This window comes from Ixodes scapularis, unplaced genomic scaffold, assembly GCF_016920785.2.
Source record: "Ixodes scapularis isolate PalLabHiFi unplaced genomic scaffold, ASM1692078v2 ptg000105l_1___fragment_1__unscaffolded, whole genome shotgun sequence".
Lineage (NCBI taxonomy): Eukaryota > Metazoa > Arthropoda > Arachnida > Ixodida > Ixodidae > Ixodes > Ixodes scapularis.
The window spans coordinates 14,361-157,713 of record NW_024609912.1 but is presented as its reverse complement, the minus strand read 5'-3'; the positions used below and the strand labels follow the sequence as shown (position 1 = coordinate 157,713).

At 46.3% G+C, this 143,353-nt stretch overlaps 4 protein-coding genes and 5 long non-coding RNA genes across 14 annotated transcripts; 3 read left to right on the top strand and 6 right to left on the bottom strand.

Annotated features, from left to right (window-relative positions):
- Positions 1 to 7,896: 7,896 nt before the first annotated feature.
- On the top strand, positions 7,897 to 10,048 carry LOC115318681. 2 transcript variants are annotated; one of them, XR_005715394.2, is made up of 5 exons: positions 7,897 to 8,022; positions 8,610 to 8,699; positions 8,773 to 8,982; positions 9,063 to 9,222; positions 9,508 to 10,048. It is a non-coding gene; the product is annotated as an uncharacterized LOC115318681 (long non-coding RNA). The 2 variants fall into 2 exon arrangements; XR_005715395.2 differs by having other exon boundaries at positions 7,979 to 8,022; positions 8,587 to 8,699; positions 9,508 to 9,707.
- A 21,760-nt stretch (positions 10,049 to 31,808) lies between these two features.
- LOC115309026 lies at positions 31,809 to 32,705 on the bottom strand (the record flags this gene model as incomplete). The annotated part of the gene is made up of 1 exon (XM_040210176.2): positions 31,809 to 32,705. A coding segment is annotated over one exon (897 nt), but the record flags the coding sequence as incomplete, so codon positions are not given.
- A 12,835-nt stretch (positions 32,706 to 45,540) lies between these two features.
- On the bottom strand, positions 45,541 to 46,316 carry LOC120839831. Its single transcript, XR_005715400.3, has 3 exons — positions 46,035 to 46,316; positions 45,858 to 45,938; positions 45,541 to 45,597 (listed from the first exon to the last, which is right to left on the bottom strand). It is a non-coding gene; the product is annotated as an uncharacterized LOC120839831 (long non-coding RNA).
- Positions 46,317 to 51,372: 5,056 nt separating this feature from the next.
- Positions 51,373 to 54,146, bottom strand: LOC121833955. Its single transcript, XM_042287670.1, has one exon. It carries the CDS (start codon positions 53,711 to 53,713, stop codon positions 51,800 to 51,802), a length of 1,914 nt encoding a protein of 637 aa, XP_042143604.1. The 5' UTR covers positions 53,714 to 54,146; the 3' UTR covers positions 51,373 to 51,799.
- Positions 54,147 to 54,198: 52 nt separating this feature from the next.
- Positions 54,199 to 89,459, bottom strand: LOC115330727 (inner centromere protein A). The gene is made up of 15 exons (XM_029992721.2): positions 89,445 to 89,459; positions 89,357 to 89,362; positions 78,924 to 78,986; positions 74,816 to 74,959; positions 72,937 to 73,020; positions 71,096 to 71,336; positions 69,096 to 69,659; positions 68,221 to 68,313; positions 64,903 to 65,057; positions 61,746 to 61,901; positions 60,889 to 60,979; positions 60,767 to 60,817; positions 60,388 to 60,677; positions 57,780 to 57,898; positions 54,199 to 55,506 (listed from the first exon to the last, which is right to left on the bottom strand). Coding segments are annotated over exons 3-15 (2,181 nt in total). The 5' UTR covers positions 78,926 to 78,986; positions 89,357 to 89,362; positions 89,445 to 89,459; the 3' UTR covers positions 54,199 to 55,315.
- Positions 89,460 to 89,915: 456 nt separating this feature from the next.
- LOC115320907 lies at positions 89,916 to 101,458 on the top strand. Of its 4 annotated transcripts, XR_006076950.1 has the most exons (6): positions 89,916 to 90,178; positions 91,104 to 91,299; positions 92,457 to 92,603; positions 93,275 to 93,424; positions 93,718 to 93,903; positions 101,324 to 101,458. It is a non-coding gene; the product is annotated as an uncharacterized LOC115320907 (long non-coding RNA). The 4 variants fall into 4 exon arrangements; XR_005715392.2 differs by having other exon boundaries at positions 92,457 to 92,583; positions 93,275 to 93,903; XR_005798203.1 differs by having other exon boundaries at positions 92,457 to 93,424.
- A 7,026-nt stretch (positions 101,459 to 108,484) lies between these two features.
- Positions 108,485 to 124,259, bottom strand: LOC115331349. Of its 2 annotated transcripts, XR_005798200.2 has the most exons (5): positions 124,073 to 124,252; positions 122,952 to 123,147; positions 120,825 to 121,792; positions 120,346 to 120,531; positions 108,485 to 108,621 (listed from the first exon to the last, which is right to left on the bottom strand). It is a non-coding gene; the product is annotated as an uncharacterized LOC115331349 (long non-coding RNA). The 2 variants fall into 2 exon arrangements; XR_005798199.2 differs by having other exon boundaries at positions 120,346 to 121,792; positions 124,073 to 124,259.
- On the top strand, positions 116,072 to 116,902 carry LOC115318647. Its single transcript, XR_005715391.2, has 2 exons — positions 116,072 to 116,156; positions 116,673 to 116,902. It is a non-coding gene; the product is annotated as an uncharacterized LOC115318647 (long non-coding RNA).
- On the bottom strand, positions 124,255 to 125,960 carry LOC121833952. Its single transcript, XM_042287665.1, has one exon. It carries the CDS (start codon positions 125,858 to 125,860, stop codon positions 124,325 to 124,327), a length of 1,536 nt encoding a protein of 511 aa, XP_042143599.1. The 5' UTR covers positions 125,861 to 125,960; the 3' UTR covers positions 124,255 to 124,324.
- Positions 125,961 to 143,353: the final 17,393 nt, after the last annotated feature.

Sequence of the window (143,353 nt, the reverse complement as noted above, 5' to 3'; positions counted from 1 at the left end):
CTAAATTTTTAGTTGCGAGTCAGCGCTCTGTCTGTGTCCTTCTTTACCCTGTCCGTTGACTTCTGCGGTACGGACAGGGTAAAGAAGGACACAGACAGAGCGCTGACTCGCAACTAAATTTTTAGTTGCGAGTCAGCGCTCTGTCTGTGTCCTTCTTTAGCCTGTCCGTTGACTTCTGCGGTGTCTCAAGCTGTGGTCCTGTGGTCTCAAGCTCGCCGGGATTGTTGAGGTGGCATCGCGAACGCGCTCGCGATACCACCTAGCGACCTAGATATTCTAAGCTTAAATGGTAAAACAAAATGGCTAGGTGGCATAAGCTACCGCCCGATCCAAAGTGTTCAGCCGCATTCATCCATCCATCCATCCATCCGCCATGACAGTAGCGCCGCAGTGCCATATCGAAACTTGCAGTAGCGCCTCCCTTGACCCCGAACGAAGTGACCGAGTCGGAGCCATCGGAACGCCTACTGAACGGCAAAAAAAACCGCGGCTCCAAACCTGCTTCTACGCAATTTCCGCTTCCTCCCCTGTGCCAGACGGCCTCCGAATAAACTGGAAGCAGACGATGGCGAGCATGATCGCTTTTATTTGACGCCGGTATTGAAGAAGTCTTGACAAGGTCGTTGAAGAAAGAGCGAGTGACTGTACACATCAGCGCTACTGTTCGAAGCGATGCAACGCGATCGAGCCCTTTGCTTGGCGGTGCAGAGGCAGCTACTGTTATAAAAACCGACAAAAACGTCGTCAGGGAGTTTTGGCAAGTCATCAACGGTGCTGACTGCAGTGCATGCAGTGACGACCGTGATGCAGGGGATGCCATAAATTCACTACTACTGCCTTCTTAACTGGGAAGTATTGGCCACAGACACGTAGCCAGGATTTTGTTTCGGGGGGTGCCCACCCGTGACAAAATGCTGTATGAGGGGGAGGGGGAGGGGAGGACCCATGCAAAATGGAAGATTTCGGGGGGGGGGGGGGGGGGGGGGGGCGGCCCGGGCCCCATGGGCCTCCCCCCTGGCTACGTGCCTGGTTGGCCGGTATAGGTTGTTTGCACATGACGTCAATCCGCCATTTTGTTGTTAGTTTGTTTTTTCAAACAAATTTGCTACATTGAAGGATTACATAGTAACCGGTTGAAATGATGTCAGCGGTGCTCTACACATTTGAGAAGGCATGTAAATCCTTGAAATGCTCGAGTTTGGTACACGCCAGACAGATCGCAACAACAAAATGGTGGGCGAAATTACGTCAGTGAAAACACCCTATACCCACCGGGCAGTGAAGTTTGGTTTAACAGGTGGCGCCATCTTATGGGTACTTTTTTCAACTCTAAGCTGGCATGCAGTCGACCCGATCTCGAGCTTGAATGTCGAGCTCCTTTCCGAACTGTGGCGCAGTGCTCATGTTCAATCGCTCAGTGGCAATCACGTGGCAAAAGACAGACGTGATAGGACGGGTGATAAAAACTAGTCGGTTGATTTGTCTGGCAAGTGTGTAGTTTCCACCGCACTCAGCTTAGGGGGGAACGGAGTACAGTGGTAGCATTGAGCAAGGAGCATACCACTGAATTCCCAGTCAGTTCACCAGCTTGGGGCGACAATACTATGTGCGATCGAGCGAGGGGGCAGTGACTTTCCGCATGCCTCCCGCGACGTAGGTCACGTGGCATGCCAGACCTTTTAAACTCGTTTGTTCAAAGTTCCCAGTGCCTTGCATGTAAGTGGAGCCCTAAGTGCGAGATTACTTATTCACCTCTTTTATCACAATTAGTGTAGATTTTTGTTACACAATAAAATATCAGCAAACATGTTGCTAGTCATTCAAGTGGAATGTGTCGTACCTTGATTGTACGCCGTGCGGGTATGCAGGGAAAACTCAACTGTTATGCTTTTTTGCAACAACACTTCACAATAACAAACTAGTGATGTGTCGGCGCTGCAGGACTATCATCATCATCGCCACCGACCATGGGTGTGGCACGTGTGGCACTATCATCATCGCGAGGACTTCGGGTGTGGCTGTCTTTGCGTTTTGTGACGTCACGCAGCAGCTACGGGTGTCGGCCATTGACACTAGCTGGCGAAATTCGGGGTTCAGTGTCCTACATACGCTCATGAAAAGTTTAGTTAATAACAGGAGATCATATATTAAAATAAAAATGTTGTTTGTCCACATGAAGGCACCCTCGATGTAACGAGCGCAAAAACTTAAGTACTTCCGGTTTCGACCGGACAATCCCTTTAACCTATCGCGCTATGACTTTGTGCAGCGTTGCCCACAGATGGTGCATTTTTTTTTCTTTGTAAAATTTGCAAGGAGCGAACTTACCTGAGGAAAAATTAAAGAAAGAAAAAGGCTTAGCTCCTATGGAAACGCAGCGACGCCACCGGTCTTCAAACAACACGGCGCCGTTTCCCACGGGAGACAAGAGATAGCGCAAGCGGTCGCGACGCCAACTGCCGCCTTCGAAACCAGCAGACGACGCCGAGAGCCAGCGTCTTTAGCAGACAAGGACCTGCAGTTCCTTTGTTACTGCGCCGGTTTTTGTTTCTGCGATTGTCGCCGCCTGCGGAACGCGCTCCGCTTTTGAGTCAACAAGATCGTCTGCTAAAGACGCCGGCTCTCGGCGCCGTATGCTCGTTCGTTTGCAGCGTTCGTTGCGCCATCTGTTGTCTCCCGTGCGAAACGGCGCCGTGTTGTTTGAAGACCGGTGGCACGAAATCAGGTTAGAAATCGCGAAATCAGGTTTAGAAAAGTTCGGGTGTGATATTTAGACTGCGCGAAGTTGGTCAGGCTATAGGGTGCCTTCTTGTGCGCTTTGCTTAGGGTGGAGACATCTGGCCATTTTGTCTCACACTTTTATTTTTATTTTTTGTTCAGAAGGGCGTGAAAGAACGTGTCCCTGCACGCGCTCGTGGCGCTGACTGTGCCACGGCGACATTTTGTTTTCGTCAATTTCTTTGTATTTTACCCGTGAGCGCGTGCTGTCGGCATCGGGTACTACAAAGGGTGGCATCACCCTTAACAGAAGGACATTGAGGCACCCTAGGTCAGGCAATTAAATGAGACGACGAGTGTCCGGGATGTGCTGGAATATTTGCCAGTGCAGAGTGACGTGTGACAATAGATCAGTAATTGTGACCGCCAGCCCGGGGTGGTCATTAACGTGCATCACGAAGTAGTAATCCTACGAACGCACTGTTTAACGATACTCATCCAGTTCGAAACGGCCAGGGGCAGGCAGGTGGTTGAGGTTCAGAAAAATCTTGAAGCGATCTGGCAAACTGCCTCCCTACCCCCTTGCACGCTGGTAGTAATCCGATCGAACGTCGCCCGAGTTACGCTGGCATATAGTAAGTTTAGTTTGTACATGATGCGAAATCCTGAGACTGGGAATGAAATTTTAAAGCAAAAGTGTAAGAAGACAGAAAAAAGGGGACAGGACAACGTCTCAAACTCAACTCAGCTGAAAACTCAGCTCAGGACAACGTCTCAAATTCAACTCAGCTGAGTTTGAGACGTTGTCTTGTCCCCTTTTTTTCTTTCTTCTTACACTATTTCTTGCGAATTTCATTCCCAGTCTCGAGATTTTGCATCGTGATCAACATACATCAGCTCGCCTGCACCTTGACAACTTTTTTGTTTGTAATTGCTTTGGAGGTTTATTTTCTGGGGCAGAAGAAACGCCGAGCAAAAAGCACAGAAGCTGACGCAACTTGAGGTCGAGGAGCGTTCTACCATACCAGTGGCGTCGGAAGAGGAAAAACGGGGGGGGGGGGGGGCAAGGGGGGGGCTCCAGTCTCTCCCCCCCTCCCAGATATTTTGGACTGTTAAAGAAAACAATAGGGGGAAATAGGGCATGGTCGAGCTTATTTTAATCTGAAATTATTTATGCATATGTATATCTACTGTCACTCTTCACTGCATAAAAGATCGCGTAGATGGTCATTGTTAAGGCCGGTTCTCGCATGCATCGAAGTGCTGATGTAACGCTGCTCATGTGCCGTCATTTACTTATCGTATGCCATGAGCACAGTGGCAAATTCAAGGGGGGGGGGCGGTGGGGGCCATCGCCCCCCCCCCCCCCAAACGCCTCGTTTGGGGGGGGGGGGCGATTTGCTTGGCGTTTGCTTGGGACAGCCCCAATGCCTGAAACGTGACGCCTCTCCCGTCTCTTGTTAGGTGTTCATGTTCCAACCCTCGCACGTTGAAACCCTAGCAAAAATTCCCATAGAGAATTCCCATAGCCTATCGGTTTATTGACACCTATGGGTGTATCGGCCTATAGGCGTATGGGCCTATAGGCGTATGGGCCTATAGGTGTATGGGCCTATTGGTCTATGGGTGTATTGGTGTATGGGCCTATTGGTGTTTGGGCCTATTTGTGCATTGGCATATAGGCCATCTGCATGAGCACACAGGGTATGGTGCCTTTATACATTTTATTATGCAAAAAAGGGTCTTGAGGTACACTTGCTCCTGTTATGAAGGCATCTTGACGCTGAACACTGTCACAAACTGAGTCTTGAAGGTGCCAGAGCGTAATGGCATACTTCTTGCTTGAAATCCTGAAATCAGCAACAGAACAAACAAAAAGAGTTAATCGGCAGCGTGGCAAAGGTGGAGGATGATGTCACCACAGAAAGTGATTAAGGCTAAAGCCATTCGATAGATGACTCTAGCATTTTTAAATTTGAGACTGAAGAAAATAAAATTAAGAGGCTGGATTTCCTTTGTTTTCTGTCTTCATCATGAGCCTAACTGCCTTCAAAACTTATTAAGCATCTACCTTCTGAAGAACCTTGAAATTAAATAATGTAAAATTAATATCAGCTTTGTTTGTGGGATTCTTAACAACGCTTTATTTAGTTCGGTCAACAAATACATAGTAGGCATATAAACTCAGGTTAATTCGGGAAAGTCAGGGGATCGAAGTTTGCCCTGTTTGCCTTAACAGTACCATCCAGTCCACTTGCATAACTTCAAAACTAGTTGCATGCTGTAACGCGTTTTATAAAGATGGCTATTTTGGAACCATTTTGACTGCAAAGGTATAGTGGCTCTGCATGAACCGAATACTATAGAAAACTTCTCAAATGAAATTAAGTATGATCAATGTACTCAATTTATAGTGGGACCACTTCAGTCCACTGCTAGACCAGTAAGACATTTTCTAAATAAACGCATTGAAGGTAGCATTAAGGAATTTAGTAAGTGTGCTCTGTTGACATAATTAAGCTACACTTTCTCGGACCACACCCGGAATGAGGGACAACCCACGTAGCACGAGAACGTTCTGAGAACATTCTGGGAATGTTCAAAATAACATACACAACATTCTTGGAATGTTGAAGATTTACGTAAGAACATTCTATCAACGTTGTCAGAATGTGGCGCAGGCACTTATCGCTACATTCGGGGAATGTCTTCTAAGAGATATTCTTAGAACGTTCTGAGAACGACATAAAACATTACCAGGTCATTCAATCAACATTGAAACATCCTAACAAGGTTCTAAGAACGTTCTCGGTACATCCAAAGAACTTCTGCACCATTCTCTGAATGTTGCAAATTTACGCAAGGACATTGTATCGACGTTGTCAGAATGTAGAGCAGGCACTTATCGCTACATTCGGGGAATGATTTACAAAGATTCCACAGTTATGGCTTGCTTAGTTTACAGCCCCACTGAGCGATACTACATAGATTGATATAACAAATCCCCTCAAAGAGCGATCAATATTTGTTTTAATCGAAATATATTATTTCCAGGCCTAGCACAATCTAGCCGCTTTTACCGCACATTAGCCAAAGCCTGTAGTATACCGGCAGTTCACTCCTACTTATCAAATCGTGCTGCTTCCATAACCAATTACTCACTCCGAGCATAAGAACAGATACCTACAGCATCCCACACTCAAGCGGGACATACCTTGATCAAGGTAATGAATCCAAGATGCTAAAAATCGGGTCTATTCAAAACTGCCCCTCTACATACGCAGTGAGTGCCAAGCTCATTATCAAATTTTGAAGACCATTGCTTTTCTCCTACCACTTTATCTCACATTCCTCGCTAGACTCGTATAAGATAAAACTGATCCCTTATGCTAAGTTTTTAAAACCTCTACTTAATTTGCATATTTTTGGCACAAGGTGGCATATAGTGGACGGTGTTTCGAAACACAGGTTGCTTGAAAGCTCCGTAAAGTTGGCTTCACCTGCGAATATTCTAGGAATGTTCGCAAGCGAACGTTCCAAGAATGTTGCACATTTGAATGTTCAAAGGGGAACGTTCTGAGAACATTGTGCATACGAATGTTCGCCAGCAAACATTGCTAGAATGTTGAGCAGCTTACTTTCCCTGCTGGAAATGGCAGGCCTGTTCCAATTGAAATGCATAGCCAAAACCTATGAGCATGAATGTGCAATTGGCGCTGATGAGAAAATCCGATGTTTTGCACATTGGTGCAACTGGAAATGCTGGAGAGAAGCCGCAGCACGGGGGAAGGCCAAAGAATCGGTTGAGGGAAAGTCAACTTTAGGGGGCAAGCGCCATGATGCCAATTGTGTCAATGTGCACGACACTCAGTTTGCTCATTACCGCTCATTGCAGCCAGTGGCGCTATGTGGCAGAGCCATTGTACGGGAGATAGCAAAGAGCCATGCACTGCAGAGAAGTGAACTCGGTGCAGTATGGCAGTGACAATGCTCAATCGCCAAATTAGCAAACCCTTGCAAAAATTTTCTATGGGACCGATGGAGATTTTTATGCGATCATTAGGATTTCCTCGTACCGATGGGCATTTCTACTGGGCCGATAACAAGTTATATCGTACCAATACAGACTTCTCTTGTGCCATTAGGAACTTCTGTGGGACAAGCAGGAACTTCTATGGGACAAGTAGAAACTTCTATGGGAACAACACAAATGTTTTCTGGTCCGGAATACAAGTGCCTATTGGTCCTTCAATAGGATCAATAACAAGTTGTACTGGTTAAACTGAAAGCTTCATTGGTGAAATGGAATGCATTTCGGATCGAGAACTTTTAATGGTCGACTGGGAATACAGAACATAAAATCTATTAAGTGGGCATCTATCAGGTTAAACAGTATGCCTATAGTGGAGAAATTAGAGTTGTTTAAATACTAAAGTTTTATGTTTCGAGCACAGGAAAATAATTTTTGCCGCAAATATACCCGATGGCAGGCACGCAGCCAGGATTTTGATTCGCCCATGACAAAATACTGTATGAGGGGGAGGGGGGAAAGGAGGCCCCACCAAATGAAAGGTTTGGGAAGGGGGGGGGTCCCATGGTCGTCCCCCCCCCCCCCCCCCCGTGCAGATACGTGCGTGCCCGATGGGTTCCTCCCCAGTCAACACACAACATCCTGAGGACATCCTCAAAAGGTCCTATCATCCTCGTCCGCTAAAAGTAGTCCATGGAATGTCCGCAGGATGAATCCTACGGGCCATCCGGAATTCGTCATCAACGTGGCGTCCTAAGGACATCCTCAGAAGGTCCTTGCATCCTGGTCCGCTAAATTCGAGCAATGCCTTGCAGGTTCTTCGAATAAGCTTTCGGGATCAAATATGGAAAAAAAGAAACCACTGCAAAGCCAAAATGCTGCTAAAAAGGTTAAAACAGTTTAAACCGCCGACCAGCGCGCGCCAAGTTCATACAGCGATTGCGTGATGTCGTCGCAATGCGGCTTTTGCTTTAGAGCTTGACCCACATGCCAAAACCGCCAAAACGTTCAAGACATATTTAAAACAAAACCACAGAAATGGAGTCGGACATAAAATCAACATAAAATCCCAAGTGGATTATAGTATTTAAAGATTCTGCTGTAGAATACACTATGCCGCCGAAGCAACGGCCGAATCCGCTTTCTGCACACTGGCCGCAATGGCCGCACTACAAGTCGCGCGCCGCCGACGCCGCCACGAAAGGAAAGGGAGGCAGGAAGTTATTTGCGCGGGAAAGAAGCTGGGCACCTTTTCGAGGAGATGTGCGAATTAGGTAAGTAACTTTTAATTACTATTCAATGTGCATTTGCAGCGTAGAATGAGGAAACTATGTCTCCTAGTGAAGCGTCGGCACAGGTCTGAGGGTAGCCAGGAGTATCTGCTCAAGCTTAATTGTGTTTAGTGAAATGCCTTCTTTGTTGCATAATGGCGGCTTCCGACAGTGCTGCAGGTCGCCTCTTTCGCCGAAATCTTGCCCGACGTGTCAGTGACAGTGTTGCGCTAATTGAGACCTATTCACACTCATCGGAACAAGCAAGCTCTAGCGATTCTAGTGAAAACCACTGTGATGCTGTCTATGAAAAACTAGTAGCATAGGAAAAGAAACAACACCTTTGTGCTTAGAAGTACCTTTATAAACCTCGGGAATAAAAAAAAATACTGGGTAAATTACTTGCTATGTGTTTGTTCACATGAGTGCTCTTCCTGTGCAGTGTCCAAAACACACAAAATAGTTCCTGACTGGAACAATAGCAAATAGAATAAGTGCTCACGACCTTTTACGGTTTTAAGACTGTTCGGTCCTGAGGTCACGTATTTGTCATTGATTTGTTTTCAGTGAAACTGTGTATTTTTGTGCAGCATTTAAGCAATCCAGTACAACCTCCAGCTCTACACCTCCTTGCCGTAAGGTTGCCAGTAAAACTGTATAAAAGGAACCTGAGCCTGAAGGTATGAAACCTTTCGGATTGCCTTTGATAATTGGTTTTAACAATTTTATACAATGCTCCTGTTGATGGTTCAGGTTTCAGGCGGCACACCTTGGAAATTCTACACATGATCCGGCTGAGGCTTGATAACCTGAATGCCCTGATGGGCACTGTGTTAGAAGCTGTGAACAAGCACAAGGAGGACGACGACAACTTCCCCGTTCAGGAGCCAACTGCAAGCTACAACACCTTCATGGAATCTGAGTGCCAACTACAGGCTAGCGAAGCCATGAGAAAAAAAGCTGGTAAGTGGAATTATGGAGCATTTGGCTAGATGCCATAAAAGTGCCTGGTATTTATATAAACCTGTTTTTCTGTGACACAGGTAAATTGGTTCGTGGGACTCGGAGGGAAGACTGTAGGGGCCACTACTCGTCGACTGCTGGAAGCTCTAATGACCCAAAACGTTGTGGTGAATTTCAGCTGGAAAGGGCAAAAGGGCAAGGCGAAATTCCAACAACTGCAGTGTGTTGAGCTCATTTACCGTAAGTACACAACACATTATGGCAATGCTTTATTGAGGGAATGGTGTTTGGAAGTAGTGTTTTTTTACCCTAAATAACCAATAAATATCTAATATATGCTCTGAAAGCGCACAACAGTTTCACAGTGTGATCAGTTGGCTGGCTATAATAATGAAAGTATTTCTGATAATACTCAATCGCCTCAAGGAAGGGATGAGCATGCTCATGCCATTGCTGCGATTTCGCCCTATAGCTAGCACTCTGGGTTTTGGGTGACTAGTAATAGCAAACCTTACAACTTTTCAGAGGCTGTAAAAAGAAACCCCCGTATCACAACGACACGTCACGACATTGAAGAGGTAATCAAGACGTGGCTACGACACGCGGCGGAGAAGCTCAGGAAGCTTGAGGAATCTGGTCTTGGCAACATCCCCTAACTTTTTATGAGCATCTATATCCATGTATAGTGTGCATCTTCTTTAATTCATGCTTATTTTTTTTCTTTTCAAGCCCATCTTCAGGTAGTACTTGTTTGACCCGCAGCCACAATTACACCACAGAACAAGTTTTGTTAGTTTGTCATTATCATTTCCAGTTATTTTAGTGTTCAAATTCTAGTATCTTTATCTAATATTTTTTTCTCATTATTTATAATGAATGCCTCTTGTCTGCAGCTAAATGAGAACTTGTTAGACCAGCAGCTACAATTGCACAACACGAGAAGTGATTATCATTTCGTTATTTTATTTTTCAATTTTAGTACCCTCGTCTTGTTTGATTTTTATAGTTTCCAGTCATTTTGCTTAGGAGCCCTGACAAGCCCAAATTCATACTTTCTTTGTCTAAATAAAAAAAATAAATAAAAAGAAATCTCGAAAAAAGCATTCTAGCACGCTAACAGACCCTTTAAAAATCCCAGTTCTCGTTTCCCGTCTGGGCTCCTCCTTTCGTTTATCTAGGGACGTCGCAGGAAGCCTTGTCGCTGTCATTCCTCAAGGATTTCCCATGACGTCCCTCCATAACCGAAAGGAGGAGCCCAGATGGGAAACGAGGACCGGGATTTTCAAAGGGTCCGCTAGCATGCTAGGAATTCTGTTTTGAGAGGAAATTATCTTCTTAGATATTTTTTTTTTAAACAAAAAGTTTGGCCTTTAATTGATCCAGAGTACTGTTCTTGCTTGTTCTATTCAATAAATATTTTGGCTGGTACTTTCTGCCTACTCTTCTGTTAAAATAATTATAATTTTTTGTGTGTGTTGGTTTCATGGTTCTGAAGGAGCCTGCTCAGCATCCATCGCAAGCCAGGTCAGCATTTGCATGGGTGACCCCAAAAAGGCCAGTCAGCTATCAAGCATCGCCTAATGGTACTTTTGAGACATGATGCCCTGACCACATGCAGCAAACATTAAAAAGAATAAGCACCCCAGGTGAATGAAATCAGCTGTATGTTCTCAGCAGTCGTGTCAAAATTTGTCACTATATTTTTCATTGTGACTAATTCCGTAAAATTAATTAAGTCAGCTCTTTAAATATTGGTTTAAGAGCTGAACTGTGATTAGCAATGTTGTAGAGCATCAGGAGAAAGCTACAATTATACTGTTTAAAACAAGGTGTGGTTTCTATAGTCCTGTTTACAAAACAAAAATACCTCAGGAATTTTAAAACGCCCTTTGACCACCCACCTTGCAATAGCGGTCTGTGTGCCTTGGTTAATGGGTGTTTTTTCTTGCCTTTCAAAGAGGACTAGTCAGAGCACACACTGTTGTAAAAATCATAATCGATCATTTCTTATGGCATTCTAGAACTTCAAATACCACTTGAGCTCCTAGACCAATAAATAGAAAGTTGATCAATTAATTTTACCAATGAAATAAATAGGGACATTTTCTGAAGATGTCTGCGTCATCATATAGTTGCTTTTATCCGTCTAATGTTTCATTATTTCATGAAATTCGCCGCATGTTATCTGAGGCACCCTGTATATATACAGGGTGTTTCACGAAAGGTGGACAAATTCGATATTGTGAAAACTACGCGTCGCAACAAAAGAAGACGTTATTTTCGTCCTGGGCCAGGGGCCTATTTAAGAAAATTATTAGAGTCAGGGATAATTAGATTGCTAATTTTTTTGCATAATTAACTGTTTAATATTGGGCATGGTTTCAACGAAAAAATTGCTCAGCATCATCGAAAAACACTAAATCGACAAATTCAGAACGATAGAATGCACGCGCAGCATTTTACGGCTTTCTGAAAAACAGCACAAATTCAACAAGCTTTTAAGTTCCAGTTTGCTATCAGAGCGCTTCTCGGCCCCGACGGCACCGCGCCCCGTAGAGTAATAGTGCAACCAGCCTCTGCTGCGTCGGGCAATGACCGCGCAGCAAAGGTTGGTTGCACTATTCCTACACGGGGCGCGGTGCCGTCGGGGCCGAGATGCGCTCTGATAGCAAACCGAAACTTAAAAGCCCGTCGAATTTGTGCTGTTTTTCAGAAAGCCGTAAAATGCTGCGCGTGCATTCTATCGTTCTGCAATTTGTCGATTTAGTGTTTTTCGATGATGCTGAGCAATTTTTTCGTTGAAACCATGCCCAATATTAAAGAGTTAATTATGCAAAAAAATTAGCAATCTAATTATCCCGGACTCTAATAATTTTCCTAAATAGGCCCCTGGCCCAGGACGAAAATGACACGAGTCTTTTTTTGTTGCGACGCTTAGTTTTTGCAATATCGAATTTGTCCACCTTTCGTGGAACACCCTGTATATTTCTGAACTTCATTAATGATCAAACGCTTCCTTGACGATATGCACTGACTGAACCAGTAGGGTGCCTTTATCCCAGAAAGGTCCCCATGCAGTCCTTAGGGCTGGCAACTCAGGATGTTCTCAGGACATAATGGGTCTGGACAAAAAGATCATTTGAGGATCATTCGAGACTCTTTCAGGATGTTCTCGGGACTACCCATCATCCTGGACTCGACATCCACAGTACATCCTCAGGATGCCATTGCGTTGACAGAGATCTCTGTCAAATAAACATTTTTTTTAGCTATATAACTTGGGTTGGGCCATGTAGACACTAATTAAATAAAACATTCAGTTAATAAAGTGAATATGAACTCTTTTTTGTCACGTGTTTTAGAATTTCCTGATTACGTACTGTCCTCCTTCGTATTATAAAACATGCGGCTGCCAGTAAAACATAAAGAAAAGACTATGGGGAACGGGAACATTGTGTGTGCACATAGTATGCACAAGATTCATGAATAATTATATATAGGCAAGCCACGAAATTCAGGTATCATCGGAACTCTGCAGTTTTAGCGGTGTATTCTGTCCTTTTGTTTTCAGGATGTTTCAGTAACAGTAATAGCGTAAACGATTGCACCAACTGGATTATGTATTCACATTAGACTTTGCTCCGTTTTATTCAGTTTTACCTGGTTTCGGAGTGGAACGTTCTCGTTTTTGTATAAATTTCGCTCCAGAACCGAGCAAATCAGAGTAAAACCGGGTCAAAAACAGAATAATACTGACTCAAACATCCTATTATCATCTTTCACGATTGGTCCAAAGCTCTCCGACTTCCGACGTCGGGACTTTAAAACTTCGGCGGAGTTGGCGAAAAAATGCGATACTTCAGGCTTCCATTTTGCCATGTGAACGTATCCTGTTTGAGCCCTAGCAGAGGCTACGCGCTCGTTCTGGGGCGGCAGATCACGTGCACGTTCTATCGTGGGCATGCTTTTTATTAACAGAAAAGAAAAGCCGGTAGTGCCGAATAACATCCAATAATTATTAACACCATAGAAGTCATTAAAAAAAAGCACATAAAATGCGCGCGCACACACACACACACACATACGAAATAGGGATGACCTTCCCGAAATTATGATTGCACCTTGTTTCACGCACAGTATGTGTCAGGCAGCGCTTTCCACTGTGTAGTTGAGCAAGGAAGTTCCTTTTTGAAAGGCATTTTACGCGCATGTTGGCAGTTTGGGCCTTTAGTTTGGCTTCTGGCTTCCCAATGTTGTAGTTTTCCTTGATGCCGGGAAGAGTGTACACTCCAGCAATGAAGTTTTCGAGATTCAAAAGCCCTTCATTTTGCGTCCAATTAAATGAAGGCCAGCCGAAACAGGGTACGTCAGACTCGTTACATTCGTCTTTGGCAGTAGCCTTTTCGGAAACTTGGACAGGAAATTGGTCTTCAAATCTCCCGTCACTTTCACAATTTTATCACTTGTGTCTTCACTAACTGGCCCAGTACTGTGACCACTTCTGGTTTCATTGGTACTACTTAGTTCACGGGGAGTTTTTGTCTCACCGTGTTCCGAGACAACCGAGCTTACAGAAACTGCTGTCGGCGACGTCGGTTCCGGTCCCTGGCCTGTTGTAGCATTTTTCAGGACACAACTTCGTCTCAGGACTGTTGTCCTTGGCAAGCTGGGTATACTTAGTGGCTCCACGTATATTTTTTTGTTTGGGTTCATGGTCGCACAGCGCGACACCCTACGTGTCTCAAATCCAAATTTTAAAATTCGCACCGACGTCGTCCCGCAGCAAATGCAATTTTCTAATTAAAATGACAAATAAAAATTACTCCGTTATAAGTTTAATACATATTCAGTATTTACATTTGACAATTAAGTAATACCATAAGTTTTAGAAACGTTTATTATTTTCTTAAGTGCATCAGTCACACTTGCGGGCTTGCGGGTTACACCACGTGACAATATAGAGTGAGCTGGAGTCAATAGAGTGAACAGTGGGGTCACCCGCATGCATAGAGATCATACATACTATAAAACATATAAAACCAAAATAAGTTTTCAAAGTGCAATTTATGCAAATTTTTTGCTAAATTAAGGTCAATAAGTAAATTTTTTAAGTATTCGTTTACTTCAGCAAACAAAAACAAGAGTTGAAATACGAAGTATTATAGTCACGTGATACATCCCCTGCGTCAGGAAGTGGTCCGACGTGATAAACCGAACGGTCCGGCCGGAGGACAAGCAGGACAAGGAAGCGTGGAACAGTGTTGCCAGGTCTACTGATTTATCAGTAGATTTACTGATTTTGTTCCGGGTCTACTGATTCACTGAAAAACAAGAAAATCTACTGACTTTTTTTTAGTAAACATATTAAAAATTTATTATATGGCCCCTTCAGTTCCCAGTGTCGCCCATCAAAGGAAACTCATAATGTCCCAGAATTAAAAACGAAGCACTGGCTAGATGGCCCAGAAGCCCGTCCTATTCGAGTGACGTAGCCGTATATTCATCTATCTATTAACCCAGAGCAGCTTCGGCAGATTGGGCAGGTTCGACGGTGACATCCGGGCCAGAGCCATATATATAGAGATTTTGGCTAGCCTATGATCTCGCCGTAACGTCCCTCTCCCGAGTGAGCCAATCAGCCCGCGGCGCAGAGCGAGAGGTGTTTGCGCTTGCGCCTGAACTCTGGGCTGCTCCTATACAATGTACTAGAATAGCTTCGAGTTGAGCGGAGAGAGCCGCAATTTTCATTCATTCATTCGGCGGAATGCATGGGATCGACATCCAAATTTCAGTTATTTTCTTTTATTTGGCAGGCTGTGGCAAGAAAATGATATAATCCTATTCCTCGGTGGCTTAAAAAGCTAACGAATGAAGTTTCTCCACGTTTGAACGCAAACTTTGGGTCAGGCGAAAAAGAAATAAGCCCGTAGCAGACGACGTGTAGCCTCAACAGTGCTCCGGACGAACAGCGTTGCTTCAAAAACCTTCCACAGCCCAGTAAGGAAAGATGGCAGCATGCAGAGGACTTCCATTGGACATGTTCGCGCGCACTTGCCGGAGCGTCTTGTTTCGGTTTCGTTTCAATAATAGCGACAGGTGAACGTCGCACTGTCGCCTTCATCTGTGATCCCAAAAGTGCCTCAGTCTCAATTTCAAATGATAATCCTCGAAACAGTCAATAATGACTAAAACAAAAACATTTATGGTGCCATTTTAATTTGTCCTTCATATAAAGTTACTCGAGAACTGGTCTTGTTTTTTTCTTTCGTTTTTATTTGTGTTTATTACCATGTTATTTGTTACTCTATACTATTTCTTCGAAGTGTGTATTAATGGAGATAGCAAAACATGGCAAAACACACATTTCATGGAATCTACTGATTTTTGTGCAAATCTACTGACTTTTTATCACCACAAGCAAAAACATCACGCCACTGGGATTAACCTGAAGCTCACCTCATGATTAACGACGCTGCCGTCCACTGTCTTAAAGGCCGACGACCAGACTCGAGATTCTGCAAGGCAGAAGACCCTCCTCTCCACGCCTTCGGGCGAGGGAAGCGAAGGATGGAAAGAAGGGACCAAGAGGGGCGGGCGTGGATGGAAAGGGTAGGAGGGAGAGGAGGAAGCGGGCGAAAAGTGGAAAGCGCGAACTGGTCGTCGGTCTTTAAGGTGGGCCTACGTTCATGGGTACTTGTCTAGTGGTTCTGGAGTTGATGTTGCTGAGATAACCGAGACGCCGATTTCTACGATGGTCTCTGTCAGCATCATGGTCAATTACAGCTGGCCCGAGCCCGAACCAGGCCAATCAACGTGCTGGCCCGAGCCCGGCCCGGGCCCACAGTCAAAAGTCCGAGCCCATCCCAGGCCTGGGCTTTCGGGTAAGCCCAAGCCCGTGCCCAGTGGTATAATCTTTAATCCAATCGCCATATTGAGATAAAGACGTCAAAATTCCTCAGTTTAAATGTCGGAAGTGCCTCAATAAGAGCAAATATAAATATTAGTAGCAAATTTAATGATAAAAAAACTGCGCCGACTTTACTCAACAAGATTAACAATTTAATCAAGCGTTTCGTCTCCCATGCGGGGAACATCATCACTGAAACCTTCAAGCAGGAATGAGCGAAAAAAACTTCAACAATCTTATTTAAGCAAGTCCGCATAAACATCGGGGGAGGGGGCCGCGGTTGGAGTTGCAAGCTGATGAGTCACTTCAGATGAACCATGATTCCACCAACCTTCGTGGACCCCACCTTTGTTCACACGCCAGAGTGGACGCATTCTCAAAGTCTAAACTGTGACCCGTATTCCAACAATGGTCTACGAGTTCCGTCTTCGCTGTGTTTGTTTAGGCGAGTGCAGCGCTTCCAGCCTGTCTCCCCAATGTAGGATGTGTCACAGTCTAGACAGTTCACTTTATACACACAACACCGCACTGGGACTCTGGGGGGGTGTAATCTTTAGGTTTAGAAATGAAGTCACATAGTTTATGGTGGGGTTTGAAAGCTGTGCGGATATTCAAAGGGGCGAGGGCCCTGCGAATGGACTCAAAAGCACCTCTCAAATAGGGTATTGTTGCTTGCCCTGTCCTAAGTTGTCCATTATCCTGACTTCTTTGTCCCATCTGTTTGTGCGTGTTATCAATAAAACGTTTCGGATAATTCCGCTTCATCACCAGGTCAACAATAACAGCATCCTCAGAAGCGCGCAAGCCGCCTCGGTGGCTCCGAGGCGAGAGCGCTGGCCTACGGATCCCCATGTGGCAGAGGCTTATTGCGGAGCAGGCGCCGTGTAACCGAGCTTTCGGTTGCACGTCGAAATATCCCCAGGTAGTCTAAATTAATCTTCAGTCCTCCGCTGGGGCGTGCCAGATGCCCGTCGTTGGTTTAGCACGTAAATCCCCCAAATTTGACTTTTTTCTCAGAAGTGCGCAATTGAGGATTAGAAGAAATGCATTCGGACCGGTGTAGTAGGTTTTTTACGACAGCCCTTTTATGTTCGACAGAATGATGCGAGTTAAAGCTTAAGAGGTTGCCTGTATCACAGCTTTGCGGTACACTGTTGTATAAAAGTGACCGGTACTATTTCGGAACACATTAACATACAGAAAAGGCATTGCACCGTTCTGTTCAACTTCATGTGTAAATTGGATTGATGATTCAATGCTGTTTAAAGCTAAATGAAAGTCACAAAAGGGACATGGCAAAGGCCACGCATGCGACAAGAGCGAAGACGGAACTCGTAGACCATTGTTGGAATACGGGACACAGTTTCGACTTTGAGAATGCGTCCAGTCTGGCGCGTGAACAAAGGTGGGGTCCAAGCAGGTTCGTAGAATCATGGTCCATCCGAAATGACCCATCAGCTTGTAACTCCAGCTGCGGCCCCCTCCTCAATGTGTATGCGGACTTGTTTAAATAGGGCTGTTGAAGTTTCTTTCGCTCATTCCTGCTTCAAGGTTTCACCGACGATGTTTCCCACATGGGAGACGAAACGTTTGATTAAATTGTTAATCTTGTTGAGTAAAGTTGGTGCAGTTTTTTTTATCATTATGATTCCCGGCTTTTGGAATATTTTTGCAGCACATTTAATGAAAAAATGGATGCCGATAAACACCTGCCAAGGTTGACTAAAAATAAACAGAAACATCCAATCAATAGTTATGATTGCACTAAGCGGTTGCTATGTGGATGTTTTTTTATGTTCGACAGCTCAGCAAAGTCTGCGGATCTGGTTATGCTTCCTGTACGAGACAGATGACGAAGCGGTTGGACTGACTGACCAGTTGGGGCGAAAATTTTTGTGGGAAGGACGTAAGAGAAAGTTGACATTCAGGAACCTTCACCTTGCTGAGTGCATCATAAGTAAGTAATCTCTGGAACAGCAGTGCAGATCGCTTCACATGGAACCAGATTTATGGAATTGTTGGTGTCATGCTTCTGTTGCTTTCTTTTATCGGATGCAATGCAGAGCTGCCATAAATGTGAAGACTTCAAGGTAGAAACCATGGTCACGGATTAACTTCGCCACGCACCTGCCTGACATCAGTCATCTCAAATGGTAAGCTGCTCTTATTAAGCGGATGTTAGCACAAAAATCAAACTTTTCTAGAACAGTAGGTATGGTGTGCAATTTCTTCAAAGCATAATTTCTATATGAGAGTATTTGAATGCTTTAAATATTAAAGCCAGTGACACCTTTTTTGGTTTGAGAGCAAATACTACAGGTGTAAACAGTATTGAATAATTTTAAATAAAAAAAATTTTGTTTGGAGTGTTTCTCTAAGAGGAAAAATTTCATTATGTAATAGTACCTTATTATGGATTAAAAAGAATGCATAGACAACGAATTTTAAGAACACTGATATTTGATGTAAATCTAACAAACAAAAGTTGGCAAAAGAGTACACACGTCCAGCACGAATGTGCTTTAAAAACAAGGCATAAAATACTTGTGATTTATTTACATCAGTTCCAATTCTTGCATATTTGAGTCACTTCACTTTGAACTTCACTGCTTTATTAGTTTTGTTTCAAAGAATGGTAAACCACTGCTCACATATCTTTAACGTAACATTTTTTTGTTGCTTTTCAGGACCATTCTGCACCACAGGAGAGAGAGATGTGAACTGCCTTAAGTGGGCCTTGAATGCGCTGAGCTTTTTATTATGTTTATCAAACATTTTTTTTTAAGCAAAGTATCCTGCTTTGTTCAGTAAGTAAACTTTATTTTGAAAACCTCATGCTGTCTATGCAGCATTGTTCAAAATTTATACTTTATTTTAAAAGCATCAAGCACTGCTCGTCTGTCTAACAGTAACAATAAAGAGTTAATGGCGATTTGTTTGGCACTGCAACTTTTTCTACAGAACGGATGTGCATGCCTGACAGGCTGGGCAGGAATTTAGTGCGCTACTCACGTTCAAAGTTACGCTGCAAGACTGCAGCGGCATCTTTTGCCATGCAGTCGGTGCTACAGCTCTCATGGAATTCTGGTGTCCTCGTCACTAGAGCATATGACTACTGGAGCCTTAGACTTCAGTAGTCAATTCCACAGGGCCGTTCGTCATAGCTTATGACAATGTTTGTGTCCAGTATTTCAGTTCTCTCGCATGTGGCGAGGTCCACCTCACTAAAACGAGTCAGCATCAGTAATGTCGCCTTCCTTGTCAGTGTCGTCTGCATTGATCCTGTGGTAAAGCTTCTGAGCTTGATGGTGAAAAAAAAACTTCAATATAAAGAATGTCTGCTGCGGGCCTGATTGCTAGATTATACATCTGTAATGCGCCATTTGGGTATACATTGAGAGCATGCACGGGCCATACAGCAAATCTGCCCTCTGAGCTCTTGTTTTGTAAAGAATTGGACTCTTATCCGTTTAAATTTTTCTGTAGGACAGTTTCCACGCTATATGCTAGCATAAAATGAAGGCTGCTTAGGCACTTCCTTGCCCTCCTGGCATAGGGCTGGTCCCTATACCAGGAAAGGTAATATTTCTGAGGTATGTACATGGTACATCCACAGGATCAGGCTGAACATCCTACAATGGTCCTGAATGTCCAGCTGCATCAACCAGATTGCGTTAGTGGTACGTTTTCTGGGGAACCATTTTGCACTGCACAGTAGATACTTTCAATGTTGGATGAATCGTAGCAGATATCCACTGGATATGTTAAATGTCCGAACAACACATCTCTCGGATGTTTAATAGATGGTTGCTGGTTGACTGAGTACCATCAAACCAATGTGCACCGGGGCACCTGTTGTCGATTACCGCTCATTGGTTTTCGCCCCCTAAACGCCATCAACCCAATGTGCACAGGGGTGCCTGTCGTCAATTGCCGCTTATTGGTTTTCGCCCCATAAATACCATCAATCCAATGTGCGCAGGGGGGCCTGTTGCCAATAGCCGCTCATTAGTTTTTGCCCCATAAATACCATCAACCCAATGTGCACAGGAGCACCTGTTGCCAATTGCTGCTCATTGGTTTTTGCCCCATAAATTCCCTCAATGCAGTGTGCACTGGGGTACCTGTTGCCAATTGCTGCTCATTGGTTTTTGTTTCATAAATGCAATCAGCCCAATGTGGATTCCCTAAAGGATTACCAATTCAGCCCAATGTGAATTCCCTAAAGGATTACCAATTGGTGCACATAGGTTTTTGTTTCATAAATGCATATTGCTCAATGTGTCTGGACCTACAGTTGCACATTGGTTCAATGTGAATTTTGGCCTCATTTCACATCGCCCATTTCCAGCAGGGTTGTAAGGAATGTTCGCATACGAACGTTCCTAGAACGTTCCGAATGGTGTTTTAACGTTCTTCAACATTCAGAACACCCAGGGAATGTTCGCACGACATTGGATGCTACGTGGGAACTTTTCTGTATAGCCGCGTCCCACTAGAGCGACAGACAGCAACAAACGACAGCGACACACGACAACGAGCGACAGACGACACCGACAGACAGCCTGTTTGTCGAAGTCCGCCGTCCCACTTGGCGGACACGACGCAGAACACAGAGACAAGGAAACTTGTTTCCTAGTGGGACTGGAGTTGTCAACAAAACACTTCGAAATACACAGACAAACTGAGTCTGGCGACGCGGTTTTCGTGTTTTGCTCTTTGGGCATAAAACGCGCCGACAAACACGGTGTAAGAGGAGACGATTACTTTATTTCTTGATTAAAGCATTCACTTGTCTTCATTTGCCGTTGGCGACCTTCCGCAAACAGTCGTGACAATCGACACCAAGCTTTTTCCGAGTTAGAATAACCGAATCGTTCCTTTTTTGAGTCGTTCGAGGAATTCTAGGTGAGCGCCGCGGAACTTCACGCCGATTTCGAGGATGTTTATAACCTCGTATCCGAATGATCAAGGGCAGGCGTTTTTTTTGGAGGACAATAAGGCATCCCGATTATCACAGAACGTGATGACAAGTCTCTCGTCTGCCGGAATGGCTTGCCGCGGAACGTGGCGTCCTACTTCGTGTTGAGAGGTCTTACTTTGGTTAGTCCTCGAACATGAGTGGGTATCCATCCTGATGCAGGGCCGTAGACCTCGGCGTCTTGAAGCACCACCTTACGCACCAAGTTTTCGCGAGCAAAACCAACCACAGCAAATTCCCCTTCGCAACCCGACCGCCCGGCGCAAGCAAGCAAGCCGCGCCCGCGACAAGCAATCGAGGGACCGGAACTGCGGGAACGAGGAGTGGCCGCCAAGGGCATTTCTGATAGGGATGTCGCGAACCACCCTAGGTTCGATTTCGAAAGGTTTCGATATTTGCGAAGCGAACTGAGGTTCGATTTCGAAAAATTTCGATATTTTCGTACCGACCGAGGTTCGATTTCGAAAAATTCGCAACTTTTGTCCACAGCGGAGTTTCGAATTCGAAAAGTTCGAAGCTTTCACGGTTTCTAAAATTTCGAATTCGAATATTTCGATTATTTTTTTACTTCAGGTTCGATAAATTCGAAGATTACGAAATTCTTTGTAAAAAAATTCGAAAACTTCGAACGCTTCGAATTTTTATAGACATGAAGGTCGAACAATTCGAAGATTTCGAATTTCTTTTTGCATAAAGTTCGAAAAGTTCGAAGGTTTCGATTCTCTTTTAACGCTAAATTAAAAAAAAAAAAAAAAAAATCGAAGATTTTGAATTTTTTTTTAATCCAAGTTTTCAAAGTTCGAAGTCCGATTTTCAAGTTTTTCCACAGTTTCAGTTTCAAATAACGTTTTCACGACTCACTGGTTTTCTCAAAATCAAGTTTAGAAAAGTTAGGGTGTGATATCTAGATTCTGCGAAGTTGGTCAGGCAATGGACCTTTTCCATATACCGACGGCACCAGGCGGTGGCTGCGCGAACTAAAAAATCGAGGAAGTGACCTGCGCTACCAATCAATAATGGGAGCTACGTTACCAGTTGCTTCGCTCTCTGAGCAGCGTCGCGTGCCCAATGCAACGAGGTAGGCCTAGCGCGACTTTAAAGAAGGAACTCCGTAGCGTCCACCCAAACGTCGTGTTTTTCTTTCCGTCCACTTTCTTTTTTTGTGTAACACAATTATATATATGCTGCAATTACGTGTTCTACTCGTCGATTTACAGCCTCATTCCGAATTTCCTCGATTTTTTCGTGCCGACTTCCACCGCTTGGCATCGGGCGCTCGCGCGTGCGCAGAACGCTTCTCGGAAAAGGTCCATTAAATGAGACGACGAGTGTCCCGGACGTGCTAGAATATTTGCCACCGCCAGCCCCGGGGGGGGGGGGGGGGGGGGGGGGGGGGGGGGTATTTAACCTGCATCACGCAGTAGTGATTGCACGAACACTGTTTTACGAGACTCTTCCAGTTCGAAACGGCCAGGGGCGAGCAGGAGGTTGAGGCTCAGAAAAACCTTGAAGCGACCTGGCAAACTAGCTCGCCACCCCTTGCACGCTGGTAGTAATCCGATCCGGTGAAAGAGGTTTATTTTCTGGGAAGGAGGAATCGCCTCGCAAAAAGCACAAAAGCCGACACAACTCGAGGTTGAGGAGCGTTCTACCATACAAGTGGCGTCGGAAGAGGAAAAAACGGGGGGAAAGAGGGTAGCGGGGGGGGGGGGGGGGGGGGGGGGGGGGCTTTAGCCTTTTTTTCCCCCTTGCAGGTATTTCGGACTGTTAAAGAAAACAATACGGGGAAAGAGGGCGTGGTCGAGCTTATTTTAATCTGAAATTATTTATGCATATGTATAGCTAATGTCGCTCTTTACTGCATAAAAGGTTGCGTAGACGGTCATTGTTAGAAACTCGTTGTCAGAAGGCACTGCTCGTCACATGCTTAGTGGTTCGGAAGTTCAAAGCTGTCTTTTCGACCTAAACACCTGTGCCGATAGTAACAAAAAAAAAAAAAAAAAAAAAAAGAATAAATGCAAAAATAAAAAGCAGGAGAAAAAAAAGAAACTATCAAGAATTCGTAGGAAGTGTTCTATTCTTGCATATTCAGAGGTTCAGAACTTCGAAACAAGTTTCTTTTACCAAAATGTGTACAGGCTAAAAGAAACACGTTTCAGGAACGTGAAGCGAAAAAAAAAAAAAGTTTTCTTTTAATGACGTGCTGAACTTGAACACTACTAGAAATCTTCTCCCATGAGTTAATTTATTCCTTAACGTGAAAAAACAATAAATATATTATTTTGTATTATGTAGATGCCAATGATATGTACTGTCTGTGGTGTTGATTTAAATGCGATACCTCAAACAACTTAGACGAAAATAAATATCAAGTTTAGGTCATAATTGCATGCAGATACATGTTTGGACATTTCTTCGAAACTCACGTTGAATAACAATAATCACATCTTAAGACGGCACTTACCTAGGCTATACATAGATCATTCTTAAAAAAGTATAACTTATCTACCATGAATAGCTCCGGCTGCAGCGTGCTTCAAATCTGGCACAAACGATAATCGTCAAAAACCCGTCGCCCTTCCTCGCCCCTTCGGGGATTTATTTCTTTAAACCTAAGCATGACAGAATATTGAAATAAACGACATCGTCTTTCGTAAGGAACGCAGCACCGCGTGTAAAAGTTCGAGAAAAAAAAATTACGAATGTACCCCACTACTTGAAATCAAATGAAACCGTCCGCCGGTTTTTCGAAGTTCGACGAACGTCGAACTTTTACCCTAAAAGTTCGAAGTTCGTCGAACTTCTGACTTTTCAGAATTCGAAAGGTCGAAACTTTTCGAATTCTCCTGATAAATAAGTTCGAAAGTTCGAAATTCATCGAATCTTTTGGTCAGTCAAGTTCGAAAGTTCGACAAGCATCGAACCTTGCAGCGCAATAAATTCGAAAGTTCGAAAAATATCGAATTTTTTAGCGTAATAAGTTCGACGGTTCGAAAAGCGTCGAACTTCTTAGCTTAACAAGTTCGAAAATTCGACCTCCGTCGAATTTTACGATATAGACAATTCGAAAAATCGAAATCTTTCGAACCTTTCGAACCGCTTGATTCGATCATCGAAACTTCGATTCGAAAAAAGTTCGCGGCATCCCTAATTTCTGAAGGTCTAGCGGCGAAGCGAGCCACGGGAGGAACGGGAGGAAAGGTAGAAGGGTGGGAAGGGAGGCAACAGAAGGCACAACCGGGCGAGGAGGATACGTTTGTCTCCGAGACATGTTCCTCAGTGGGACTGCTTGCTGCGTTTCAAGTCCAACGACAGACAAGGACTCGTCCGTCGTCGATCGTTTGTCGGCGCGTGTCGGCGATTGTCGCGGACATTGGTCGTTGTAGTGGGACAGCATCGGCGACACGGAACTTTGTGGTGTCGTCGGACAAAAATCGGTGTTTGTCGCTCTAGTGGGACGAGGCGCGCAGTTCCAAACATAAGAACAGGTAAACAAGCACAACTAGTTAGAAAAATAGCTTGACAAGCAAAAGTGAGCCGAGAAAATAGGGAGCTTTAGAGTAACGGGCGCTAATTTATCTCGCGTTACGGACGGCAAAAGCGTTTCTCTGCCGGGGACCGAAAACGCAAGCATCTCACACTTAAAGCGCCACCAAGATGTTGCGATAGCTTTTATTTTGAAGTTAGAATGTTATATCTTTAAAATTAAACAAGCTTATCGTCTGGAATAACATTTTTATAGTTGTTTTATACTCAATGCAGCATGTTTCTGTCACTGTCAAGCAGCTCTGTTGTACTTCCGAGGCCACGACGATCCATAACCCCGGCATATTTACATTTCTGCCGCGATCGCAAGTACACGCGCTTTGATAGCTTTGAGCTCTGAATCCAACAGTATGTGACATTTTCTGTACGCTATGACTATTCGCGACTCCAGCAAAACGGACGCCGCCAAGCGGGAGAACCGGGAACCAGCCGGTCCAGGTCGCTCCGCGCCCTTTGGCGTCTCTGATGGTTTTCGCGGAGACGTGTTGTCGGCGCGGTGGCGAACAATGTAATTTGACGAAGGTTAAGTTCGCCTGAGTGATCATTAGTGTGGTGAAGCCTCAGTAGACTTTTTTGTTCTATTACGTGTTTGAAAGCCCGTTTACTCCACAGCACATGGTCGCGTGCTTTCGATTTCTTGGATGGGGAGGAATCACAGAAAAACTTTTGATTTCTTGTCTGTCTCGAATCACATTCAAAGTGACGACTGCTTGGTAACTGATACTGGAGGGAACATCAATGTTGCAGTCAGGTGAATGGGGAGTTTCGATAGCTGCTTTTCTTGAGTTTGGTTGTGTTCGGTTAGCTTCAAGTTTGAGCCACCCACGCCGGTCGGTGCGTTGGCTATTCATCTTGGCTGCTTTTCGCCGAAAAAGCCTTTGGACCACACTGAAGGAGTTGGGCTGATTTCGCAATTACTTGATTCAGAAAAACTTGCTCGCTGCAAATGATGAATGAGGGAAATTATCTGTTTTCAAAAGGTGCGAGACAAGTCTCGCAACGTAAGATGCTGTCACGGCATTTTGACATATCGCGCCTCCACTATTTATATTACGAGGACGTCGAAGCCAGCAGCAATATCCGTCTACATTGGTCAGGTGAACCGGCCACAAAAAAATACTAAATTTCTCTGTTCAGGATTCGAAGCAAAGTTCAATGCAGAGAGGTTCTGCGTGGATCTTCAATGAAGACTCTCTTCAGTTTGTCTCCGTGCTGCCGGCTATAGAACCATTTGGCTAAGTTTAAGTAGTATGTCTCCGTCTGTCAGATATACTTTTATTCAGCAGCTCACCTAATAGCTAGTCAACTACGCTCATATTTCAACCCGAAGGATATACTAATATCGCTTTAGTGGGACCCCCCCATAGTACGTAATATAATACATAACCCGCTTGGCAAAATGACTTCTCGATTGCTACTAAAACCTGAATTGAAATACGAGTATCAGCTGCTTAGTGGGGCGCCGGCGGGTTAACATGGTCCTTGGCTCAAGAAGCGGTTGCTTAATTTTCGTAATTTTCCTGCAGCCTGTGTTTTTGGCCGAGCAGACGACTGGAGTTGTTTCGTAATGCGGATACGCACAAAAGCTCGATTTCGCGGACAGATAAGTCGCATGGTTGACGCATGCGAGTTAGCTGAAAAGTTACTCTCTGTGGAACAATTCTATAGTCATCGCCGCTTTCCTTAGATGATCAAAACTGATTAGTATATTACCGTCTATCCGGAGCCCATAGTTTCGGTTTTGAACGAAATCTCCGAAACGAAAGTTTGACACGAAAAGAACAAAAATACACCGGCAAAACAAAACTATGCTTTGCAAGTTTATCTGCACCGGCTACACTTAACCGTCTCAGTTCAAATACCTATAAAATTGGGCATTAAACAAAAGAAAATCTGTTAAATTGAACGCGCCACCTGTTCCGGTGGCCCGGCCGAGCCGCCGCGACCTGGACTCAGCCGCCATGTTTGTTTGGTGGTGGCGCCACCTATAGGTCGCTGGAGTCGCGAATACCAACCGCGGTCGCCAAGTGCGACTCACGCAGTCCCAAGCGGGCGGCGGGCGTCGAAGACGCGATCAACGGAATGTCGTGGGCGCCGCTATTTTCGGTATCCGCGCTATTTCTGAGAAATAACGGTCCCCAAAGACCAAGCCCCGATGCTCGTTTTGGGTCTGCGCATTCGCACTAACGACGACGTTATTCATTCGAGGTTGCGGACGTCGTTCTGAAACTCCCTAATGTTCAAACTTCCACGCGTCTACAATGCAAACAAAGACCAAAAGCATGCTTACCAAGTGTGTTGAGGTGCTCGCTAGACTGTCGCGTCGTGGGTCTTCCAAGCTCTTCTTGACCATAATCAACATAAGAGGAGACTTCACAGATAGGTAAACTTGAATAAATGAGCACATTTCCATGTCTAAAAGCTAGTTTGAGACAGGCGGTGTTTTGTTTTACGTTGAGAGCAACGCGGCGGTTGATTTTAGATAGCCAGAAAGGTTCAACTGTATCCGTAAACATTTTCTCAAATGAATTGTCCGGTAACATGTTGTCTTTCAGAAAACAATTAAATTATGCTGTCATTGGTTTTAGGAATATCATATTCATAATATCGAAATTTTTACTACTCAGCCGCACAAGTAATTTCATTTTACACAGTTCCAAAATGCTCCGGTTACACCCGCAAAACACTCAGCGTTTTTGTTGGCTACACCGGAAGGCTGACCTAACATCATGCAACGAGAGCCACGATAGCACTGGACAGCTGTCTCAGTAAAATAACTTCGGTCTAAGAAAGACAATATTTACGGCAATGAGGGAAGCTCAATTCTCCGACGATCACCTTTGTACGCAACATCAACCATGTTGATCAAGACCGGGAGTACGCAAAAGTCCGCAACAGTGACTTTACCATGCCTGATGTGAATTCACGACACGACCAGCCATGCATACTTGCGAACTTTGGCGTGAAGTTTGATTTAATTGATTTAACGACTTTGAGGGGGGGGGGGGGGGAGGTCGTTTAATGAAATAAATATGACACCTGACCATTATTTGGCCCTCTCTACGTGATGAGCGCAGAAACTAAGCAACGTCCGGATTTTACCAGACAATTCTTTTAACGCGTTTGTATGGAGATTAAACTATAGACCTTTCCAAAAAGGAGTGTGAAGCCGGTGCCATTCTGAGTGTTCGAGTGTATGGCGCGTGCTTTGCTCGCTTTCCAAAGCGACGAACGCGCACGTGCTGGGCTGTGAAGATCGCACGCTGGACTGTGATTCTGCAAACATTAGGAAGGTCTATATGGGCTCTGATTCTCTGCTTCTTCTATAATAATGTTCCATAGAAAGCAAAGGTTTCGCCGGTCATTAACATAAAATGCGAGAATATATACGGAAGGTGGCTTCTGTGTGGCCTCTCGATGTGCAAGTAATTATGAAAATATTTTTATTGCGCACTTATACCTTTGGGCTGACTTTACTTCCGTCATTTTACAGAAAGACGGCTCAAACAATGGTGAAGCCATATGCCTAATGTGCTCTTTTAGTAAGATAAAAAAAAAACATGGATAAAAAAATAGCAAATCGTACGCACCACCTGTGCTTCGTTGACATACCACTTAGCTTCGATAGTGGCTCCAGGGGGTATATTGATATCTTGTTTAATCAGCTGTCCGGTAGTGCGTGTTTCGATCCTGGTAAATCCAGAGCTTGTCGTCAGTGTTGTCGAAAACTCTGTCGAGAACTGATAAATTAGTGGCACGTTTATACTGAACTTGGCTTGGGCGGTGAAATCTGCTCCCCTGGTGACGGACCACATGTACTCATCTTCGTGTTCTACTTGCTCCGATATGTACGCCTTACCCTCCTCGCCAGACTGGTTGTCGTGAAACATCTGTACGTATACAGCAGACAACTTTAGAGACTCTACTTTGACGGCCTGGTAGACCACCGGGCCGACTTTGATCTTGACTGGTGGGTACCTGCATCGAAAAACTGTACCGTTATGCTGCGCTCACACCGAGTACAAAATACCATCTGGAGACTCCGTCTAATGCCTCTTTTTTGAATGGCGGTACTGTGACACGGGCCCTAAACAAGCTGTTTTGCAGGCATGTTCACATTTTTACGAAGCAGACATTCTTCGAGTATGCTTGAGGAGATCCCGCATATAATTCTTTCACCATGTTTGCAGCGACCACAGCGCCCTCTGTATGATGCACGAGCAGTGTGATTGTAGCTTTAATCTGCAACGCGATAACACTTCAGGGCATAGCTACTCCTTCCCGTCGCTTTAGATAAGATTAATCTCGATAGTGCCCGCCAACGCTATTAAAGCTAGAATCAGCGATAGCTTTTATTCTTCGCTATATTGTCGTTCTTCAGATAATACCTTGTGTCCCAGATGGAAACTGTTACGTTGAGGGGAAGTCGGGAAAACGCCGGGGCAGCAGGGCTTATATCGGTACTTTTTTTATAGCGTTCAGGAACAACTCTGCAGTGTTCGTGCTCGCTCACTTAAAAAAAGAGTGATAAAAACACAAAATACTAAAGGAAAACAGAGTCCACAAATCCGACGCACCTCTACCAAGCATACAAGAAAGAGCAACAGCATGCAAAGACAACACGAAATGTTGTAATGTTAATAATACCAAGCTAAGAAAGCAGAATCCATGACGTTTGTGAGACTGTTCTGTTAGCACTGCGCATGAAACACAGACCGCTGTTCAGATGTGGACACGCTAGAGAAATTAAGTAGCTAAATACCTTTACTCGTTACTACTAAACTAGTAACGAAGTTCGGTACTCCCGCTATAAAAATTATTTTTGAGTTTTTATTGAAAACGTCTTGACTTCTTGTTGACTCTGATTACTTTCTCTTGACTTTGACTTGATGCTGACATGGTCAAGTGAAAGTTTGTTTACTTTGTGTTGAAATTGTTTTGATGATTTTCTTCAGCCTGAGTCAAAAGAAAAGTTGTTTAGTTTCTATTAACTTGACGTTGAATTTTTTCTTCTGTCTTCCCGTTGACAGCGTCATCAAAATGACTGCAGATGTTCTGTTTACTTCATGTTGAAAATCTTCAGTTGAGTCTCTATAGCCAGTGTCAATAGAAAAACTAGTCTGTTTACTCTTTTTGAACATAATACAGCTGGACTAGATGTCAAAAGTCACCAAGTTTCTCAATAGTCCCCGGCAAAGTGAGAACGGTAGAGAATTGCTCTGTCTCCAGCGCGAGCCTTCTACCCTTGACAACGCTTCGGCGTTCGTGCTCCTCGAGCGCGCGCGTGCAGTCAAAGCACGACGGAAGGCATGGGGCGCATGCTGGAGGCCAGGCGTTCGGAAGACACGCCCTGCCGTTCTCACTTTGGGAGTTTGGTTACTTTAATAACCATATTAAACTAGTCAACTAGTAAAGAAAAGCAAAATAACTACTTTAAAGCGGAGAAACTTCCTTGACTCACTTCGTTCTGAGTGGTGCAATGCAGAGAAGCGATAACATTTCTGCTAGGAGCAGTCTTTGTCGATGTTTTGGCTACTGCGCCGAATCATTTCATTTATTAGCCATTCATTTCATTTATTACCACGTTCCCACGCCCCATACAGGTTTCAGTGCGACGCAGCGAAAAATAAATAAGTAAATGAATAAAATAAACATATATATATATATATATATAATTACAATAAAAACAAAGCACAACGCAGTGTGCAAAACAAACAACCGCTCTCACACACACAAACAAAAACACAATGCACAGCAAAGGAACACAATGCTATGCAAAACAAAATACTTAAAAAATACATTTCTACGCAAGGTTCTACACGTTTTCGAAAATAAAGGTCTCTATTTTTTTCTTAAAACTATCATAGAGATGTTGCTATATCTGCCATATCCAACATTTGTGGATGCCTATTGAGAATTTGTGTAATTTGCTGTGTTAAAGGGACAGTGACAGGGCATTTATGCTCGCCGGGATTTTTAGTTGCACGTGACATATGAGAGCCCAACTACCCAGAACAGAATTTGCGGCTCAAAATTCGGTTTCTTTCCGCCCGAAAACCGCTGATCGAGAACTGGCCGGTTTTAGTCGCGCTCACTCTCTTTTCCGCGGATCACGGGCCATTTTCTAAGGTTTCAACGCGGCGACCACATTTAATCAAAGTCGTGGGTCATTGAAGGCACACAGTAAATATTAAAATAAAAAAAAAAAACTATGAAACCCATTTTTTTGTGGCTCCCCAAAAGCTGCAAATGCGATGATTGAAAAAAGGTAGCACAGACAACCGGAACCATTCTGTACGTTCACTGCATAATTCTCAACATGACGTCGTTTCGCGTGGGTGTGGCGGATGGCAGCGGACGACGGGCGTTGGACCCCTACTTCAGAGCTTTTGTTCACGGCACCGGCGAATTCTTTCTTCCTTCGAAAGAGAAATTTTTGACCGATCAAAAGAACTGATATTATTCCCGTACGACACGCCCGACCAGCAAGCCGATTGCACAAAGACGTCGCTGAGCCGTCGTCCCTTCTCGTGGCTGAAGACATCGCTCGCTCGAACGTCAAGCACGAAGTGCGTACATCGAGTTGAATAGGCACGCGTACGGTTTCTTTACGAGGTGCGAGTGTGGCCTATGCGTGGTGCTGCCCGACTTCAAACTGGGAGTGCATGTACTGGAGGGAAATCGGCAGCAAACTTCCGACATACAGTCGACCGGCTGCGTTATACGCATGAAAGAGTTTCTTCGGTAGCTCAGTGTCACACGAAGCGGGCACGGGTTCAATCCCTGGTGTGGATGGACAATTTTTTTTCCAAGCATTTTGCGATGTTTACAAATCTTTTTTTTACAATTATCACTGAGAAAAACAATTGTTGTGGAAGATACGTCGCTGGGAACTAAATGGTATGGGATCCAATTTTTGACACCTGCGAACTCAATGTTGTCACTTTCCACAAAATGCAAGGAGCATTTATGAAGCGGGTAGCGTCCACTTTCCGAGCTTCGCGTAACTGTTCTACAGGAATTGCAGCCAGCCATTGATCCCGACCCGTTGATCTTTCAGAAACTTGTGCACTCTGCCGCACAATGCCACTTTCACATTCAGGACATGTGAGGCAACTCTTCCCGCAACATCTTGGGAGTATTCTTTTCGGAGCCGATGACAGGAATTCACCACGGGCACTCACTACTAATCGCCAACACTTAAATGTACAAAACAACTCATCTTGAAGTACAGAACAGCGAGCGGAACAAACATAACTGCAAAGGAATCGCATGGCGAACGGATCACGAACGCATTGGATATGGATATGGATATGGTGGCTTAACCCTTTGTATCGGGCGATCACAGTTTTAACAAAACTGGATCTAGCCAAAAAGAAAAAAAAAAAAAACCTAAATTTGATTGCCATTGCCCCCCACCCTCCTCACAGTTTTCCCCCACCAGTCCTCCAGTCTTCGCTTTGCGATTTCAACCACCCCGAGGCCGCCGACATCCCCCCGCTGACTGCGCTGGCCACCATGGTCTCGACTTCCCACTTCATTGATGCACGTCGTCTGCGTCGTCTGCCCCTGCCCTGTCGATGGTGTCGGTCTCAAGTCCAACCTTTTCAGACCCAGTGCAACCGCATAATCCACCAGATCTGGTGGCATCAGCGGTCTCAGCTCTCGGCACTCCATTATGATATGTTCAGCTGTCTCCTCCTGCTGGCCACATAGCTGGCATGTACCGTCCATCCCCGGTGTGTACTTGGACCTCAGGTGGCGTGTCCTCAACACTCCACTTCGTGCCTCGCACAGCAGCCCACTGCCCCTCGAGTTGTCGACGAAATCCACGCCCACAATGCTCTTCTTTTCCGCACCGTAGACGGCGAGGGACGGCCGCGCGCCTACCGCGGCGACCCATCTGGTCGTTTCTGTCTCCTTCACGCGTTCCCGCACCTGTTTCGCCGTCCCCGGAGATTCGACCTCGCACAGCAGCACCCGTGGCACGTCATATCGCTCCGTGAGCTTGTTCACTCTCCTTACCCACCGGGTGTTGATGCTTCGAAGGTGGATGTACTTGAACACCTGGCGAGCCCATCGTTGTTCCGGCAAAGTGCAAAGCCGCCGCTCGAAAATCAGTTTGCTGCTGGCCTCACGGGCCTCAAAGCAGGACCAACCCATGTCGCCCTGGACGTACTCACTGGTGGTGTTTCGGTGTGTTCCCAGCGCCAGGCGACCCACCTCTCGCTGCCTCACTTCCAGATGTTCTCGTGTACGTGCCGACAGGCACAGTACGGCATTGGCAAAGGTCAAACTTGGCACCGCCACCATTTTCCAGAGTGCCCGCACCGTCTCGTATCGGCTGAAGCTCCACATTCCCCTGCATCCCAGGTAGCCCTTGCGTTTGTTCGCCGTGGTCTGCAGCTCGGCCTCATGTTGTTCGAGGTACTTTCGTCCCGACTGCAGCGTCACTCCCAGGTACTTATATTCGGTCCTCCACTCTATCTCTTGGCCCTGGATGTTCACTCTCTGCGACAGCTGCGTAGAGGCATCCTCTGTTTCCTGTTGCTCCACCCCCGCCCCAAGGACTCCAGACTTGCTGGGGTTGAACGTTAGCCCCAGGGTGGTTCCCTCTTTTCCACAGATGTCCAGTAATTCCTGAAGTTCCTCCAAGGACCCCGCCATAAGTACCACGTCATCTGCATAAATCAAGGCAGGGATCCTCTGATCCACTTGCCTCCCCTCTTCACCGTAGCACATCCTGAAACCCAAGCGACTGTCCTCCAGTGCTCTCTCCAGTCCTGCAATGTACAACATAAACAGAAGTGGTGAAAGCGGGCACCCCTGTCTTAGTCCTTTTGTGGCCTTTATGGGCTCGGTGAACTCTGCCCCCCACTGAACCACTACGCTGTTGTCTCTGTATATCTGTTGGAGCAGGTCCCTCCATTCCATCGGTATTCCCAACTCCTCCAATACCCTCCAGAGCAGCGAATGGTTCACAGAGTCATAAGCCTTGGAGATGTCCAAGAAACCGAGGTATAGGGGCCTCTGCTCGTGGTTGGCGATCTCCATAGCCCGAGTGATTATGAACAGGTTGTCCTCCAACCTCCTTCCCCTGCGAAATCCGTTTTGGAGTTCCCCGAGTATGCCCTCATGCTCAGCCCAGCTCTGTAGGCGCTCCTTCAGTACATGCATGAAAATCCGGTAGAGCACCGAGGTCACTGTTATCGGACGGTGGTTTTTCAGGATGAGCTTGTCTCCTTTCCCCTTGTATAGCATCCTGATCCGGGATCTTTTCCAGTCCTCCGGTATGTCACCTGTTTCCATCACACAGGAGAGACCCTCTCGGAGCCGTTCCCTGGACTTTCCTCCCATTTTCTTCAGAAGGCCTGCTGGAATGTCATCTAGACCCGTTGCCGTATGACCATCCATGCGTTGCATGGCCCTGTTCAACTCGCCCTGGGATATAGCTCGGCGCTGTTGGGTACTTCTCGTGCTGTCCCTCAGGGGGTCACTCCGTCTTACTGCATCTGGTTGTTCGAAGCTCTCCGTCATTGCCAGAGCGATGTGCCGGATACATTCCTGTCCAGTCAGGACTACTCCGCTTGTGGCATCTCTTATTGTTGTCGGTTTAGGCTCTGCCCATCTCTCTTCGCCCCTGACATGTTGCCAGAACTTTCTTGGGGCATCTCTGCCACTGCTTCGCAATTCCTCAAGCAGTTGTCTGTCCACCTTCTTCATCTTTCTTTGCACCATAGTCGAGAACTCAATCTTTTTTTCCTGGTATTCTTCCCATGCTTTGAGAATATCCTCTCTCTGTGCCTTCATTTTGACTGCTTCACCGTGCTTCCTGGATGCTGCTCTCCTCCGGTTTCTTGCTTCTTCCACTTCTGTGTCCCACCATCTCTTTCTCCTTTGTCTCCGTTTTCGGTGTCCACTCCTTATTCCCTTGACCTTTGTAATCCACTTGCACATCCAACTCACCACGTCTGTGTACTGTCGTATGGGTTCATCCTCCGCCTCCTTTTCCAGCTCCTCCACCACTCTCTCCATTTCCCTACTGGTTAGCCCCTTGGGTGTCCTTGGCATCGGTGACTGTCTTAATTTGGTTGCCCCAAACTCCAATGTCAGTCGGCGGTGATCACTTCCAAGACTCGCTCCGCCAGTCTCGTCTATTGTCATCTCTGTTAGGTTTTCATATAAAGTTGGAGACATGAGACAGTAGTCTATGCATGAGGAACGTTCTCGAACTGCCCATGTGATCTTCCCTTTACTTTTTTCTGTCCCGTTCACCATCACTAGTCCCATTTTTTCCATCCAGCATAGGAGTTCCCGACCCATCTTATCTGTCCTCTCATCCAGTTCCTCTATATGCGCGTTGAAGTCTCCAAGTATGATGATGGGTAAGTTCAGTTCTTCCACGTCCTTCTGTAGACAGGCCAGTTGTGCCTTGTTTGCTTCCTCGGATTTGTTTCCAGTCCAGAGGTACACTATTCCGATTGCCACCTTTTTCTTCCCTATCTTCCCTGTCATCCACAGGTGCTCCACACAGCTTTCCCTTTGTCTTTCCCATTCGCCTGTAGCCGTCCCCAGAAAGCCCACACCTCCCCCTTTTCGCTCCCCACCTCTTCTGTTCTGGCCCTGCCAAGTGAATTTCTCATGTGCTGGTGGTACTTCCGAATTCCTCAGGTGGGTTTCCACCAGTCCCACCCCCACAAGACTCTCCTCTTCCATTGAAGCGTACAGCTCCTCCCATTTCGCTGCTTTTCTCCCTCCTTGCATGTTCAGGAAAGCCAGAGTTTGTCGCGTTCTCCTCTGTCCCCTGCGTGTTCTCTTTCTTGCCTTTTTCGGCTGCATCCTTATCTCTACCGTTTCCTTTGGTTGTGGATTTTCCACCCCCGCCCCGTCCATCCAGCTGTCCGCATCTGTCAACTCCTCACTAGCTAACTCTTTTTCCTCTTGTAATATGGGGGACGTATTCTCCAAGTCGTTGTGTTTTCTTTTTTCCCGCATGGTTCGTCTTGGGTTTTGTCTGTGTGCCTCTTGTAGCTTTTCTCCTCTCACTGCCATGCCCTTAGCTTTTCCCCTGTGCCCTCTCAATATTGTCTCCCCTGTTGCTGGTGCATCCGTTGGAGCTGTTCCTCGATCTTCTGCAACCTGTGGTGCCATCCTTGTTTCCTGATGTTTCTTCCCTGCGTCCTTGTTTGTGATGCCATACCCTTGTTGACTGGCATTGAGCCTAAAAAAGCCTCAATCTTGATGCCTAGGCTTCGTCCCATCTCTTCTGCTCCCTCACCATTGTGAGTGTCTCCCTGGTCCTCACCAGCAGGTATGTTGACATCCACAAACTCCACTCTAGGGCCCAACCACTGTGTCATTTCTTTCGTGAGCGTGTTCATTTGTATGCTTTTTTCTTTTGTTGGGCCTACACTACTTTCTACTGGAACTGCACATACCACATACTGATGTTCCGGTGACATCTGAACCCACCTCTTCAGTTGTTCTTCCAGTTCATTTATGGCACTCTGTGCCGTCACTTCTCCCCGCATATCCATACTCCCTGCATGGATGACAACCATTCCTGTTCCTGCTTGCCATATTCTGTGATCCCTTTCCGCCCGAGCCATCGTTTCTTTCAGCTGGGCCCCGGGTTTAGTTGCAAAGTAGACCCGGTTGTCATAGTCGACTGCCTTGAGTACCTTTCTCTTCATTTTGTATGCTCCTGTGTCACCCACCACTAATACTCTCCTGTCACTTGTATGGCTCGCTTCCCACGTTTCCCTCTTATCTGCGGCGTTGGCCTCACTGCCACTTCTCTTGGGCTGTTCTGTTTCGATTCTCCCCATCTCAGGAGTGTTGGTGTTCTCCTGCCTCTCCCTTGGCATTAGTTGGCCCCTGTTGACTGACTCTCGTGACTTGTTGTTGCTTTTCTTCTTGCGTGCGCAGTTTTCCGTGCCACTTTCTCTCCTCGCCTTGACCTCCTCACCATCCCGTTGTAGGGGCCCGTTTCCGTCGTCTCTTCTATCAACCGCCGCCTGCACTCTCCCGATTGAGTCAGTGTCGCCCCGTGTGTTTCTCCTCTCTTTCATCTCTGTATTTAGTACCTCCATCAGCCTGGTCTCAGCCACCACTCTTTGTGTCCTTTCATCCTCGAGTTTTGCCGTCATTCTGTTCTCTGCTGCTGTTCTCTCTAACCTTTCTTCCGTGATTTGTACCCGCAGCTCTTCGATCATGCTTCTCAGCATTTCCCACTCACGTCTCATTTCTTCCTCCGTGGGTCGTCCCGTTTCCTGTTCCGTCTTATTGCACTCTTCACATTTGAACTGTGTCTCTTCCAGGTCGACCCATTTTTCGCATTTCTCGCACTCTACCTGTCTTTTTTGCCACAACATTTTTCTTCCTACCTTCCCCTCTCCCGTTTTTCCTGTGGGGGCTCATCCTTTCTCGTTTCCTCCCCGTTGTTTTCTAACTTCCCGTTTTTCTTCCCCGTTTTTCCTCTCCGTTTTTTCTAACTTTTTCTAACCCGAAAACAAACGCACGTGGGAACGGCCATTACACAGCACAGTCCTTCATGTGCTACGTGCAGTGTTGCCAGATGGAGAAAAAAAAAGTCAGCAGATTGATCCCCAAAAAGTCAGTAGATTTGCACAAAAATCAGTAGATTCCACGAAATATGTGTTTTGCCATGTTTTGCTATCTCCATTAATACGCACTTCAAAGAAATAGTATAGAGTAACAAATAACATGGTAATAAACACAAATAAAAATGAAAGAACAAAACAAGACCAGTTCTCAAGTAACTTTATATGAAGGACAAATTAAAATGACACCATAAATGTTTTTGTTTTAGTCATTATTGACTGTTTCGAGGATTATTCTTTAGAATCGAGACTGAGGCACTTTTGGGATCACAGATGAAGGCGACAGTGCGACGTTCACCTGTCGCTATTATTGAAACAAAACCGAAACAAGACGCTCCGGCAAGTGCGCGCGAACATGTCCAATGGAAGTCCTCTGCATGCTGCCATCTTTCCTCACTGGGCTGTGGAAGGTTTTTGAAGCAACGCTGTTGGTCCGGAGCACTGTTGAGGCTACGCGTTGTCTGCTACGAGCTTATTTCTTTTTCGCCTGACCCAAAGTTTGCGTTCAAACGTGGCGAAACTTCATTCGTTAGCTTTTTAAGCCACCGAGGAATAGGATTATATCATTTTCTTGCCACAGCCTGCCAAATAAAAGAAAATAACTGAAATTTGGATGTCGATCCCATGCATTCCGCCGAACGAATGAATGAAAATTGCGGCTCTCTCCGCTCAACTTGAAGCTATTCTAGTAGATTCTATACACGTTTGCAAGTCCGGCTTCAGGGCGCTGCCATCTTGCCTGTCTGGGGTGCGCTTGGACCAGTCATAATCCGATTACGAAGCCTTGCGAAGGCGTTGTAATCGGATTATGGCCGCTCCCGAGAGCGCACCCCACTGAGGAAGATGGCGGCGCCCTGAGACCGGACTTGCAAACGTGTATAGGAGCAGCCGAGAGTTCAGGCGCATGCGCAAACACCTCTCGCTCTGCGCCGCGGGCTGATCGGCTCACTCGGGAGAGGGACGTTACGGCGAGATCATAGACTAGCCAAACTCTCTCCATATATGGCTCTGGCCCGGATGTCACCATCGAACCTGCCGAACCTGCTCTGGGTGAATAGATAGATAAATATACGACTACGTCACTCGAATAGAACGGGCTTCTGGGCCATCTTGCCAGTGCTTCGTTCTTAATTCTGGGACATTATGAGTTTCCTTTGATGGGCTGCACTGGGAACTGAAGGGGCCATATAATAAATTTTTAATATGTTTACTAAAAAAAAAGTCAGTACATTTTCTTGTTTTTCAGTGAATCAGTAGACCCAGAACGAAATCAGTAGATCTACTGATAAATCAGTAGACCTGGCAACACTGGCTACGTGCAAAAGAAAAAAAAAAATATCGCACGGTCGGGTGTAGCCACGTGACTTCCGCCACTCACTCTCTCCTCTCCACTTCTTCGTGCAGTGCGGGAGTTCCGGTTTCGGTTTCGAGCAGTTATGTTTTCTGGCTTTATTAAAACAAATACCTGTCTCTGTAGCAAAATATTAATCGGGTAGTATTCCAACAACCATAATAAATCGCTTGACAAAAAATGAAAAAAAATGGGAGGGGGGGGGGGGTGGGGGTGTCAGTGTCACTTTAAAGTTTGATCCCCGTGGTTCGTGCGTATTTTCTCTCTAACATGCATTACAAGACTTAAGTTTGAGGGAATGTCTTTGAAAGGAAATTGACATAAAAAATCCCGGCTGGTTTTGAAATAATCATAAATTACTTTTGAAAGCTTGAATGCGATTAGCTGCTGAACAGTGAGCAAACTATGCTTTTGAAAATAAATAGAGGTATGTTCATTATAGCCGAAGCACTCGATGGATCGAACAGCCTTCTTTTGAAGCACTAGTATTTCATAAAAGTTGCTTTTTGATGTTGTTCCCCGAACCAGTGAGCAGTAATGTTTACGAGACTGAATAAGTGCATTCTATATTTGACGCTTTAGCCATATTGGTAATAAATTTCTTACTTTGCGCATAATGCCGACTGATCTGGAACACACTAAACATAACTTGCATATATGAGTTGTCCAAAATAAGTTTTTTTGAAACCAGACACCCAAAAGTTTTATAGATTTAACTTTTTCTAGTTGGTACGAATTAAATCAGTGGAAAGTAACTTATCTTTTGCCCTAAACACAATATATTTCGTTTTTGAAATGTTCAACTCAAGCTTGTTTGTAATTATTCACGTAGATAATTTAGTTAACCAATCATTGGACGTATTTTCAAGTTGGCGGAGATCAGGGTGTGAAAAAAAGACGTTCGAATCGTCTGTCTATAATACTATTTCTGCGTTTTGAGAAATATTATCTGTATCATTAATATAAACAAGAAACAACAATGGTCCTAAATAACGGCATCTGCAGGATTAACTGTGCCAAAGCAAAAGCCTAAATCAAATGGTATCTTGCACGCGCATTCGTCAACGCTTTACTTTGGTTATTTACTTCGAATTTTTTATACGCGTGGAAGGCGTGTGCGTGTAGCAGTGCGAGAGTAGAGTTTTTGTTGACGCACATAAAAAATTCACGGAGGTTTCGCCATAAACAGCTTCGCTGTAATAAAGCCAGACATCTTTGAGGTACAATGAACTAATCCAAAAGTTGGGATTGCTTTCTACAAGAATGCCTACTAGAAAAACACCTGGACCTCTGAACGAGATCATGAACCCAACATGCACCTTTTTTCTTGGAGGTGTAGCAAATCAATGATACGAGTTACACTTAGCTGACAATGTGGACAAATCCTGAGCGAAGTGGAAATCAACCTTTTGAATGTTCCAACGAAATGCCGTAGAAATGTAGGATCAAGCCGTGCACTTCCGCTTCGTGTTTGGTCCAGCCCTGGAGCATTTTTTTAAGAAAGATTATTGCAGCTTGTTGAGCCTAAGTTACCACGATCCGCTACCATTGCACTCATCACCCATGGGTTACTACGAGAATTGCAAGAACAAGTGCATATTATAGCACCAAGACTATCAATGACTTGCCGCAGGCCTTGCAAGACTTTTCTACCCATTTTGACGACAGAACAGCAAAACCAGGTAGGGAAGATGCTAAAAGTGTAATCTCCTTGCGCAGCAGAGATATCTATAGAAATGTCAAGGTTGTCATTTTGTAGCTGCCAACTGAAAGATGCTTTGTTTACACAATTTGCTTTCACTGCCCCGGAAACATTGATTTGTGATGACAGTCACAGCAGAAAACTAATATGGTCTAGAAAAGAATCACAATTAATGTTCGTGCGAGGAAGATTCCCTTGCACGAACTCCCCTTCCGCGGAGGGGAGTTATGGAATCTCCCTCCGGCGGGAGTTCCACTGAGGTAATCTAATAACGTTGGCAGGGGTAGCGGTGACGTCAGAACGCCGACCCCTGATTGGCTGATCGCGACCCCCCATCTGAGCGTCGTCTGTTCCTTTGCAACGTCGTCTGCTCGCAACGTCGTCTGCGCCTGTCTTACCTTTCCTGCGACTTTCGGAAGTGCAGGTCTTTACGAGCGAGCTCGACTTCGCCTTTCAGAGAGGGCAGACTAAATAACTCGAGCGGTACGTTGTTGTTGTCTAACTACTTGCAGACGCGCATCAAGGAAAGAAGTCAATGGACTCAGTCGCGAGGTGTCCCGAGGCGCCGAGGTTTGTTTGCTAAGAACCGAGAGTTAGGGTGGTTAGTGTCCGCAAGTTCCCTCCCAAATACTTTTCCCCTCCTTTCGTGTGCGGCGAGACTCCTCACTCTTAACGCTAACTTTAATCAACTCTAGTCCCGATAAGGGGCTAGCGCCATCTACCAATATGTGTGCCGAAAGCGCATTGCCACTCGACTCGTTTGTCTGCGTCGCCGTCAACCCTGGCAAGGTTTTTGACCCCATCTTTTTTACAGAAAGGGAGCTTCGCTTTGTAATTTTACAAGATAAAACAAACGTGTGAAATACACCTTTAACAAAAAGTTTAGAATTGTATGTGCAGGTGCCGGCTTCTACGGCCCATTCTAAATCGGGCCTGGTTATTTCAAACACCCTACATATATATCTAAAAAAAAAATTAATGTGTAGTTGTCAATGTTCTTTTCATTAACCACACTTGAGAAAAAAAAAATTTTTCACCAGCCTTTTCTTAAGTTTTTCAGCAAACAGAGGAAGCTGAACTCCAGCTACTCTGTGGACAAACCTTTCAGCTGGTATACCACTACAAATTTACAGGCTGAACCATCTTGTGCCTATACAAGATTATTGACAATCCAACAAAAGGTAAGGTGCACATCAAGGGTAAAGAGCAATTGCAAGAGCCAGTATTCAGCACTTGGGACTTGTGCAGTTTATATCAACAGATTAGACTTGACCCGGTGATCGAAGTGGCATTCGACTATTTGTAGCAGGTTCTGTAGAAGGCAAAATATTGGTTTTGAGTAGCCACTGACACATTTGGAGCAGATGCCAACATTTGTTAGCACACCACCTGAGAATGAAAAAGTGATTGTATCTTTAAATGATTTCATTTCGCCTGAGTGGTCACAAACATTTTGGTACCTTTCGTGTCGCCGACGTGTTTTCGCTCAAGGACTTTGAAGGTCAACTGAACGAAGAGACATAAGGCTTTCACCTTAATAAGGCTCTACTCAGGGGTTTCATTTACAATGGGTATTAAAAAATGGTTGAAAAGTGAATCATAGCACAGCACTTCATTGGGATAAATCCTCTCTCCCCCCCCCCCCTTTTACACTCGGTAGTATGTTTAACCTGTAAATATCATTATGTAATATGCCAGCAAGAACCAGGACATTCCCTAACACATCTACCAGTAAAAATGTGTCCCGTAAGTTTAACGAACCCACCAAACTCAAGACTAATATCATAAACTGTGAAAACCGCATAAAAATATTATAAAAGCTTACACTTGCGCTTTAAAAGGCGGCACAGCTCTTCAGCGGCATAAGAACTAGGGGTGTCGCAAACGTTCGTCGAACCTCAAGGTTAGACTGGTTCGCCGAACCTTCAGACTTTCATTAAAGTTCGAAGAAGTTAAACTTATGAGCAGCATTGCCCGGCTCCTACGAGATTTTGAATTCTGGAAAACAAATAAATTAGAAAGTACTTAAAAATATACGCTTTTAATGCTTTCGTTAATCATGTGAACCAATGATGCCAATACATTCAACAAATATTGTGCTTTACCTCTGCCAGGTGGACTCAACTGGTTTTCTCATTTTCACGCATGCGCACAAAAGTCGAACTTGGTCGAACTCTAACCTGGGCAGGTTCACGACACCCCTGGTAAGAACCAGAGTTGTGCCAAAGTGTGCTGCTCTTTCGATCAACAGCTGCACAGTAACTACCGAAACTACCGTATTTATTCAAATATATAGAGACCTGCATCTTCTTTCTCTCTCTCTTTCTGATCAGTTTCTTGTTTTAAATTGGAGATCAACTTACAATTAAGACAGAAGGTCGACCTGTAATAATCCCGAGCGTAATCCGCGTGCCTATTGCACTAAACCAGGTGCACCCTTGGGTCAGCCGGTGCTCCTAGCACTCCGACGCAAAGCGGTGAAGCTCGGCGCACGCAAGCTGGCGAGAGGCAATAAAGGTTGACACGAGCAGATCTAGAGCCACATTATTCTACAGCCACGAAACCAGGGCATGCGGCAGACACAACAATCAGGTGATCTTATCAGGAGTAATAAACCTGGTTCTGTTTTATCACAGTAGCCGCAATCAGCAATCCTACTATTTTGGGAGGTTTTCTCGGGACTCTTTAGTTTTCGAAATCGACTACATCGTCTCGAAATTTAGACGATGTGGGCGATCAGCCAGCCAGCGCATCAACTGGCCAGAGCGGTTGTTGGCCAGCATCAAGGGCTCTGGCCGGTTGATTTGCAGCATCAGAGCGCGACATCATGGCATTTGCCATCTCCTTGTAGGAGTTCTTTCATCAGCTGAACCAGTGAAGCGCAGCGAATGCCCCGGTACTTGCGCTTTTAGTATGCGTGTCTGTGGTACGAGTCCGAGCCTTTGTGCTCCAACCTAAGACAAAACAAACTATGTGGTGAGTAGAGATGCTGTGAAATTCCTATTTGTAAAACTTTCCTTCTACTTCTCTAAATCTTAGGTGTGACCAATAATTAAATATTAATCTTTTTGCTTTAAGCTTATCTTGGCACAGGTGTGGCGCAAATCTTAGCAAAAATGGCATTTTGGTGCAAGATGTAGCAGACTTTCGTTCATGGTGCAATTTGGCACAAATGGCACAGCATTTCCATCACTGCTGACCTTGCAAGTCAAGTGCTCTCTGAGGGATTGAGCCATTTTAAGGACCAGAAGGACTTATACAATATGAAACAAACAAAAGCCATTCTTACAAGGATACACAAGTTTATGAACTGCATTGGCCCCATTCACAAGTCCTTAGTGAAAGTAACAGGCGTGGGGATTTGGTTTGTCAAAGGTCCTTAGTGTTCTGCTTTAGAGAACCCATGTCACAGCCCACATAAATATAGGAATGCCTATTGCTTAGGCCAGCTTTTGTCCAATGCGATGTTGGTACAGACATCTGCCACACAAAGCGAACCTGTGACAACGTGCAAAAATAGTACCAGTAAATCAAACAAACCCCCCCCCCCCCAAAAAAAAGGAGCATTTGTTAAAGGACACATGCAAAGAAAAAAAACTTTTTTCTTAAACGGCTTAGATGGAAAAAGGACGCCATAAAACGATTTTACAACGAAGAAAAAAAATTTTTAGAGCTATATTTACGGCGCAAAACGAATTTGTAGTTGGCGCCCGCGGGCACCGCGGAAAAGTGGTCTGTATTTATCACGTGACTGGTCTTTATTTATCACGTGGTGCTTGCGTTCTTTCGGAAGCTTCCTATGGCCTCTAAAAGTAACTTATTCATCTTTGTTTGAAGTATAACAAAAAAACTAAGATGAATAAGTAACTTTTAGAGCCCAAAGGAAACTCCTGAAAAAGCGCAAGCAGACGTGATAGAGTGCCTCAATGTTGTTGGCTGCCGCCGTCCCAGAGTGGAGACAACTCTGTCGTCTGCTAGCGGAGCCGCCATATTGCCGCCTTCTTCGCCAGTCGAGTCTATGTGAAACGGGGCTTATGCAGCCGTTTATGAGCTCTTTACGCAGTTAGTGAGCATTCTCACCTGTGAAATAGAGCGTGACCACTTCAAGACACGTAACGTCATGTGTTTAGTCAAGTATGCGTTTGATTTCCTATTTAACATTACGATTTAGTCCGCATACAACGCAAATGTGCTCGCGAAAGTTCCGTCGGCTGCAGCTGGCATTCTGGTTCAGTTCTTAGAGATGGTCGTTCTATGCAAGTACATTTGATACCGGCTATGTTCGTTATCATCTGCTGCAATACCTACCCGTGTTTGGCCTTGCATTGAATGAAAAAAATGAAAGCGATCAACGAGCGAGGCGCAGATATCAGCATATACGTTCTGCTTTCTATCGCCTCTTATTCGCCGAGATTATTATCTTGATTAGTTCTGGATTAGCATTCAGAGCTTCTGAAATAAGAACTCCATAATAAGAGACATGCCATCAGGACCTGTTGAGGCTTTTTGTTTGTTTTTTCATCGGAAGGGACTGAAATGCAGAAACCGAAACTATGCCAATATCGCTGGAATTCTGAGTATACTTGGACGCGCTGTCCTTCCAAGAGCTATGAAACTGAAATGGGTCATTTGATGCAAGAAAAAACACTGAACAGGCGGTCGCCGTGCAGAGTTTAGAGGTAATTTGACAAGCAAACATTTCCGTTTTTTCCATGGCTCATGTAGAATTTAAAAGTTCCTCACCTGTTGGTGCGGCTGTTCTAAATAAAAACCTTACAACTTACATTAAAAAAAAAAAAGTTGCTTGCCTATTTTGTGTGCGCTGGTGCCCTGTAGGCAGCAGCACACACACAGAAGTACACGCACAAATCAAGACAGATTCAAGTTTTTTTTTCTATATTCCCCTAAACGGCCGCAGTAGGTATCTATAAATTTTGTTTGCTGGCCTGTTTTCTCAAAATACCTTCCGCAGACAGAAATCAGAATATTTTATTTGTTACTATTACAATATTTTTTCTCACCTGTTTCCTTTAAATGCACTGATGCCGAAAGAAATCAATAGATGTACGTTTAGTTTACAAATATCTTTAGGTAGTAACTTGTCATATTAGATACGTTTAAAGTACTGAGCACTAAGATAAAAAAAGGCTTAACATTTAACATACAGGCTCCCGTTTTCGTATGGAAGGTAATTCTCAACAGAGTATCAGCAACGTGCAGAAGTCTTACGAAGCAAGTTTAAAGTGGAGAGAATGGAGATCGTTATGTGGTGCACTCAGTACAGGAGTCATTACTTACAACACTTGTTTACTTGACATTTTGAAGGCAAAGATAAGGGCCGTAATTAAAATTTAGAGTATTGTTTAAACATGGGTAAGATTTGATGATGATGACCCGAGACTAAGGAAATGGAAATAAAAAAGGCAGAGAACGAAGAGATCTCAAACACTAGGATTTATTTGACACAGCAGCTTGATATATACAAAAAACAGGACTCGCAGATGCCTGTAGAGGTAAACCCAGAAATAAAACACACACTAAATTCAAAAAGAATCAATCACAAACAACCAAACACAGATTCCAGAAAGAAAGTGATGACACACCTAAACGAGCCAACTTACCAAAATAAGTAATAGAAAAAATATATAAAAAAATTTCTGGGACTGTACAACAATACCATACAAAAAACGGGACACATAGATGCCTGGATAGGATCCACAGATATAAAATCCACATAAAATAAAAAAAAAAGAATAATCACACACTTTCCATGCCGCTCCTCGACCATGACCAGCGGAAGTTATTTGCGGCGGTTCATTGCAGTACCAAGTCGAAGAAGCCTTAATCTGAAATAATTGATCACGACCTGAAATAACACCTTCTAGCAATCAACTGCGCGGCAAAGGACCCGGCGATTGCAAGGAAACAAAGTTGGTACTCACGCCGCACGCAGACGACAAACGGCTCGGCTCCCAGTCGTCGCGCTTTATCTGTACGAGCGCCAGAAGCCTCCGTTTGGCGTTTGTTGGGATGCCGTACACCTTCCACCCATTCTCCGAGTGATTCGAACACTGCGGCAAGCAGCAACCCGGCATTTGCAAAAGAACAAGCCAGTTCAGCGATCCCACGCGTGCATCGGCAGCCGATCGGGGAGGCAAAATGGCGGCGGTGGCCGGGAGCGAGAGGGGGAAAACAAGAAAAGGCGGCACTTGCCCTCCCAAAGGATGTCCCCACTCTAGCAAGGCGCAGCCGGCAAGCAACATTGAGGCGCAGCCGGCAAGCAACATTGAGGCACTCTAAGACGTGATAGACCTGCGCGCCGGTCAGACGACGGCGGCGGCGCCCCGAAGCAGACGAACTTGTGCGGCGGCGGCGACGGCGGCGTGGAGAAACGCGTTGAAGCGGCGTTCGCACAACGCTCAGCGTGCGGCGGCGCGCGGGCCTACCACGTGACCAGCGGCGGCTCCCGCGAGCGCCAACTACAAATTCGTATAGCGCCGTAAATATAGCTCTAAAAATTTTTTTTCTTCGTTGTAAGATCGTTTTATGACATCCTTTTTCCATTTAAGCTGTCTAAAAAAAATGTTTTTTTCCTTTGCATGTGTCCTTTAAAGGGACCATGAAATGATTTTAAAATCGAATTTCATCCACCGCACGTCGTAAAAGGTGTGAAAAGAAACACAAAAACACAAAACTAGGGAGCCAAAAAAAATTATTTGCTATAGAACTTTTAAAAGAAAACTGGACTCTTTTGCGCCTCCTTCCTTCGCCTGTTCACTACGATGCATGCGCGGAAATGGAGCACGTCAGCCAAATCCAGGTCGCCTATTGGGTAAGAGCCTACCTCACCAGCACCACGATCGTAAACAATAAATAGCCGGCGAATGTTTCCTAAAAGTTTTGTTAAATAATATTCAGATCCACATTTTGTAGCATAATTAGAGATGTGTGGCGAAAATTGCCAAATTTGATAATGCTGAGAGCCAAGCGCCATCTATCGTGTGGTAAACGAAGCAACTACTGCGCGTGCGCAGTAGGGCAGGGCCGACTTCAGTGTTGCCAGGTCTACTGATTTATCAGTAGATCTACTGATTTCGTTCCGGGTCTACTGATTCACTGAAAAACAAGAAAATCTACTGACTTTTTTTTTAGTAAACATATTAAAAATTTATTATATGGCCCCTTCAGTTCCCAGTGCAGTCCATCAAAGGAAACTCATAATGTCCCAGAATTAAAAACGAAGCACTGGCTAGATGGCTCAGAAGCCCGTCCTATTCGAGTGACGTAGTCGTATATCCATCTATCTATTCACCCCGAGCAGGTTCGGCAGGTTCGACGGTGACATCCGGGCCAGAGCCATATATGGAGAGAGTTTGGCTAGTCTATGATCTCGCCGTAACGTCCCTCTCCCGAGTGAGCCAATCAGCCCGCGGCGCAGAGCGAGAGGTGTTTGCGCATGCGCCTGAATTCTCGGCTGCTCCTACACAATCTACTAGAACAGCTTCGAGTTGAGCGGAGAGAGCCGCAATTTTCATTCATTCGTTCGGCGGAATGCATGGGATCGACATCCAAATTTCAGTTATGTTCTTTTATTTGGCAGGCTGTGGCAAGAAAATGATATAATCCTATTCCTCGGTGGCTTAAAAAGCTAACGAATGAAGTTTCGCCACGTTTGAACGCAAACTTTGGGTCAGGCGAAAAAGAAATAAGCCCGTAGCAGACAACGCGTAGCCTCAACAGTGCTCCGAACCAACAGCGTTGCTTCAAAAACCTTCCACAGACCAGTGAGGAAGGATGGCAGCATGCAGAGGACTTCCATTGGACATGTTCGCGCGCACTTGCCGGAGCGTCTTGTTTCGGTTTTGTTTCAATAATAGCGACAGGTGAACGTCGCACTGTCGCCTTCATCTGTGATCCCAAAAGTGCCTCAGTCTCGATTCTAAAGAATAATCCTCGAAACAGTCAATAATGACTAAAACAAAAACATTTATGGTGTCATTTTAATTTGTCCTTCATATAAATTTACTTGAGAACTGGTCTTGTTTTTTTCTTTCATTTTTATTTGTGTTTATTACCATGTTATTTTTTACTCTATACTATTTCTTTGAAGTGTGTATTAATGGAGATAGCAAAACATGGCAAAACACATATTTCGTGGAATCTACTGATTTTTGTGCAAATCTACTGACTTTTTGGGGATCAATCTGCTGACTTTTTTTTTTCCATCTGGCAACACTGGCCCAGTGTTGCCAACCGTAGGGTAATTACCCTACTTGTAGGGTATTTTAGGCATTTTTGGTACATTGTAGGGTTGTAGGGCCGTCCGGCCATTTCCCTGCCAAAGTAGGGTATTTGCAGACGTTGCTTCTTCAACGGCAAGCATAATACAAACAAGTTTTAAAAAAAAGCTGATGTGCAAGTTTTGCATAACTTTACAACCCGTTTGCTGCCACACCACGACATCATGCAAAACGAAAGTATCCAAGCTACGAGACGTGCTAACCACAGTGCTTACAGAGTGCACCACACGCCAAGTTGGAGTAAAGTCCCTCGATTTTTTTTTTTTTTTTTTTTTTTTTTTAAGTTTTGGAAACCTGGAGCAAGTGGGAGAGGTGGGAGGAGGTGGACTTGCGCATATGGAGTTTGGAGCCAGAAGAGGTATCTTCCCAGTGGAAATGTTCCCGCTAATTTTTTTTCTGATGATTCTGGTCCATCCGGCGGCCCTTGTTACACCTGCGAAATACGTGGCACCGCGGGCGGAACCAGGCCGAGCCCACCAGAACCAGCAGCCACCTGTTCAACTGGACTTTTCTACGCGCTGGCGTAAGGTGCGCATGCTGCAAATAACCACAGCGGGGACTACCACTCGTACTGGGCGCTTTTTTTTGTTATGGCGCATTGCAATTAACTCTCCTTACCACGCCCATAGAGCGCTGATCACGGATGATTGACGAGTACGGAAACTGATTTCAAAGCTCCCGCGGAGCTTCCCGGCACGTTGTGCAGTCGGTAAGCAGTTTGAAGACTGTCTACCGACTGCGCAAGTAGTTGGGACTAGAGGCGTTCATTTGGGTCAACGACGTTTTAGCGAACAAAGTCGAAGCCATCACGTTTCATCGAATGACACTTTAGCGAATACGGAAGAGCCGCAGGTTTCCTATCCTCCCCCGGTGTAATACCCTAGTTTGTCTAAATATTACCTTAGTTTGACGAATCCCTAGGCGGTTCACCCAAAAAATAAGCTAATATGCCGTTCCGATTAGCTTCCTTTTGTAATGAGCCGCCTTGTCTGCCGCCGCGAGTGCTGGTCCCACATGGCCCAGTTTTTAATTTGATGACAAATCAGCTAAACATGTTGGTTGGGGATGTCTGTGCGCTCGAAGCAACACTGTTGTGCTGATGCTACACAGCGCGCATGCAAGCATGGTGTTCTAGAATAACCCAGGTATGCGCGTGCATGCGTGCCCTATCGCTTTGTACTGTATTAATACTACCCTATATAAGCATGATCCAAGCAACAGCATTATTTGAACAAAGGTTTGCCTCGTAGGGTAGAATGTAGGGTAATACGAAATATTCGTAGGGTATCGTAGGATTTTCTGGATGCTGGCGTGGGGTATTTTGAAAAAATAGGTTGGCAACACTGCACTGGCCGACTTTGAAGTTAGAACGGTTATTTCCTTTGGTTTCCTTCCTCTCAAAACTCTGACTGACTGAACGTTTATTTTTCTATGTGTTCATCTCGCGCGTGCCGACTTCAAGCAGCAAGAAAAAAAATGTACTTAAAACAGACCACGACGAACAAGAACGCTGGATCCACAAACACCCGAGAAGAGCGACAACAGCCGCGAATCCCGCTCCGACGAAGCTAGGCCTAGCAGGCACTCCGACTCGGCGCAGCGTTGCTTCGTCGCAAGACCGTCTGCCTGCCTACGACCGGCTGGCGTGCTGAATGGAATATGCCCGTGCTACCCTTGTGGACCCTTCCCGTATTATAGTTTGATCGCTGACCTCAATTTTAGATTAAGAGGTGAGGTCAATCTCTTCCCCTTGTTTTCCGAGGCAGTGTTGACGAACACTCGTCGAAAAGAGACCCTCGTCGATTCTCTCCTTGTTTTGTGTGATATAGAGCTGAAATAAACGCTGTATGGATTACCTTCGTAACACGGTATGTACTCTTTGTTATTGGTATGCCATTTTTATTCTGACAGACTGCACGTCACTGTCGAGCTGTAACAGTTCGTGGGAGGTATACGTGCAATACCGGTCCAACCTTTCTTTGCCGAGTGTCGCGTCAGTATCGAGTTGCAATCGTAAAAGATCGGTCCCGAAGCGCTTACCAACAGCGCGAATACAGCACTTCCATCAAACGCGCGCGTCCGCTCCGAGTGTGAACAGGTATTTACGTGGCTCTTGCTGACACTCGTAGTTCAAACGTATCTTTTTTAACGTCGGCTCGCTCCTGCATCTCCGAGACCGCGAAAAACGCCGCGGCAATTTGTTTCCATCTACGTCGCTTTGCAAACGACTGACACTGGCCGCCTTTTACCAACAATGACAGTTGGGTTGACTTCTGAAGTCTTCACCGGAAGACTCGCTGCACTTCCCAACAGGCATACCGGTGTATGGGACTAGTCCCATGCTGTCGCTGTAGCGCAACGTATTTCATTGAATTTCGCTCAGCTGCGATGCGGCGATGAGAGGCGCCGCATCGCAGCGTTCGTCGTGTTTCTTCCACCCAGTCTCAGGTGGGCGCCGCATCGCAGACGTTCGTCGTGTTTCTTCCACCCAGTCTCAGGTGGGCGCCGCATCGCAGACGTTCGTCGTGTTTCTTCCACCCAGTCTCAGGTGGTCTAAAAAAATGGTCAGAAAATACGTCCGTGACATCGGCGCAGTAAAACCTACCGGCGCACCCCAACTCGTCGCCGCTAACGCTCCCATCTCCTACCGCCGAGAGAACTTCCGGTTCCGGAAGCAGCGTACGTCACGGCTTCTTTTGCGGTCAAGAAAAAGTCGATATTTCGTTAATTTTTTGTGTAGAAGTTAATAAACCGAGACGAAAACGGATGCCTGTTCGGCATTCAGTGAACATTGACGGTTTAATGTAAAAGTTATCTGGAAAAAGTAAAAAAGTCATTTCATGGTCCCTTTAAGGGACGACGTGGCTTTCGACAGAAACGCTTTCGACAGAAACTTTCTTATTTCTTTATAGATTTTGATGAAAATTGGCACAAATACTCCAAATGCGTTTGTAACATATCCACCAAAATATCAGCTTGATATCTCAAGAACTTTTTATTATCATATTTTTTTCTTGTTTGCACCTGGTGGAGAGCCTGCAGGGCTTATAAAATAAAAAAGAAGGCTTCTTGAACTTTGAATGCACTTACAGATGTGTATCACAGGTCAAGACATTCTTTGATTTTTTTTTCTTTACCTAACGTAAAAAAAAAATTGTTTTTTGTCGCCTGGTTGCGAAATGCGCACCTGGTATGCAAACATGTGACTACATAATAAATTAAAAAGTCATTAACTTGAAAAAAAAGGAATGTCATGCCCTGCACCTTAGTTCAAGGATCACAATGAAACAAACAGAATAAAAATAGACAAAGTGGTTGCTAAGAAACGTGCTCCACAAGTTGAGCAGAAAAGTAAAAAGACAGTTCCGAGAAAATGATGTCCAAAGTTTTAGGTTGCTTGTAGCACACTAAAAGGCACCAGGGTTGTAGTCTTTGGTGTCCTTTGCAGCATGGTGTCGCTTGGCCCTCTGACCCTTTGCTTGATGTGCTTTAGATGCTTTCTTCATGCGCATGGAGTCTTTTTCTGCTGCCCTGCGCAGTGCGTGGTGCCCAGGCTTGATGCCAAGGGAGGAGCAAAACTCCACGTAGGCATGAAAGGTGCCGGAGTTGTACCTGCAAATGGCCTCACTGACTGCGGTCTCTGCAGCAATCAAAGAAGCGTTCTCATCCTTGGGGAGCACTGACCATATTACGGAGTGTAGACTTTCGGCGGCGTTTTGTGTCTTCTTCCCCCTGCACCGGTCGAGAAGATGAGGCTCGGACAAGCGTTGGTATACAGGCAGAAGAGCATCTGCAACATGCCTCGCCAGGTGGTATTTGTGAGGTGGCTGAGGCTCATTCTTGGCTTCTGCGACCCTATGTTTGCACCAGCTTGCAGAGCCCGGTGGGCACAGTTCATGGTGGGGTTCTGCATCAGTTGAGCTGATATGATAAAACGTCGCCATGACGGCTCTCCGCATTTCATCAACCTCGGAGTGTTCTCTCAAAGCCATGCCATAATAGCTCGTCAGCTTTTTGATGAGGTTCTGTGTCAGACCACCCTTTCCTCCGAGGGGCTGGCCTTTCTTGCTCTTGGTGACTAGGGCACGTAGGGCTGATCCCATCCTTTTTTTCACATGATTCACGCAGTCTTCCTTTGTGATTTCGATGAAACCATAGGTTTTGTCATCGGAAAGTGCCAGAAAGGTTCGGCTGTCCCCATCACAAACAATGTTTGTGTACCGCAGGTCGTTCTTTGCAAGCGAGCGTCCAAAGAGCAACAATGCTGCCTCAACCTCCATACGCCCCGAGTTCACGTTGGTGTTCTTTTGGCATTCCAATTCATGGGATTGCTTCCACTTGATGTATTTCTTGTCACCCTCTTTTGGGCCCACGGAGCAACCATGGCACCGGTTTGACAAAACGACAGAGTCAATCACCAGGCCAGTGTAAAACTCAATCACAGTGCCGACACCAATGTGGGATGTGTGGCCACGCGTCATCCAGGTGCCATCATAGACTACAGTAATATTTTTTGTAAAGCAAGGGTCCATTTCTGCATAGACCTTACGGACAGCCTCAACTGCATCAGAAAATACACTTCCTGACGCGGCATCGCCGGCAGGCTTGAACTCAGCCTTCAGGTGTTTCTGGAAGGTCTTTTGGTGCAGGCCTCGGTGGGAGACGTTCATTATAGACCAGAAGTCTGTCAGTGCTGTTGACCCCTTGCCGATGCTCTTGATCGCTTGCATTGACCTAAGGTTTGCTTCGAAGACCCGGCCTCCTTCTCTTCGCGGCGATGTCCACTCATTCGCGACGGCGCCGCACCTTCCGCAATTCAGGATCATCTTTGTCGCCAGCCCGTGCCTTGTACCTGGCACCACCGTAAGCCCCGGCTGAAGGCATTGCTCACACGGCGTCGTCGCGAGGAGTGCGTTCATCGCTGCGACTTGAACGACTAAAAACTCTTCACACTTTTCCGCGCTCGCCGGTTCCTCGCTTTCGGCAAACAGCTTCATCTTGCGTTCCGTCGCTGACATGGAACTAAGCGACGCTTGTACTGCCGTGGCCTGCTCACGGGCCGCTTCTGGTGATCCGAAGCGTGGTTGTAAATGCGCAAGAACGGTATGCCCCTTGCTAGTTGATGGCATTTCTTCCGCGAACGCAACGGCATCCGATGTGCTGGGCGACGCGTCGACTTCAGCATCGCGCTGCCCGTCAACAAAGGACTCACTTTTGGAAGCCAGCGGACGAGTCTTCTTTTTACGCATCGGCGATTTCCGCTTGCGGCTGCCGAAAGCGTGCGCTGTCTTGTATTTCTTTTTAAAAGATCGTCGAGCCATGATCGTCGGGGCGGTCCGAAAACGCAACGCGCGATTGACGAAAACTAAACTTTTCCAACGCCAGCGAGCTCGCGATGCGTACCGCGGCGAGCGAAGAGCAGACGATCGTCCCCGGCGAGCGCGCTGGTTGCTAGGGGCAACGGTGGAGCGGACCAATGGCAAGCTGCGCTTCGCTCACGTGTCGCGGAAAGCCAACCAGGAGCCGCCATTTTCGTCGGAGAGGCCTTGAAACTTTTGCTCTTTATGCGTTTGTTTCTCCACGGAGCGGGCAGCCGACGCGGGAACTTCGAAGGCGATGAAGCGCGCTTTCCATCAATACAAAGATGGCGGCGCTCCGTGGCGCCGTTCCGGAGATATGGCGCTTCAATAAATGCCATTTTTTCGTGAACTCGCGCCAATAATTCGTCAGCTCGGGTTATATAAGTATCTTAGTATGGCACTTCGCAACGGTTTTCAGCGGAGAAACTTCGGAAACGCACAAAGTGTGAACCATAGAAGTAAAAAACTTTACTTAAAAAAAAACAATTTTTTGGTAATTTTTTGCAAGTTGAAAGCCGCGTCCCCCCTTAAGCGTTTAACAAGGCCTAAAATGCTCGACTAAAACCAGACACAATCCGAAACAAGAGTGTTCTGTTGACTGCCCCTTGAGGTGATAGTTAATATTTTACAGCATTTGAACCAACCGACAAATGCACCTTTGAACACTTTCTGCATTTGTGGTAGAAATGTGGTGCTTGCAGCCAATGCCACAATTTTGAAGGTGGAGTTGAAACGGATTGCCAATGTCTACAAGGAAGGCCTCACCATTTCGATTCATATGCCTAAGGCAGTCAACACACGTTCAACCCACTCTTTGAACAATTCAGAGTGTAGAGGTGGCCTAAAGTGGCTTTTAAATTTGCACCTTATGGCTAGCATGATCCATTTGCTTCATAGTCCGAGAAATCCACAAATTATTTGCACAAACATTACACTCCTGCATACACACACTGGGAAGGCAAAGATTAATTTGTTGCCTTCGGCTTCCAAACCGGTTCAAGCTCTGGTTCAGTCTGTTCATGCTCCACCTTGAACGGATAGAAACTGCCCTACTCACTTTCCAACCTCTCAAATAAAGGTTCCTTCAAACACACTTTAAATCCCTGGTTACAGGTAATGCTCCTTAAGTGTTCCTCCAACTTAGTCAAAGCGCCAAATTTTATGCTTTATTATTGTCATCTAGCTACAAGCACTGCATAGAGACTTCAGACACATACAAAAGCAAAAAAAGGGGGAAAAAAAAAAATCGAACGCATATATTTTTGAACCAGAAGTATAAAATAGTATAAAGGACGTGCTGAGGCAGCCTTTAGTTGTTCATAAGGTAAAAGATGGACGCACAATAATAAAAGCGGTTTAAAGGGCACCTGAAAAGAAACATTTTCTTTTAACAGTTTCGTTGGGACACGCGTGTCAAAAAATTGGTTATACGCTTAAAAAAAGTTTTTAGAGCAATATTGACGGCGCGAGACGCGATTTAGTGGGCAGTCAACCTCCTTTCCACTTGTTTTCTCTTTCGCGCGTTGCGCTGTGACCAGTAATCGCACGTTTATACAAGGTGCCTCAAGTGGCAACAGAGAAGGACTGTTGATGCCCCTTGGTGGCCCAGATGGCAGAGCTTGTCCTCTTGTGGAAGTACTTCTTCGACACAGAGAACACATTGTCAAGGTTCGGGTTCTCGATTTGTCCGAACATACGAGAACCGGCCGGGCGAGCTCGGTGCTGCGCCGTTACCATCCTGGACAGTGGGAGAGCTGCAGAGCAAAGAACAAAGCAGGCAGGTGATCAGAGGGTGACTTCGCTGCTCTTCGAATACCGTAAATGAATTTATTTTTCGCGCGCTCAAGGTTTCACAAATCTTGCGAAGTGCAAGTTTTGGAAATATTATGCGGGCACAAAATTGTTTGATTTAGAGCAATGCACATCGTGTTCGTTACCATGGGCTGATGTATTTGCGGGATAAATTTCTTGCAATACTGTCAACGTCGTGCTGAGAGACTGAGGGAAAGGAGACGACAGTGTGCGGGCACGTCGGAATGCCGCGCTCCGTTTAGAATGATTAGTTGGTAGACCTAAAGGTAGGTAGTCGCCTTTGTCTTTTCTTCACTGCACTCGTAGAATACGTTAGAAACACCCACATTTATTGTTGGGAACAAAAGTCTGGATAACATGGGAGCGCCGACCTAATTGTGTCTCCATGCCCCCCGACGGCGTGGCGCCTGCTGCCGAGACATGCACACAGGTCTGTTCTTGCCTGCTGTCCCTCTCGTTAGCTCGCTTTAATGCGACGTGCTCTCAATCAAATTAAACCGCGGTAGATGCCGCTCCGGCAGGCGCAATCACACGACCTTCGCCCATTGCTCTGGGCAAGTGGCTGAGCTCGCTTGCCGATAGACCCGGGCCATTCTTGCGACTCTTGTGCAACCAACTTGGTGGCGCGTTAAAAAACATAATTTCTAACCCAGTTATTTGGGGTTCGAATAAATATTTCGTGCTTATCCGACACAGTCTTCTCCACTCATTATTCGGCATTTTACCGCATGAGCATCATAATGCTTGATCACTTGGAAGGAAACTGTCACCAAGTAACATTTGGTTTCAGCACGCAATGCTTTGCATTGCAGCCGGAGCTAACAGACCAATCTCGGCAACTGTTTGGCGCATGCAACAATACTGAAGAACATTGGGAGCATGCATGTGGCCGCCGTAACTATAGTTAACAAGAGCCATGCGGCAGCTCACGAGACCGGTCGCAATGTCCCGTGCTCCACTCGCAGAGCTGCGGCGGGGCTGGCCCACGTGCAAGAAGACAAGTCGCCCGATCCATAGCGGCTGCGGCGCCATAGCAAAACTGGTGGGTGAAATTGGATATATCGACTGCGGATAGGAAGCATTAAAAAATAACTAAAAGATGAAAACGATTAATGCATTGTTGAGTCGGTAGTGCGAAAGAGTTGCAAGGACGGTCCAGGCCAGAGAGCACGCGAGCTAGAACATTCGTTCAAGACCATGAGAAAAGATCCTGTATTTGCGGCTGCCACAGCAGCACCATCAGCAATTTAAAGGGACACTTTGGTCAAAAATGAAACTAAACGAAATGACTGGCATCGCTTTAATGGCACGAAATATGATCACAGCTGAAGTATTACATCAAACTGAAGCCACATACTCCACTAAAACTGATCTTAAAGATGCGACCAGCTGCTCTTTAGCGGGTGACAAGCAAGTTAGCTTTTAGTCAAGGGACACTGGTGCAGTACCCTTGCGACGTCACATAGTGGTGGAGCTGCAGTTGACTGGTTGTACCGTGTACTGCAGCACCCTTGTGACTTCATGTCGCGGCTATACGGCAGATAATCATTGTCGCCGTCCTTTTAGCAGATAGCTTCGGTTATCCCGTAGACGTCCGAAACCAAATATTGAGCCACGATATTTATAAAACTACACACAATGTTGAAACAAAAATCATACCTTGTACTTCAGGGACACAGCTCCAGCTAAAAACAGTCATAATCAAAAACTAAAATACTGACCGGAGTTGCCCTTTAAAATTTGTCAGGAGCGCATCCTGTTGGAGCTAGCGAATGAGGGGGACAGCAGCCGAGAAAGGAAGTGCGTGCTCATTGCATGGGTGTCATATCAGCTCCCTACAGTACATATTTTTCAATATTGTAATCCTGTATGCAAACATGCAAATAAACATTTTCAGTAAAAAAAAAAAAAAAGGAGCCACCACCCCGCTAGCACTGGGGATAACTGAGGGCGGAGCAATTGAACACTGGTTCGATTCCTGCCGAGGGACAGTCTTTCGCAGAAACAGCTAGCCATGTTATCAAATCTTTGTTACAACATTTTACAATGCCAAAGCCCTGGAAACAAACCCCAAAACACAGTCTGCAAAAAAAAAAAAAAAAAGAAAAAAAAAAAAAGAAAAGAAGATTAGAAAAAGGATATTTATGGCACTGCTAAAGTCTGGCACTCAACCGTGAAGGTGCCAGACGAAACTGGACCAGAACGGAGTGCTCACATGTTGCCCAGGCTGGCACTTCCTTGTGCGGCTCGCTGTCGTCGTCCGTCTCGTCCCCCGAATCGAGGTCCTCTATGTCATAGTTGTCTGGATGCTTGTTCGGTGCCGGAGGAAGCTCGCTGCGGTGGGGCGTGATGTCATAGCTAATCACACATTGCAAAACACACACACACACACACAAAAAAAAATTAGAACAAGGCAGAACAAGTCAAGTCACGAGTACCACCCAGTTCTTTCTATCACTACGCCACACACTTAGGATGGCAGCAGCCCAGATTCGGTTTTGCCAACACCTGCGAGCAAAGCGTCTTGTCAGAATGTAGGTCGCTGCTTCGCTGCTCCCCCAGGAAGCTCGTCGTCAAGACCGCCCTCCGGAGAAGCGAGAGGCTACGGCCACCGACAGAATGAGAATGGCAGGGAGGAGTTTCGGCTGTCCCGCCTCCAGCACGAGCATCCTGCCTTCGACACCACTTTGGCGTCTTGCGCGCCCTGCCCTTCTCACTTTGCCGGCGACTACACGTCTCGTTTCAAATCGCGACTGACTGCAGCGGACACTAGGAGTCGTCGAAGCCAACACCAACGCCGCGCACATGGCAGTGTCCCGCGACTTTCGAGAGAAGTGCAACGATGTGCATAGTCGTGCGATACGTCCGCGGCACTGGATTGGCTCGAATGACTATAAGCGTCCGCTGCGGTCCACCACAAGGTGAAACGGAGTACAGTGCAATTCACTTTAACGATAAAGAGAAAACCCGAAATTTCAATCGTTATAGCCGATTATCGTATCTGGACTAGAAACTGATCATTTCAATCTAGGAACTCTAGAAACTGATAATTATAAGCAGTACATCGTCACATATGGTATCGTTATAAGCAAACTGCCACTGAAACTAGATAAAAAAATAAAATCGCCCATTTATTTTTTTTTAGTAGGAAGGATTTGCGTGTTTGGGGGGGGGAGAGAAAATCTGCTCCCATTGCCAGCTCAATCGCAACCATTTACCACAGTTTTTTTTTATACTTTTTGATCCCACGGAACCACAGGAAGCCCAACAAATTGCCATGTTTGTAAGGAAACTGCCATTCTTAAGATAAAAGCGAAGCTTTTACCGTTTGGTCATGATCAGCAACATTGTGTAAAACTTTACGATTACAAGAACTAGCATGAGAACAATAAAGATGTTCATTGAAGTTATTCGAAAGCTTCCAGCAAGTGCCCCAGGTAATTTAGTTTTAATTTATACTAAGTGAAATCTTGTTAATTCAAACTCTCTTAATTCAAACTAGCGGACAATTCAAACTAACATGCAGGTCCCGTTATATGTGTTTCTAGGAAGGAAAATTCTGATAATTCAATCTTTGCATTATTCAAATGAAGTTTTGGTACCCATCAGGTCCAAATGAACGAGATTCCACTTTACTCACTACCGTATTTACTCGAGTAATAGCCACACTATTTATGAACAAGGGCGTTGCTTCTGCTTTCCCACAAAGCACACATACAGCCAATCGCCGTGTTGCGCATAAATAACAACGAATAACCATATCGAGAACACGATTCTCCATACAAATGCAATCTTCATAGATGGTATCTTCGAGCGAAGACGTTATCTCTGTCCTGTAAGCAGCTGGAATCATGCTGTCGATCGCGGTGATTGGCAATCCGCGTGCTCCGCGGAAAAGCAAACCCTTAGGTCTTCTTCATAAACAGTACGGCTATTACTCGAGTAAATACGGTATGTCATCGCACAGATGGGACCTATATATGTAAAGCTGAAAACGAAACAAGTGAAAACCTAAAGAACAGCCCATACAAACCTGACCATGTTCAAGTATCATTGATAAATCTCAAATAAAAAAAAAATCGACAGAAAAAGGTTTGCTGTAGCATACACACTGTAGCATAGAACTGTAGCATACACACTAGCTCCAGTTCTATTCCAAAATTTTTACTGAAAGGTAGGGTTGTTACGTACATACTCACAAAATTTGCTCTTCCTCCTTTTCTTTTCTTTTTCGTCATATATTCAATGCCAGCCTGCGTGGCATTTCACTTTGGAGGACGGCTTTCCTTTTGGCAGGCATGTGTGATACGGCAAAGCAAGCTAGGCATGCAAAATCGCGATGCCTACTTTACACTCCTCGCTTCGCTGCAGTGCGCTAAAGCATGGTGAGAAGCGCACTCAAAGCTAACTAAGCTGTCTGAGCAGACCGCTAACACAAGAAATATTGCGAGATTTACGAGCACTGTCGGTGTTCGATTTAGAGATCAAATCGAGCACTAAATTATTTTAGGCACCAACCGAAAGTTTAAAAAATCCGCACAAACTCGCTGCAACGATTCGGCCATCTAGCAGGGCCCAAGCTATCCTATTTTCAGTAATAGTAGTAAAGTTAAACTACATTTTAGCACTGTTGGCAAAAATTCATATTTTGGCAAAATATAGCGGGGCAAGCACATTGGTGTCATAATCACTCGCTGCGCTCGCTTATTTAAGCAGAAGGTAAGGCCCAACGACACACATCTGCAAAGTATGCAAATCAGGTTCTACTGCCGCAGCAATGCAACGAAGTGAACGGAAGTAACAAAAGTGAATAATGAAAGCACCTGGTCGCTGTAGACTTTGGCCTGGAGGAGTTGCTTTGTACGGGTGTGTCGGGGCAGACAGCGTCCACGGTGAACGTAGAGTTCATTGTGAATGTAGAGTTTGCAGCTGCATTAGGTTTGCTCTCGCCCGCTTGCACGCCGACGGGTGCTTTGGGGGCCGAGTCCCCCTCAACAGATGACGCCTGGCTCTTGAAGCTCTTTGACAGGCTGTTCAGCATTGCCTGCTGTTGAAGACTGTTGTTCAGCTTCGCCTTCTGAGATAGGCTCGTGTTAGGCTGGCCGAAGATGAGCTGCGGGAAAGCAAGGATTCCTGTCTGTACTTTGTGCAACGAGACCAAGGAGACTTGACAAATGCGACTCGATTGACAAACAAACAAACCATGGCTGCATCTGCATCCTGTTTGCCGTGGTTTCTGGGGTTCTTTGGCACCTGAAAAGTAGAGTACCTCTGTCAGGGGACTCCCAAGCACAATGCAGACAAGCAATATTTGCGTAGCTCACAGGGGACAAAAACTTGGGATGGAGGCTCATGGCGGGAGACTCCGCTTTCCGCTTGTGCGTGGCTGCCAGCGTTGCGACGTCTAAGCTGCGACTGAAACATGCATGCAATTACTTGACTGTGTACGAGCAACACAAACAACAAACAAACATCTGGCGAATAAGCAAATTCATGAGTGGCTCAAGAGGGCCACTGGGAAGCAGTTCGACCGACACTGCTGCCATTCATAAGATGCAAGCTCTACGTGGCAAGCAAGTGCAACTACACTGCCAAGGAGAAGGCAGTCAATACGGGACATTCAGGACACCAAAAGATTCGACGTTCTACGATGTTGCACAAACAGGTGGCCCCCTCAAAGTGAACTTGTTGCCAACAGGTGGCACATTTGGGGAGAAAATGCCATCCGTTGTAAGCTGCTCGCAGTTTACAACAGTCAAGGTCAAAGAGAATCACGCAGGAAAGGCGCTATAAAGAGAATCTCACAGGATGTGAATAGCCACACGGGCTGTCCTGCGTGGCTCTCCTCAACTTTGTCTATACTTCATTCCACCTTACGACAGACCGCAGCGGACGCTAGGAACCATCCCAGCCAATCCAATGCTGATTGAGTGCCACGTGACCTTCGAGAGGGGCACCCAGTTACGTGATATCTTCACTGCGCTGGATTGGCCGGGATGGCTCGTAGCGTCCACTATGGTCCATCGTAAGACGACACTAAGTACAGTCTATTTGACTCATTTTCAAGGTCTCGATAAATAGCTCCAGGTTCTCCTCGAGGGTCGGACGCTTAGAAAGGCCGTGCCAACCAGCGTTCAGAGGAGAGGGCGGAGAAGCCAGCCTTTGCCAGCAGGGTACTCACTCGCTCTGCTTGCACTGGTGAAAGGCGGCCCGCTTCTTCCGCCGCTCCTCCTCCTTTTCTTGCTCTTTCAGTGCTCGAAGTTTATCCGCCTCCAGCCTCCTTGCCTCTCTCTGCTGGCGAGCCGCATTTACCTGTGCCAGCTTCTTCTCGTGATCCCTGCAAAGCCGGAGGAGGAACATCACCCGGTGTACCTTCAGACGCCGAGACACTCAATATCTCCGAGGTTATTAGCCTTTTTAAAGGGGTAGTGCAACGATTTTAGTGATGAAAGAATTGGAAATTTGTATTTTTTGTATTGCTTATCCAAGCACAAGGGACCAAAAACGCCCCGAAACTTGTTCCGAAAAACTGCCATTACGGTGCATAATTGCAAAAAAGAAAACAAAATATTTGCCGATCTGCAGCCGCTTGTCGTGTTTAACAGAACCGATGTGTGACATACTCTGGGGATACGCGGAGGTGAGCAAAACCTGTCCCCCTCTGCTGCTACACTCGCCGTCAGCCCCGGGGCTAACCGTCTTTAATGTTGATCGCTCTCCGCGACCTTCGACGAAGGTAATGCTTTCAAAGTCGACAATTGTGGAGGAAGCAGCTGGACCTCTAAAGAGAGAATCCAAGGGGAAACCATGTGATCCCTTAGAGTATGCCAATCGAAAGGCGACGTGGAGAGTCGAGAGGGATTTTGACCTTCAATTTGTTTCATTTTTTAAAATAAAAACTAGTGCTCACAAGAAAATACTGTTTTCCACACTTTGTTCCATAGGCGACGCAGATTAATTTCCGCAGTTAATTGGCCAAAGTCTGAAAATCGTTGCACCGCCTCTTTAAGAGTTGCCCCTGTACATGAGTAGCGGCGGTTCCACATCAAAAAGTTCATACCTAAACGCAAAACCGTCCCAACCCCAAATAATGCTGCTCTCCGCTACATCTTCAGGGAACTATACAGTCGAACCCGGATATATTGAATACAAAGGGGATCGTAAAACAGTCTGATATATCTATCATTTGATATACAAAAATAAGCTAACTTAAGCTCCAGTTGAAATTTCCGTGCGTCTCTGCTAATACCGAAGGCCGTGACAAACGGGACCTTACCAAATAGAGCCTTTAAGAGCCGCTAAATACAATAGAGCTGAGCTGGTGAAGATCACAAACACCGCCGTGTTTACGCCTGGCCATGACTTCCACAGAGCGCCGACAACAAAACACACACACAAAAAAAAAAAAAAAAAAAAAAAAAATGAAAAAAGCGAGTTGCATAAAAAAACCAAAAAACTCTCGATCCATAGGATAGAGCAGGGGTGGCCAAGCTGCGGCTCGCGGCTCCCTCCCCTACCCTTCCCTCCCCCATTACCCCGCCTCCCTCCCAGTCACACGAGCACTTCTCCAAAAAGATAAATAGAACGAGTTTTAAATCGAAAGACAGATTGCGGTTTGGTAGTGTTGTGCTACTGCCACCCAACATACAGTTGGTGGACTGCTTATGATTCAGATAGACTGAAAGTAGTTAGAAGAATAAAACTTTATGTTTCATTTATTGCTCTGGACAAAAGTTTGACAAAAGTCGACCAGGGACGGGTACCGACGCTCTACGGGCAAGGACTAACAAGGCAGCGAGTCATGGGCTTTGGCAGCCCGAAAAATGAACAAACTGTTGCCTGAACCAAATCATCAAAGCGAAGCCCGTTAAGATTACGAGACAGTTCTTTTCGTGGCAAATTCAAGCGCCAGCCATGAATATCACATTTCTTCGTCGATTTGTCTGCTGCAAGGCTAGGACTACAGCGCCTTGGATGCCTCACCAGCAACAGATGCCATCTTGTTTTGAAAGCCACCAACGTCACGTCAGCGTCGTGTTGCGATTGGTTGCTGCTTCGCAATAGTGGTTGGGGCAAATGGGCTTCAAACCTGTTGGCAGAAACGCGCTCAACCGCTCAACCCCAACTGCGTGGCGATTGAGAATGCGCAGATCCGCTTCCAGTGTGAACGCGCCATTAAATCAAGAAGCAGACAACGCAGCAATTTTAGTTTGCTGGAGCTATGAATACCTATCAGGTTGCATTAGCCAATTAAAAAATAAAAAATTGCAGGGGCTTAGCTCGGCTATGCCAGGATATACGTAGTGTAAGCTTAAGTTCAGCTGGTTAATCTTAGCTTTCCTGGTTGTCTAGGATTAGCTTGATTATTATGCTTACTGCTGCTTCAATGACACACACACGGTATACTGTGCGCCATGTTGTTATGTATCAAGCAACTAAGCTGCCGCCCAGAACAATTGGACAGCGCGAGCCATGATCTGACACGTATGACGTCACTGCTCCTTGCGCATGCGCAGCACGGCTCTGCAGGAGCCACACGAAACTGCTCAACCTCTGCTAGTGTAGCTTACGCTACAAAACAATCCAGCAAATCAGGAAAGTTTTGGCAATCTGAGGAGTGTTGGTACGGAGGGTACTAGGGCTCCACCTGATCGAGCCACTCTATCAAGCCACCTCATGACACTTTGTTTCAGTCGAGTGCGATCATACTACCGGGAATAAAAATATTCTGCAATCTCCTTACATCTCCAGTTGCAGAACATGCGAGAACACTATATGCTGCAACCCACAGAAAGCAGTACTGTTTGACTGATAACTTTTACAGGCTCCCATTATTATATTTGCAGTTTTTTTTAGATGATATTGAAAGGGCTTCCACATTTCGTAACATCTCGGCTGGCCTAGCAGACAGATGGATGCGAAAAGTAATTCACAGTGAGCGCAAAAAAACTTCCTGTGGACACCTAAAAGTCTGTTTGAGGACAAGTTTTGGCCAGATTTTTCAACCGCAACAATTGACAAAAACCAAGCATAAAAAAAAAAAAAAAAAAGCAACCTATTAAAAATAACAAAACTAAGAGATCAACTTTCTTTTACACAGAATGCGTGACAGCACACAAACACTAACAGCACCAATTTCAGTAACGTGAAGCACGAGGCAATAGTCCAATCGTATACTCCTATCCAATCTGCAGATAGTGTGAAGCACCATGGCAGAGACGGCAGGGCCAGACCTTGCCAATCGTGAACAGCACTTTGGAAATGTGCCACCGCAAGACTGCAGCCCCACACAGAGAAGTGACTAGCATCAAGCTTGCCGCATGGAAACAAAGTCTTACCTCTTCATGGCTTCGGTCTTCATCTTCAGCAGGCCCTGCTTACGCTGCTGTTCAGAATCCGAGCTGTTGCTGGGAATCCTCTTGCGCGCCACATCCGGGCTCTTGCTGTGGAGCCGCTTGCGAGGCTGCTCGGGGTTCAGGCGAGAGGGCGGACCCTAGGAGAGGGAAATTAACGGTAAACCTGCTATCCTCTCGATTTTATGTGCATGCAATGCTTTGTTCTCACTGTTTGTAATACTTTACAGAATTGACAAATTGTAGTTCATACCTTTCCTGTAACACCCACAAACGAGTGTTCGAGGTATAAAAATAAATAGACAAATAAATAAATAGGTAAATAAATAAACAAACAAACACGAACGCAAACAACTTCAACAGAGACTTGCCCGGTTAGGGAAAGACAGACTAAGATTTGAAACTTGAACCGGACTGTAACGAAAACAAAACTCCCAACGCCGAAGCACGTATCGGCCAGTTACCTCCTCTGGAAAATTGGTCAGAGTGAGGGAGCTTGCTTTCGAGTGGTGGGGAGGTTGGCTCGTTGTCATGAAATAATATCCGGTTGGAAAGTTCACGACCTTACAGAGGCATACTGGTCCTAGTGTGGCTCAAATACACTCACGCGGACCGGCACAAATTCTGAAGCTTCTTGGTTACGGTGAAACTGCGAGGATAAAAGGGGACTCTTTTTTTCAGTTTTGACTTTGAAAAGCTAGACTACGTAATTGTGGGATCAAAACCACCTGTCCAACGACGGTCAAGCGCGGCTCATGGATTAGACAAGAACTGTGCGAGCACGACTCTGGCTCGTGACAATCAATGCCTTGGTGGACACTCGGGTAGTGCCTCGTGTCCAAACACTGCAGTGATGAGAATAGCCAAACTCTAGCAAAGCCTGGAGCTCAGCACGCATTTTCTACTTTGCCGATTCCAGCGCGTGGCTATGATTAAGTGTTGGCGGCATAGGGTAGGCATCGGGCTCCACGGCTGCTTGTTCTGGCTCCAAATTGAGGGGATGAACATGCTCATATTTCTCTATTTATTTGTTGACTGCCTTTGCTTAGAAAGAAAAACTGAGGCATGTTTATTCAGTTATTAGCATTAGGTTGTGATTCTGAGTAGTATTAATCGAAAGTAGAAAAAGTGAGACGTTGAGAAATCTCTGTAATGCAAATGTAGAGTGCAGCTCTTAAGAAGGAGGAGGAGAGGGTACGGAGGGGAGGGCATGCCCCCCTCTTCCTTCCATCCTCCTGCCGCTGAACTTGTTATGGGTGACGCGACACGAAGTCATGACGTCAGTTTCTCCGCTAAATATAGCGGGAAAGCGCCCCCTAATGCAACACGCGCTGTTACGCCGACGATGACGGCGCTCAACCCCGAAACGGGTGCCTAAGAGCTGCGTTCTAAATTTGTTTCATGGCCCCTTTAACATACCGTGGACAAACAATGCACACAGTTGTTTTCCTCCGACAACACTCATTTTGTCTCTGGCTGACAGCAAATCGGGGGCCTATCACCCGCACTCGGTTGACCGCAGCGTACATCTAGAGAACCCATATTCTAATAAACGCTGCTGGATCTGGATCAAAATTATGTGGGCGTCCGCCCCAACAATTTGGGGTTTTATGAATTGCAAAAATGAACTATGAATCGTCGAACGCTCATTTCCCACTAAAATGTAGCACTAGAAGTTCGAACCAGATGCCGAAGTTTCAGAACGAACCATTCTTTTGCACCTGGTACGGACCGCTACCACTATATTTAAGTGGAGATTGAGATTGAGTGTTAGGCAATGTAGACTTTATTTTTGCAAAAGAACAAAACACTGTAAAATTGTTTTTTTGCTTTCTTGGGACACATTGTAGCATTAATATAGACACTTTGCACACGAGCTATATTCCAGCCGCCATTACTGACCTTGTCTTGCCTTACCGAGATATCAAGCCACTGAAGCACGCTTTGAGGAGCCTCCACAAAGGCCATTGCTGGGGAGAAGGACACAGTCGGATTTAAAATGGCAAAAGCCTGTCCTGCTAGGGCAATGATGGAGGGAAGTGATCAAAATGTAAGGAAACAAAAACTGAAGGTCACTTATGGCGGCGCCCATGAACAGCTGCTGCAAAGCGTCTTTAGGTTACAGCCACCAAATGAACCTGGCATGGCACCTGTCTACTACTGGTAGCCAGATTGCAGTGTGGGAATAGTCTTCTCTGGCATTGGGTCTTTAGTGGCTCATCCCTGTATGCAACTTGGGCCCCAGAGCCTAAAGGCTTACTCACACGACGCATCTTTTCAACGTGCCACAGTTTAGCGAAACTGAGATACAGTAAAACCTCGTTATAACAAAGTTGAAGGAGCGGTCGTAGTTATTTCGTTATAACCATTAGTTTGTTATAGCCAATGTCCATTTCTCCATACTATTAGCAAGCAAGGGGAATTATGATTGCTTTGTTATATCCATTAGTTTGTTATATCCCATTTTGTTATAACGAGGTTTTACTGTATTGCAAAATCGGCCTGTTCACACGTAGAGTTTGACGCGTGAAACCTGTGACGTAGGGACTCACGAGAATTTCGCCAAACCTTGTCATCTGCACCGGGAATATCAAGAGTTTCGCATCAAAATGATATGAAGTATGCACAGTGTGAAGAGACAGTCTGCTTTATTAATACCACTCAATAAACTTCGTCATATTCGGCTCACCGGGTTTACTAGTCCTGCCAAACTTGGAAAAGACTTCGAATGTCAAAGAACCGGCGGATTATCTTGAAGCGTTTCAGATATTTTTGCACCATTAAAAGAAAGTTATCCACAGTCATCATGTTTATATGCGACACTTGCACTCATCGCGACTGTTGATGAATCAGCACCGCACCACCAACCCATACTACTAAAGTGTCATTCACTCATCACCCGTATGAACCGCTTTTTTGCTTCTTGCTCGCCAACATGTTTGCTTTTCTTTTTTGATTTGGATTCGATGCAGAATTGGCCAAAAATTTGACTCCTCAAAAAACTCGCTCCGCCTTAAAGGTCGAGAGGCCATTGGCAGCATTTGCGTTTCTCCTTCGGGTGATTGACAGGCATTGGTGAGGTTTCAGGAAAAAATTGCTCCAGAAGTGAAGAACACTTGCCACTTTTTTTTTGGAGGTGTGCCACCTTTTTGGTTGCGTTCACACGGGCAATCTGCTTCCCGAAACCTAGCTTCGTGCCAAAAGATTCCCCAACAAGATGCATAGAGTGAATAGACTTTAAGGCACGACACTCTTCGTGTGCAGCCCCACAAACATCCCGGATGATTGAGCATGGCTTCTCACCGTTCCAGGCTCGCTCGTAGAGGGCTTCACGAGCTGAATCGACGATATGCCAGGTTTGGGGACAGCCAGGACCTTGCTGGAGGTGGCCTTGCCCTGTTTAGTTGCAGGGAAGGAATGGAGACAGATTCTGCTTATCATACTCGAGCAAACAACTCCAAGAAACTAAATCCTTCGAGACTTTTCGTCTCCGACGATTTCAAAGGATAAGACTGACAAAAATCTGGGAAACAATTGCCAGGAAATGTTTTGTCTATTCGAATTCATCTGAAAAGCTTCAATTACGAAGGTTGAAACGTCCTCAGACAATTCACGTTAGTCTCGGCAAAAAGCTGGGTCGGCGGACCTGTCCCAAGGCTTCCTTTCAAACCGTCAGACAACTGACAAAAGGGGCAACTATCACCAATTGTTCGGGTGAATAGGTCAATGTTGTGGTATGTTTTGGCTATAAAAGAAGCTAATAGGCACATATCACCAGCCAGTTCGGATTAAGCTGCTGTAATGTGTTGGTGAAATTAGTCATCTCGAACGTGCATGACCTTTTCAACTGCTCTGCGCATGGGGATGGCATGAGACACTTCTAGCAATGTTGCCAGTTTCCTGTAAACTAGTCATGGCAGTGTTACGCACGTGTTGAACGCTCGACGAGATCGGTCTACTGAAGCATTGTTCAACCCGCAGTTCAGGTTCCAAACTTCCAAGTGCCTAACAAAATATGTGCAAAACTGGCAACTGCAACGCTTAAAACAGGAAAAAAGAAAGTTCACTCAGTTTTGTTTGGCAGGACAATCAAATTTATGCCACAATATTCAAAGCAGGTGAAAGAAAAAAAAAAAGATTAAGAGAATCAAATGCATGCCACAGGACATTGCACTCACTGCCTTAGCTCCGGGGTCGCCACGAGCCACCTTGGGCCTGCTCGGTGGCAGGGCAAACTTTTTGACCACCGGCGAATCTTGCCAATCGCTGTCGTCCTCACCTCCCGACGTTAACGTCGACGACAAATCTTCGGCAGCCTGCTTCTCATTCTCCTCCAGCTGCGACGCCGTGGAGCTCCGCATGACCCGTTTTTCGGCGGAGGAAGACTTCCTCTTCAAAGCCTTACGCGTAATGGTTGATGGAGTTGCGACTGGCGTGGGAACTGCGGTGGCCTTTGGTGTAGCCTTTGATGGTTTTCCGTTGGATGGAGTCAGGATTGGTTGCACATGCTTGACAAGCTTCTGCTCGAAGGCCCGAACCTTCTCTTGGACGCTGCACTTGGCATAGGGCGAGAACAACTGGCGCATCCTCGTTGGAGTGTGTTTAGCAGGCGAGCCGAGCTGCAGGGCTCGCATTGCCTTCGGCAACGCCCATGGCGGGGCCTTGGGACTGTCTGGCACCGTGTGCTGGGCGTTCCCTTGGGCGTTCTGAAGCTGCCGCGTTTGGGATCGCGTCATGAGGGGCTGCAAACGTGCGGGATTAGACACAATGTAGCAAGCGCAAAACTTGCCACCATACTTGAAAGTACTGACGATATGTTGGTTGTTGATGGATTCTTTGTAAGGTCAGAGACTGAAACATTCGGGGCCAGGCGTAGCTTTGCTCATTCCAAAGGTGGAGGGGTTCTATATCTTTTTGACCTCGAAGAACCCGTCCCAGTCTCGGCACTGATCCAATAAAGCGGTGCAGGATCTCAGAGACCTTGTAAACAGTCATGTGGCAATGGATGGCCGAGACCTGCTAAAGTAGTGCTCAATCTGGAAAACGCTTTGCTTGGAGGACGGGTGGTTAAAGACCGACGACCAGTTTACGCTTTTCATTTTCCCCCATCTTCCTCATCTCCCCCTTCCACCCTGCCCACCGTCGTCTGTTTCTTCCTCCCTTATGGTGAGGAGGATCTTCTGCCTTGCAGAATCTCGGGTCTGGTCGTCGGTCTTTAAGTAAATTTCACAGCATGGGAAACCCATAAGGGTACCTACCCTGGAGAATCACTGGATACACACTTTAAAAACTCATGCATTAAAGAACTGCTTTCCTGCAATGCCCGGCAAAAACGTCAGCCCTAAACATTTGCTTCTCCATCTCCATAAAGGATCTCTCGACAGCTAGGAGCGTTATTCTTAAGATTGTATTATACTCGCCAAAAGGGTATTTTTATCCAGGTGCAGTTCACTCAAAGTAGTCTCTAACAATACGAAAGACCTATTGGATGAGGCAGTTCTATGCGGCCATGGTGGATTTGCTCTGGTCAGGCTCCAATTGCATGGGGTGATGGCATAAACAAACCTTTGTTTTCTTCCTTCTCCTAAAAGAGAGTGCCTCCGGCTAAAGCATGCCCAGCACAGCTGCATAAACTGCCTCAGCAAAGGGGTATTATGAAAGACTGTACCGACATAGATATGCAAGGACGTTAGCTCCCGAGCCCGTTTATTCAATCTGAATGTGAATCGCATGGTGCTACTCCGGCCAAGCTAGTCTGGCAAGTTTTTTCCACCAAGCGAGCACAGTTCAACACTAACTTACAGCAGGTTTTGGCTGAAGAGAGGGTATGAAAACATTCACTTGCAAACTTGAGTAGACCAGTTTTCTCCAAATGTTGTCACATTGAATTTCGACTGGACAGTGCAAAGAACAAAAAACAGTAAACTGCCCTACTTGCAAATTGGAAGGTGCTAGAATAAAAAAAAAATTTGCCCAAGATTTGAAACTGTTACAAAAGATATAAACAATGCTTTAGTAAAAAAAGGGACAAAATTAATCCCAGGTGTGTAAACAATCAATACAAAAAATTTAAAACCAACATGAGTTGTTCCTTCCTTCCAAATAACTAAAAAGTTATTTGGAAGGAGCAATTGGCTCCAAGCTTTGAGTGCCCAAGAAGAAGCCATTGGGCACGTACCGTCCCTTGCAACCGAGAAGATGTCTGCGCCACCGGGGTTGCCGCCTGTACAGGTGTGATGGTCTCGACCGCTGCGGTCTCCGTCTGGTCCGAGGCTCCGCCGCGAGGGTCCACGTTTTCCTGACCCATGTCCGTGTCCGACGAAGGGGGCGACACCGGTTCCACCTTCACCTTTCGCGGTTCACTGCTCTTCTTGGTCAAACTCGCGCTAGCTCGCACTGTGCGCCGCAACGACGAACGCCTGGAACAACGCACAGGACTCATTACGCAAAAATACAGCAAGAGTTCCTGCATTGTCCACTGGCGCAGTCTGGTAGCTCACAGCAGTGTTCTCTTCTAGTGTTACATTTGCAGTATGGATGCAATGATCAATTCTAGCTTATGTGCAACATAAAAACAAAAATGCTGCCTTTCGAGTCCATTTTTTTGTTGCGTTTACACAAAGCTTGCTTTTATAGCATGTTCTACAATCACATTCCAATGAGCCTCACATGTTTTCCATTACACCGAATATAGACAGCACCCTCTGCTGTGGTTTGCACTGTCGTATCTAGGAAGATAACAGCGACGCAGCCGTAATCATACACTGAACAGGGTGGCAAAAAGACTTCGGAGGCGAGGTTGGTAAACTTACACCGAGCAGTGGCGACAGTCTCTGGAAGAGCTGCCTTATTTTCTGCAGCGTAGTTGCTTTTATCATTAAGCGATACGCATTTCGGTATCCGCTCGCAAAGTTTGTGTCCAGGAGAAGCACTATTCATCACACCAGTCGTAGGCACGCATATTTTGTACTTCAACGGAGTTGATGTCTCACCATCGAGAAGAACAAATTTGACGGTGCGAAATGCATGCTGCAGAAGGTACGGGCACAGGAGCATGGCACAAAGCAATGGCAGCTGGTATGACGCCACGCCGTCACGTGCAAAACATGTACTCAGGGTGTCTAGCCAATTATTATTTTATAATTCCCTCACTTTTCCAGGTCTTCCCTAACAATTTCAGGTGGAATTCCCTGACCACCTAGAGCCAATTAAATATGCAAGACCATTACAACACAAGGCATTGAGCATTGTGAGGATAATTTTGCAGGGGCTTAATCCAACTTGCATATTCCGAAAAATTCGGGTTTGTCCAGCCCGGATTAAAGGAGCACTTTCTTGCCGCCGACATAGTCAGTGAAAAGGCTGCTTCCGGAAATTTGACGTTCAACCGCACAACACACGTCAATAACCGAATGGCACCATGGCCGCCAGGTGCACACTTTCGAATACTTTCGGCTTAAGGCTTGGATTAGATTGGGGTCTGCGGCTTTTCCATTTGTTACTAAATCTTGTAGCGCTAACTGGATCTAGCCTAGTGTTGCGCCCTCAATCCAATCCAAGGCTTGGACTGGATTTGTCGGCTGTTCCGTTTGCGTCAAGTAGCACATTCTACATCGGGTAAGCAGAGCTCGCGCTTCGCTCTAAGCAGAACTTTTTGCCCATTTTTTCTGCCCCCAAGTCCTGAAGTCTTAGCTCAAGGCACTTGATGGCATTTCCGGCTTATTTTCCCTGACTGGGCTGGCTTTTTGACAATATCCCTGGCAATTCCCCGATTTTTTCCAGTAGTTAAAATTTCCCTGACAATTCCTGGTTTTCCTGGTCGCTAGACACCCGGTGTACTGCGCTAGGTTGTAATCATTTGCTGTTTCGTGTGGGGGAAAAAGAAAAAAAAAAAAAGGAAAATGCCAGAAGCTTATTATGAAGATGCAATAAAATGAAGGGTGAAGGTAGGATAAAAACCACACACGGAAGAACACACACACGCGGAGAAATTGCGCAAGAGTAACAAAATAGTGTCACCTGGCTGGGCCTGACGATCGCTTCTCCTGCTTCACTTTGGGCTTCAACTTCTTTTTTGATTTTGGAGCCCCGGCTTTAACGTTCCTAAGAAGGCACACCAAAAAATAACAGAAGGGCATCAGTTGCCAGCAGTCGGTCTCATCGTGAAGCCGAGTCACTCGGTAAAACGACCGCTGCGAATGCCGACAATCTCCAAGGGGTCGCCCCTATTTCGACCCCTGCCATCTTCCACCTTTGTACTCATCACTCAACAGACAGCTTCCAAAATTCAAACCACTCTAGTGGCTCAAACAGCAATCCAAACTATGCCGTGCCAACTTTTGGCGGTGGCAGAAATGCTATTTAAATGGAAACGTTCATCGTCGTCGGCGACAGGTGGCATTTTCTTCGCCGCTTACATTGTTTCAGTTTCGATGGCGACAATAAATAGCTGCTTTGTAAGAGGAGTACAACCCCAACCCGTCATGCTCTACATTCAGCCGGCACTTCCAGTGCACGAACCCTAGGAATACCTGGAGTCACTAAATAACTTGCGCTTAGAGTAGCGGCACTCCGTTTCCCCATTGCACCTTGTAGGCACTGCCATTTTGATGCCTTGTACAGAGCAGGCAGAATCAGCGAAGGCTACGACACAAAGGCACCACTTTGCGAGCTGCAGATACGGTGGCGGGAAGCTCGGGCGACATTACTTTGCTCCGTAGCAGACCGCTTCACCTTTCTAGAGGACGGAAGAGCGTTCCGAGATTTCGGATAACTGACAACAGCAACCCCAGGCACCAAATGGCCAGAGTGTCACTACCCTGAAGCTTGTCTTAGTGGCTCTAGGGTCATCCACTTGAGCGGGTCTCCGCACTTTTGCTTGCTGTCTGTCAGCCACCATAAGGCTGCCGCAAGTATGGCACAGATCGCGACGAACAAAGTGGTCAGTAATGGCATGTGAATGGGCTATACGCGAAATTCCTGTAGGCTATTATCATTGTGCCATTTGGAGCCACCACAATGGAGGGTTTTCGCTGTCTTCCGTCTGCGAAGAGGTGCGTCTGAATTCGACTTGGTTTTCACGATATTAGGACAAAGCAATTCTGCATTCCACGGGTTGCTGTTTGGCTTTGGTGCAACGAAGAAAAGAAAGCCGGTGGTGAGATTGCAGAAAAGGATTTGTCAGCATCAAGGTCGCATGACTCGTCAAGGAACTGGACAATCCAGGTAAGTGAACAGTCTTCATCAAAGATGCTGCGCGAAGGGTTCAAACTGGACTGGCAGTGTGCGATTATAGTTTATATCTATGACTCCCACATTACCAGTACCAATGTCTCACGGGCGAAACTATCGGTACAGAAACCCCCCCCAATGTGGGGGAAACCTGACAGCTGAGCAAGACTACACCATAGACCCATAGCTCTCAAGTTTTGAACAGTGCCCTGGCGAGCAGCATCATATATTTTTAGGTCGCGTTTCCGCTGTGCGTAGCGTTTTATCTTTTCAAACGCTCTGTCAGTGTGCATGAACCGTAAGCAGACGCTGAAAAACGACGTTCGCAGACGCCCGTTTACGCTCGTGGAAGGTGCATCATGGGACGCTGGGACGCCACCTCACGTCAGCATTAAATGGTCACGTTTCGGGGACGCTAGCGGAGGCGCCTCTGTTGTAATCGCGCCTCGTGAACGCTACAGCACCCCCTGGCCGAGAGCAACAGGGCTATATGGCGCTTTCTGCACATGGGCCCAGGCGGCACGAGCCACCGCCCAATCAAAACGATTTATCCATATCCATCCATCCAGTCTAAAGGACAAGCATGGTTAAATTTAAATTCGACGTCCACACTGCACAATCCGGGCAGAAACGCTAGCCCCCAACCAGCCGTGAAACCGACACTCACCTTGCTGCCTGCTCCTCAATGTCACGCAGGAGAGCACTCAGCTCCGCTTCGATGCACTGGTAAGAATTCGCCATGGACCGGTAGTAGACGTCCAACTGGTCATCGACCTTGTGGAGTCTCTCCATGATTTGAAGCCTGGCAGCCCTAGATTACAAATAAAAAAAGATATCTATCACCAGTTCAAGGCTCTCCAAGTAACTGCGTCCATCCATCAAAACTGCGGTGCGACAGTATTTGGTCACCTGTCCCTCTCTTCACACTGTTTAAGAGGAGGGCATTCAAAATCTATTCTACAAAATTCCCTCTGCAGTACCAAAGCAGTTTAAGAAGTGTAAGTGTCCTAGATCATTTAATACCTCAAATAACTTCCGATTCTCGCTGGTCGCTCAATAGGCAAGCACCGGAACCTGGAATTATGAGCCGACAGTGCTGAAGATTAATGAACAGGCACACTGCAGGCTGTACAACCAATCCTCTTCCCAGGACATTTTCTTTTCTGGATTCTGTCTCTTCATAAAGGGACTTGTTCACAGGAAGATATGGCTGGTTTAGTGGCATTTTTATAAAGTATGTTGTTGGGCGCTTCCTTCTTTTCTCCTTCATTGCAGAGTATGTAATGCATCTACATAAAAACAACAAACAAATGTGTGTGTGGTTCACATTTTAGTTACTGACAGGATCAGACCGGCAGAGAGGCCCACACAGTTGTCCTGTCTCCAGGGGAAGCCTTCTACCTTCAGCAAGACTTCAATGTCTCATCAGCCTCAAGCATGTTCACGTAGCCAGAGCATGGCAGTAGGCGATGAGCGTATGCTAGAGTCCAGGCATCTGAGAGCACGCCCTGCACTTTTCGTTCTACCAGTGACTATAGAAGCCATCGAAATATTTTGAAAGTAGGGGGTTTTGGGTCAAACTATCTCTCCTGCTCTACCACAAATCAAGGTCCTTTGCGACATGGGATCAGTGGTCCTTTCAGGCGTCCCACGCTCACTCACCCAATCAGTTTTTTCTGAAGTTGTTGCCTCACGAAACGCGTTACCGAAAGTGTTGGTCGCCACTCCAAAATCCGAAGGCATTGCCTTTTTGACTGCCTTTGTGTTTTGTTTGAAAGCTTTGTTTGTCCTTCCCCAGCGTGCATGGCATTCTAAGTCCCACCATCACCGGGGAAAAAAGAACTCCCCGTGTTTTTTCAGCGGGTTCCTAAAGTGGCTTTGGAACCAAATTGAGAACAAACTGCAGAAAAAAGAGTGTCCTGGCTACATGCCTGGCCCATGGGCCAGGCATGTAGCCAGGATTTGTTCTTGGGGTGGGGGGGGGGGGGGAATTATTTTTAGCACTGAAGGAGCTCTTTTCCAGTCCCAATGTAAAATATATGCTGTGTATTCAGTCATTTTTAGGTCCAGTTCTGATCATTGAAGCGCGTCTATAAAATCACGCACCCCAGTGATACACGCACCATCCGAAAAGGGTGACCCAAATGGCAAAAGCTCTCCGCGTCGTGCGAATGGCTCAAAAGTGCCGGGAGAAATGCAAAAAGGCCAAAACACATGCCCGAAGGCCTGTAAACACCCAAACTAAGATAAAACGAAGAAAGAAAGGAGTGCCCACAAGGGCCCTTAATGACAATAAATAAACTAAATGAACTAGAATTAAAAAAAGAAAAACAAGAAAAAACAACATATAATGATATTTACTTGCGACGAAGAGGATGATGCTTCCTTGCAAAAACTTCACTTCATCACGGACAACAAAAGGGGATCGAGATTAGTGCAGCGCCCAGTTTAGAAAAATACGGGAGAGCGAGATGACAGGCTTCAAGGTTGGTTGAAGATCGAGTGAGTAGGCAGGCAAGCTGGTTTAGAGATTGCTAAACACATTAGTGAGTGCAACGATTGTACGGCACTTTGGCCACAAACTGGCATTGTGCACAGAGAGTGCAACAACACTAAGAGGCTTATAGACCCTTTCAGGCAACACTTCATGGGCGCCGCCATCTTGGCGTCACGTGACCCTGCCGCCATAGCCGCCCTTCAGTTTCTCGCCGTTCCTCCGCGTTGTGTGCTGCACCGGCCCCTACCGGAGCTTTGTTTTCGCGTTCTTTTACGTTCCGCGTTGAAATCGTGTGTTTTCTTTAGGTCTTTTCGATATTTCGGGCTCTCATTTAATCATTTGATATCTATATTTCAACATATCTCTCGTATTTTCTTATTTATGAAATGGAATCGGACAGTGAACGGATCGACGATACACGATTATGGCTTCAGAGACCATGTAAGTTCATCCCATTCTAACGTTTTTCTCGCTAATAAAGGCAGTCAACACCGTTGCGACATATTCAAATTTCAACTGACGCAGTAAGGCTATCCAGTTGTGCTTCTCGCTGCATGTGCGCGCTTGTTTCCGTAAAGCCGACCCGCATGTAAGCGATTTAGCGTGCGACGAGACGAGCGACGGCGACAACGACGAGAGTCAGCGACGAAGATTTCTCACTGTCGCCTGTTGCATCGCTCGGTTTTTTGGGTTTTTAGAAAACGTCGCTCACCGTCTTGGTCGCTTGCTCCCGTCGCTTCCATGCGGTTTGCCTCGTCGCGCGACTGCCCGAGCGACAGCGAGGGGGTCACCGTCGCTTGTCTCGTTGCTCGCCGAATCGCTTGCACGCGGTTTATACTTATTATCGAGGCGCCAATGGTTCATTGCTGTGTGCATGGAGATTAATTGAGTATAAACCGCATGTAGGCAATTTGGCGAGCGACCAGATAAGCGACAGCGACCCGCTTTTCTGTCGCTCAATCAGTCGCGCGACGAGGCAAACCGCATGGAAGTGACGGAGCAAGCGACCAAGACGGTGAGCGACGTTTTCTAAAAACCCCCCCAAAAAACGAGCGATGCAACAGGCGACAGTATTTGTAAATAAAAAAAAATAAAAAAAATCTCCGTCGCTCGTTTTGTCGCACGCTAAATCGCTGACATGCGGGTCGGCTTTACGGAAACGAGCGCGCACATGCAGCGAGAAGCACGACTGCGATAGCCTTATGCGTCAGTTGCAATTAGCATATGTCGCAATAGTGTTGACTGCCCTTTATTAGCGACAAAAACGTAAGAATGGGATGAACTTACATGGTCATTGACGCCTCGTAAGTATCGTCGACCCATTCGCTGTCCGATTCCATTCCATAAAAAAGAAAATACAAGAGCTATGTCGAAATATAAATATCAAATGATTAAATGAAAGTTCTAAATAGCGAAAAGACCCAAAGAAAGTGCAAGATTTCAACGCGGAACGTAAATGAACACGAAAACGAAGCCCCGGTAGTGGCCTGTGCAGCACACAACGCGGAGCAACGGCGAGGAACTGAAGGTCGGCTATGGCGGCCCGGGAAGCGCGCGAAGGGCGCGGCGACTGGTGGCAGCTCGAGTAACTGACTCGCTGACAGCGTGGCCTCCGCGATCTGCTGCCGGCGGCGCGCGCCGCCGGCAGCAGATCGCGGAGGCCACGCTGACAGCGTCTATAAAAGAGACAGTTCGTATCAAATCCTTCGGTAACTGTATCAGCCATGCTTTATTGCAACTCGGAAGTAGTTCCAAGAAGTTTCTTAAAATGTAATGTCTTTGTCAACTTTTTTTTTTTTTGTAAGTTAACGTGCAATGTGTAATTTTGCGGGCAGAGGTTCAGTGGAGGACATATCGGTTCTCGTTTAGATAAAGCAGAGCCCTTTCAGTCTCCGGCTGCAAGGAAGTGGGTCGCTGTGTCTGTTTTGTTCAAGGTCCCAAGTTTTCAGTTTGGGATTGATGTCACCGTTTACGGTTGAGGTGAAGACCAGTGTCGGTAGGATTGTATAACAAAGATTGACTTTGTGACGTCGGTGGTCGGTGATTAGGTTATGAATATATGAGGCTTTGAGGAAATAAACGCAGTAGCTGAGTTTGAGACGATCTTTTCACCTGTCTTTCTTTTTCGACCAAGTTTCCCAGCTTTTACGAGTCTCGAGTATTCTACATCATGATTGATGTTACACATTTTTGAAAAACCGGAGACGACAGACGAAAAAAGGGACAACACACAAAAAGCCTCAAATGTTAAGTTAGGAAACAAAAAATGCCAGCTTACATCGTAACGTCCGGACCGGCGGGACAACCGTTGTGGGGGCTCAGAAAAGGCGTTCGTGCAAACCACGACGTGCAAACTAGAGCCAGTGTTGCCAGGTCTACTGATTTATCAGTAGATCTACTGATTTCGTTCCGGGTCTACTGATTCACTGAAAAACAGGAAAATCTACTGACTTTTTTTAGTAAACATATTAAAAATTTATTATATGGCTCCTTCAGTTCCCAGTGTCGCCTATCAAAGGAAACTCATAATGTCCCAGAATTAAAAACGAAGCACTGGCTAGATGGCCCAGAAGCCCGTCCTATTCGAGTGACGTAGCCGTATATTCATCTATCTATTCATCCAGAGCAGGTTCGGCAGGTTCGACGGTGACATCCGGGCGAGAGCCATATATGGAGAGAGTTTGGCTAGTCTATGATCTCGCCGTAACGCCCCTCTCCCGAGTGAGCCAATCAGCCCGCGGCGCAGAGCGAGAGGTGTTTGCGCATGCGCCTGAACTCTCGGCTGCTCCGATACAATCTACTAAAATAGCTCCGACTTGAGCGGAGAGAGCCGCAATTTTCATTAATTCGTACGGCGGAATGCATGGGATCGACATCCGAATTTCAGTTACTTTCTTTTATTTGGCAGGCTGTGGCAAGAAAATGATATAATTCTATTCCTCGGTGGCTTAAAAAGCTAACGAATGAAGTTTCTCCACGTTTGAACGCAAACTTTGGGTCAGGCGAAAAAGAAATAAGCCCGTAGCAGACGACGCGTAGCCTCAACAGTGCTCCGGACCAACAGCGTTGCTTCAAAAACCTTCCACAGCCCAGTAAGGAAAGATGGCAGCATGCAGAGGACTTTCATTGGACATGTTCGCGCGCACTTGCCGGAGCGTCTTGTTTCGGTTTCGTTTCAATAATAGCGACAGGTGAACGTCGCACTGTCGCCTTCATCTGTGATCCCAAAAGTGCGCTCAGTCTCGATTTCAAAGAATAATCCTCGAAATAGTCAATAATGACTAAAACAAAAACATTTATGGTGCCATTTTAATTTCTCCTTCATATAAAGTTACTGGAGAACTGGTCTTGTTTTTGTCTTTCATTTTTATTTGTGTTTATTACCATGTTATTTGTTACTCTATACTATTAATTCGAAGTGTGTATTAATGGAGATAGCAAAACATGGCAAAACACATATTTCGTGGAATCTACTGATTTTTGTGCAAATCTACCAACGAGGTAGAGGGGCTTAGAGCGATAAACCGGGGTTCCGGTCTGCACTCGAAAGTGACCCCCATAAGGAGGCTGCCATTGTACGCAAATTTGACCACACGTCACATGACCAAACCAAATACGTGACGTCACAGGAAAGATGGCAGCGCCCATGAAGCGGCTGGCCCCAGCTGGGCCGGAGCTTGTCGGATGCTTTGTTGGTTGTCGTTCGTCTCGGCGAGTTGATTTCAGACGCGGAAGCCGTCATATGAGGCCGGTCGAAAGCGAGTTCAGAGTTCAGCGTGGTGTTTGACGTAGGTATAACGTGAAAATACGGAGAAACGGTGTGCATTTCGCTGGTGACCGACCGGGATATTGCCACGGAAGAGACAATCTGACCTACGTTGCTCGGACCTCGGATTGATTCGGATACCGCTAGGATAAAATTTAAGGCGACGTTTCTGTGCTCTCGTTGACCATCGGAATCTTCGAGGTTTGCAGTGAAGCGTGTGCAATATATTTGGATGCACAGTTTAGCGACGGAAATTGCGTGAGTCGTGCTTGGCGTTGTGCAATCGCGGTGCAGCTTCGATCAAATGACCGAGGGCTCACTTCGGTTGTGCGGCGCACCGGAAGGCTGCCTTGAAGCTGGTAGTTCCCGTGCCCTGCTGAATGATGCTGTGCTGCTTCCGAAATTGTTCCGGCGTAGACGTGCACTTTCACGGAGCACAGGTGTTGCAGTTGGTATTGATCCCGCTGGTCTATCGCACGTTTCGTCAACACAAACGTTTCATCCACACTCGTTACGCGAATTGCAAGCTGTCCGGACATTTCACCGAGCGTGTTACGTACCCAGCTCACGCCGCTTTGTGGCAACAGTCTGCAGTGGCTCATTACCAGAAAAGTAGTCCCACATCCATTTCAGTTCAGTTCGTCCACGGCAGTCGCCACACCCCGAAGGAGAGGATTTATTCGGACAGAATGCCACTATAGCAATGCAGCTTCTTCAGTGGTCAGGATTGATTCTCTTTTGCTAGTTTTGTTATACTTTCACGGATCCTTGTTCCAGTCCAATCTTCTATCAATATTCACTATTCTGGGACATTGCAGGTCATGCTCAGCTGTAATCGTATGTTCAGGTGGAGGTGCTGGGCACTTTACCCGTAGCCCTTCACTCTGTGTGAACCCGGCGGCTCTTCAGCCGAGTTACCCGATAATGGGACACGGCTGGCGGACTATCCTGCGTCTTATACCCCTGTCGAGCCGTAGGCAAAGTCCTGACCCGAGCCTGGCAGAACAACCGCAAGACGACCGAGTGCCACAAGGAGTAACCTCGGAAATACACCACGAAGCACCTGAAATCCGAGCCAGTTGCTGCTACCAGGAAAAACCACCGGAATTCGGTCTCCTGTCAGAAAATCCGAAGCTGACTAAGCCAACAATGACAAACCTGTAGCAGCAAACCATGTCCCCTCCCACCATTGTTTCCATGCCCGTCGCAAATCACACTCGACGCTTTTTCACGCAAGCTGTATGAAGACGTCAAAGACTGGATTGAACAATATGACAGTGTCGCCCGCCACATTGGGTGGACAGACAACCAGCTCCTGCAGAACCTATACTTCTCGTGGAAGCAACTGCCGGCGCTGGTCTGAGAACCATGGATCCTCCTTAACGTCATGGGAAGTTTGCAAGATCAAGCTGAAGCGCGCATCCGTCAGCTAACATCAACGAAAGAGAGCCGCATTCTTGATTCTGTCCAGGACACTGCCCCAATGAGAGCGCCACCGCACTCGTCGAGGATGTTTTGCGCTTGATCGAGCGCCCACGCCCACGCCGACCTTGATGCTACAGAAGACAAGAACCTAAGAATCGTATACGCCTCACGTGAGGGACAACGCCTTCGGCAGCCTTGTCCGCAACCCCCCAACAACAGTCGAAGTGTTCATATCACCGAGGCTTCCGACATGGAATGTGCACTGCATGCCCGATCCTGCCACTATGAACAACTTCCCGGCGTCTCGACACTCGAGTTGTCCAGCTACTACTTCGACGCCAGCCTCCCAGGCATCCACGACATCACCCACGACGTTGTCTGGGAGGAGATCAGGAAGCTACTTCCTGCCATCAGTTGCCCGGCTTTTGTTTTGATTGCCGAGATTTTTTGCGGAACAAGTTTGACAGGTATTTCAGCCGAGACTTCTGCGAGCGAAGCGGCATCTGACAAACCAAGGGCAACTTACGCCACAATGGCACGACGACCGCCACCGGCTGCCCCTTAGTATTCAATGCCAATTCAATGAGACACAACGCCGAAGCATTCCCGACATCGTGTGTAGGACTGTACTCAACAAAGTACACCGAGGAAAACGTAGGTGATGCGAATGTGCGATTGAAAACCACTTTGCTACCACTGCATGAAGCCGACCATGTCTACCAAAGCAGCCCGTACCAATGAATTGGTCGGCGAGGGTTCGTGCCAAACGACTCTCGATTACGTCTCGAGGAGCGACCACAGGAGATTAAGGATTACCTTCGGCGACCTTTGTCCCTGATGCCGAAGGTGCTGAATGAAGATTCTGTATCCCTGATTACCCCAAAGCTCCTCATGTCCATCACCTCAACAAGAGGTAAGCACGACAAAGCAGGTGAGCGGCGATGCAGTGACAGTGGATTTGGTGTCAGTTGTCGTCCAAGGACAATACCTAAAAATTTGCTGACACCAATTTTCTGTGTCCACTCCACGAAGCACACAATTTCCAACTTTGAGGGACAATGCCCCTGAGTGACTTGAAGGAATAGAATGGTTGGTTGCTCTCAAAAGTGAACTGCAAGCATCACCAGACTTGGATAGCAAACAAAAATTGTTGCCAGCTTTCAAGTCAACGGTACAGCAAAAGGCACAGCCACGTAAGCAGTACATGCCCGAGCTTGCTACATTGATGCCGAAAACTACCAGGAAAATTTTCGGATTAGAAGCCAGCCCTGCAACTTCAGTGCACATGACCTATGATTACAAGACAGCATCAGTCGGTCAAAGTTGCCACTTGACCAAACTGAACACCGACGTGCCAGGAGCGTCATCCGACAACAAGGTCCACAGGTACTACGACTGAACGCCTGACACGAGACTGTCGCAGAAAGAACTCGTTATGGAACGATTTACTAAGAATCAATAACTATGTAATCAAGTGGAAATAAACATATTTGATACACTAACCAGATAAACATATTTCCGCTTGCCTTCAAGCCTTGAGAGTCTACACACCGAGAATTGTGTCCATTGCACGCTCTGGACCTTACGAGGACACTCGCTTCTCTGACCCTTCAATATTAATTAAGGGGTCATACCAGACTGGCAGACTTCTTGCAAGGGGCTTCACTCGTTCAACCTTTCCTGAACATGTGGTGCATCCGAAAACCAACTCCAGTGATGTGAAAATGTTATTTATTAATTTATTCCTTCCAGGGGCCTTCGTAGGCATTGCAGAGGGGATACTTAAAACTACACACATGATAATAGCATTAAAGCACAGTGCTGTAACTTGTTAATTGGAAAAACAAACACACCTCTGAGCATATAGTTTAATAGTATGTGTTGATGCATTGTTATATAGCATGACACTTAGACCCTTTGCAGAACCTTATCAAGCAACACAACCGTCGCCATTTTTTTTCGGCGCAAAGCACACGAATGGGCCCCAGTTCACGTCGAACGTCAATGCAGCATTCGAGTCCAATAGGTGCTGAGTCGAATTCACAGGGATGGCGGACATAACATTCTTGTCGAACAAATACCCAAAGTATGAAAGCCTGGGTTAATTACAGTAGTAGCTACTGTAATTTGTTTCACTAGAATTTGGCAGACGGCAAAGGCTACGGTCTCGGTGAGTCAATACACACATTGGAGAGAGGCACATGACAGCATATCACCAGAGTGCTCGTCTGCACAGATTTGTCACACACCTTCGCTCCGTCTCTCTGATTGACTCGAGGGGGCTGTGGCGGTTGGCCTTTTCCAAGTTACGGTGATGCGAAGTATAGACAGCCCACACTTTTAAAAAGAGTCTATTGAAGAGACCGAAAGGAATGGTAGTCAACATTTTTCAACAAGACTGCTCTCCAGGCAAGGGATGAACACAAATATGAATCATCTTATCCAGATAATTACAACAATTAAATAATTGACTGACTAATACAATGCACTCTTAATGGAAAAGAGTATAGCTGCAATAAATCCTACAAAACAGAAAAAATGCGCAGTTAATCTATGCATGCACCAAAACAGTTGTTCAACTTCTTATAGCAAGTCGAATAGCTTTGAAGCAGGTGCCTGCAACGATTTATTCATCCCCACACTCAATAAAACGCCAACCTCGTAGCTGAAAATAAGGGTGCACTTCGCACTCACACACACAGAAAAAAAAAAGGAAGAAAAGCGATCGAATGTAGAATCGTGGATTAGCACAAAAGGTTAAAATCGCAGGAGCTTCCTCGCTAAAAGTTGCTATGGTTGTTCGGTGACGGAGGGCTGAAACAACTTCCCTTAGGCCCTAACGCGACGTATACATTTCGCGTAGATTCTCAGATATTTCAACGTTTAAACAAAGCTAAGAGAATGCGAAAATTTAATGTTAAAAGCACTGAAAGTTCTGTCGATCCTCGGACACATCCCGGAATCCAAGCACCGGTACGGCGATGCAGAGCTGATGCTGTCTCACAGCCGTTAATATCCAGATGATCCAGAGCGATCTTGCGCAAAAACGGTATAAAGTCTCATTCCTTCATATTTTCACATTATACCTGCGTCAGCGAGCACGAAGAAGCCCGAAGTCGTCGGAAAGCAGCTGCACATCACGGCTACCGCGCACCGAACAAACTCGCATTCGCCAGCTCTGGGCGCTGCCATCTTACCTGTGACGTCACGGCTCTTGGGAGGTCACGTGACGAGTGGTCACATTTGCGTAAAATATGGCGGCAACCGGGGGGGTGCCACTTCCGAACTTCCGGTTTATCACTCTAAGCCCCTCTACCTCGTTGAAATCTACTGACTTTTTGGGGATCAATCTGCTGACTTTTTTTTTCTCCATCTGGCAACACTGACTAGAGCACTATATAGCAGGGGGGGGAAGGAGGGAAAGGGAACGCGGCGCAAAGCGGAGGCTGCCATATTAAAACCGCTTACGTTGCCAGCATAGGTTTCGCAGTGGAGAAGTTGCTGCCATATACGGCGGACGAAGTTTTACTTTCTTTTTCGTTTTGGAAAGAATGTATTGTTGTGTTATATAAGTCCTCCTGCATACTAACAACGAAGTTTAATTATATTTGTCTTGTTTACTCGGCTTGAAACCCTAAAAACAGGTTTTGGCAACTTATTGCTTCCATCATTTTGGAGTACGCAGGCAGTTATCTCGCTGTTCTGGTTTCGGTTACGAAAGCAAGGCAAAACGCCTGTAGTTCCCGCCCTCAGTACACTTGGACACCTTCCACACTTTGACACCGGATAACTAGATTGTGGCGACGCACAATCACCAGCATTTTGGCGCTATAAAACCTCGTCGTCGTCTGCTTCAGGGAAGCACGGCCGCCCGCTACACAGTCACGCGGGACAGAGGAACGTCCGTCGACCGACGCCGCCGAGGCAATAAAAACACCGTTCCTTTTCTATGTTGGGATTCGCTCGTCACCACGACGCAGCATCCCACAAGATGAACAAGGATTTAGATTTGCTTCAGAGGTCACTTTCGCCGGTTCCTCACCGTCGAGCAGCCGGATCAGCTGACGGCAAGCCGCGGATGAAAGGCTTCAGCATCAACAGCCTAGAGCCACTATAACAGCCCAAGTGCACTCTCACGATGCGGGCGACGCGGGCTTCTGTCAATCCAGGGGCAGACCCAAGGGGGAGGCGGGAGGCGACGGGGGCGGCCGCCTACCCCCCAAACAGTCGACCCCCCCGCCCCCTTCTTGGAGGGCGATTTGACAGGGGTGGATTCCCCGAAATAAAACCAACTCCCGCCCTGCCAGGTGGTAGGAAGCTCGGTACTCAAGGACGAGGGTTCGAAATAGGGTAGGCCGCACCCTAGCAGGCGCACACACTTGGAGAACCACTCCGTCGCTTAGACTGAAGTCCGCGGCGGCGGTTTCAAAGCACGGCAGAAGTTAGAACCAAAAGTCGGCGCAGCGGCGCACATCTAGGGGCCGTCGGCGCAGTGTGGTTCTGCGGCGGTTAAAACAAAAGGCGCAACCAGAGTCCTGTTTATCTTGCTTTAGAGTTTAGATTTTCCCTCCCCCCTCGCCCCCCCCCCCCCCCCCCCCCAAAAAAAAAAAAAACGAAAAAAAAAACGGAGTTTTTGATCCGCCCCTGGGTCAACCGGTAGCCCAGCACAAACCGCGTGAACGTTCCAGCTCTTCGTCATGACACGCTGTTGCAGAAAGCAGGGTAAAATACAACTACACGTACCACCGAATCAAATGCACTGTTATCGTAAATATTGGCTTGTGATTGCGCCTTTGTAGATCATCTTATTCGTTTTGCTGGAGACGCAACCGACGGGCATAACAAAATCGTTTGCGTATTCCGCATACCTCGCAAAAGCACTTACCTTGCGAAAAGCGCGAAACACGGAGTCCGCACCGCCCTGACTCACCAGACTTTTATTTACTTTAGAGCAGTTTGTACCTGCTAGTATGTATGTCTAGTGAAACTGCAACTTGAAACTAGGGGCAATGCCAGAGAGAAAAGTGACGAAGTTGAGAAAGCATGCTCGCTCTCTCCAATTTCAGAACTCTCAAGTGATTGTACCATAATAAATTCATCAACACCTTTTTCCAAAATAAAGAAAAAACGCTACGTTCACTACGTAAAAAATGGTCTCAGTTCATGCATCCGTAGGCAGGTAGGAAACGTTGCCCTAATTTATTCACACCGCATGACGAGCGCAACAAATTCACACGAGATTTACAAGAAAATATCAGTGGTGACTTATGTTTCTCTGAAATTCTGTATGACCGGTCGTTTGCAGGACCGAATCATCTACTCGGGCGGTGTGCGTCGCTGTGCAAACGCCAACAACACGAAGCATAACAACGGCAGGTCTAGGTCAAGAATCCGTAGCCCATTGTTCAATTAAAACGACGTAATTTTGTTGAAAACGCCCGCAGCTTTTTACTCACGGTATGCGTCGAGAATCTTCCACATTTTGAAACGGAACGAAGGAAGATTTACTTTTAAAAGCGCTCGCTGCGTCCTCCCGGACCAGTTGGACCGGATCAGCTGACGACGACGACGGAACTGAACCCGTTGAATTTTAACGCCACAATAACCAATTTGCGCTTCGTGTTAGTATGGGATTCTACCTCCAAGCACCGCACGACACAGCACGTACGTTTCAACTCTTTGTCGCATCGCCGTGTTTCACCAAACCTATCTCTATGCACCAAACAGAACAAGATCGCCGAAGTGAACGGAGCGCTGTCGTGAACCTTGGCTTGTGGTTGCGCACTCGTGGACCCTGTGACTCCCTTCGCTTTCTAAGCACGCACGACGATTACGAATGATACTTTCCGTCTTCCGGGACCATCACAAGGGCACTTCTCCGGTCACGTCTTCGCTACATGTGCTGGCAAACCGCGTCAAACGTGGTCAAACCGAAGCGCCGAAGCAATACCGGCGCCATGTTGAAACTTGAACGTGCGTTGTTGCTAGAGTTTCTCCGACCAAACAAAAACAACGAAAGCAAACCGGCTCTAGCTTCCAGCGTACATCGGCGTTGCGCCGTGGCCAGATTTTCTCCGTCAGCTCTAACTTAAAGACGACCTATAGATGCAGCAACACTGGTCTCAAGTTTTAACATGGCGGCCCCCACGGAGCGCCGTAAATTCTGAGGAGGGTGCATTGGAAGCGGCGGCACCTTCCCCCCCCTGCTATATAGCTCCTTCGGAGCAGAGTAGTGCAATCTAGAACGCCGTCTCTCGGCGACTAGCGGCGAACGCCCGGAGGTTCCAACTGCGGTCAGAAATGCATGGAGAACGTGAGAAAATCGTTGTTTCTTCAGTTGTGTGGGGATGTGCGGAATGGAAATCATTTTTGACATAATAATGAAACATTTTACAATAATATGCGATAAGTTTTGTGCCATACAAGGACGTAACTTTTTTTTAAAAATTGCCTGAGCGGCATCATGCAGCAGACGACACGGCGACGTCACACCATTCACGTGACCCGCTCCGGCCAACCCGAAAAGCCCATCTCCGCTGCGAGCAAAAATCGTCTGCTTCAAACGCCATTGCCTTGGAAATTGCCTTCTCAAAATTTGCACACGCATCCGATATTATTAAAACTTTGATAAAGTGTTTAGTGCTTTACTAACTTCACGACAGACTAGTTTTGAAAAGTGTGAACTCGCCGTTCATTTTTTAATCAGCCGTGTTGTATCGATCTCCATGTATTCTCCCATAGGGCGGGCCGCCTCTTGGAACCCTGAGTACCACGTGACTCGCGCCGAGCCGCTCTGTCGGCCATCTTGTCGGCAAAACACGAGGTTCAAAGGATTGCGCTACTCTGCTCCGTAGGAGCTATATAGTGCTCTAGTGCAAACAAGGGCCTACTAGATCCTTTGATCCGCGTGTTTCGCCGACAACATGGCCGACAGAGCAGCTCGGCGCGAGTCACGTGGTACTCAGGGTTCCAGGAGGCGACCCGCCCTATGGGAGAATACACGGACATCGATACAACACGGCTGATTAAAAAATGAACGGCGAGTTCACACTTTTCAAAACTAGTCTGCCGTGAAGTTAGTAAAGCACTAAACACTTTATCAAAGTTTTAATAATATCGGATGCGTGTGCAAATTTTGAGAAGGCAATTTCCAAGGCAATGGCGTTTGAAGCAGACGATTTTTGCTTGCAGCGGAGATGGGCTTTTCGGGTTGGCCGGAGCGGGTCACGTGAATGGTGTGACGTCGCCGTGTCGTCTGCTGCATGATGCCGCTCAAGCAATTTTTTAAAAAAAGTCAGCTCCTTGCGGGGCACAAAACTTAGCGCAAATTATTCTAAAATGTTCCATTATTATGTCAAAAACAATTTCCACTCCGTACACCCCCACAATACTGAAGAAACAGCGATTGTCTCACGTTCTCCATGCATTTCTGACCGCAGTTGGAACCTCCGGGCGTTCGCCGCTAGTCGCCGAGAGGCGGCGTTCTAGATTGCGCTACTCCTCTGCGCTACTCTGCTCCGAAGGGCCTACAGACGATAGAAACACAGTTGAAATCGTCGAGTGCAACAACTTTACAAGAGCTCAGCAAAATCTATAAAACAATATTACCTGTTCACTGACCTAAAGTATAAAACGATTCTTCCGAGGAAATGACAGGCCAAGCGAGCCCAACCATTTCATTTGAGCGCCTTTGAATTAGTGACGTTGCGTCATGGCGACTTCTGATTGGTGGAATAGCTTGGAATGTATGTCGAGTTTCAACGATCAACTCTTGATGTGTAAAAAATAGCCTGCGGCGTTACAAAACTTGGGCTTACACCAGCTTAAGCAGAGGAATCTTTATGATCACGTGAATGCTCTAGAGGTGCTCTGGAGTAAAAATGACCGATGAACCAACACAAAGCACCTTCGGGCCGTCGGGGACGAGCGATTCGGAGGAGGAATAATGGCAGATCACGTGACCCGACGTCACCAAACGTGACGTCACAAATATAACGTCACGTGACAAAAAATTTTTGTTTTGCTTGTTTTTGTTTGTTTTGTTTTCTGTGACGTCACGGTTTTTAGCGAGGAAACTTTTTGTTATTTTTACTTTGTTGACGTATTATTTTTTTTTGTTTTGTTTTGTTTATTTTCTTGCTTTTTGCAACCGGGTGACCGCGTTTTCTGCGCTACAGACTGCGCTTTTCTGACTCCTTTGTTTGATATCGTGTCGTATCGTCGTATTTATGTAGTTATTAGGAACGGCAAGCCTACGTTGTTGCGTCCTTTACCTGAATATCGTGACCGAATCGAGTGTCGTCGATTTGAATCGTGTCTTGCGAACCATCGTCGAACAAAAGGTGAGTGATTTACGTTTTCCTGTGATGTGATTTCGATGTGTTCGGTCCACGCGTCCGAGCTGCTTCTTCGTTTCAAATACATTTGGCGCCGCTGCCTATTGTTTGAGCCTGTGCTCACGATTAAAACACGCATCGCAGAAAGCTGAAAGCCCGCCAAAAGAGCTCTAAAAACCGCATACTTCCGACCCCAGACCTGCCGGCAGACTTCCGAGATAAGCCTGATTAAATAAAAACGTTTGATCCGACGGAATAATGTGTTTAATATTACATCCCATGTCAACAAGGAACTGCGCTGTCTGTCTTCGCCCCTACAGGTTTTATTCTTCCGGGTTTTTCAAATCTTTACCAACCCGCGTCCGATCGTAATACCCCGATCACAACAAATAGTTGGTCGTGCTCCGATGGCTCCTAACATCAGCCGGCAAGGAAGTTACGTTTTTCGCTTCTATATTTTGACCCAAGTAACCCCATATTCTCAAACTATGTCATTCTATCACCACCTCCAGTTGCACATTCTGGCGCACTTGCAGCTTCGTGCACCCTTGCGAGGTTTCCTGCTATCGTACCCTGGATATCATGGCTTTCTCGCCGTACGCGAGAGCTCACGGAGGCGTGCTATACGCTCTGTATCATAAGTTGTGTGCAGCAAAGGCGCAGGCCCGAGCACATGACAATAAAAAGCGCCTTTTTTGCACGAGTACCCGCGCAAAAAGAACATTCTTCAGAGCTGCGCCCTCGCACCCGTGCGTTCGCTGCACACAACTTATGAGACAGTATAATAACCGAGCCGTTTTTGTTTCTTTTGCACATTACTGTGAAAGAAGTGTCATTGCTGTTTTCTTCTCAAAGAAAACTCGGAGACGTTAGACAAAAGCAAACAGATAGGAGACTGCACATTCACACGTTTTTCCCCCTTGTGCTACAGGTCATGGCTGGTCGCGGTTCATCAGCGTTTGTTTTGAAACTGATGGGTGCCACAAGGCATGAAAGAGGTGACTTGCAGCAGCAAGACACCGCAAGCCTTCGCAGCAACTGGCTAGCCAGTGCTGCTCTGTTCTGAACTGTACTGCGTGTCATGTGGAGGGTTTGTGCAAGCTCTCTGGGCGGCGACGCTAGCCACGGTAAGTGCATTCTATGCAGCTTTCTTTTAGGGATATATGTGGCTCGCAGGCCATGTCGTGCCAGCGAAATATCTGCCACCCGAGTGACAGCAGTGCTAGTGGCAAGGCTGCGCTGACAGTAATCAACACTGCACTGTGTTTTCATTCTATAACTAGTGACAAGGAACCAAATACTCCCGAGAGAGTCTCGGTTGTGCTTTGATGAACTCCAGCTCGCTTATGAACAGGTGGATGGCACAGATGGCTTTTCCTGATGCACTTGGTGTCCGTGTTAACAATGCAACCAGACTTTCTTTCAGTTTGTGACGTTTTTTCGTTGCGGGTGACTAGCATTGCAGTAGAAAAAGATGCAAAATAGTATAATGTTTGCATTCGTTACCTAAATTAATGGCAAGAACAACTGACCTACATTTCCGCCGACTGCATTTCTCTGAGGAATCGCCTGGACTAAAAAGCTCGCTACACTATGTCGTTCCCTCTTAGCCTGTACAACTCTGCGTCTTCCCTCGATTGTCTTATGTGGCTGCTTCTGTGTCTGCCTAGGCACTCGGTTGAAATGGGAAAAGCTGTCTGCGTTGCACATAACCGCCATAAGAGCCAGCGTGGGCGTAGCTGGGGTAGCCCCCGCTATGGCTTCTCCAGCTCGACACAAGTAACATTCCTACCGCTGTCGTGTTAGCAGAAAACGGACCCGCTTAAAACGTACAGTGCACGTAGTACACAATGGAGAGGTTGTTCGCCAATCATTTTCTTGGAAGTGTGAGTTGAGCCCCTTTGAGGCAGTTTGCTTCCGCACCGTGCACTATAATCCGCCCGAGAAAACAAGATGAATAACCAGTAGGATTTCTTTGTTCCAAGGCTTCTTGACGCAGAAAAAGACTAGGGAACCAGTATTGTTGCTTTTTACTACCCCGTGCGAGACTCAAACCCGACATGCAAGGAAGTGGAAAGGCCTCTTCCTTTCTGCTTTCTTGTGCCTTGGGTTTTAGCTGTGCTCACAATTCACAGCTCGCCTGCATGCCTACTCTTTTGTTCACTGTGTTACTGAAGTTTTCTGTCGTTGCTGTCCCAGATTGGCTTCGTGGATGCACAGAAATACTCAAGGCGCTTGATGTCTGTGGCTCATTTTTTTTTTTTTCCGGTACCACGGCATGAAGGAGCTGGCCTCCCTCCCTTCCGTCAGCTGCAATATACTACAAGCACTGGGCTACAGCTGCAGCTAGCCCATGGGTACCGTTCTGCGTCCTGTACTGCATCTAATTCGAAAGGCCATGTGAAAGGCAGGTGTGGTCTTTATGGGCTCTGTGAGTATGTGCATTTTCTGCAGCTTTTTCGGGGCAACTTCATATTAAGATTCAATACGGACTCGAGTGAGAGGGGGGCATTCTGAGAAAGCTAGCCTCTTTGTTAAATCATTGGGACTGCTATTATATCTATAGAGTTTATTTACACCTTACGTTATGTACTTTTTCATTTATTTTTATTTTACTAGTTACTTATACTTCAATCTGACACGACAGCCACCAAAAATGTTGACATATTGGCCTTTTTTTTTTCTGTCAGTTTGTTTGAAGAGCCAATGTTGGGGGCGGTCATTCATGTTATATTTCCCACACGCACGTCCAGCCTATGTTTACGTAAAGCCCAATTGCCCCTTAGCAACAAAAATAATTTATGCGACAGACTACACGGCAGCATTGTGGACGAAAACAGGCCAGATTATATCTGCCATGTTTAAAAACTACATTCGGCGACAGGTTATGAATTCAGTGGCAAGAATGCACACCGCCTGCCAATCGCTGCCGTCAGTTGTCCTGACGTCATGTCTGCTAAGAAACTAGAATATATTTTTTTTAAATGGCAGGTTTTCGTTGCTGACGCCACGTAGCATGTCGGCACTCTAAGCACTTATTCTGCTCTTGGCCTCTCCGGTTTTACCTTGCGAAGTCATGACGGTGTTTGCTTTTGTTTGCAGTATTTCCCGTGTGTCGACGTGAGAAGGCAGCGGTTGTATCGCCAAGGAAGTAGCAATCAATCTGCGCGCATTTGTTCCAGCGGCACAGCGTTTACAAACCGGACTTTGCCCTTCACCGAGGGGAAAGTCTACCGACTCGCCCTACAGTTGGTGAGCATTGTGCTGCCGTGAGCGCGTAAGTTGTCCGAATGCTTTCGTCTGTATACAGTGACAAAATGACTCGCTGAAATGCGAAGTACCATACAGTACCATGCCGTACATCAAACCATCGATCACTTGCTGCAGCAACTTTGCGTTTTAAGTCGTAATAATAAACTGTATTTTAAGGCTAAAATCATTATTTCAAACTGCTCAATTATTCGAAATTCTGCACGATCCCCATCGGGTCTGCAATATCGGTCGGTGGCTGTATAACCTTTAAACACAATGGTTACACACCACAGGTACCGGGGACCATGACATCAATGAGCTGGCTTTCACCTTGTCCAAGGCAGCAGCGGAACACTACGGGCGGGACCCTGGATCACTGCACCGTGGATGCCGTTCTGTACCCTGCACGGCACTGCGTGTGGCTTAAGTGGCCAAGCAGGGGGTCATTGCATGACTTTTATGAGGCGCCGCTAGCCATTGTAAGTATATTTTGGACACTCATGTCTGGTGATGTACTTTTGTGCTCTACCACAGAGCACATTTGGTGGCGGTTCAGTCTTGCCAATTACACCATTTTGAAACGGAACACATTTAGTGGTGGCTCGGTTTAGGTTTCCTGGATCGGTGATCTTGCAACAGTGCCTAGACTTGGCGTAAACCTTTTTGTACTTTATTGTCAAGGCTAGTGTAATTTCTGCAATGCCGTTGAAGCCACTTCTGCACGCAAACAAGATAAAAGACGAAGCCACATGCTCGTGCACAGTGTATGACTACATGTATGCAAGGGCACTCGTGCCCATGCGTACCCACTCGCAACATGGAGCAAGTTTGTTTCGGCCGACACTCCTCGCGTTCATTTCGGCGTCGCCACTCCACACGTCCATGCACTTGCTGCACCTTGAGAATCAAGTGTGCACCAGAATGCACTCCCGTCATGCATCACTCAGGAGGGGAACAAGAGCAGACGACTGGGGTTTTTCCGCCATAAGGAACGAGAACCGAAAAAAAGGGGATTGTCTGCTAAGAAACTGCGTCCCACGGGCAACAAAATCGGACGCGAGCTGGGCTATTTATTCTGTGAAGCAAGCAATCGACAACCTGTGCTTCATTTTCAAGTTTTCTTTCAGTTTGTTGCCACACAGACTTTTTTATTTTATTTATTTATTTATCAATACTGCCGGCAAGATATAGGGCCAAGGCAGGAGTGGGGTGATACAGTGTCATACCTGCAAATTATAAACACAACAGTTCTAAACAAAAAGCAATCTTAGCACTGAAAAATATCTACGACTTAATCGAAAGAAGAAAATCAATCAATATTAACAGTAATACAGTAACCAAATGTATTGCTAGTAATAACAGTAACAGTACAGCAGTAATAACTAATAAAAAACAAAGACAGTAAAAATAATGTCATAACAGCAATAAATGCAATTTTAGCACTGAAAAATAATATCTACGGCTCTTCCGAAAGAAGAAAGTGAATCAATATCGATAACATCACCGGGAAGGCTGTTCCAAAAATCAATTGTATGCACAGAAAAAGATTGTTTATGGCTATTTATTCGAGCTTTAATAGGGGCTACGGTCTGTGAGTGATGCAAGCGATCCGAGTAAAAACTTTTTGTTTTTAAGTAAATCACGCTATCAATTTTTATACTATTCTTGAAAATCTGAAAGAACAGCTTTAAACATTGGCTCTCTCTTCTGTTTGACAGCGGGCTTATATTGGCTCTCCTTTTAAATTCGGTCACAGACATAGTTTGTCTGAAATCTGAAAAAACTATGTGCACAGCTAGCAATTGAATATCTTCGAGTTCTCTGACCGGAGAGCTCTGCCATGGGCTCCACACTCCAGACACATATTCTAACGCAGGTCTAATAATTGTCTTATAAGCAAGAATTTCAACGGAAGGGGGAGATTTACCCAGCGTTTTCCTCAGCTACCACAATTTGTTAGTTGCCCGCTTCTTAACATACTGTACATGCCTTTTCCACCCAAGGTCACAAGACAAAATCACTCCCAAATATTTGTAACTGTCTACTTCAGTCAATCCTATGCCAGCAACCTCATAGCTAAAATTTTAGATAGTTCTTTTTTTTTGTAATATGCATGTACTGAGTTTTGTTAATATTAATCTTCATGTTATTTTCATGACACCAAGACGCAACGTTAGCCAATGCGTCACTCACTTTTATCTGGTCTGTAAAGTTTATATTCATCTCGTCTCGTCTCGTGACATGAAGTCGCTCGTCTTCGGGTCTGTGCTGACGTCGTTGTCGCCGATTGCCAGTCAAGGGTTTTAGTGATGTCGGGATCATAGACTTAGGGTTGAATGACTTGGCTTAATATGCAGGTGTTATACACAAAAATTACAGCATAGTTAGAGTTCGCTAGTTCTCAAAACTCGATGGCCTCTGCCGTTTAACTCTCTAAGTGACACCCCTGCACTTTATCCACTCGATTTTTCCGCATCGCTCTTGATGGGCCTTTTATCTCAACTCCTGCTGCATCGCTCTCGATGTGTCTCCTCTCAAGTCTCTCAGTCAACTCCCCCTTCTCAACTCTCCCACTCCCAACATAGCTACCCTCGTCTCTCTCTTTCACTCTCTCCCTCTAACATGCATTCTCGTCTCTGTGGTAGGGCTACAGATATCCCGACAAGCAAAGTAATAAATGAGTTCAGTTGGCGCTATCCAAAACAAAACGGCCCTCCACCGCTGACTCTGTAAACATTCCAATCTTAGACCCCTACAAGCGCATTTACAAGTCCTTAATATACCTCTCATGTTTACAATAGCCGATTCCCCGTACAACCTCGAAAGGTCGACAACATGGGATGGGACATGCCATCATTGGCCTAATGCGGCACATTGTGCGTCAAGGACAGCTAAAGTAATACAAAGTACCTTTGTAGGCAAAGAAGTTATATGCGGAGTTCTATATAAACAGGTGTAAGGTTATAATGTTCACGTTGATGCCTCCACTTGGGGCCCATCGACCCCGGGAGGGGGCATGCAAGGTGTAGTAAAGATGCTCGAACCCCCGATGAAGGCAAAAGGTACAAAATTACACAACACGCCCCTTTAACCGAAATGATAACATATAAAAACAAGATTTGCGAGCCTCTGCTCACGAAATGCCCATTGTTTTCATTGCACAGTGCAACTCCTCCTGTAATACTGCTCTATAAAACTAAGCATCCGAAACAGACACGCACAAGTGAAATGCTCTAAATACAATAAACTTTTTTCTTTTATTTTTTCACATTCTCAACGTTCAGGTTTGTAAAAATAAAAGAAAAATCTTTGCGACTACATGTTCAGTGGAGAAGCAGATCGCAAGCCTTGGCAGGGCACTACATTCTGATCATAGTGCTCATAGATACGCGACAAGGCGTCCGCATTCGAATGCAAGCAACCCTGTTTGTAGTCTATCTTAATCTGGTAGGCCTGCAGCAACAGGCTCCAACTTTGTAGACGGTCATTGTCCTGCCTGCTGTTGTTTAGCCACCGGAGCGCGTTGTGGTCCGACTGGACTGTGACATTTTGTTCATCAACATACACATGAAAATGTTTCATGGCCCACACAATTGCCAGACACTTCTCAATTGTTGCATACTTCTTCTAACGAAGAAGTAGCTTACGGCTGGCGTACGCAGCGGGGTGCTTGACACCCTCGCTAGTTCGAGCTAGAATGGCCCCGATCGCCCTGTTGCTAGAGTCTACTTGGAGTATATAGGGTCGACTCGGGTCTGGGCTCCACAGCACTGGACTGCTGCATATTCTCTCCTTCAGTGCGCCGAATGCGCTCTCGCATGACGGCGTCCACACTACTTGCTTAGGTTCAGCCTTGTGTGGGAGGTCGGTCAGCGGTGCGGCCAGCTCCGCGAAGTTTTCAATGAAATTCCGGTAGAAGTTAACTAGTTCCAAGAAGGAACGGACTTCTGTCTTCGTGTAGGGCCTCTCGATCGCCTGGATGGCCTCAATCTTATCATGGTCAGGTTGTGCTTGCCAATTCCCAATCATGTGCCCCAGGTAGTGCACTTCCCGCCTCCCAAACTGGCACTTGTTTATTTTTTAGAGCCAGGCCTTCCTGATGCAACTTCTTTAGGATGGTGCACAAATGAAGCAGGTGTTGCTGAACACCTGCCACATGTTGCTGAACACCGCTATGTCATCTAAGTATGCCCGAGCGAAGTTTTGGTGCTCTTTCAGGAGGTCGTCCACCAACCTTTGGAATGTCGCCAGTGCTCCTTTCAGTTCGAACGGCATCACCGTAAATTCGTACAAGCCGGTGTCCGTACGGAATGCTATCTTAAAAAAAGCCTCCTCTGATAAACCGATTTGCCAGCAGCCTTGGGACATGTCAAGGGTGCCGATTATTTTGGCTCTCCCCACAGTCTCAATCATCTCAGGGAGTGAAGGCATGGGGTAGGCATCATCCTGTGTTGTCACGTTCAGCCTCCTGAAGTCGACACAGATCCTCATGCTGTTGTCTCTCTTCTTCACGCATATTATCGGGGATGCCCACGGACTTGTCCATGTTCGTATGATGCCCCATTTCCAGCATTTCCTTCAGTTGTTCCTCTACCCCCGCCTTGATACTGTACAGAACTCTGTACGCTTTCGACGCAATCGGGTCGGCGCTCTTTGGGATCTCGTGGTTCTACCTGGCCTATCGTCGAAGATATCACCGTAGGACCGAACCAACTCGTCCAGTTCTTGAACCTCGTGAGCCTGAACTTGAGCATCCACATTCAGCCCTCCGCTTGACCCGTTCTCTCGGGTCCGTACATCAAAACACGCCATTTCGTCACCGATTTCGTCGGGTGCTTCCATTACAAAGGACATCCCCCGGGTAACGTTTTCGGTACGTTCAACATACTTGAGCACATTCACATGGTACCTCTCCTCCTTGCGCTTGCCTCCGACATTGATTAAAGGGACCATGAAATGACCTTTTTACTTTTTCCCAGATAACTTTTACATTAAACCGTCAATGTTCACTGAATGCCGAACAGGCATCCGTTTTCGTTTCGGTTTATTAACTTCTACACAAAAAATTAATGAAATATTGACTTTTTCTTTCTCTCCAACTGACCGCAAAACAAGCCGTGACGTACGCTGTTTCCGGAACCGGAAGTTCTCTCGGCAGTAGGAGAATGGGAGCGTTAGCGGCGACGAGTTGGGGTACGCTGGTAGGTTTTACAGCGCTGATGTAACCGACGTATTTTCTGAATCGGCGCCTCTCATCGCCGCATCGCAGCTGAGTGAAATTCAATTAGATATGTTGCGCTACAGCGACAGCATGGGACTAGTCCCATACGCCGGTATGCCTGTTGGGAAGCGCAGCGAGTCTTCCGATGAAGACTCCAGAAGTCAACCCAACTGTCACTGTTGGTAAAAGGCGGCCAGTGTCAGTCGTTTGCAAAGCAATGTAGATGGAAACAAATTGCCGCGGCGTTTTTCGCGGCCTCGGAGGTGCAGGAGTGAGCTGACGTTAAAAAAGATACATTTGAACTACGAGTGTCAGCAAGAGCCACGTAAATACCTGTTCACACTCTGAGCCGACGCGCGCGTTTGATGGAAGTGCTGTATTCGCGCTGTGATGCGACACTCGGCAAAGAAAGGTTATAGCTCGACAGTGACGTGCAGTCTGTCAGAATAAAAATGGCACACCAATAACAACATATCGTAACATACCGTGTACGTAACATATGGTGTTACGAAGGTAATCCATACGGCGTTTATTTCAGCTCTATATCACAAAACAAGAAGACAGAATCGGCGAGAGTCCCTTTTCGACGAGTATTCGTCAACACTGCCTCGGAAAACAATGGGAAGAGATTGACCTCACCTCTTAATCTAAAATTGAGGTCAGCGATCAAACTATAATACGGGAAGGGTCCACAAGGGTAGCGCGGGCATATTCCATTCAGCACGCCAGACGGTCTTGCAACGAAGCAACGCTGCGCCGAGTCGGAGTGCCTGCTAGGCCTATATTTTGAGCAGCTCGCTTCGTCGGAGTCGCTTTTCTCGGGTGTTTGTGGATCCAGCGTTCCTGTTCGTCGTGGTCTGTTTTAAGTACTTTTTTTCTTGCTGCTTGAAGTCTGCACGCGCGAGAAGAACACGTAGAAAAATAAACGTTCAGTCAGTCATAGTTTTGAGAGGAAGGAAATCCAAGGAAATAAACGTTCGTCGGTCGTCGCGACCCAAGCTGCCCTACTGCGCACGCGCAGTAGTTGATTCGTTTACCACACGATAGATGGCGCTTGGCTCTCAGCATTATCATATTTGGCAATTTTCGCCACACATCTCTAATTATGCTACAAAATGTGGATCTGAATATTATTTAACAAAACTTTTAGGAAACATTCGCCGGCTATTTATTGTTTACGATCGCGGTGCTGGTGAGGTAGGCTCTTACCCAATAGGCGACGTGGATTCGACTGACGCGCTCCGTTTCCGCGGATGCATCGTAGTGAAAGAAGGCGCAAAAGAGTCCAGTTTTCTTTTAAAAGTTCTATAGCAAATAATTTTTTTGGCTCCCTATTTTTGTGTTTCTTTTCACACCTTTTACGACGTGCGGTGGATGAAATTCGATTTTAAAATCATTTCATGGTCCCTTTAACAGACGGTCTCCGAATGAAATTCAAGCAGACGCTGCTGAGCACGACCGCTTTTATTTGATACGGGTATTGAAGAAGTCTTGACAAGATCATCAGAGGAAAACCGAGTGACTTGCGAGAGCCACTGGTTTCCCTCCCCTGAGAAGGTGTAAGCTGCAGACATTCCGGCCAGAGTCGTCTGGCTTCGAGCCTGCTCGTTCTGTATCATGTCGGGGAGAGTACACCACCCTTCTGGCCTACTCTCACACTTCCCTGCACATTTCCCGTTTTCAAGGGACCAGCCAGATCACACGGGACGGTCCCTCCTCCAAGTGGACGTCGCCCGGAGTCCTGAAGTGGACTCTAGGCGACGGGTAGGGTGCAAAGAGATCCTATGAATGCTATGCAATTTAGAACACCTTTGGGAAGTGCCAAAGAAAGTATTTTTTTGTGGATGTGGTGCTGTCTGTTGGATTTTTTGCTAGCCAGTGTTAAACTCCCAGAACTCTGTGCCGAAAAACTGAGGGAGAGGAGGAGACGAGAGTGCGGGGACGTCAGAACGCAGAGCTCTGATTGGAACGATTAGTGGGTAGACCTAAAGCTAGCTGCCTTTATCTGTTCTGCACATGCGGAACGACGGTGTCTGGCTTTTGCTTTTTGCATTCGAATGCGTTCGACGAGTGCAGTGGAGACAAAGATAGCTTCTGTCTCTGCTGCACTCGTCGAACACATTTGAAGATGGAACGCCGGCATCCAGCGTTTTGTTCTCTCATTCGAACATGTTAGAACGCGGAACGCTGGTGTCCAGCGTATGGCTTTCACATTCAAACGCCTTCGACGAGTGCAGTGGATACAAAGGCAGCTAGGTCTACCCTCTAATCATTCCAACCAGAGCTCTGTATTCTGACGTCCCCACATGCTCTCGTCTCCTCCTCTCCCTCAGTTTCTTGGTGTATACTCGAGTGCTCTGCATCATGTGCGGATTTTTTTTTTGTGGGGGGGGAGTCACGTCCCCCCCCCCCCCCCTCAGGTTAACTTCTTAATGAAAAATCGACATACTCCAGCTTTTCCTAGGAAGAAATTGTTAGGTTTTGGTTATTAGGTCAACAAAACACACCTGGGCAACATTTTGCCCGTGATATCATCTTGCAAACCGCCCCCCCTCCCACCGACCCCCACTCCAACCAGCCTGACAAATTCGTCCCTGCTGTTCATTGCCTTGCATGTTTGGGTCAGATATTGTTGCTGTTGACCTGATGGACTCCCTTGTTCTCTTCATTCCTCATAGGTTTCAAACCGTCCTGAATCACGGACCGAGCCTTGCAAGACCTCACTCTTATGCCCTCTCCTTTCTGGTAGATCGGGTCTTGCCATCTTCCCCTCTCGTGGCTCCCTGTCTTAAATAAATAGTTTGTTTTTCTGATGACGGTGTATACCTCTTGCTTCACTTCACAAAAGGAGTGTGGTAAATCCATGCCACAGATCACTGTGAAACATGTGAGAAGGTAATTATTGCAAAGATGAAGCCCCGAAAAGTTTGATGGAAAGAAGATAGATATCCCTGTTTAATTTTTCTTGCCACCTTAACATGCTATGTCCGAAGTGTTTCAGCCTTTCGTAGCATTGGCTTTTGACCATTCAGACTTTTAAGGAAAGGCTATCAGCAAGAAAAGTTCCCAAGTCTTTGTTCTGTTTGCATTCAATTACTGAGAAAAGGTTCTTGTGGAGCGCAGGTTCGTCTGCTTGTGGTTACGTCGAAATGCCGAGCTCTGATTGAAGGATGGTGGGTAGGCGATGCTAGCTGCTTTGAGGTCTATCCACTATCCTTAATCACAGGTTTAGCTGCTTTGAGGTCTATCCACTATCCTTAAATCGGAGGTTGGCATTCTTACGTCGCCACAACCCATGCAAAAAAAAAAAAAACTCCACGTAGACATTGCCAAGTGTATTTCAACACGTCTATGTGTTTAAACGTTAAGACTATTTTTTTACCATTATTTTAATGAGGTCTTGCTAGGGGAAGTAAGTTTTCCAAAGTTTTTGCAATTGCCATACATAAATCTGAAGAAAACTCAGAAAAAAAAAAAACATTGACTGCATTTGTCCTCAGAGTTTTTACAGAATACACATCGCTATCATCATCACTATTTTTATTTTTTCAAGATGGCCGTTTTGTTACGCGCATGTTTCGCGAACGTCCTGTGATTTCGGCGATTTACGTGATTTACGAACAGCACTGCCCAATTGGTACGTTAATTTTGGTGGCTATTTATCGCGTAATATTGAAAGTATCTTGTATTTGTACTGAAAGTAGTATTTGAGGTTTAGATTCGTACAGAGCATTAGCTCGGTGGGTCGTCTTGTCTCCTAAATTGCTTGTTTGCCTTTTGTCCACGTTTCTTTTCCTTACCAACCCATCACACACTCATTTCCCTGTTTTCAGTACCTACAATTTTGCTAACGACAGTCTGGTTATGTATGAATCCGGAAGCGTAGAAAGTGACGAATGTCGCTGTTCGCTAAAATGTCATTCGCTCATGTGATATGGACCCCACCTGTGCTGAGATGTTTTATTTCCGAATGTCCGGAAAGCATCCTCGCCCGGGCAGCTGTCAACAATCTAGGGACTAGCCGAAGCGGGACGGCAATGTTAGAGATATGAAACTGAATAGTACCCAGTGTAAAATATTTCTATGTTCGCTGATTTCCTAGGCATCATGACTGAGGTGCTTTGTTTGACTGTGTGCCTTTATTTCATGCTAATGGAATGTGCTGCACCTACAACTGCTGCTCAGTTGCACTCGTGCAGGGGTCTATGGCATTTGACCGAACACCATATCATAGAAGCGTGTTTTCGAGGACTGGCACATTTTATCGAAGCTCAGTTTACAGCAGCATCATTTATTGAAAAAGGGTCGCAGTTTAGTGAATCCATTCGATTGCATTAAGATAAGCAAATCTGGAAGCACCTAAAGGCTAGCGCATGATTCACTAAGGCATGATTTAAGCCGTAAAACAAACAGAACGTAAAAGTACTATTGCGAAAACAGCAGGGTAGTGACATGCACGAAAACGTGTCTATCATACTCTGATAATGCTGGCCGCCCAAGCGAGCGACTCGCTGACTGGCTCAGCTTCACCGTCAGCCAAGGCAGAACAAGCGAATGCTAGAGCAAGCAGTCGAGTTCGGTGAATTGTTTTCCTAAAAACAAATTTGCTAAAAGAAGGTTCGTTGCCATTTTCTCTAAACTGGGCATCTTTTTGAAAGATTTAAAAAAAAATAGGGGTTTCTAAACCGGTGCTTTGGAAAATAGATGCCTCCCCTTGGGCCATACATGCCATCGTTCTTGGATCTATCAGTTGACAAGCTCCACGGAACAGCAGCATTCAAAAACAGTTTTCTGTTGCCGGCATGCAAGCAGATGGATAACGTTCTTAGCGCCACAGCGTCAATGCCTCCACGGTCAGCAAAAAAACATTTTTTGAATACTCTTTTTGCGTTAAGTATTGTGCAGACCTTATGTTTACTATAAGAACCACAATAAAACCACTTTCCACCGCAGGTAATGTGCATCCGACGAGCTGATAGTGTAGCAGATGCCATTGAGCGGATGTGCCTCAAAAGGGCGTCGGGCATTTTCCGAGTGTGTCAACTGACCTACATCTAAGAACATTTGTACACACATTGCTACCATTGCCAAGCAGGTCCAGATATTGTTGGAGATCTGCTGTTTGCTGAGGAATGTGTTCACAACATTCACACTTTCGTCAATGCAAGCACATCTTTTTTTCAGTAATATTGAGGAACATTTCAGCAATCAAGGAAGTTGACACCGAAATGTTAAAAGCAATAAAGAAATTAAAACGAGGCTGTTCTTGGGTGCAGATTTTATATCTTGTTTTATTGTTAAGGGCAGCACTGATTTGTTTGCCCCATCACTGAAGCATGCATATCACCTAAGGAATCGTGCTCTTCCATTGTTGTGGAGAAAGTCTACTGCAGTACCGGTATACATGAACTCAGCTCTCCTACGTCACGCCATGGTGGTGGCGCGTCGGGCGCACTTTCGGTCTGGGGTGGTGGGCAGAAGTCGCGGTGCAAGACATGCATTCCTGTGTTCTTTTGGGAGAAACCAGACAAAAAACCTGCCTTCTCGTCAAAATGCTGCGACGGAACTGTACCAAGAGACTCTGGAAAGCTTTAAAGATCAGTTTTCATGTGTTTCTGCCCCTTCATTCGTCCAAAAACGTGGATAGTATTCGTGACAAGGGCAAACCAGACGCTGTCGAACTACGATTGCTTATGCTGGCAACGCTTTGTGCTCGACAGATGTAGTTGTGTTCCAACATGAACGAGAGAAAACCGCCATGTTGTCCGGACCACCCGGGGGTTCAGCGAGTCTTCAAATTCACACGGCCGCCTGATCGTTCAAACTTGTCTGCTTTTAGAGCACAGCTCTTAGGGGCCCATTCCCGGCTTGAGCGGCGTCGGCGTAACCAAGGTCACGTGACCCCCCAAGGTCATTCCAAGGTCACATGACCCCTTTCCACCGGCATCCGCATCGTCATCATCACTGATGATGCGATGACGCCATCATCACTGATGACGTCACCAGCATCCGCATCGTCATCATCACTGATGACGTCACCAGCATCCTCATCGTCATCATCCCTGATGGCGTCATCGGTATCGTCATCGTTACTGATGACGTCATCGGCATATGACCCCCCCCCCCCCCCCCCCCCCGTTCCCTTCCCTCCTCCTCCTCAAGAGCTGCGCTCTAATTCGGCGTTACAGGGAGTTACTTGTAAACGGCTTTCACTTTTTTGTCGTCTGCTCGTTCAAACAAAAGCGGCCCGCGAACCAAACTTCGACCGGGTGATTGTAATAAGAAGTAATTGCAAGCCTCAAAAGATTTAAGTGGGCTCGGCGAAAACAGTAGATACAAGATGTTGATCATTGGCACCAGTGGCCATCGCCGACTTGTTACGCTTGGTGTGTTCCAGCTTCCTATCTCCAGTATTGACGTTGTTCATCGCCGCTACCTTTTACACGTTTGCAGCACAAACAATGTTGCGACCAAAAATAGCTAGAAGAATCTCATCATGGTTTCGGCATCCATTCTGCGGCGTTCATGCGAATGAATCGCGGCACGTCAAATTATTTACGCAAAGTGCAGCGTCGTAACGAACCTTGATAATTTCGCTCAGGCGATTAAAGTGGTAAGGCATTGTTATGAGGACATAGAATCGACAATTCCAACATGAAAAAGAGTATGCAAACTCACACGGAAGCCGACGTGACATTCCAATGGTTTGTCGACGCAGGACGCGGCGCTTCTTGCCCGCACTCCATTGCGCATCCGTTCGAACTGTCGTCTGCTCTTTCAAACGATAGCTGCCCGTAAACCAAGTTTTGACCCGGTAATTGTAATAAGTAAATGCAGGCCTCAAAACAATTTTGAAGGTTGGTTGGGGTAAGTAGGCTAAGTGTAAGTAGATACAAGAAGATATTGATCATTGCTACCAGCGGCCGTCACCGACTTGTAATGATTCTACTTGCCGTTTTCAGTATCGACGTCCACCATCTCGGCTACGGCCTACGCTTTTACAGCCCGAGCGACGTCGGGACTGAAAATAGCGAGATGACTCATCGTGGGAGTCGGGCTTTTGCGCTCATTCTGCGGCGTCCACGTGAAATGAATCGCCACACGTCGCATTATTTACGCAGTTTTGCGGTGCAACGAACCTCATTAATTTTGCTGAAGCCGCTCAAGTAGTCAGACATTGTTAGGAGGACGTAGAATAAACAATTCCAACGGAAAAAGAGCACGGGGACTCACACCGACGTTGACAACGCAATTCAATGGTTTGTTTATGGGCGACGGCGAGCTTCTTGCCCACCGTCCACCGCGCAGCGTCCGCTAGGGGCACTCTGGTTTGTTTGTAAACATGAGTCTGTGTGTGGGAGGCGGGTGACATGTCTAGGGTAGACATTCACTGCCCCATTTCCTTACTGTATGTTTGTTTGAAAGTGTTTGAGATAGTTATACACAGACATGGATCTTTTTACTCCAGTTTTGAACAGAGCACCATTGAACGCAATTTTTTTTTAGAAAGTTGCTCTGTAAAAATTGGATTTTGTAAGCTTGAATACACAGTGCCATTTGTTCTCTCTTGGAAGCAACTTAATATTATTCATTTCGATTTATAACGAGCTTTTGATAAGATGAACCACAAATTACTTTTGTAAAAACCGTTATTGTATGGTGTAGCATTGCCACATTTAAAATGGATTAATAACTAGCAACTCGCAAGATGAGGACGGCAGGGTGAAGCTTCAGTTGCCCTCACTTTAGCACGAGTTTCCTACCTTCAGCAATGCTTTGAGCCCGAGCGTATGGAAGACACGGCCATACATTCTCATTCCGTTAGGGACTATATCTAGCATATTGCCCGGATCGTGTACAGGTGTTCAATAGACTATCGCATGTTTTTCTACCAACCTGGGGTGTGCCTCGAGGATCAAATGTAGGACAACAAGAACTGCAGGGAGGAGCCTCCTACATTTGGCAATGCTTTGGCATCTTGCGAGCCTCAACAATGCATGCGCAGACAAAGCATGAGAAAAGGCAACAAATGCTTGCTGGAGGCTGGGCGTTAAGAGATGCCCTGCGTTTCTCACCTTGTCGGCAACTATTAGCACCGAGATGTTCTGGTGGCATCTTTTTTTGTTCGCAACATCAGAGGCAGTTTGATACTTCAGCACCATGTTCCAGACAAGAAGAAAAAAAAATAAAAAATTTAGCCTTTCCACTTTGGTAAAGAAGGAAGAGCAGCGGAGCTGTAGCTTCTGTTTTCGGTGGTGGCTTTTCAGGAGAGCGATCTGCTCTTCTTTCGTAAAGGAATCTGAAGCGCTTGACGCAGTGGAACTTTAGGTAATAGCAGAACCATTCGTGCTGCTGCGCACATCACTGCTCGTTCCGTTCCCGCTCTTCTTCCTCCTAAGAAATGTTGCCGCCATCTATCAGCGATGGCAGCATCCAGTTCTCTGGTTGCCAAGGCTAGAAAGGTTGCCGCGATCTATGAGCGACGGCGGCAAACAGTGTTGTGTCGACCACAGGTGTTGACATTTGTTTGGTACCGGACATGATTCTGGGGAAACTAGCCCTTAACAGCTCTGCTGTAAGAAACTCCTTTCATGCAAGGCTTGTCAAAATATTAGGTGCTAGAAAATATTGGCCATACACATTCAGTCCTTATTGAAAACTCTACTCTATGTTCATGTCCTGCAGCCACATTGGAAAGCACTCCAAACAAGCAAAATCATGCTCCTGATCTCGTCACAACTGTCTCTCCTCCTGTACAATAAATTCTGCATGCTATGGTCACCAATTGTCAATAGATGCATATGCCAATGCAGCAACTGAAGCCAGCTACAGCCACACCATCTTCCTAATGCCGAATTCCTACCAATGCAACAGTAGCTTGGGCTCCGAGCTAGGCAGTCCCCCCTGCAAATGGTTTTATGCCATCCCTTCAATTTATTTCTAAAATTCTTTAGACCTTTTCACCCTCCATCGCATGGGTGCTGCGATCTTGAAATCACGTGACACAGCGGCCATTAGGTGGCTTCAAATAGTCACTCGTTTCTCCACTTCGCGTTCTATTCGTTTTTTCGTCGCATTTTACTGCAATTTTACAGCAAAGCTGTATATGACTCCGTTGGTCAGGTTTTTTTTCCGTCTGTTAACAGAATAGTAGTGGACAGAAAAGCATTGCGCGGCGCACCTTGTCTTCTATCACATAGTTTTGACACTTGTAGTTTTCAACAAGAAAACCACAAGTGTCAAAACCACAAGATAGATGATAAGGCACGCGCAAACAATGTGAAGTACATAGCTCCCCGCATGCGTCTCGGTAAAAATTGCGGCTGCGTAAGCTGCCGTGGCAACGGCAGCGTACAGCCGTTCATCTAGACCCTTTTGCTGTTTACAAACATGAACTGCTGCTTGTGTCCCAAGTGACTTCCGGTTGCTCAGTCTTTGCAAGCCTGTTGAGCTTGTTCATGTCACCAGTGCTAGAAAGCATAAATGCTACACATACATCAAAGTTGGAGATTTAATGAGGGCTATTGGCAGTACAATTTAATGTCTTGGAGGAGGCAAGTTGGTGTACAAAATATTCTAAACATTTTAACATATCTCCCGTTTCTTCATTCTTTTGGCGCTCACCTGGAGAATTGGTGGTTACACGTTTTATCAACATTTTAGGCAGCAGTGTCAAAGTGGGTTTTGTTCATTCTTGTTTTGAATCAGAAGTTCGCTGAGACGTCAAACAAACTGGAGCACCGCCTGGTGGCGTTTGCAAAGAAAGGGGTCTATATAAAAAGTCTCGGTACACTGCGTTTCGACTGTAAAACGTGGTTGGCAGGTAATGCGCACTGTCATAAAAGAAATACCAACAATTTACTATATGAAAGACACGAGGGAATGGCGTACAAGACTTGATCCAACAAAAGGCGCTGGGCCTAAAGAGAACTTCCATCTTGCAAGGCTTGATCCACGATTCAGGGCGGTTTGAAGCCTATGGTGTATGCAGAGAACGAAAGTGCCCATCAGGTGAACAGAAACAGTACCTTACCCGAACATGTAGGGCAACGTACAGTAGTCGGGTGCAATAAACTCGCACTTGAGCAAACGTCGGTTTAACAAGTATTTCAGAATAACAAACTTTAAAAAATCTATGGCGGTTTTCCTTTGCATTCTATGCAAAAATGTTTGCTCTACGAAAAATAAATTTCGGAATAGCGAATATTTCAGTTCAACGAACTTGATCGGTGGACCCAGGATTACTGTTGTGATCAGTTCAACGAAGTTTTGTGCTCTGTAGTGCTGGCGTAGCTGATGGCCGCCGCCGCCTTTGCAGCAGCGGTGCGGTAGACAAAAACGAACCATGCGGTGCATATTTGTTTTCTTTATCATTGGTTCCTTTCGGCCATCTTAGTTTTGGGTAACAACGGCAGTTTGTGCGCCCACTTACGTAACAAGTATGACGAAATGGAAGCGGTTGTCTCTCGGACAAATTGAAATACTTTCAGCATCTGGATGACGGTCAAAGGCAAGTGAACGTTGTGAAGGACTATCGGATGCTACCGTCGACGTTGTCAACGTTAGTGAAGCAAAAGTCGAAGCTTGAAAGAGAAACTGTATTCAATCCCAACAGGGAACGACTCTGCACAGAAGATTTCAAGCCAGTGGACAGTGCCGTTGCGGTACGACTTCCTCACAGCAACTAGCCGTGTCAGAGGATATGCATAAAAAAGATACTCTCTGGGCAACTTTGTTACTTCATGCGCTTTCAGAGCGCCGGTGCAAATGAAAATTATTGACTATTTTCAAAATGAGAAAGGCAGCAGCGTAACTGTAATGCACTTTGCATATATCAATGTACATGACTCCATAAATTGCATTTCACCCTTTTGACTCGATGTATGCTGTGCCCTATGCTGTTCCATATTCCAGTGAATATATTCAGTTTAGTGGACTCCTAGTTAAGGGAACTATTTCCTTGAGTCCCTAGAAGTTTGCTCAAGTGAGAGTTTACTGTATAGAGTTCCAGAACTTAAACGATACTGGCTATTGAAGAATATAACAGGCAGCAAAACATTCACCACAACAGAGATCTTGAAACATGCATTGGTAGTCCCGCAAGTTATGTTTCAAAACAAATTTGTGTTCACAAACAAGAAAATTGCCCTTTTACCACACTATTGAGGCAAAGGCACTGGTAAGGCCTCATTCATGCAAAAATTGATCACTAACCCGTTAGAATGTCCAGCAAGAGGTTTCGTGGCACTTTAGATTCCGATCGTTGTATACACTTCTGATTTTATCCCTTATGGGAGGGGTGAGGATGAGAGCTTTCTCAAACAAAATATATTGGTGTAAGATAACTAGTGTAGGTAAATGTCAAAGGGGCCATGAATCAATTCTTCAACTTCCTTCTTAGCTTTCCTCAACTTACAAATTGTGCAGTGTTACCAAAGGTACAGGGGCGTAAGTATACCTCTAGCAGTTCAAGAGGAGGAAAAGGAGGAACTCCCCTCCTGCTCATGGCGCTTGGATCCTCATTTTTGTACTCTCACGTCACCATTCTCCCCCTAGGAAATTGGCCCTTAAAGGGGCCCTGCAAGGACTTTTAACTGTTTTTTTAATTTGCACCGAACCTGAGCGCACTGAACGTAGTAACTTAGTGAAACTTTTCTTTTCGCGAAATTCGCTTTACTTTAAAAGTTATAGGCAATTTAGAATTACAAAAACAAGCAAAAAATAACCTCCTTCATGACGTCGTAGGTCCTGGCTTGAGTGGCTGTGAACTAGAGGAGGAATAGTGAGCTCATCGAGCGCTCACGGCCGCCGCACTCCGTGTCGACGGCGCCAGAGGGCGCCACTAAAGCATGTTCTGGATAGGCTATATGCAGCGGGCAGCCAAAGCGGCTTTCATTGCGTTTGCTGCGCGATTAAACACTAATTCGGCATGACACTTCATTGGCCACAAACGACAGCAAACACGGGGTAAAGTTCAGTTCAGAATGGGAGTCACTTTGCGCTGCCATACCGCGGAATGGCCAAACCGCGAGACAAAGCCTCTCACCGAAGGCCTTCGGAACGCTCGGAGCCGGTCGGATCCTCCTGTCCATACGACTGCAGCGCCACCGCGTACATCCGGGATTTCTCCGTGTCTGCGCCTTATCTCACTACTCCTTTCTAATATGCGCCGCCTTTGCCACCGCTTGACGGCGAGTATGTCGACGAGTCATTTCTTGTTTCCGTACTTTATAAACTGCATTTCTTTCTTTTTTTCATCTATAATAGTGAACATAAACTACTTCCCAGGACCAAAGACGTCACATTTTGCGCGCTTTCGGTACCGCGGGTCGCCCTCGTCGGTGGAGGAGGTTTCCGTGTCGTCCGGTTAAAATATGGCGCACTGATATTTAGCTACTCTTTCCGTGCCCGCTGGCTTGCCCAAACCCCAAGAGACGCGCGGAAACCGCAAAGAAGGTAAACGCTTAAATATGATTGCAGGGCCCCTTTAATGCTCGTCGCTCAACATTGAGACAAAAGTTGCTAATCCCCCTCCCCTCCCCAGCCTGTGGCTTCCACAGTACTACGCACAACTAGCATATAAACCGGAATATAGGTCGAATTTATTGTTGAAATTGGACCTGAAAAAGTCGACCCTCGTCTTATATGACAGTCATTAGCGGAAAAACAAAAATAATCTCGCAACACTGACCCCCGAATTCATAGATGTGACTTCAACTGAAGCCGGACTTCGACTTGCTCAAGTCCGCCTCAACACCAAGTTCGACTTGAAAACGCTCAAGCTGTCTTTTACGGAACCGTGCGCATCTAATTCAAGCTTCGACCAGGGCGCCCCTAGCGGCAAACGGGTCCATCGCATCGGGGAGCTTCTGCCAGTCGCTGCGTTGGTTGTGCGTTGTAGTGGGTTAGCGTTGTAATTTCTGAGATGGCTATTCCGCACCAAGAAAGCCGCAACAATTGCTGCGTGGTCGGCTGCAACAGTACGTCAAAGATCTCACACGGCACGAAGTACTACATCGTCCCTTCGAAGCCGTACGGCCGTACGAGGCGGAGTACTGCGCGACCTGCAGGTGCGACTTGTGCGTCCATACAGGTTAGTGGCGTTTCTTACCTTTCTGTTCGCGCTTTGTTTAAGCTGCTAACGAATAATACAATTAACTTTTTTCTATTCTAGCGACGATGGAACAGCATCGACACCGACGGCAAACTCTAAAGTATGCGGCAAATACTTCACTGGAATCGAGAAGCGGAGTGCGGTCGCCCCCCTAAGCCTACACTTGGACGTTTCCATCAGCCTACAGGAAGATAGTAGTGGGAATCGCGGAACGGCGCGAAAAAAATCGCCCAGTTATTGTCAAGCTGATTCAGAAATAAACGTACATAATTACCACGGTCCACTCAACGCCAACTACATTTTTTTGCGGGCACGCTTAATTTTGTTAGCGGAGTACGGCGCTCCGTGACATCCACTTGTCCGTCGAAACGGACCTCCTTCACGTCGTACACGCGGCCAGATTCACGAAGGAGTTTTCCCTTCTTCATATTGGTACCACGGAAGAAGCTTTCTAGATTCGTAACCGCCTTAAACCCCGTCGTAATCACCCCGGGAACACTATCCGCTGTGCTAGCTGTGCTGCTCATCGCCATTGCTTCCCCCGATGATTCTGCACCGGCTACCGAAGAAGTTTTCCGGATTCGTAATCGCCCTCTGTCCTCTGTGGTGTTCGTTGCTATTACTTCCCGATGATTCTGCGCCGACGGCACCGGCTACCGAAGGAACTTTCCGAACTCGTAACTGCCTTAAATTCCTTCGTAATCACGACGGGGACACTGTCTGCCGTGCTGTTCGTCGCCATTGCTCCCCGATGCTCCTGCGGCGGCTACCGGTAGGTCGCGGCGAACAATAGGCGACCGCCGCGACACGGCCGGCATGCTCGCTTCCCGCGAACTTCCTTCGTCAAGTCCCGTTCAAGTCGCGAGCGCTCGCTCTGCTTCCCGCCTGGGAGCGAGAGTAGGTTGCAATTTTTCTCTTAAAAAGGGTTTCAAACGTCAAAAAGAAGTTGCTTCTTAAAATTTTCTTCATAGCATGTCTTTACGAAACCCAAATCGTGAAAGATGCTGTTTAGCAGGTTTCGAAACTAACGTTGTACGCGTTTTCTAGACAAATGTGCTTTTCCGTCTAGCAACGTTGGGTCATTTGAGCGATGGCTCCTGGCCTGTTTCTTTTCGTTTTGCTCGTTGGCGTCCCTCGCTTGTGGACATATTTGGCGTCAAGTGAGTTTCGACGTCTCCTTCATTATGAAAACTCGGGAGAAGCTTGAACTAGGATTCACTGAAGACGAGAAACAAATGCTTATCTGGGTTCAACAAGCATGAAAAGGTATTTGAGTGAGTGCCTGACTCCGGTGCCGCGTCCACACGCCTCAACGAGAAAGTTTAAAATCCTCATAGGATCTTCCTACGGGACTCTAGTAACGAAAAAGCGCTTGGAACTCCCGATGCGGAAGGTAAAGGGCTGTGAATTGAAGCGGAGCTTAAAGTAGGTAAGTGTTCTACAACATTTCCTTACTGCAAACTATGCGGCGTAGTACTCTCGGATATGTAAACTGTAAACTACGCGGCCTGGCCTAAGCGCTCTTTCGGCTGTTTTAAACGTTATTTTGTGTTGCTTACATGTTTCTACGAAGGCTTGTGTTAATGGGCGCCACTACATAAAGCGTTGGGCGCGGTGCCTGTGCTTTCGGTGATCGAAACCAGGAAGTAGCTACCGGGCATCATAGTTTTCGCAGCTATGTTTACCTCGTCGGGCTTTCGCGGGCAAAAACTCGGGCCCAGAACATGTTGTGCATGAGGCAGTGGAACTGTCACTGATGTTTGGTGCGCAGAGGCAGGGTTGTTAACCTTCTGTAATCAAAAAGCTCTCTTTAAAATTTTAGTTTTTTTCTAATTTCTATTTGATTATTTCGGCTGTTAATAGTCTCGACGCTGCCACTCTCTCATTTGTGACAGCCGTGCATTGAAGTCAAACCATTTTATACGGTTTGCAGAAGTCTCTTCCCTAAAGATGAAGTCCAGGAGCAGGAGTAGCACCTTAGGAAATATTAGCTTTGTGGTTACATCTTGTATATTTCATGTAAGTGCCTTACATAAACTTTTCTTTCTTTTTTTTTTAGGAAGGGAACTGCTTTTTCAGCCAGTGAATGCGGTCTGGGCTGGACCTAATTTTCAGGCAAGTAAATGAGCATGGTCATGTTGTGCCCCCTGTGCACAGTGAGTGCCCCCTGTCCACAACGAGTCAGTGTGCTGCTTCAGCCAATGGTGCACTGCTAGGAAGGGGAACCGTTTGTTGAGCAGGAGAAAGATGAAGTAACGAGGACATGAGTAAAGTGCTCAAGCTGTTGAATGCAGCTGCATGCTGTGGTTTCGTAAAAGGGCACTTTAGGGCTTAGGCGACTTCCTGTTAGATGTCTATCAAGCATTACAGGTCGGTATCCATTGTCTTCTCATAAATGAGTGACTATGATGCCTGGGAGCACCACATCAATGTCAGCAATGCTGCAAACGAGTGGACAAACAGCAGAAAGCATCTCTTCCCGCTGACGTGACTGCAGAAATTTGCTTTTATGGCCTACCGTCGTCTGGATGTGCAAGGCCGCTCATCGCTCTTCTGCCTGTGCGACCATGTCTCAGAGCTGCAGTTGCTTCACTGATTGAAAAGTTGTGGCTGCCCAATCCTGCATGCGACACACTGTTCCAGAGATTGGTATAACATGTTTCAGTACGGCCAGACATTCTACTTGTTTATAAAAACATATGCCGGACTGTTTCAAGACAACTGTGACACCCTGATCGTTTGTCGAGTTCAGTGACAACCATCAGTTCGTCGCTGTACTCTTCAGTGCCGTGTTTATTTGGCTGCTTGAACATCTTTGGCTACGGCAGTAAATGCTCGCACCACTGTAATTGTTTAATAGGAAGTCATTTAGGACCCGAGCCGTTTTTGTTACGACCATGGCCCTCCTCTCGTGTCCTCGTCTCATTGTTTTTCTTTTGCGCCACACAACCATGAAGCTTGTGACACACTAGTTTGCATTCACAAGCTTACAACTCGCACAACGTCTAAGCTTGGAAATATATAAGCAACCTGAGAAGGCTGTTTAGTGACTATGAAAATTTGCATAAACTAGAAAACCTGATGACTGAATTAAGGTGGTTAGTTGGGCGAGTTGGTAATGATAGAACATGGTTAAAATTGTGCACAAATAGAAAGGAACAGAGGAGAGAGAAGAGACAAGCACGAACTCACAATTCAATGTATTGAAGGAAGAAAAAAGAACAGCCTGTAGTAACAGCTCGAGCCGAGGCCGGTGTGGCCTCGGCTCGAGCTGTTGCTACAGGTATGTGTAGCAACAGCTCGAGAAGAAACAGCTTTGGTAGCCTACACCAAATGTATGTGCAGCATTTGGTGTAGGCTATACGAGGTTGGTCAGAATGATTTTTTTTCTATAATTTAGCATCTCAGCTATCTGTAAACAAAACTTGGAGTCTTTCAGGGCCTCTAGATGTGCAGGGCCACCTCCAGAAAATTATTTTGTGTTTGCCCGTCAGAGCCACATGTTGGGATATGTATCTAAATAAGCAGCTCTGGTCTGTATGTTTGTTTGTCAACAGCTTGAGCCATTCCCTTTTTGCAGGTTTTATGTCGGTAGTGTTTCATGATTACAAGACAAACAAGGAGGCTAATGCACAGGTTGCAGCCATTAAAATTCTTTTATTTCGGAAGTGGGACAGCAATATTGAGGCTCATACATTTCTAAGTGTGCAGCGAGTAATGAAACGTGAACAAAGGAAGCAATACATTCCACCATATTTTTAGCACAGGGTTCACATTAGTTCTAAACACAATCAAGAAAAGAAAACGGGTGTTTTTACTGGGGAAAGAAACATGCAGGACACAGCATTCACAAGGCATGCCACTTAGAAATGCAAGAATCAAAGAGAAAATAACTTGTAAAATAATGAAAAAAGCATGATCCCATAATAAATCAGAAGATCACAAAAATGCAAACAAGACAAGGATGGAGGGAGGTGCGCATATGAAATGGATGGTCGCTTTGCATACCTTCCTTCATCTTTATCTTATTTCGACTGTTCTAGGTTTAGGTCATTATGCCCAAGCAAAGCATAAATCACATCATATTTGTGATAAACATCATATACATAAACATCAGTTAAACAAACCATTTCAGTTAGGGATTATATGAATGATTGTGATTAATGAACTGTGGCTCACTATGTGCTCAAAAGTTTGAAAATGTGCACACCGTGCAACATACGTATTATCCCCATTCACATTGGTGCCACGAGGAAGGGGGGTCCTATACAGTACCACTCTGAAGTTAGCCTGCTTGTTTTTCCACCCCTTTCAGGTGGCAGTTGCACTGATCTTCCCAACATTGCCCCCTGGCTGGCATGACTGGCAGAGCAGCAAGGATGGCTCATTCTCCCTAGGTTACGTGATGCTGTGCACGGAGTGACCATTTCAACTACTGACGAGTATGGTGCCTGGAGCGAGTCTTCGACTGGTGTGTTTAGCCTCCTTTACTGCCCATACATCAAAAGTGGTCACGAAGAGTCAACGAATGACGTCACAGAAGTCGAAGTGTCACGCTATTGGATGTTGCGATCCTGGCGGTTGGCCATTGAAAAGTTAAAGAGCAGCCGCGAGTACCACGAGGCGAACACGAGTGTCGCTGTTGTCACGGCGTCCCAACCACCGGCTGCTGGAGCTTCAGTGGACTGTCGAACTGGAGTGACCTGCAGCAGAACAGGCGTCTGCCACATCAACCACCGCCGCTGGGAGGATTGCGACCGGGGACAGTATGACACTTGTATGACGCACCGGGCAGAAATTGAGGGACCACTTCTTTGGACACTCTAGACACACCAGTCGGAGATGCATTCCAGGCACCATACCGATACAGTACCACTCTGGCTTCAGACTGCTTGTTTTTCTACCCCTTTCAGGTGGCAGTCGCACTGATCTTCTCAACATTGTCCCCTGGCTGGTATGACTGGCAGAGCAGCAAGGATGGCTCGTTTTCCCTAGGTTATGTGATGCTGCGCACATAGTGATGATTTCAACTACCCAACGAGGCATAGGGATTGTCTTTTTCTTTCAGCAGTGTTGCGAGTCTTTATTTGGGCGGTGTTGTACCTGAATGAGTTAATAAATGTTACGAGTCAGAGAGACAATATATGATGTTTTCAAGAATTTGACAAATTATCATCCCAACATCTTCATTATGGAGGTTGCATGCAGATAATATGTGCATGGGTGTGAAGTTTAGTGCAAGTGAACAATCATAAAAAAGGTCAACTCACTTTGTCTCGCCTTTATTGCAGTGGAAGAATCGTGATGTATTTTTTTCTTCACGAGGCAATAATATTTTGATTGTGGAGTGGGCACAAAAGTGTTGTGCCCGCGAATCGAGCTTGGTGCAAACCTGTGCATAGTAATAAATCTTTTAGAGCAAAAAAAAAATTAAACCGGTGGCTATTGTTTCATTAGATATTGTTTTGGGGAAAGTTGATAAACACTCCTCAGCATAGTACTAAACAATGCTTTCGACACATCCACTTGTCAAATGTTGCAGAAATCTTAAGAAAAGAAGATATGCCTTCTTTCAGCAAAGCCTTTCGACTAACTTTAAGCGAGATGTATTTCGAGAAGTATAATGTTTTGTGGTGAACAGCTACTGAACAAATACAGCAGTGAAACAACGCATCAAAACTTGTTAAAAAAATTTATTGAAATGTGTCGCATCTGTAAATGGATTCGAGTGAGTTTTCAGCAGCTATATGACCAATTTTGTTCTAAGCAGCCATTTGACCCTGCAGAGATCACTTGAGAAGTTGAAATGCATGGCAACACCAAACTAGAAAGCCTTCCTGATTTTTCATATTTATTTTACTGACGCAGGGGGCAAGTACATACTACACGTCATTTTTTTTAAACAAGTAATCCAGCACAAACAACAAAGAAGTGGGGATAACTGCTGCAATAAAGTGGATATTTGGGGCAGTTGGTTCATTGCAAACAAAAAGCGCCGAATAAATGCAGGGACACAGACGAAGGGAAACAGGACAAGGCGCCTTGTCCATTTTCTCTTTTTCTGTGTCCTTGTATTTTTTCGGCGCTTTTTGTTTTAAACAACTGCTAGCATGCATACAGGGAACGTTACATATTAGGGGTCAAGAGCTTGCATCAGCAAACGTGCGTGCGCACCACACATGCTTGCTCAGGTCCTTCGCGCCAGAAGCTCTGGAGACTTGTTTATTTTCGGTAAGCGGGGGAACCCACCTGATAGTTTATGCAGGCAACTGCTTTGAAGTTCTCATAAATGTCCGCATAATCGCCACCGGGGCCCGGGCTCTTGATACACGCGTGCGTGAACCCGGTTACTCGAAGGAGGCGGATGATTCCGGGAGCGCCGGGGAAGTGGACGAGTCCGAGCAGTCCGAGCAACAGATGCCTTACGGTGAGACGCGTCACTCTCCCGATTGCGCCGCACGCCGTCTGTTGTGAAATGTTGACAGCTAGAAACATCTTGCCAGCAAAAGTCGCAGCGTGACGAGCAACTGTAACTTGGGTATCAGCGGCAGCCGCCTGTTGTCGCCGTTCGGATCAGGCCGTCAAGTCGCGGCCGAGCAGCTCCCGCGCCGTTGCCGTTCGTCGTCGCATATCCCGGTGGGATGCATTCAATCACGGAGGAATGGCCGCTTCTCTCGGCGAAAAATACCCGTCACCGAGGGCAACACCGCAATTACAGGACACAAATATTGAACGCGGCGATCCCATATGCGACATCACATCAGCAAGCCGCCATGTTGAAATGACTACGAAGTCGCGTTCAAGATAGGTCCAACCCAGTCTTGAAATTTGGGCACTTCAAGTTCGCTTCAAGCTCCGTTCAAGATCGGTTCAAGTTAAGGTGCGTTTATGAAGCGCGCTTGCTCGTCGCAAGACGGACTTGAGCAAGTTGAAGCTCGACTTCAGAGCAAGTCACATCTATGAATTCGGGGGTGAGTGCCTGAAGACGCCATTTTGTTTTTCTTTGCAATGGCCTCGCACTCGTCCACTAGTCTTGATTCACTTTTACTTGTGCTCCTTGGTTTGTTACATCTACCGTTGCTGTTCCCAGAGCAATAATGAGCGGAAGTAGAAGACAGTTCACAGTAGCCTTCTAGAAGAAGGCTATCGCCTATGCAGAGATCCACAAGAATCTTGCAGCGCATACGCTACTGGCAAAACCAGAGACAAAAATAGGCGGCATGCAACAAGGCGAAGAAAACTTAATTCCGTGGAAGGACTGCAGTGTACCCTGAATTGGAAACTAAGGTGGCAAACTTTATTCGGGATCTGTGCGCCAGATCGGTACCTGTGATGTCGGAGAGCATCCGTATAAAAGGCGTTGAGGTTGCTCGTGCCTCCGAGCTCTCGAGCGAATTCAAAGGGACGGCATCATCCCTTTGAATTGTGCTAGTGAACTCGTCGTCGGACGAAGGCTCTGAGGAATCTGAGTAGTAACACTCGCATACCTCCTGTTTTATTGAGTGCAAAACAATTAAATAAATCTGCTGTGTTTTCTCGTCCTTCCATATACTTGGACAATTTTGTCACCAAGGTAAGGTTGCATTTTCTTGCCATAAGAACTTTTTTTGCATCTTGCAACTTGTAAATTAAGGGCTCGACCTATATTCCAGTTTATACAGTATCTTCCGTGCACCCCTAAGCCGACGGTGCTGTGGAAACTATGTGCTCGTTGGGCCGGTCACACTTGTGTCTTCAGCCACATGATCACGCTCCCTTGCGCATACCCACATGTGCAGAATGGGGTCGGGTGATGGACAGGAGGGCAAGCGACGTTTGTCAACTGAAGTCCCAATTTTTCACCCCCGCAAGGATGGTGAAAGCTCTCGCGGTAGCTGATGTTGGTTCTGAACCTTACTTTACCCCATTGATGTATTTCAATGTCTGTGTGGCAACAAACTGAAAGAAAACTTGAAAATGAAGCACAGGTTGTCGATTGCTTGCTTCACAGAATAAATAGCCCAGCTCGCATCCGATTTTGTTGCCCGTGGGACGCAGTTTCTTAGCAGAATATCCCCTTTTTTTCGGTTCTCGTTCCTTATGGCGGAAAAACCCCAGTCGTCTGCTCTTGTTCCCCTCCTGAGTGATGCATGACGGGAGTGCATTCTGGTGCACACTTGATTCTCAAGGTGCAGCGAGTGCATGGACGTGTGGAGTGGCGACGCCGAAATGAACGCGAGGAGTGTCTGCCGAAACAAACTTGCTCCATGTTGCGAGTGGGTACGCATGGGCACGAGTGCCCATGCATACATGTAGTCATACACTGTGCACGAGCATGTGGCTTCGTCTTTTATCTTGTTTGCGTGCAGAAGTGGCTTCAACGGCATTGCAGAAATTACACTAGCCTTGACAATAAAGTACAAAAAGGTTTACGCCAAGTCTAGGCACTGTTGCAAGATCACCGATCCAGGAAACCTAAACCGAGCCACCACTAAATGTGTTCCGTTTCAAAATGGTGTAATTGGCAAGACTGAACCGCCACCAAATGTGCTCTGTGGTAGAGCACAAAAGTACATCACCAGACATGAGTGTCCAAAATATACTTACAATGGCTAGCGGCGCCTCATAAAAGTCATGCAATGACCCTCTGCTTGGCCACTTAAGCCACACGCAGTGCCGTGCAGGGTACAGAACGGCATCCACGGTGCAGTGATCCAGGGTCCCGCCCGTAGTGTTCCACTGCTGCCTTGGACAAGGTGAAAGCCAGCTCATTGATGTCATGGTCCCCGGTACCTGTGGTGTGTAACCATTGTGTTTAAAGGTTATACAGCCACCGACCGATATTGCAGACCCGATGGGGATCATGCAGAATTCCGAATAATTGAGCAGTTTGAAATAATGATTTTAGCCTTAAAATACAGTTTATTATTACGACTTAAAACGCAAAGTTGCTGCAGCAAGTGATCGATGGTTTGATGTACGGCATGGTACTGTATGGTACTTCGCATTTCAGCGAGTCATTTTGTCACTGTATACAGACGAAAGCATTCGGACAAGTTACGCGCTCACGGCTGCACAATGCTCACCAACTGTAGGGCGAGTCGGTAGACTTTCCCCTCGGTGAAGGGCAAAGTCCGGTTTGTAAACGCTGTGCCGCTGGAACAAATGCGCGCAGATTGATTGCTACTTCCTTGGCGATACAACCACTGCCTTCTCACGTCGACACACGGGAAATACTGCAAACAAAAGCAGACACCGTCATGACTTCGCAAGGTAAAACCGGAGAGGCCAAGAGCAGAAGAAGTGCTTAGAGTGCCGACATGCTACGTGGCGTCAGCAACGAAAACCTGCCATTTAAAAAAAGTATATTCTAGTTTCTTAGCAGACATGACGTCAGGACAACTGACGGCAGCGATTGGCAGGCGGTGTGCATTCTTGCCACTGAATTCATAACCTGTCGCCGAATGTAGTTTTTAAACATGGCAGATATAATCTGGCCTGTTTTCGTCCACAATGCTGCCGTGTAGTCTGTCGCATAAATTATTTTTGATGCTAAGGGGCAATTGGGCTTTACGTAAACATAGGCTGGACGTGCGTGTGGGAAATATAACATGAATGACCGCCCCCAACATTGGCTCTTCAAACAAACTGACAGAAAAAAAAAAGGCCAATATGTCAACATTTTTGGTGGCTGTCGTGTCAGATTGAAGTATAAGTAACTAGTAAAATAAAAATAAATGAAAAAGTACATAACGTAAGGTGTAAATAAACTCTATAGATATAATAGCAGTCCCAATGATTTAACAAAGAGGCTGGCTTTCTCAGAATGCCCCCCTCTCACTCGAGTCCGTATTGAATCTTAATATGAAGTTGCCCCGAAAAAGCTGCAGAAAATGCACATACTCACAGAGCCCATAAAGACCACACCTGCCTTTCACATGGCCTTTCGAACTAGATGCAGTACAGGACGCAGAACGGTACCCATGGGCTAGCTGCAGCTGTAGCCCAGTGCTTGTAGTATATTGCAGCTGACGGAAGGGAGGGAGGCCAGCTCCTTCATGCCGTGGTACCGGAAAAAAAAAAAAAAATGAGCCACAGACGTCAAACGCCTTGAGTATTTCTGTGCATCCACGAAGCCAATCTGGGACAGCAACGACAGAAAACTTCAGTAACACAGTGAACAAAAGAGTAGGCATGCAGGCGAGCTGTGAATTGTGAGCACAGCTAAAACCCAAGGCACAAGAAAGCAGAAAGGAAGAGGCCTTTCCACTTCCTTGCATGTCGGGTTTGAGTCTCGCACGGGGTAGTAAAAAGCAACAATACTGGTTCCCTAGTCTTTTTCTGCGTCAAGAAGCCTTGGAACAAAGAAATCCTACTGGTTATTCATCTTGTTTTCTCGGGCGGATTATAGTGCACGGTGCGGAAGCAAACTGCCTCAAAGGGGCTCAATTCACACTTCCAAGAAAATGATTGGCGAGCAACCTCTCCATTGTGTACTACGTGCACTGTACGTTTTAAGCGGGTCCGTTTTCTGCTAACACGACAGCGGTAGGAATGTTACTTGTGTCGAGCTGGAGAAGCCATAGCGGGGGCTACCCCAGCTACGCCCACGCTGGCTCTTATGGCGGTTATGTGCAACGCAGACAGCTTTTCCCATTTCAACCGAGTGCCTAGGCAGACACAGAAGCAGCCACATAAGACAATCGAGGGAAGACGCAGAGTTGTACAGGCTAAGAGGGAACGACATAGTGTAGCGAGCTTTTTAGTCCAGGCGATTCCTCAGAGAAATGCAGTCGGCGGAAATGTAGGTCAGTTGTTCTTGCCATTAATTTAGGTAACGAATGCAAACATTATACTATTTTGCATCTTTTTCTACTGCAATGCTAGTCACCCGCAACGAAAAAACGTCACAAACTGAAAGAAAGTCTCGTTGCATTGTTAACACGGACACCAAGTCCATCAGGAAAAGCCATCTGTGCCATCCACCTGTTCATAAGCGAGCTGGAGTTCATCAAAGCACAACCGAGACTCTCTCGGGAGTATTTGGTTCCTTGTCACTAGTTATAGAATGAAAACACAGTGCAGTGTTGATTACTGTCAGCGCAGCCTTGCCACTAGCACTGCTGTCACTCGGGTGGCAGATATTTCGCTGGCACGACATGGCCTGCGAGCCACATATATCCCTAAAAGAAAGCTGCATAGAATGCACTTACCGTGGCTAGCGTCGCCGCCCAGAGAGCTTGCACAAACCCTCCACATGACACGCAGTACAGTTCAGAACAGAGCAGCACTGGCTAGCCAGTTGCTGCGAAGGCTTGCGGTGTCTTGCTGCTGCAAGTCACCTCTTTCATGCCTTGTGGCACCCATCAGTTTCAAAACAAACGCTGATGAACCGCGACCAGCCATGACCTGTAGCACAAGGGGGAAAAACGTGTGAATGTGCAGTCTCCTATCTGTTTGCTTTTGTCTAACGTCTCCGAGTTTTCTTTGAGAAGAAAACAGCAATGACACTTCTTTCACAGTAATGTGCAAAAGAAACAAAAACGGCTCGGTTATTATACTGTCTCATAAGTTGTGTGCAGCGAACGCACGGGTGCGAGGGCGCAGCTCTGAAGAATGTTCTTTTTGCGCGGGTACTCGTGCAAAAAAGGCGCTTTTTATTGTCATGTGCTCGGGCCTGCGCCTTTGCTGCACACAACTTATGATACAGAGCGTATAGCACGCCTCCGTGAGCTCTCGCGTACGGCGAGAAAGCCATGATATCCAGGGTACGATAGCAGGAAACCTCGCAAGGGTGCACGAAGCTGCAAGTGCGCCAGAATGTGCAACTGGAGGTGGTGATAGAATGACATAGTTTGAGAATATGGGGTTACTTGGGTCAAAATATAGAAGCGAAAAACGTAACTTCCTTGCCGGCTGATGTTAGGAGCCATCGGAGCACGACCAACTATTTGTTGTGATCGGGGTATTACGATCGGACGCGGGTTGGTAAAGATTTGAAAAACCCGGAAGAATAAAACCTGTAGGGGCGAAGACAGACAGCGCAGTTCCTTGTTGACATGGGATGTAATATTAAACACATTATTCCGTCGGATCAAACGTTTTTATTTAATCAGGCTTATCTCGGAAGTCTGCCGGCAGGTCTGGGGTCGGAAGTATGCGGTTTTTAGAGCCCTTTTGGCGGGCTTTCAGCTTTCTGCGATGCGTGTTTTAATCGTGAGCACAGGCTCAAACAATAGGCAGCGGCGCCAAATGTATTTGAAACGAAGAAGCAGCTCGGACGCGTGGACCGAACACATCGAAATCACATCACAGGAAAACGTAAATCACTCACCTTTTGTTCGACGATGGTTCGCAAGACACGATTCAAATCGACGACACTCGATTCGGTCACGATATTCAGGTAAAGGACGCAACAACGTAGGCTTGCCGTTCCTAATAACTACATAAATACGACGATACGACACGATATCAAACAAAGGAGTCAGAAAAGCGCAGTCTGTAGCGCAGAAAATTGGATTGGATTGGATTGGAGTCTGCGGCTCTTCCCTTTGTATCGGGTGATCAACAGCAACAAGTACTGGATCTAGCCTGTCGCGCCTCCCGCGACTTCCGCTTCCGCTTGATGTTCCGCTGATCGGTTGCATTCCCTCCGCCAATGCGTATCCCTCCACCAGACCTCCAGCCGCCTCTTCGTCACGTCAACCGCCGATCGAACGTTCTTTTGTTCTTCCTCTCCTTGTTCTGCACCGATTCGGAAACCGAGTGCTACAGGTAGCACCTCTGTACTTGGGACCGGTACCATGTGCCGGCACTGCAGCACTAGGTGCTCCATCGTCTCGTCGGTCTGCCCGCAGAGTGTGCACGTCCTCTCCTGTCCCTCCGTGAACCTGGCCCTCCACACCCGGGTCCGTAATGTGCCCATGCGGGCCTCTGCGAGGAGTCCACTGCCTGTCGAGTTGTCGTACCAGGGCTCTTTCCCTATGGCCTCCTTCTCCGCGCAGTACATCGCGAGGGACGGCTTCGCCGCCGCTCCCGCTCTCCATCTCTCCGTCTCCACTGCTCGGATGCCCTTTCTGATTGCCGCTGGGCCCTCCCGGCTCTCGCCCGCTGACTCCAGACAGATCGGTTCGAAACCATAGCGGTCCCGCAGCCTTCGGAGGCGGTGCATCCATTTGGTGCCTCTTCCCTGGTATATCATGTAGCGCAGGGTGCGGTGGGCCCAATTCCCATCCGGGAGTCTGTGCACTCTCCTCTCGTACAGTGCCTTGGCGCTGGCTTCTCTGGCCTCGAAGGACGACCAGCCCAAGTCCCCCTGGACACCCTCGTTGGGTGCTGTTCTTGAAACTGCCAAGGCCATTCTTCCCGCATCCCTCTGTCTTCTCTCCAGGAAGGCCCTTGTTTGCGATGAGAGGACGAGTACGCCATTTGCGTACGTGAGTCCCGGAACGATGGCCATCTTCCATAGACCCCTCACCACCTCGAACCTGTTGAACGTCCAGGTGCTCTTCTTCGCCAGGACTCCTTTCCCCCTTATCGCTCCCAATCTCTTCTCTCGTTCATGGACCTTCAGGTAGTCGGGCTCCGCAGTCAGGGTCACTCCCAAGTATTTGACTGTGTTTTGTCTTGTCAACCTCCCTCCCTGCAGGTGCCACCGTTGTTCCTCTGGTTCCCGATTCGGTCCATCTCGGTCTCCCCAGGCTAGGACCGCACTCTTCCTCTGGTTGAAACGGAGTCTAAAATGCGTGGCGAGCTCCCCGCATATGTCCAGAAGCACCTGGAGGTCCTCAGGCGAGCCGGCAAGGAGCACCACATCATCGGCGTAAATGAGGGCCGGTATTCTCTGCCGCTTCCAGGCTCCCTCCACTCTGTATGATAGGTCGAAGCCCACACCCGACTGCTCCAGCGCTTTCTCCAACGGTGCCACATACAACATAAATAGCAAGGGGGATAGTGGACATCCTTGCCTCAGGCCCCTGGGTACTGGTAGACGCCTGGTCATGTGGCCCTCCCACTCAATCCGCACTGAGACCCCAGCATACAGTGCCTGCAGCAGATTCACATCTGCCTCGTTTATTCCTAGCCCTCGAAGTCGACTCCAGAGTATGTTCCGGTCCACCATGTCATATGCCTTGGAAATGTCCAGGAAAGCTGCGTAAAGTGGTCTGCCCTCCTGGACTGCCACTTCGATGCATTGTGTTACCACAAATAGGTTGTCTTCTATGCATCTTCTATGCATCGCGGTCACCCGGTTGCAGTGTTGCCAGATGGAGAAAAAAAAAGTCAGCAGATTGATCCCCCAAAAGTCAGTAGATTTGCACAAAAATCAGTAGATTCTACGAAATCTGTGTTTTGCCATGTTTTGCTATTTTTATTAAACCACACTTCGAAGAAATAGTATAGAGTAACAAATACCATGGTAATATACACAAATAAGAATGAAAAAAAAAAAAACAAGACCAGCTCTTGAGTTCACCTGTTTTATGGAGGACAAAGTAAAATGGCTCCGTGAATAGTTTTTTTTTTTTATCAGCACTGACTAGTGTTGCGATTTTGAGGATTATTCTTTGAAATCGAGCCTGAGCCACTTTTGGGATCAACAGATGAGTGCGACAGTGCGACATCTACCTATCGCTATTATTGAAACGGAACCAAAACAAGACGTTCCGACAAGTGCGCGCCTACATGTCCAATGGAAGTCCTCTGCAAGCTGCCATCTTTACTTATAGCGAGTTCGTTTCACACGCACTGGCACCGTTCGAGTTCTCTCCCAGAATGCATCGCACTCACAGAGTGTTGCACGGAAAACTGGACTCAAACGAACTCGCCAAATGCACCGAGTGCAGAAGACTGATGCTGCCGCCATCTATGTGGTAGAAAAGGTACCGACTTCAAACCGAAACTAGCGCCTTTCTGTTCCGAGTGATGCGTGGGAATGCGAGAATGCAGTCGCTACCAACGTTTATCGACAAACGTTGGCAACTGCAACCTGTAGTTTATAGTTGCGATGTCTTCAAGCAGCTCGGCTGCCGTAGAGATAGTTACAGACGGCGTAAATTTCCGCAACCAGCTGTCCACAAAGCAACTGGTTGCGATCTTTCAATCCTTATAACCGTTTACACTGAAGAAAACTGATGATGCTGTCCGAGCAGAAGCTTGATCCGTTTGAGCATGGTATTATGCGTGAACGACTGAAAGGGTACGGCTTAAAACTAGCCTGTTGGAATATCCAGCAAAACTGGGACTTTCGATTTGGATCGTCATTGTGGATTAGATATTAGCCTTGGTGAAGGCGTCGAGAACGAGAGCTTTCTCGAACAAAATACGACGGGGCAAGTTAGCTGCGTAGGTAAATGTTAAACATGATGATGTTGCCCAATCCTCGGGTAAAGTCACCATCTTTAGCTTTCTCTGCTGCTTATTGGGCAGTCAGAGGTTTCTGCTGGGGGAGTTTTATCGAATAATGTTAAATTTTTCACCCGCACACCGGATGGTGATAGACATCTCGGGGGCCGCTGTTGCGTTTGTTCTGAGCATTTCTTTACACACTGGTATATTTCAGCGCTTGTACGGCAACAGAGCGATTTAAAACCTGCAAATAAATCACGGGTTGTCGATTGCTTCCTTCGTGAAATAGCAGACGCTCACAATTCAAGCTCGCGTTTGATTTCGTTGCCCGCGGGACGCGATTTCTATCAGAAAATCTACTTTTTTTCCTTTCGGTTCCGCGACACATCGTAGCAGACGAACCCCCGTCGTCTGCTCCCGCTCCTCGCCGGCCCCGCCGGAGCGAGGCATGACGGGATTGCATTTTGGCGCACTCCCGATTTTCTCGGTGCAGCGAGTGCATGCACGCGTGGGGTGTCAGCGCTGAAACGAACTCGGGGAGTGCAACCACTCGTGGAGCGCCGGCCGAAACGAACCCGTTCCACGCTGCGAGTGGGCACGCGTGGGCACGAGTGCCGTGAAACGAACTCGCTATTACTGGGCTGTGGAAGGTTTTTGACGCAACGCTGTTGGCGCAGAGCACTGTTGAGGCTATGCGTCGTCTTCTACGGGCTTATTATTTCTTTTTCGCCTGACCCAAAGTTTGCGTTCAAACGTGGAGAAGCTTAATTCGATAGCTTTTTTAGGCCACCGAGGAATAACATTATATCATTTTCTTGCCAGAGCCTGCCAAATGAAAGTAAAGGACTGAAATCCGGATGTCGATCCCATGCATTCCGCCGGACGAATGAATGAAAAGGGCGACCCTCTCCGCTCAGCTCGGAGCAGCCGAGAGTTCAGGCGCATGCGCTCAAGCCTCTCGCTCTGCGCCGCGGGCTGATTGGCCCACTCGGGAGAGGGACGTTACGGCGACGAGATCATACAGGGGCCACACTCTCCCCATGCTCCCAGTGCTTCATTTTTAATTCTGGGAGAATATGAGTTTCCTTTATGCGCGACCCAGGGATCTGAAGGGGCCAAATAATAAATTTTAACATGTTTACCAAAAAAAAAGTCAGTAGATTTTCTTTCTTTTCAGTGAATCAGTAGACCCGGAAAGAAATCAGTAGATCTACTGATAAATCAGTAGACCTGGCAACACTGCCCGGTTGCAAAAAGCAAGAAAATAAACAAAACAAAACAAAAAAAAATAATACGTCAACAAAGTAAAAATAACAAAAAGTTTCCTCGCTAAAAACCGTGACGTCACAGAAAACAAAACAAACAAAAACAAGCAAAACAAAATTTTTTGTCACGTGACGTTATATTTGTGACGTCATTTCGGTGACGTCGGGTCACGTGATCTGCCATTATTCCTCCTCCGAATCGCTCGTTCCAGATCTGCCGCGGAGCGGCGTGCTCTGATTGGCCAGATTACCGCCGCACAAAATATTGACGGCGACGCACATACGGCGCCGGTCGCCGGCAGGAGCGTCTGCTACACTCCGGCGGATACTTTGGTGCCGTGGTCCGTGGTGACATAGCGGACGGGTTGTTTCATCTGCCAGTGCATATCCATTGAGTTATTCCGCATATTACGCGCATAAAGGTCGGTAGCAGAAGTTTCGAGCATGCCGATGTCCACAGTTCGACTGCTCCAACCTCGGCGATTCTCTACCCAAGCTCGAATGAAGTAGGCCTCGCTGCTCTGTTCCGTAATTGAAACCGTGTACACGTGGAGTGCTTGCAGTGCTAATGCGCAGTGCTTTTCAACCGTAATTCAAGAAGCGAGAACGATAGCCCTGCACAGCGTGTGTGGCTGGTGTCAACGTTTTCCGTGTGGCTCTTATCAAAGTAAGCCTTGTCGCCTTCCTACGCGCCCGCGTAGCGCCCGCAATGCTGTCAATCGTACTGCTCAATTAATTCGCTGTTTTTCTTGCTCTGAAACGCTATGCAGATTTTATATCCACTTCAATGCTTCACAGCTGAATGAACACTTGTTTGTCGCTGAACAAGATTGCCACGAACGGATTTGCTTCCGCGGTTTTACGCCCCGCAAGTGTTTACTTTTTCTGCCGTATTTTCACGTTTTATTGCACAGACTGCTTTGATTTGTACCAGTTTTAGGCTATTTGGCGCATACCAAGTTTTGTGAAATTAAAAGGACGCGAATTGGTTTCAAGCTGTTTGTTTCTTACGCCTATCATGATTTCACGTCGTGTTATTTTGATCAGCACTGGAGGTGAGCTAGGACTGCTCCAATAAGTCTTCTTAACCCCAAGGAGCAGAAAATAAAAACCCATACAGAACTCGGTTTCAATAGATAGGGGCCTTTTCCTGGTGCCTTTTTGTTCACTGTTCCCTTCTCTGCACTTGATACATAGGTATGTCACCTGCCCTTTCAGCCTGTGGAGGTCTATGGGAATTAGAACGGAAGCATTAAAGCCATCTTCAGAATTACTTGTGCCTTAAATCCTGTTACCCACGGGACATTCTTGTGTGAATCCAAAGTCCATGCTATTGAGAGCTTCTCCATGGTAGTGATAGACTCCAGCTACAATCTAGTTTTGTCATCTTTATTTCGGTCCCATCAATTTCCAGCTGCTGATGTCATCACTGTGTAATGCTGAAGTTCTAAAGGTCCCATAAATTACAGGCACATTCAGACAATCCAGGACACTGAGCACAACGAATGCAATGCTGCTGGTTCTCACGACCAGCGACTTATACGCACACACCCCTGACATACCCCAGGCCGAGTCCCTAATAACCGCGTCCCACTAGAGCAACAGCGACAGACGACAATGAGCGACAAACAGCCCATTGGTCGGAGTCCGCTGTCCCACCTGGCGGACACGACGCAGAAAAAGGGGACAAGGAAACTTGTTTCCTAGTGGGACTGGAGTTGTTAACAAAACACTTCAAAATACAGAGACAAACAGAGTATCGCGACGCAGTTTTCGCATTTCTCTTTGGCCGTAAAACGCACCGACAAACACGGTGAAAGTGGAGACGATTACTTTATTTTTTGTTTGAAGCTTCTGCTTGTCTTCATTTGCCATTGGCAACTTTCTGAAAACAGTCATGACAATCGACACCCAACTTTTTCCAAACTAGAATTTCTGAATCGTTCCTCTTTTGGGTTGTTCGAAGCATTCCAGATGGGCACCACGGAATTTCAAGTCAATTTGAGGATGTTTTTAATTACATATCCGAATGACCGAGGGCAGGCGTTTTATGGGGGACAATACGGGAGTAGTTTTATGGGGGGACAATCACAGAACAGACGACAACTCTCTCGTTTTGCCGGAATGGCTTGCCGCAGAACTGGTGGAACGTCGTGTCCTACTTCGTGGTGAGCGGTCTTACTTTGGTCAGTCCTCGCACATGGGTGTATCCATCCTGATGCAGGGGCGTAGACTTCGGTATCTTGAAGCACCAACTCGCGCACCAAGTTTTTGCGAGCAAAACCAGCCACAGCACATTCCCTTTTGCAACACGACATCTAGCAAGCAAGCCGTGCCTGCGACCACTGCGAGCAATCCAGGAATTGGAACTGCGGGAGCAGGAACGATCAGTGGCCGCCAAGGACTGAGTCACGGGAGGAATGGGAGGAAGGGTAGGAGGAGGGTGGGGAAGACAGCAACAGAAGGCACAAGCGGGAGAGAAAATTAAGTTTGTCCCCGAGTGATGTTCCTCGGAGGGCCTGCTTGCTGCGGCGTTTGTCGCGGGTGTTGGTCATTACAGTGGAACAGCATCAGCAACACAAAACTTTGTGGTGTTGCAGGACAAAAATCGTTATTTGTCGCTGTAGTGCCGGGGTGGCCAGGCTAACCCGGCCTAAGAGCCACAAACAAAACTACGAAACTTTTAAGAGCTGCGGGGGGGGGGGGGGGGGGGGGGGGACTTTTGTCTACAGCAATTAACGAAGCTCGAACTACTTTCAATCTATCTGAGTCAAAAGCAGTACAACTGTACATAAGGTAGCAGTAGCACAAGACTATCAAACTGTAACCTGTCTTTCGACTTAAAACGCATTCCATTTCTTGTTTTGGGGAAGTGCTCGTGTGATCAGGAGGGAGGCGGGCGAGGGGAAGGAGGGGGGGGAGGGAACCGCGAGCTGCACTTTAACACGCGAAGTCGCGAGCCGCAGCTTGGCCACCCCTGCTCTAATGGGACGACGCTATAAGAATTTTCTACTCAAAGTATGCAAATCTACGCAATATATCCCTCGGGAGGCCTTTCTCAGAATTAGCAACACCTTCCCAGATTGACAATCATAGATGAAGCCCTGGTCTCAATCCTGGCAGTGTTACAGCAGGGGAAGGTGAGCACTGCAGATGCCTGTTCTGTTGCGACTCACTAGCAAGTCAGTCGCGGGAGATTCAAGGAACTCCAAGTTGGGACGTTGCGACCAAAGCAACATTTTCCCCCTCTGCTTGGTCCCTTTGCTTGAACTTCTAGAACGAGCCACACCGGGATCAAGACTATCTGCACCAGTACATAGCAGCTCCTATGACCCATCTTGTAACGCCTTCATCTCAATCGCCATTCTGCAGCAGTTCTTTTAGGCACAGTCTTCAGAAGGTAATCAAATGAGCATGCACAAGCTACGTCAGAGTTCCAGGTGCAGTTCGGGGTCTTGCATCCGAGAAATATTTCTCGACAGTCACCACATATGTTGATGAACACCAGTGTTGCAGGCAATCATCTGCCAAGAAGCCACACTTGATCATGCAGACGCTTGCTTCCCAGAGGTCGATTGCATAGAACTCTATGGAGCAGCCCGATCCTGCCCATCAACCAGGCCTTTGGCACGTTCCCTCTGTGTAGCATTGCAGATGCTTGAAGTAGACTGTAGACTGCCTGCCTGATGGGGAAAGGAAGACCAAGCAATCAATTCAAGCCACTCTTGAACCAATGTGCAGAAAAGGAAATTCAAACATGGAGATATGAAACATGCTGTAGTCAAGACAGATTGTAGGTCGCTATGCTTGTTCTGGGTGTGTCTTGATCAATCCATTAAGTGGGAGTCAGAGACTTGCCCTTTTAAAGGGCCCCTGAAAACAAAAAAAAAAGTGTATTTTTTAACAATCTGTAGTCGGTGACAGGTCAAGAACGAAGTGGAAGCTCCTCCCACCTCTTTCCACTTTAGCAGTGCAAACTCTGGAGAGGAGGCGACCTTCTCTCCACCGTTTACTCCGCTGAAGTGGAAAGGGGTGGGAGGAGCTTCCACTTCGTTCTTGACCTGTCACCGACTATAGTTGGGACACGCGTGTCAAAAAAAATTTCACGCGAGGAAAAATATTTTTTAGAGCAATATTGACGGCGCAAGACGCGATTTAGTCGGCAGTCACGTCCCTTATGGCTTGTTTTCTCTCTCGGCATTTCAGGCGCATGGAGCAGAGGTCAATCGCCTTCGCCTTCACGACCAAGATGTCATTTTGGAATGACCCATGACGTCATGGACTTCACGCACAATTTCAATTAAATCTCTCGCAAACAATATTGCTCTAAAAAATTTTTTTTTTCGTAAACTTTTTTTTTTAGCACATGTGTCCCACTAGACTGTTTAAAAAAAAAAAACTTTTTTTGCTCTTCAGGGTCTTTTAAGTTAGCCACAAAGTTACTTCCCAACAAGCAAGTCATCGCTTGAAGTCCTGCTGCATGCTACCTTAGGAAGAAAGTTGAAGATGGGAAATTTGCATCAGAATGAGCAAGAATGCCTTCCAAGGGGAAAAGCATTGACGTGCATGCTCCGCCAAAGCTACATTTCACCAAAATGTAATGAATTTATGCCTACATTGCACCATAAGGGAGTTTTCGTTTATAACTACCGAAACTAATAGTTCAGGCGTCGCAGTACTGCCAGATTGTTCCTGTAACATTGTGCAAATCGTTCAGAACTTCCGGTTATCGCTTAGAATAACGTGTCGTTTGATTTGATTTACACACCGAACATGAATCAGTACTCGGATGTTCCGTGATATCTCTCGTACGTGGTATGTTCGGGCAGTCTAATTATCTCCGTTGAGTGCGCTTCTCACACCACACACTGGTGCACTGCCGAGAAGCTACACCCGTGGAGTAGGCATTGCAATTCTGCATATGTTGCTTTGCCGCAGCGCAGCCTTGTCTTAAAGGGGCACTAAAGTGCTTTTTGAGATCCTCGTTTTATTGTTATAACTCAATCTACGAGCACTAACCATCCTTAAAAAACAAAAATTACATTCATCTGCGGCCGATTTCCATACTAAAAAAATCAATCAAAATTCTCGACACTTCGCGTCATCGCAGAATGACAGATGGCGCTACCAAACCTTGGTGAATATGGTCAAACAACGGACGGCACGTGTCAGCCACTCGCGAGCGATTCAGTCCACCGTGGACGAGGTGCCGACCAGTCGTGCTCGTCCACACGGGAACCCATCGCTCGCAAGTGGCTGACATGCGCTGCCCGTCGCTCGACCATATTCAGCAAGGTTCGCTAGCGCCAGCTGTCATTCTGGGACAATGGTAAGTGTCTGGAACCATCACTTTCTTAAGATACAAATCGGCCGCGGACGAATGTAACTTCTGGTTTTTTAGGATGATCAGTGCTCATACATTGAGGTATGACCAAAGAACGAGACTCTCAAAACACGCTTTAGTGCCCCATTAAAGGGATATTGAACCGAAATTTGGATTTCGCAAAATAAGGACGCATGAGAGTTGAACAAGACGCTGGGAACTCTAAAAGATGGCTCGTACATCAGTATCTCCAACGGATGGCCGCACTTTTGGAAAAGAAAAAGGGCACAATCAAGGGAGATCTTTGACGTCATTGTCCTCCGGCAGAATTTCAGAATGAGGGGAAGCGGCATCGCTTCTCTCCTCCTTGCTTCGGTTCACTAGCTCGAAGGGACGTAGGGAGAAGGAAAGGGAATGGGAATCGCGACGTGACTTGTCTCATCGGCAGTGTTCACTCGCACACTTCTTTTCCAAAAATACAGAGATCCGATCCGTTAGAGGCATCGCTGTATGAGTGTTGTTTCGGGGTTTTGCAGCGTCCCGCCTATCCGTCCACCCTTGTTTTGTGAGCTCGAAATTTCTGTTGACTATCCCTCTATGGGTGAAAGCACTATTCCAGTGTGAAAGGTGGACAACAAAGCATGAATTAGAAAAATAAATATATATGTGGAAGGAAAGGGAACTTGGTGAATGCTGATGTGATATTTACCTTACACTAAACTTTGCTAAATAAAAATCCGGTTAGTTTATATCAGGGGTGGCCAAACTGCGGCTCGTGAGCCGCATGTGCCTCATCACGGGTCCAAGTGTGGCTCGCTGGTTTTGGGTAAGCATGCCGCCCTACCCCCCCTGTGTTCCAAAGCCGAACAGACTTTTAGAATTCAAAAAAAAAAGCTCACAGACTTGGCAGCCTTGTATTACACAACGTAGATACAGCTGGACTGGTCTTTAACACATTAATGCGTCCGGTGACACTGTTTCCTTTATCGTTCTAGAGAAAATTTCGAACCGTATACGCATAACAGACGTCGGGGGCAGCGGCTGGCTAGCAAACCAGCCGAAGCTTTCATTTTTGCTGAGCGGTTAAAGTAACATTCTGCTGCTTGCTGTTATTTGTTGTAGTCAACAATTATACTTGCCCTTCTTGAAAAGCACTGTTCCCTCCATATGGTTTTTTTTTTTTTTTTTAAGTAGTCTCCTTTTCTTTACTTTCCTGTGGCTCTTTGAACCTTTGTCGTTTTGTCTGCGGCTCTAACCCCATGTCACTTTGGCCACCCCTGGCCTATATGATAGACGTCGACACCTTGAAAATATTACACACAATTCCTTTATGTGGTTAGCATACTAATTTAATGATGCTTGCTTATCCAAAAGTGCTCATCAGTGAGTAAATAATAATCGTCCCCAGAGCCCGACCTGTATTTCTGGGGGTGTGCTGTGTAGTATGTCGTTTATATATGTCAAGACTGACTCCAAAACAGAACTGTGAGCTGGCAGAGGGTTTGCAACATTACCGTTGCTTTCCACACTTAGGCTTCAATTTGTTAGGTGGGAATCAATCCAGTTAGTTATTGCTGGTTCCATCTTAAATGTTTTGATTCTGGCCACAGGTCTCCAATGTGGCACTCAATAAGAGGCCTCATATAAGCCTACAAACCATATAAACCTGCTCTGTGTCATTTAGTGCTAATGCAATGAGCTGTTTCCTATGCTCTGTTCACCACCAAGTTGACAGTGCGATGGGAGCAACACATTCACTGGACCTATCGACCGCCTTCCACTCGTCACCGGACCCTGCTCCTGACGCATGGATGTAGGCGGGGGAATGTGATAAAGATGGCAAATGATGGGCGTACAACTGGTCCAGCAAGCACGTAGCTTCCAATGCACCGTCAGCTTAGGGGTGAGCGGAGTATACCAGTTCTGCGACTGTACATAGGCCAGGTCAGGAAATGAAATACATTTAATTCCCTCATGAGCTACAAACAACGGAACTAAATAGCCATAAAACCTTTATCCATGACGACACATACGTAGCACCCGAAACGAAGGTGTGGGATGGCGATAGGTGATACCATTAAATGACAAAACAGTACAACATCATGCTTGTGTTTAATATCTGTTAAAGTGCATCGCGGTTCTGCACTAACCCGCACATTAAATTGAGAAAACTAATTCGCAACTAGCAATATGGTTTTGTAGAAATCAAATATTGTTTGGAATTTTTGTGTGACGCTTCATGTCCCCAGTATTTAGGTTCATCAAAATTGAGTGCTGAAAAAACATTGATTCAAGGCTTTTACAGTAGCTCTTCTCTCATTCCATTTCATTGAATGGCAGTGACAGCACCATAGGAATTGAACAAAGAGTGAAATCTGCCACCTTGTTGACAAACCTACCTGCTGAAGGTGGCCACGAGATTCCCTTGTCACCACTTGGTCACTTGAATACGCCGTTAACTATTGTATCTAGATGTACTGCGGCAGCAATGTTGTAGCTGTGATGCTCGTCGGGCCAGGTCTCCTTTCAGATGTGCATATTCCCGTCGAAAAGTAGCCCATCGCCATGGCAGCTGGTATGACAAGAGTATAAATACATTAGCCAAAAAATTTAACAGTCAGACAAGCTAGTCTACATGCCGCAAAATTCTACACATGGAGACTAAAAAAAAAGAAAGCAATGCAACATTGTCTTTACAGGGCTGTGCATCTCAACTCTCTTCCCTAGCCTTGCGTTGACAAAATGGGACAATCTACCTACGTCGATCTCTATAGTTTGCATTGCAAAAGCAAACCATGTTATTTATGTCGGCAGTGACAAGGAGACTACAGGCATAATCTGAGGTTCTTTTTTAAAACAAAACAATTCTGTAAAGCGAACCCATGTTACAGCCTGTACCGTGTCTAAGTGAGGCGAGTTAAATTCTGGTTTCTCTCCTGAATGTTTATAATAAATCACTATACACCTAGCAGTGCTAGAGCACAAAGTGAATAAGGCACAGAGCTTCCTTCAGTTGTCTAAGACCGGAGGATGAACCTCTCACAGGGGTGAATGTACTCGAAACGCGCCATTTAGGAATGTATAACAATGAGTGCGTTGTGGGCCAGATGTAGATAATACGACAGATATATACTTTATGATGACATCTGAGCGTATGTACAATGTCTAGACATGCGAATTTGCTGTCCAGACAAACGTATTCCCCACAGCTTTATTCTGAGCGAGGATTGCTACTCAATAACATCACTGCAGCGTGGTGGTTTCAGACGGTGCTGTGTCATTAGCTATTTTCAGACGTTGGAAACTTAACAGCAGACGGAAAAACTATTGTCGCAACTTCTACATCAATTCAGCCCAACTAGCTGACTAATAAAATCATAACTATACTCCGCGACAACTTTTCTTGGCAATGCAGTGGAAGGTACGTCCCGCGTCCCCTTTCCCATTTTGAGTGTACGCAGGCTCTCCTCCTCTCCTCGGAAATGGGGGAGGACGAGAGCCTGCGTACACTCAAAATGGGAGAGGGGATGCGGGACGTACCTTCCGCTGCATTGCCAAGAATAGTTGTCGCGGAGTATAGGGATGTCGCAAACCTGCTGAGATTGCAGGAGTTAAGGTTTGAACTTGAAATGTTTGCAAATTTCAAACCCTGCTGTGTTTCGAATTTGAAAAGTTTGATAATGTAAAGTTTCTGAAAGTTCAAGTTTGAAGATTTCAACTCTCTTTACAGATTGAGTATGAAAAGTTTGAAAATTTCGAATTTCTTTGCTATTCATGTTCGAAGAATTCAAATTTAGGTTTTTGAATCTCAAGGTACAAGATCAAATACCACAATTTAAAATAAAGTCTTTAAGGGCTCATCTGGAAAAAACTTGAAAGTGCTACGAAGTTGACTAAAAACGCTGCACATTTTATTTTGTGCCATAAACACTACTTTCTTCTCGGTACCCGGTTCTTAGGATACTTCTCGTTATTTCCTATGATTTATGAAACAAGCCTTGAGTTGGTTGGACGGTTCAGCGACAAGACTTGAGGCGGTCTGGTATGCATCAGGTATTGCTACCTCTTCGTAAACTGGAAGCAATGCGATTGAATACCCCTAAATGAGATGCTGGCATGAGACAATGAAATATACAAGTTGATGCGTGCAGACAAAGTCGCCAAAGCAAGACATCTTGCTTTACGAAAGTTTGTAGTTGCTCTGGGCGTTTATTTCCAGTGGAATGGCCCGTGGGGCAGAGAAAACACTGCACGCAGGTACAGCACCCGACAGAGCTCAAGGTCAAGAAGCATGCAACCAGACAAGCTCATAAGGTCCCCCGGCCCCCCAAGATACACCTGATCAGGTAATGACCGGTCATGCATCAGGCTCACTACACTGCCGGTTTCTTTGGCATTTCAGTGGCTCCAAGGCAAGGCACCGGCCTACAAACCCCAGGTGGCAGGTTTTAATCCCGGCACAGGGGCCCGTAATTTTACAAAGGCTTATTGCGGAGAAGGTCTTGTAATCAAGCTTTCTGTTGCACGTCTGATCCCCAGGTGGTCCAAATTAATCCTCAGTCGTATGCTGAGGTGTTCCAAATGCTTCTCGTCGGTTTGGCTTGTAAAACACCCAGATTTGATTTTGCATAGCTGGTTCTTCGCGCTTTCCTTCTTAGAAAGATAAGAAAACAAGCGGATACATTAGTTGCTTTAATATGCAAGCGGATACTGACGATAATGGATCAAGTGCCGATCCAGTGTTGCCTCTCACAAGTCGGTGTCACTTTCAGTGCGCGCCTTTCCCCAACCAGCCACTAACACGAGGAGATCGGGCAATTTGCATTCGAAAACAGCCAGGGTTATGAACAATGCCCCAGAAAAGTGCCTTTGTTGGATTTTCAACCTGCAGACAAGAAACCTGCAGGTTAGTTTGGGGCAACCTACACAGTTTTACACGGTAGAGGCTCTGTGCGAAAGCAGGAGAAAAATCTTTCAGGTACGACGCCGGCCGCCACCCCAATGCGAGTCGTTGCTGGCACCACATCTTTGTGTTAATAATATTTAGGACCTTATACGATTTGGGTAAAGTTTCTTCACACTTCGTCAAACTTCTGTATGTTTCACATACCCAATTTTTCCCCTTCAACTGGAAACCTCAAAGATTATTTTTCGGTTTCCAGTTCAAGTTTTTTCCAGAATAAAAAAATTATAATGTTTCGGTTTGACTCCGGTTTGTACACAAATTGGAGTTTTTTCTTATGTTTGGTTTTCTTTTCAGTTAGATGCCCTGGAGGATTAATGAAATCCACTGTCTACGATACAGATGACCTCTTTCGTCTTTATACCTTGAAAAATGTACAGACCGCCAACGCAGCATCAGTTTGTACCGTTGACTCTGTCACTTAATGGTCACTTCAGTGTCATGTCGTGCAAGCAACCGAAAAAGGGGTCGGCTTTCAAGGCACAGTGTTATGTAAGGAAAGTAATGGTGACCAGTTCCAGTCCCGACCCAACTATCCACCTCGTGCAGAGCTTGTGAGCTCCGGTTGGAATGGCCGGGGGGGGCCATTACAAACAGCTGATTTCACTCTCCTTGAGCACATAAGTTATTCAAGGTTATTGCGTTCCGTAACTTCATTGTACTGTATGCGTTGCGAGCGCATAAGGCACCGCCATAACCGGGGCCATGTAAGCAAACTTGGACGGGTGAAATCCGGGCGGTCTTGATATCACGAAAGCTCGCCTGCACCGTCAAAAAGTAAGGAACAATATGTTAGAAACAATCTTTCTCTGAATTCAGCACATCTACGAACCTCCAACGAAGTTGGCCCTGCGAACAGGAGAGTTCACGATTGGTTTTCAAGGCATTCCGTTACGGGGTTCTGTCAGTAACTGATATTTTCTGTTTTCTTTTTTTTTCATAGTAGTTTTAAAGTGGCAAGATGTGAATGAGTATAGCGCACACCTTAAGAACGAAAAGCTTAATCCGTCATTCTTTACTTAAGTACCGGGTATAGCTTGATTACGTTGAGCTGGGGTCATACTGATTATACATCATACAAAAGACAGTCTGCATACAGATTTGAGGGCAAGTCACCGTGAGATCCATGCTTCGAATGCAGCCTGGCAATGGGTTCAAGGAGAAACTTAGCATGCAACATTCGAACCACACATATTGCGGTAACTTGCATGTGCAGACTGTCTTTTGTATGATGTATGAGCAGTGTGACCCCGGCCAGCTGTCTTCTGGGTAAAAGCAGAATGTCCCGCTATCACATTGAGGACCCGGCCAGCTGACACGGGGGATTCGCGTCATAGGCTTCTGAAACACGAGCTCTTGAAAGCAGGGCAAAAGGGGCAGGGTGCTTCACATTGGGTGCTTTCGTGCACCACCCGCAAAAGGCTACTGAAACCTTATAAAAATTTTCATTTGAACCATTTTTGCTGCTATTTGCACAACCTACAGCTGCACAGTGATGAGGCGTAACAATTATGAAGCCAAGCCATGAGAATAACGGAGGTAGTCAAGCCAAACCAATCCTGTCTGAGGGACTGAGTGGACGAGAGAGCCCCCAAAAATGGTGCCTTTCCCTTTCCTCCTCTCTCTGAGTTCACACATGCGCCCAGGTATACATGGCTTGCATTGACCTCACATCAGCTGCCATTGCTCCATACCATGCGCCTGTTTCTGTACCTTCTGCAGCATACATTTGACACCATCAAATTTGTCTTCTGGGCAAGGCTTGCCGAAAGAAACAAATTGAATGGTGCGAAATCTATGCTGCACAAGGTACGGTGCAGCAATGGCAGCTGGTATGGTGCCATATGACGCCCCGTGCGAGGCATGGTTCCCGGACATTTCATCGAACACTGTTTCATCGAACGCCGTTTCGTCAAACGCTGTTTCATCGAAAAAATGGACGTTTCATTGAATCGCTGATGGGAGTTTCATTGAATGTCTTTTAAATAAAAAGTGTGAAAGATGTTCTTTTATGCACGGATCGAGTGCATTTTCGTCTCATTCACCCATTTCATCGTCAGGGTTTTTAATGTCCAAACTTGTAGCTGTTACAATTTATTTTATGGCAAGTAACCCATGAGGATATTTGTACCGATCTTTATGTTTGTTTTGAAGATTGTGCTTATCTGTTCACCCTTTCTGTATTACCCGATGGGCCTTGAGGGTATTGTAACAAATAAATAAAAAGTCACACTCCCGGTAAGAGCGCACTCCAACTCATGGAGGCCAGAAGGCGACTTAGGTTTTCCGGAGGCGCAACAACTTTAGCCATGTAAGCCTCCTAGCCTCTCATGTCTTTGTATTGATGCTTTTTTACTGCCCGAAGCTTGCAGTTGCTAAAGCTGAGGTGCTATATTTATGAAACTACAATGAAACATTGTTTTTTTTTTTTAGTTTTAAGACTCAGTCGAGTCAAAAGTAAGTATGTCACATCAAATCTTATTTGAAAACTTTCGGGGGTTCATGTGTTCGTGCGACAGCCATTCACCGTTTCAAATGATGAGCGATTGCTCTCTAAAAGTTCCCCACAGCCATGGTCCGTCAGTTCTCATAAAAAAGGCGGACCTTCTCATCCCTTGCCGCTATGGCCATCTTCTGGCGAGGAGGCTTTTGGGAACTCAGCATCGCCTCCAGCTTGTCTTCCGTCAGTTGATGTTCTGTGGCGATGCAAGTCAAAAACTTCCAGAACCTGAAATGGGCACCTCCGACCAGCTTCAGGAAGCAAGACCGCCACCATGGCGTTGGATAAGACGGCGTTCGATAAAACGGCGGTCGATGAAACGGCTTCGATGAAACGCCGTTCAATGAAACGGCTTCGATGAAACGGCGTTCAACAAAACGGAGTTCAATGAAATGTCCAGTCCCAGCAAGGCATGTATACAAAGTCTGCAGACACAGATACGAGACCTGCAAACGTGGGTTAGGCACTGATAACAAAACTGACACCTGGATAAGCATGTTTTCAAGTAATTTGGTCTGAGATACTAGTGTCATCGTACATGCCACCTGATTAATTATGTGTATTCTTCTATCCTGGAAAATTTAATATGATCCATGTACTGGCTCGAGCGTACACGGTGGCCGGCTAGCAGTCACACATGCGTAAGGGTTGCAACCTTTCTGCCTAGCCTTGCGCGTTGTCGTGTACGCACCAATCTCTTGTGCAAAGAAATTAGAATTAAAATGTGTCACTGCCTCGAAATCTGCCTTCAGCAACATGAAATCAAACGGGGCTATACCGATCTCTTTCTGCCCGTTAGAAACTCCGCAACAAATTCTGAAGTTTAATCATATTAAGGCTGGCAGCCTGCTATTTGGGTATTTGTTTTTGATCGGCATGCGAAATGCGCACCACGATTGTTTCTGTACTCATTATATGGCTAAAATCAGACTTGATGCTCGTACCCAAAGGTTACATAAAAATGTTTCACATATATCGGAGCATAGCGTCACTTAATAAGCAATAGGAGCAGACTTGCCAAGGGACGCAGTCCGCAGGCGACGTAGGTTCACGTAGCCCTCCTTGGTGTAGCCCACGGTGGAAGAAACGAAATGCTTCTTCCGTCGTGGTGTAGCCAGACAGACGATGGGCGCAGCCATGACAGTTATTCTATTGTTTGAGATTTATGATGCAGAAAGTTTCGCACATCAACTTTGGTTGTTTATTATGTTCGTTATAAGTAAACCAAAACAAAACATTTAACTAAAATTGTTATTTATCATTTATCGTAATATATTTAATGCTTTAATACGTTAACGTAATGTTAACGAACCTAACGACTACGAACGAACAGAAACGAAATCGACAACAAGCAAAATGGCTGCGACCAGTTGAGGCTGCTGAAGCTGCAGTGGTCAAGTTAACGGCATTCTACGTTACTGTATTTAGTTGTAAGCTCGTACACCACTATAATTCGACACGAGATTTCTGAAAAGTCGACATGCTATAAATAAAACTGTAGCGTGCCCTTCTATTTAATTAGAGCTGAAAATACATTTGGGAGTGAAGTGATTTGAATCTGAGCAGTCGCCCGCTGCAACACAACGGTATGTATTCACGATTCATGAAGATTTCTTGTGCATGTATCAGAAGATATTCCTTAAAGCATGGATCACAGGGCGTTTTCATCATCTTAAGCGGCCTTAAAAAAAGGAAATAATGGAAGCTACACAGGGGAATGAAACGTTCGGATCGAATAGAATTGTTCGACGGTGCCGAAAGACAAAATTGAACGAGTTGTAATATGCGGAGTGTAGAAGCTTAGCACACGAACGACGTTGTATTTATCAACTCTACTAAAGACTTGTGTTGGTATGGAGACCTTTTGCGCGATGTAACGTTGCAAGCACGGTTGTGCTTCTTATTTTCTTACATTTGGCACCTAATTCCCTGAAATTAGTACACCTGACGGGCCAGTGACAAAGAGTTTATATTCTACAATTCAAAAGACGATAACATTGAAGATGACATAAATATTGTTTCTTTTAAGCCATTGATTATGTTATCGTATTTCGAATCGTAAAGCACCAGGGTGTTTACGTTTTTCCGGAGTTCACAGAAACACGACAAAGAAGGTCCCAACATTAAAAAGAATATTTGTGACTCGTAATCTCGAGACTGTCGCTCAGGGCTTCCCTCACTCTGTTTTCTGCAGTCACATGGAATGATAACACAAC

Excerpts from the sequence above, each read along its gene's own strand:
- LOC121833955 (XM_042287670.1), bottom strand. The coding sequence starts at position 53,713 with ATGGCTCGACGATCTTTTAAAAAGAAATACAAGACAGCGCACGCTTTC.
- LOC115330727 (XM_029992721.2), bottom strand. Across the intron at positions 71,337-72,936 it reads CGATCGTCAGGCCCAGCCAG|GCGTTCGTCGTTGCGGCGCA; the intron begins GTGACACTATTT and ends GCGTTGTTCCAG. Across the intron at positions 60,678-60,766 it reads AGGATGCAGATGCAGCCATG|CTCATCTTCGGCCAGCCTAA; the intron begins GTTTGTTTGTTT and ends GCTTTCCCGCAG.
- LOC121833952 (XM_042287665.1), bottom strand. The coding sequence starts at position 125,860 with ATGGTGGACCGGAACATACTCTGGAGTCGACTTCGAGGGCTAGGAATA.